Source organism: Hevea brasiliensis, chromosome 8, assembly GCF_030052815.1.
Source record: "Hevea brasiliensis isolate MT/VB/25A 57/8 chromosome 8, ASM3005281v1, whole genome shotgun sequence".
NCBI classification, from domain to species: Eukaryota; Viridiplantae; Streptophyta; class Magnoliopsida; order Malpighiales; family Euphorbiaceae; genus Hevea; species Hevea brasiliensis.
In genome coordinates this window covers 7,254,003-7,379,967 of record NC_079500.1, presented here as the reverse complement: position 1 = coordinate 7,379,967, position 125,965 = coordinate 7,254,003, and the positions used below count along the sequence as shown (strand labels likewise).

Genomic DNA, 125,965 nt, shown 5'->3' with positions numbered 1-125,965 from the left:
GATCTAACTCCGTAACCAAGCCTTCATCCTGGGATTCTATCACATTTACACCATTTCCTTTGTTGTTACATGGTGAGGTAATGGGTTTGAAGTGACATTAGGAGTCGAGCCATTTCCTTTAATCTTCAGCCACCCATTCTTTCTCCATCATCTTTCTCCATCATAGCCGCCAGTGATTTAGACTCTTGCGGCGGTGTAGTTAGCCGTGGTGGCTCTTCTTTCTCTATTATGACCAGCGATTCAGACTCTTCCACAAGTGTAGGTGGAGCAAGCAGAGAGGCTTCTATTTCCTTCTTTTCAGCCACAGGTGGAGGTGACGGAGCCTGGACTTCTGGCGGTGGGGCAGTAGAAACAGAAGAATCTTCGGCCATGTTTGGAAGAGGAGACAGAGATAAGGAAGTGTTTAGCGTGCGAAGAAAAAGAGGGGAGGGAGTGAGAGTGCGAGGGAAGAGAGAGAAGAGAAAAAGAGTAAAGTGAAGTGTATATGCTGAGGAAATGAGTCACGCGGGTCTGAGTTGTGAGTTATGAGTTCTGACTGCATTTTTTTTTTTTAACGTAAGATTGAAAAAACAGACAATTGTTTGAGAGAGTAAGGGAAATCTGGAATCCTATGCTATTAGTCCATTTATTATTTTTTTCATGTAAACATAATTTTTTTTTTTTTATTTCATCTTCTCCATCTCTTTGGATTTTCTTAAATTCTAATTCAATTGTCGTTATAAATTTTAATAGTATTAATTTGATAATAAGTATCTATTATTTTACTCTCTCTCTGCATATAAGTTAAATTTAATATTAAATATTAATTTTTTCATACTTTTGCTAGTTGAATATTCTACTTAAAAAATAAGTAATGGATTTAGAAAAAAAATAAATAATGAATAGAGTCGGTGTTCATGAAAGCCAAAGGAAACTTGCAGCTAGTTATATCCACCGTCCCGTTTAGGTTATCATTTAGAGATATCATCCACTAAATTTCAATAGTACCAGTTTGAATAATATAATAAGTTTAAAATAGGTTTGGATTTGAAAGCCTCTGTTTAACAATAATTTTTAAGATATGATTTAATATTTTGATTTTATATTATTAGATTATATAATATTTATAATAATATTTAAATATTAAAAGAATGGTTTATAAAAAGTTGCCTGTTTAAATTTTTAGAAGTTAAGAGAGTATTTTAATTAGAATCAATAATATAATATTACTATTTTTATATTTAATAGTCAATCTAACAGTTATTTTTATCGAATATTTATACTTTAAATTATAATATAAATAATTAATAATTAATAGTTAATCAATATTAATACAGCTAATAACTACTGAATAACTAATATTATCGAAAAAGTGTGAAAAAATAATCATGGATGCAAATTAGGGATAATGTTGTATATGTTCTTTGAGTGAAGGTTGTGAAATATTTGTGCAAGGTGGAATATTGTTTTGACTCATGCAATTAAATAATGACTTAATTACAATTTTTTTAAAGTTTTGGGATATTTAATTTCTTAAGGGTGAATATGTAATTAACTAATTTAAAGAGTTATAAAAGCCCTACCTAAAAAGTTTTTCTTTTTTGATAAACTAGTTATTAGTAGCCACCGTAGAAGGAAAGAGATATTTTACATTCTCTTTAAAAACAGTTTTGGAGACTTCCAACACTGATAATCTCATCATTAAAGAATGAACATATCCACGATTGTTACAATTATACTTAAAATTGTTTTAATGTATATGTTTTAAACTATAATTAATTATATTTTTTTTGTTTAAACACGATTGATTAAGGAATTAAAATTTTAAATTTATGATTTTAGCTACGTGTATAATCTATTAAATTTCCAATGAAGAGAGACCTTGTGATCTAGTCATAGTCCTTCAAAATTGCTGAACTAGATTTGCATGTTTTGGTGCGAACCACAACCGCCTCCAAATAGTGTTTGGTCTATTTCACCTAGGCACGAACATTGCTACAAACGAGAAAGGCATTTTTAGCCATCAAGCTGGCTACGTAATTATTATCTCTCCTAATTAGGGGTGGCCACGGTTCAGGAATCACCGGTTACGGTTCTTGAACCGTCGGTTCAGATTCAATGAAATTATGAACCTAAATCAAATCGTCATGGGACGGTTTGAAAGATTCTCGAACCGATTCATTCCGTTCGAGCCGGTTTAAATGGGCTTTAAAGAATAGTTCGAAAAATGACAGTTCAAGACGGTTTGAAGGACGGTTTGAAAGCAGTTTATGGGAGGTTTAAGAGCGACTTAAGAAAAACTCCAGTTAGATAAGTAGAGCACATTGGGTTAGAAGATAGAAAGAAAAGAATAGATAGACCTAAACTGACTTGAAGGAGAATAGTACAACATAACCTAGAAGCATTACACATTTCCGAGGATTTAACCCAAAATCGTTTAGAGTGGAGAAAGAAAATCTATATAGCTAACCCCAATAAATTTTTGAGATAAAAGCTTAGTTGAGTTAAGTAAAATTGAGTATTACTTGCCCATTTTTTAAAAAATTATACGATAATTGATAATTAAAAAATATAAAAGAAAAAATATCAAAATAGAGGGTATTGAAAATTTTATTAAAGATATAAAATAATGATAGAGTAATTGAGATAGTATTAAAAATTTTAGTGAGCATATAAAATAACAAAGTAGGGGAATTGTGAAAGTACTAAGAATTAAAAGGAGTGTAGAAAATAATTATTTAGAAAATTTGAGAGAAATTGAAAGAGTATTAAGAATTAAAGAAAGTATAGAGAATTAATGATATATATATATATATATATATATATATATATATATATATATATATATAAATGAATTAGGAGTGAAGTGAGATATTTATTAAATTTTTTTGTATTTAAATCGCTGGTTTGGTCCGGTTTGAAACTGTCGATTTAATCCGATTCGGAACTACCGATTCACAGTTTCTAAAAAATATGAACATGAACCAAATCGTAGAAGGATGATTTCGGTCCGGTTCGAAGCAGATTCCGCTTTTAACCGGTTTCGATCTGGTTTTGACCGAATTGATTTCAGTTCGGTTTCGATTCGAAACCGGACTGTGGCCACCCCTACCCCCAACAATAAAGAATGAAGTTGCTAACTAAGAGATCTGAGCTTAAAATATGAATATCAGAGGAGACATGCATGCGTTAGTTATAAGGCTGCCTTAATGTGCCTCATCACCTGCTCTTGCGTAAACAGGGTGCATCTCGAAAAGGTTGTAGTTACTTTTTTTATTTTTTTTGAGAGGAAAGCTTGTATTTTGATGAGGAAAGCTTCCACTTCCTCTTGCCAATGAATTATTGAACCAGCAGTGGGGCCAGCTACATGTCGGTCCACGACAGTTTTCTTATCTTTCAGTTTCTCAAGCTCCTCTTTCAGATTCTTGATGTTAAGTTCGTAGCCAGTTAGGTAACCAATATGTCGGCTGATAGGGGCCACCAAGGCTTTAGGAATTTCAACAGCAATTGCACTTGCAACAGCAATGAGAATCTCCATTTCTCTCGCTCTATTTCCAGAATAACCAAGACCTGAAACACAAATGCCAACAAGAACAGTAAAACACGAATTCAAATATTAAAAAAAAAACTAAAGGATGGCATATATATATATATATATATATATATATATATATATAGATTACTGACAAACGGAAATTTAATATCACTGATTTTGAAATTTAATAACCACCAAATGTAACTAATCCTAGAAAAAAATATAAACTAAAAAATAAATTAAATTGAAATAAATATTATATAATATATTAAAATGAAATAAAATAAATCACCCTTTTTTTAATAGTGCATCCATAATAACAATTATGCAACAAAATAAATTATCAGAGTAATGAATAGGGATATCGAAGGATATTTATATCTATCTGTATACCATATAATAGTATATTACAAGTCAATTTTCTCATTCTTACTTGATTACTGCTATGAATTTCAAGCATATTTTTTATATTTTGATTGAATCATTAGTATATTTATTTTAAATTTAAAAAATAATATTTATTTATAATTAATTATGATTTTGAGAATTTAACTATATTAAATATATATATTAAACTTATCAAAAATACCCTTCATTTTTCAAATTAATTACAATTATATTTTTACTATTAAAGTTAATTTTAAAGTTTGTATAAATTCAAAATTTTTAATTCTACTTAAATTAAATTTAAAATTTTATAAGAAATAATTAACTAAGAAAGTAATAAGTGAAAATAAAAATTATTATTAATCTATAACCTATAATAACTTAATGATGAAAATTTGTCATTAATTACCTTTAATGGTAATATGTCTATTGATAATACTTAAGCAATAAGAAGTTTTTCTTTACAAAGTCGTACACGCTTTATCTATCGCTAATATTTTCGATAGCAGAAACAATTTCATATACATTTATCACTAATAATTGTACTTCTATTAAAAATCCTATTATAATTCTATATTCTTAATTCTATAAGAATTATTAATTTTTAAAAAAAATATTTAGTTTATTAAAATGAAATTAATAAACAATATTAAATACCCAATCTTACTTATGCCAATTTATTTATTTATTTTAAATATTTACAAACTTATAATATTAAATTATAAAATTATTATTAAAAAATTTTAATTAAATAAAAAAATTATATTTATACCTATGGATATAAAATTGTAATCCTATCCAATGACAAATATTTTATTTATTATACATTTGTAGCTTTTTTTAAAAAAAAAAATTAGCAACGGATAACTTTTACATTTACCTTTTATTTTCGTGTAATAAGACTCAAGCTTAATTAACTTTGACTTATAGTTTGACTTTTGTCTTTCTTCACTGTATTTTTGTATTTTTTTTCCCTTCTGTGTATATAAATATTAGAATTAAAAAGAAATTATAAACTATATAAATAGCAGAGTCAAAGAAGATGATTTAAAAAAACTATAGAAATTAAATGTGTAAAAATTTAAAAATACAAATTAACTTTTATTAGAAGTAAAATATAGTTATGGTCATTAATTTGTTATTATGATAATGAATGATAATAATATTATATTATATACAAAAAATTAAGAGAAAATTACATAAAAACAAATAAAATCACAAGTAACGAGTATAAACAACGTGCGATGTGTGTTAAAAAAAAAGTAAATTAAATATTGGAAGTTGATTGTGAATTACTAATTTTTCTATTAAGTGATTTTTAATTTTTAAAATATATTTAATAAACTATTTAATTAAACAAATTTAATAAATTTACTATATAGTTTATCATATAATTAATCAATTTATAAATATTACAGTCTAAAAAAAATAATTATCACATAATTTTAACTATTTCATGCCAAATGTATATATCACATAATTATTAAAATGGTATAATACACTTATTGAGTAAAATTTTTTTAATCAAAATATTTTGCACATACGTAATTCAATATCTTTGTCAATATGATTTTTTTGATTTATAAAAAAAAAATATTATATTATTAATAATGTGAACCTGCATAACGTGCGAACATACTACTAATAAATTATTATAGAAATAGCACATTAAGAGTAGTCTTTTTCCAACTCTAAATTGTAATTTGTAGATTGTGAAAAAGTATTAAATTTTAATTAATTTATTTATTTGAAAATTTGTTATCTTGATAAAAAAATTGCATATATTATATAAAAATTATTATTTTAATCTATTATATTTCTATTAAATTCAAAAACTTATTATAGAAATAAAAAATCAAGTGTTTTTAATATAACAATTATATATATATATATATATATATATATATAATCTTTAAATCATGTGCAATAAATTTTATAATACATTTGTGCTAAGCCCCTTATTTATTATGGATAAGGGTTAAGCTACGCTCCACCATATGTGTGTGGGTTATATGATTCTTCCTTGCATCTAGTGTTGGGCGTATCCGCAAATATACGGATCGTCTCAAGTAATTGAGTAAAGAACTAAAATGTTAAATTTATGATTTTAGCTACGTGTATAATCTATTAAATTTCCAATAAAAAGAGACCTTGTGATCTAGTCATAGTCCTTCAAAATTGCTGAACTAGATTTGCATGTTTGGTGCGAACCACAACCACCTCCTAACAGTGTTTGGTCCATTTCACCTATGCATGAACATTGCTACAAACGAGATAGGCATTTTTAGCCATCAAACAGGCTACGTAACTGTTATCTCTCCTAACAATAAAGAATGAAGTAGCTATCTAAGAGATCTGAGCTTAAAATATGAATATCAGAGGAGACATGCATGCGTTAGTTATAAGGCTGCCTTAATGTGTCTCATCACCTGCTCTTGCCTAAACAGGTTGCATCTCGAAAAGGTTGTAGTTACTTTTTTTTTTTTTTTTTTTGAGAGGAAAGCTTCGTATTTTGATGATGAAAGCCTTTCTCGTTTCTTACTTTTATTGAGCATCCATAACCCTAAATACAAATCTAAGCCCACAATGCTAATTTTTGAAGTCTACACTGCATTTGCATAAGCCCAGCCCAAAGTTGTTAGGAAAAGTCTTACGCTAAAAGAAAAATATAATAATAAAAATGTCTAAATAGAAAAAAAAATTATTGCTTTTTTTTTTTTAATCTTATTGCGCACTTTTGATTTTAAAAATTAAATGATAATTTTTGAATTTATATAATTTTATGATGATCATATATTCCTATCAAATTAAGTACCAAAAAACTTATAAAAGAAAATACTTAAAAAAATAAATTTGTCAAGAAAAAGAAAAAGAAAAAGAAAATTTTCGTTATACTATTTTTGGGTTTTCTTTAGGCATCCAAACAGAGTAGAATAGAAAAAAAAAATCCCAATTTTATCAAATGGTTTTTCGATTATTAAATAATAAAAAAATATAAAAAAAAAAAACTCAAGCAAAAGTAACAAAGTAGGAGAGAGGGAATATGCTCTTTATGAATTTTTGAGGGTAATTTTTATAGTTTATTCTCAAATTTTATCGTGTATTTTATTTTCATCACTTAGTTTCAATTTGTTATTAAATAAATTTCAAAAATTTAATTTTATTTTATAAAAAATTCTTTTAACAAGTAATAACATATCTTTAAATTAAAAAAATTTCTTTAAGTTATAATGTGATATCTACAATAGCAGATCGTTATGATAATGTTAGTATTTTTATGATAAATCTAGATAGATAGTGATTGAGATGGTTAGTTTTTTTATTTTTATAGTTTAAAAAGAAATGAGGTAAAAATGTAATTTTATTATTTTTTTAAACCTAAAAATTTGTAAAATTTTTGTAAAACAAATTTAAAATTAAAGAATTTTTTAATAACAAATTAAATTTAAGAGATGAGAGGGACAATGTTTAGAAATGGACTATAAAATTACATGAATAGTGAGCTTTTTTAATGAAAATCTTCAATTAAAAATAAGAAAAAATAATAAAAGAAAAACTAATGAACTTAATGTGAAGGGAAAATTGAGCAAATCGCAAAGTTAGGGCCAAGAGACACCCCAAACTCCTTTAAAATCAAACTTAACATAAGAAACTTAATCAAACAAGCGATAGTTATATCCACATCGTACAAAAATCCCAAATTAAATATCAACAGACAGCAGGTTCCAAGAGCAGCAGCACATCAAGGACAGCAAAGCAAACCCAAAGAAACAGCAAACTCCAAATAACAAAGGAGCAAGAAGACACCAACAGCACCAAGATCAAAAAGACCACCAAATCAAAGAATTGGAAGCCCAAAGAAACAACAAACGCCTCCGAGGAAACCAACGCAACAGCAAGGATCCAGCAGCCCCAGAGTTCTAAATCTCCTGCGAAAAACAACAAAGATAAGCAAACTTAGCAACACAATCGTGAGATCAAGCTAATATACAAAATTCCAATTAAAGATTGTTAGGACTAGGAATTAATGATGTTTGATAGTATAGTCTGATCCATTTTTGTGAATTCTGTATATATCATATTGCGTAACATAAAATAACGAATGTGGAAGATTACGCTACAAATACCTTAAGAATTGAATGCCATTTTGCTCTTCTGCCTGAAATTTGGCATCATCAAGGATTTAAAGTTGCTTAACATCAGATTCATCATCTACTTCATACTTGGCATCATCAGATTCATCATCTACTTCACACTTGGCAACATCAGATTTATCATCTACTTCACACTCGGAAGAATCAGATTCATCATTAGCAACAACTTCCTGTGTAACGAATAAATGAGCTTTTGTAATAAGTTTTGCCAATTATATTTATATTATTTGTCACATTCAAATTTGAGGATATAAAGCATATAATAAATACAAATATATTTCTAAAGTGATGTTCTAATAAATCAGAAATTCAATTTACTCTTGTTCACTTTTCTTCTTTTGAAAGCATTGGTCAAGTCATTTAGTCTAAGAAATTTGTCCACCATCATATTTAATTATTTATAAATTTTAATTCGAGATACTACAATTTTATTTACAAGAAATTCATGGGGTTATTCACCAATCAAAACTAAACTCATAACTTTTAAAAGACATTTGATGACTAAAGGAAAGCAAGCTCTATGTTTATAAAAAAAAAAAAAAAAAAAAAAAAAGAAGAAAAATTAAAACCATACATATGACAAAGCTTAGGTTGAGGAAGAGTAAAAGCTATTAGGAAATGGATCATACCTTGAACAAGTGACTCATTGTTGAATTAAGGTCTGGAGTTCCCATTAATTGATGGTTCTCAAAATTTATATTAAGTTCCTTTAGCTTTGGCATGCTTAATGATCCATAAGAGAATGTCTTCATCCCATTACATTCCAAAAAGTTCAGATTTTCTAATAATGGAAATTCAAGGGCATAAATCCCATTGCAGAAACTCTTGAGACTGAGTAAGTAATTAAATACCAGAGACTTTAGTTTAGGGAACACAATTATGTCCTTGCTTGCTTCTTCTTCTTTTTCATCCTCATTCGGAACTATTATTTCCTCCAACATATAACAACTCCTTATGTCTAGTTCTTGGAGTTGTACAAGACACTTAGCCACGGCAACTGATAATATGTTTCTCAAACTGTTGCAATCATAAACATTTAGCTTTCTCAGCTTCTGAAAGCCAATGACATTTTTTGGAATTTTCTTGAATATGTGCACAAGTTTTGGTAGGTTTGATAGCCGGACTTCTTCAAGGTGAGAGAGTGTTACAACATTTCCTCCATCAGCATTCACTCCTTCAAAATCGAATATCTCCATCAATGAACCGCAGTCGTGCACAGAAAGCTCTTCCAACTTTTGAACACATTCTATCAAAATGTAGGGAATCAAATTCACCCAGTCTTGACAGTTTTCAACATCCAAAACACGTACATTACTTAAATCACCATCTGATGGTTGGCCATCCTCTATCCTTCTCAAAGTATTCTTGCGACGGATGAGTAATCTTGTCAACAGCTGTAGTGCTCATCATATCATAGCCACCAAATAAACACAAAAATTCATTACTATAATTGGAGAATGTGAAATGCTATATACATATATGTGAACTTGATTCTACAAAATTAAAACTCATAGAAAAGGTCTTTGGCCTAGTTGTAAGTAGTGTGGAGACTCTCCTTATTTTACTTACTATAATTTTATATAGTGTTGTGTGAAAATTAGCTCTTAATTATCTCTAGATGTAGCCTACTAGAACTACATTCTAAAATCCTTACTATGGGAAAAGCCAATGTGATTTTTCACCAATCAATTCTAATTATTGATAAAAAGGGAGTTGACAACTTTTAATGAGACTAGAATTATAATTATTTAATTAAGAGAGTGTTATAGAGTAAAATTATTAAGAAACAGAACATACCGATTCATTCACAGTGCATTTCTCACCAAATATTGTTAGTTTTTGTATCTTTGGCAATTCAAGAGCATAAATCCCACTGTAAAATCCCTTGAAGTTGGGTAAATTCCCAAAAGTCAGAGAGCTTAGTTGAGGGAACACAATTTTTTGCATGCTTTCCTCTTGTTTTTCTTCATCCTCTTTTCCAATAATTTCCTCCATCATCTTGCAGTTAGCAATCTCTATTTGTTGTAGCTTCACTAGAAGTTTGGCCAAGCCAGGTGAGAAAAGGTTTACTAAATTGTCACAAGATTCTACTTCCAACTTTTGTAGCTTTTGGAAGGCTTTGATTTCTGGTGGAATCTTAAAGCATACGTGCTTCAAATTTGATAACCTGTTGAAACGCATCTCTTCCATAGTATTGAGTACTCCAGTAGTAGCATGGCATTCCTTGGGAATCAGCCCCTCAAATGAAAATATCACTTCCATTGAATCACAATCAAATATTTTAAGATTTTTCAAATTTTGCAATCTTTCAATCAATTTGGATGGAAATGCATAACATTTCCTTGTCTTTTCATCAATATGGCTAACAGATGGATCCTCCTGATTCTTGATTAATGAAACCTTCCAAAACAACATATATATTGTATTAAAATACAAAACATTATTTGATAACAAATTTCAATAATATGGTTTTGTTTTTACAAATAAATCGATAATTAGATTGATAATTTTTTATTTGATGCAAATATTTATACCATTAAAATAACATGAACCGATCAATTCAATAACTCTTATGATTTAATAAAAAGTTAATTCCTTTGAATTTGATTATTTTGACAATTAAATAAATAATTTATTTTTAAACTATTTTTTTTTATATAATTAACATTTTGAATTAAAGTAAACAATTCATAAATTGATCTAGAATTATTTGTATATAGTATCTTAATCAAAGCGATTTGCCATCTAACCTCTACTATAAATGGGTAAATAACTGTCAAAATACTTATAATGTTATTCAAAAAATGTTATTTTTTTTATTTATAAAAATAGTATAACTAATTCTTAAGCTGTGATTCTTCAATACACACAGTTTTGAAACGCAGTCGATGGAAGGTAATTTTTTTTCTTTTTAAATATTGTGACAATTAGGTAATAATTCGAATTAGTTTTTGCGTAATTATATTATTAACATTTAATAAACATTTATAATACAGTGAGGATTAGTTTTAGATATTATTGACTAAATGCCATTAAGATTTAATCTTTAAAAAAATATAAAAATCATTTCCGCTGGTTCATTACTTAGATTGAAGTTGTAGATTTTTTTATTTAAGATTTTTTATTAAATGCCAAATTAATAAAAACAGTTGAATAATAGTTGATATAATTAATTCATCATGACGCTTTTCTTTTTTTAAGGAATAATTCATTCATTTCTATTGTCAGTGTAAGGCTTCTAACTCTATATAAAATCATCTTAATGACATAACAATAAGAAATTCAATTAAAACAACTATATATATACAAATTAATTCAATCCAATAAAATTTTAGAATTTCATTCTTTTCAAATTAATATACACATTAAAAATAAAAATTGTATTAATAATGATATAATTTTATAAAAATTTAATTGATTTAATGGAGAGCACTATTACAATTAAACTAAACATACTCTTCCATATAAATAAGAATAACTTAAGAAAGTAAAAGGGTTTAAATACTTTTCAATTAACAGACTCTATTACTTTAATATATATAATAATTAATAATTTAAATTATTTCAAATTAATAATAATATTTATTCTAAATACTCATCTATCAAATAATTAATAATCAATAATTAAAAATTTCAGCACATACCTCTTTGTTGGAAACTTTTTTCTCTCCTCTTCTTCTTCCTAACCCTTGAATAATTGAGCTTATTGGACACATGACTTCCTTGCCACTGAGCTCACTTTGATCAAAACTTTTCTTCAATGTAGATGAGTCTGGAATTGTAGAACAAAGAATTTTCGTTTTAGGACAATCACCCAATATAAAGTCTTCTAATAAGAGCCAGTTAAAAGAAATATGACTGTCAGCACAGAGAGCCATCAGCTTTGGTAGCCTAAGAAGAATAAGCCGAATTAGGTTAGGAAACACTTTTTGGCTTATTCTCTTGTTTTTTCCTTCTTGTGCTTCTGCAACAATATATTCCATCTTAGGACAATCCCATATGGTTAAATATTTAAGCTGCTCCAATTGCTGAGCTACAGAGAGAGGGAAAACCACTTTTACCAAACCACATCTATTCAACCTAAGCTCTTGCAAATTTGATAGTAACCAAAGGGATGGAAATAATATAGAAATAATTTCTACTGGTCCAGTTGTAAATTGAAGTTGGGCATGCTCAATTTCTGTCTTATTATTCATTCGAGATGTATTCTGCTGTTCAATATCCTGTCAAACAAAATATATATGTTATTACACAGTTGAATAATAATAAATCCAATTCATGCATAAAGTTTATGTAGGCATTTCTCATGAGTGGGATCTTAGAATTCATTTTTTTTTTAATTATGAAAGCAATTATTAACAAAATAGAAATTATTTAATTTATTTAATGAAAATAACTATAGAAAAACTAAACAACCCTAAACCGTTTAGCAATAAAATTAATGACGGAAAATTTAGAAGCACTGTCACCAATTCCATTGCTAACCAAATGGGCAATTTGTGCTCCATTTGGGAACATAATTATCAACTAAATATTCTCTAGTGCAAATTAAATTTGGCAGCAATTTTGCACATCATTTAACGATAAAATTAGTGATGAAAATTTCTTAAATATATATAAAAATTCCATCCCTAATAAATTTAATGACAATATAAAAATTAAATTATTTTAGAATTCATAAAATTTGTGATTAATCTATCATTAAATTAATTTAATATTTATATTATAATTAATAAAATCCATCTTTAAATTACTTTTCAATTATTTTAAATAATGATATTGAAACAGACTCTATTACTTCAATATATATAATAAATAACTACTTAAATTATTTCAATTGAATTTAGTGGAATTGATTTGAATTCTAATACAAAATTATAGCAAATGGAAACAATGATCTATTTTTCCTTTGTTTAAGTAAATTCAAATTAATTCTAAACCTTTAACAAGGATCATATACATGTGTAAAATGGAGAGCCAATCGTGATTTTTTTAAGTGTTCATTTAAATATGTATTTTATTTTTATAAATGTAAATTTTACTTCGAAATAAAACATTTGAAAATATCAAACTCAAATCCTTTTATATATATATATATATATATTCTAAATAATTAATAATTAAAAATTGAAGAACATACCTCTTTGTTGGAAACATCTTTTTGCTTTCTTCCTCTTCTTACTAACCTTGTTGGATACATGACTTCCTTGCCACTGAGACCACTTTGATCAAAACTATTCTTCAATGTAGATGAGTCTGGAATTGCAGAACAAAGTTTCTCCACTTTAGGACAATCAACCAAACTAAAATCTTTTAATGAGGGCCAGTCAAAAGAAATATGACTGTCAGCACAAAAAGTCATCAACTTTGGTAGCCTACAAAGTTCAAGCAAAATTAGGTTGGGAAACACTATTTTGCTTATTCTCTTGTCTTTTTCTTCTTCTTGTGTTTCTGCAACAATATATTCTATCTCAGGACAATAAAGGATAGTTAACTCTTTAAGCCGCACCAATTGTTGAGCTACAGAGGGAGGAAAAACCACTTTTAACAAACCACATTTTTTCAATTTAAGCTTTTGTAAATTTGATAGTCGTTGGCAAAGGGATGGAAATAATATAGAAATCATTTCTACTGGTCCAGCCATAGATTGAAGTTGGGCATGCTCAATTTCTGTACTATTGTTCCTTTGAGATGTGCTCGGTTGGTCTATATCCTGTAAAACAAAATATATATATTATTGACACATGCAGTTGAATAATAATGGATCCAAATCATGCATGAATTTTGTTTAGCCATTTCCTATGCATGGAATATTAGAATTCATTTTTTTTTCTAATTAATTATGAAATCAATTATTATAGAAATTATGCTAGCCAAAAGTAACATAATTTTATAAAGATTTAATTTATTTAATGAAAATAACTATAGAAAGCTGAAGAACCATATAATTTTAAAACCATTTAGCGATTAAATTAATGACTGAAAATTTCCCAATACAAAAGTACTGTCACCATTTCCATTGCTAATTATGGTGACAATTTTGTGCTCCATTTGGCAACACTACAAAATTATGACTAAATATTCTCAAGTGCCAATTAAATTCCACGGCAATTTCGCATATCATTTAATGATGAAATTAGTGATGAAAAATTCTTTAATATAAAACTTTTATTCCTATATTTAACGGCAATATATAAATTAAATTATTTTATAATTAATAAAATTAGTGATTAATCTATCATTAAATTTTATATTATAATTAATAAAATCCATCATTAAATTAAATTAAAAGTTTTTTATGATTAATAAAATCTATTGTTAATCAATCATTTTATTAATTTAAAAATTAGATAGTTTTGATTAGAGGGTCACAAAACCTAATTTCTACATCTTTTGTCCTTCTGTTCCTTCTTATTTTTGAACTTGAAGGGGACTCTCTCTCCCTTTCTCTCTACCTCTCTCTCTCTCTCTCTCTCTCTCTCTCTCTCTGTGATAGTCGTAGCCGTCACTGCTTCCTATATCTCTCTCCTGTTCACTCCCTAAGCCTTTCCTTTTTCTTTGTGAAACCGAGCCCCTCTAAGGTATTGATGGTAAAGTTTCAATTTAGTTCTTATTTCTTTGTTTTATTTCGATTCTTTGTTTGCCATTCTAATTTCTATACTTCCGGCATATCTTGACGGACCATGAAACGCAGCTTCCTAACGAAGTTGAGAGCGGGGCTAGTTTAGTTTTCACTTATTTGTTTCTTTTCTTTTTAATTTTATCTATTTCCTGGGTAATTGTTGATGGACATATTGCTAGAAGGTTGAGTTGCTTCGTCTCATTCAAAAGCCTAACCAGGGTGAACTTCAATATTGAGCTGTTTTAACAAAGAGGATTGAACCCAAAGGATTTCATTTTCCTCTCTAGATTGTCCTTCTGCAGGTTTGAATTTCAATTTCCTCTCTAGATTGTGCTATTTCGATTGACATTTTAAAGAAATATTTGATCAAATCTCACTAATTTTGAATCCTAACTTTAGAGCAGGCCGTATTTTGTGCTTGTTTGCTTGCTTTTGTTCAATGAAATTTTGAGTTTGTGGTTGCTTTGTTTTGAAATATACACTGGCTTAGGAGTTCAGTCATAGTATGTATAAGCTTAAAAACAATCTTAACATATGTTGTTATGCAGTCAAGGCTGGAATTTTTTGTGGCTTTAGCCTACCAGTACCAACCAATTTAGTTAAGAGCTTAGCCTAGCCTCACAATGGAAATTGGTATTCAATTTAATGTTATGAAATTGTATAAAATTAATTACCAATAGATTCCATCGGTTGCAATGAACCTCATTGATAACCTCAATTACTAAGATTTTGAAATTTGTTGGTAAATCGGTAGAAAATTTAAAAAACTAAAAATATAAAATATTACAATCCATTGGCAAATTTACCATTGGATTTAAAAAAAAAAGTTGGTAATTTTAAAAAATTTTAAAAATATATTTTTCTATTAAAATAATAAAATTTTTATTATTTTTAAGATTAATTATTTTTCTTATTTTTTTATTATAATTGTGTTTTGATTTTATGACTAATAATTATTATAAATACATTATAATGAGAGGAAAAAGTGCTATTTAAAAAAGACAAAAAATAGATATTAGGAAAGAAATGAGGAAAAATTATATTAATATTGAAAATGGAAAATATAAGGTAAAAAATTAAAAGAGAGAAGAAAAATAATTAAAAATACGTGAAAGAAAAGAGACAGAGACTGAGGCCTGATATTTAATCATTTATATGGTTTTAGTTGGTGAAGTGGGAAGTTAGCTTAACTATTGCTGAGATTTAAAGAATAATGAAGTATTTTTCTAGTTACTGAAATTATTTATTAAAAAGTTAAAATATATCAAGTGCAATTATAAAAGTTTCACTAAATTTTAAATATATTTTTTTCCTTTAATTATAAATAAAGATAATTTGTAAATGAGATTTACCTTGCCAATATTTGGAGTCACTTGCAGAATCGTGAAATCTTGAGTTTGAACCTAATAAAATCAAATAAAAAAAATTTAATAAATTTTGGTTCACCGTTCAGAGTTTTGCTTTTTTTTTTTTTTTTGTATGAATAATTTAATGAAGAGCTATTGATTTCTTGTAATCGATATTTCTTTTTAATATATTTGAAAAGATAAAAGCTTACCTTCCAGGACAAGGATTTGTTGATGATAAAACCAAGGAAGTTTGGTAGGGCCCTCAGCTCCAAATCTGTAAGTTCGGGAAACTCAACCTCGTCGTCCACTTCGCTGTTGTAGAAAATTCCCTCCATCTCTTTGCAGATCTCTACAGATATTTTATGAAGTTGTCTCAATCCTTTAGCCATGGATAGTGGAATGAAGTACTTCAACTCATGACATGAATGTATATTTAATTCTCTCAATTTCCCAAAGTATGGAAGCTGAATTTCGGGTAACCGTGGAATCCCCTGTTCAACACATTCATCAGTTGATATTAACTCCTTCATACTTATCACTTCTATCAAATTCAAGACTTCAGCTTTCTCCATCAGTTGATATTAACTCCTTCAATTTTGGTACAGAAATTTCTAATGCAGTCATATGATGAGTGTCTAGCTCGCTGAGGCTTGCATTGGTTTTCTTTCCGTCTTCCATGTGTTCCCATTCCACAAAGTAAGATGGCAAATACAACTCTTCTAGTTTAGACAGCGCTAACAATACGCCTGATGGAATGTATTCAAGGCCATTGACCCTCCTCAAGTCCAGCAACCTTAGATTTTTTAGTTGTCCTATTTCTCCAGGCAACCTTAAGCATCTATCACGAATTTCGAGTATTTCTAGTTTGACAAGAGCTCCAATGGCGCTTCCCCAATGTTCCTTAAATACCACAAGACATAAGGTTCGAAGATTCCTCAGGACATCAAGTGATTGTAGCAGTGATGGGAAACTCCAAGACAAAGCTAGAACTTTGAGTTCTTTCATCCCTGCATAAACATTGTTTGGAAGGCCTGGTGACCAACAATCATCCCCAATTTGCAAGAGTTCAAGCTTCGGATACTCCAAATCATTAAGCTGGTCACTGATTTTTTCATACAAAAGTGAAATTGCAATGCAATGTTTGTACCCATCTTCCTCTCGCCACTCGTTCATTTTAGCCTCACTTTGTAACGTGTGCCATTGCTTATCTCTTGAGGCAATTGCTATGGCTACATCTCGGACAATATCATGCATTTTGACATAGTCATGCCCATCACCTTCAAGCAATAAAAATGATTCTTTAAGTTCATCAATAAGATTATAGACCCTAGTTCTTGCATGATGCACTTTATCAACATTTTTAAACAACCGTAGGCCCATTCCATATCTAACCAAATCTTCAACCCGAATATCGAAATCTTCAGGGAACAAACTACAAAGCAGAAAGCATGACTTGGCCTCTTCGGCTTCCAAAAGCTTGTAACTTAATTCAATTCTGGGAAACATATCTGGTGATACGCCTTGCAGGTTAGAATTCTTTAGCTGTTGGAGCGTATCATCCCATGTGTCTCTCTCTCTGTTTTCTAATCCCTTTGCAATAGTTACAATAGCAAGAGGTAAGCCTCCACATTCATCTGCAATCTCAGTTGCCGTGTGATGCAAATCCTGGACATTGGAAATGCCTGCCATCTCTCTAAAAAGATCCCTAGCTTCATCTTTTTCTAAAACTTTCATAGTGATATTCTTTTCACTTTCCATTTTTTTGCATTCATCTATGTTACGTGAAGTCAACATAATTTTGTGTCCCTTTCTCTCTCCCCTTGAAGGAAGTCCTATTTTTTCAAAATCCAACTCGCTCCAAACATCATCCAATATTATGAGGATCCTCTTATCATGGTTTATAAGCCCCTGACGAAGCTCGCCTGCTCTTTTTAACTCATTCTCATCGTCCAATTTCAATTTCAGCCAAGATGCAATGTCACCTTGTATCTTTTTGATATTAGGATTTTGGGACACTACTGCCATTCCAACGACATCAAACAAATTCTCTCTTTCAACTCTTTGCACAAGCTGTTTTACCATCGTGGTTTTACCCACACCACCAGCTCCACATATACTGATCCTGCTAAGGTTGTCATCCTTCAAGGCCTCCCAGACTTCATTTTTAATTGATTCCCTTGATGTAAAATCCATAATGCCTTTAGTAATGAAAGCTGATCCTAGGTTGATACCGAACTCTTCAGTCTTTTTGAGCAGATCAAGCACCGTCTCTGTCATCTCTTTAGCTTTCTTGCTCAAGGAATAACGTGACATTGGATCTGGACAGTTCGTGTTAAAACACTTGTTTTCATTTTGAAAAAATTCATCGCCCTTCTTAATGATGTCATCCACTTGCTTTTGCCATTGAATTATTGAATAAGGAGTGTGGCCAGCGTCCACGACAGTTTTCTTACTTTTCAGTTTCTGAAGCTCCTCTTTCAGATTATTGATGTTACGTTCGTAGCCAGTTAGGTAACCAATATGTCGCCTGATAGGGGCCACCATAGGGGCCACCAAGGGTTTAATAATTTCAACAGCAACACTTGCAACAGCAATGAGAATATCGGCTGCCATTTCCAGAATAACCAAGACCTGAAACATAAATGCCAACAAGAACAGTAAAACACGAATTCAAATATTAAAAAAAAAAAAAAAAAAAACTAAAGGAAGGCATATATGTGTATATAAAACTACAGATACAAAATCCAAGGATAGATTACTGACAAACGGAAAACACCGATAAACAAAGTTAGTTTTTGTATATTGAGCATACACAAAACTGCAAGAATCAAAATTTTACTTCATTCATTTTGAACAATAAAACTAACAAAATAAACAATAGAATAAAATTAATTAAACAATAAAATAGATTATATAATAATATCACTGATTTTGAAATTTAATAACCACCAAATGTAATTAATCCTAGAAAAAAATATAAACTAAAATATAAATTAAATTGAAATAAATATTATATAATATATTAAAATGAAATGAAATAAAATAAATCACCCTTTTTTTAATAGTATATTACAAGTCAATTTTCTCATTCTTACTTGATTACTGCTATGAATTTCAAGCATATTTTTTATATTTTCATTGAATCATTAGTATATTTATTTTAAATTTAAAAAATAATATTTATTTATAATTAATTATGATTTTGAGAATTTAACTATATTAAATATATATATTAAATTTATCAAAAATACCCTTCATTTTTCAAATTAATTACAATTATATTTTTACTATTTAAGTTAATTTTAAAGTTTTTATAAATTTAAAATTTTTAGTTCTACTTAACTTAAATTAAATTTAAAATTTTATAAGAAGCAATTAACTAAAATAAGAAAGTAATAAGTGAAAATAAAAATTATTATTAATCTATAATCTATAATAACTTAGTGATGAAAATTTGTCATTAATTACCTTTAATGGCAATATATCCATTAATAATACTTCAGCAATAAGAAGTTTTTCTTTACAAAGTCGTACACGCTTTATCTATCACTAATACTTTCAATAGAAGAAACAATTTCATATACATTTGTCACTAATAATTGTACTTCTATTAAAAATTCTATTATAATTCTATATTTTTAATTCTATAAGAATTATTAATTTTTAAAAAAATATTTAGTTTATTAAAATGAAATTAATAAACAAAATTCAATACCCAATCTTACTTATGCCAATTTATTTATTTATTTCTATTATTTTAATCTATTATATTTCTATTAAATTCAAAAACTTATTATAGAAATAAAAAATCAAGTGTTTTTAATATAACAATATTATATATATATATATATATATATATATATATATAATCTTTAAATCATGTGCAATAAATTTTATAATACATTTGTGCTAAGCCCCTTATTTGTTATGGATAAGGGTTAAGCTAGGCTCCACCATATGTGTGTGTGGGTTGTATGATTCTTCCTTGCATCTAGCATCAATTTTATCCCTTATGTAGCATACAAATGCATCTGTCTAGTGTTTCGATAATCATCGGATAAAGGACATGATGAGATTTAGGTAAGCAAACATGCTAAGGTCTGCCATGGATGTATGTACCCCATAGGATGACATATTTGAATTAACTGTGATAGGCTATGATAGTGTGTCTACCTAGTAAGAGGCACAAAGGCTTAGAGAGGAGTTATACCAGCATAGCCACACTATATGTGGTGGGCATAAGCGCCACTTTTAGCAGGTTGATGGGCAAATGTCTCTTGAAGTTGCATTTTTCCATAAGAGTTCTATAGAGAATAAGAGGTTAAAAATCACAGTTTATTTGAAGGAATTGTTTAAACTATCTAATGTTCTCACTGTTAATTTTATAAGCCACAAATTACAATACCAACATATGATTATTGTATAAACCTGCATACATCCTAATAGTGCCCTATAAGAATATTTTGCTAATAATTTTCTCCTTGGGGGATCCACTGTGTTTAGATAGGGTTTTGTATTTTTAGAGGAATTAGAAACTCCTAGTGAGGGTTTATGACCCTTAAGATAAAGAGTTGAAGCTATTAAGCGGGTGGTAACTTGGGGAAAAGATTTTTTTGAATAGGAGTAAGCATTCGATTCAGTAAGTTTAGATGTTGATTACAGATACAATTTCTACAACTTCCTAAAGTTAATATAATTCTATCATGAAATACACATCCAATACACATTATAAATAATTTACCTAATATTCTCACGAGAAAATAATTTTAAGCTATTTACACACTCAGTGTATCATATCAATACATAAATATGAGAGTTGATCTTTTGTACAGCTCTCTTAATTCAAATCCCGCTAGTGAGATACCTCTTTAGTGGAATTTTCGCTTAAAATCCAAGTGTAGAGGCTAGCAAAATACCTCTCAAAGCCATGCCTCACCTCGACTTTACCATACTCATAAGGATCAATTTTTTACGAGACTAGCTCAAGCCGTGACTATATATATATATATATATATATATATATATATATATATATATAGTGGATGAAGTAAAAATTTTTATTTTTTCTATATAAAAATTATAATTTAATAAAATAAATAAATTATATAATAACCCATTGAAATAATAACATATATTTTATTGTATTAAAATGGCGAAAGCAAAGCATGGATTACATGATCATTGTGACACGAGTTTCATCAGTGGTGCCAGGAATGAATCAGGCTCCCTCATATTTATTTTTTCTGTTAAGGTGCAATGGTCCGATTCATTGGAATAGGTTTAGTTCATTCGAATATTAAAGAGGTTTAACATCTAAATTAGACCAAATTAGATATGGATTCCTAATTAGACTGGTTTTACTAATCGGTCCAATCTGGACCTAGTTTGACAACACAGGTAGGTGGACCACTTCTATAGAAATGTCAATAGCATACCTAAGGGGTAGGTCAAGCACCATACTACAAAATAGTTATAAATAGAATGGATCCTAGCTATACTGCAAAAATAATCCGCTTCTCCATGACACAACATTCTCAAAATTCAACTTTTTCTAATATATATAATTACTAGAATAACTTAACTATTGAAGGCTTCATTTCTAAAATCTCTCCTATGATAACTTTCTTTTCATTCTACAGAGGTTTTATGGAGGTTTCAATGTCCAACATTGGAAGAGACACAGAACCTCACATCAATTCTAGATAAAGTCACAAATCCCTCAACAACGAGAAATTATATGACGAATCGGTTATTCCATGTGAGTAATTATTTATGAAATGACAAACTAATTATATAGGAATAATTAAGTTATAATAAATTCCATATAATTCAGTTTTATTCCTGTATTAAAAATAATTTTTTTCTTTAAATTATAATTATCTTTTTATGTTTAACTGTTATTTCATTATTAATTTATTATTTCATGTCAAATACTGATACAAAATCACGATTTTACTATATAATTTCTCCTCAGTGATAAGCTCTATGTGGCAAGAAACCCTGGCCCATATTTATTGACAGTATGATGTTGAATAAATCTATAAGTTGCATTAAAAATACTTGATCTACAAAATATTTAAGTATCAAATAAATTTGATACCAAAAATTAAAAAGCAAATATATTTATGGATGACTTACCCAGAAAAAAAAATCTACCAAAGACTTCAAAATTCAACCTATGGTACATAGAAAGGCAAGAATATCAATTATAGTGAGACTGTATGAATGAAAGAAAAATAAAGATGATCAACTCTTTGACAGGGAAAGCAATTTCACGAGAATCAGACTTGCAATAGCAATAAGAATCTCCAAGTAGGATAGAGTTTTGTCTCTTAAATCTGCAAAAGAATACAACTATATTTCAGAATCAGCCAATCATAAAAATAGCAAGAAAAGTCATTGCTACCAAAAAGATTCTAGTTAGTGGCAAGACTCAAAATTTCATTTATTTTTTGAAAGTTTTAACCAATAATTAGCTGCAGATGTCCATCTACAGCTATTGAATGCAAAACTTCTTTTGAGATTTGGTCCGGTTCACCTGCTAATTACTCTCAGCTGAGAGTATTTGGTTGCCCTGCTTATGCTCATGTGAGAGATGGTAAGCTTGAGCCGAGGCCAAGAAAATGTATATTTCTAGGGTATGCATCTGGGGTGAAAGGCTACAGGTTGTGGTGCAATGATCCAAAGTCTCTAGGATTAATTATCAGCAGGGATGTGACATTTAATGAGTCTGCTTCATTGGATTGTCAGAGGGAGAAGTCAATAGTAGAATCAGATCATGGTGTCAGAGAACAAATGGAGCTTAATATTGATACTTCAGTAGTTCAGTCCAGTGATTCAGAGGATGAGGTGCAAGATCCTAATCAACAAGAGGATGCACCTGAGCAATAGCAATAGGAACCATATAGCATTACAACTGGTAGAGAGAGAAGACAGATTATACCACCGCAGAGATATGCATATGCAGATTTAGTTGCATTTACCTTGTCAGTTGCTGAAACATTTGATGTGCATGAACCCAACAATTATAGAGAAGATATTTCTTGTTCAGATGCAGATCAGTGGGTCAGTGCTATGAGTGAAGAAATTGAATCTCTTCACAAGAATCAGACTTAGGAGCTTGTAACATTGCCTAAGGGACAAAAAGTAGTAGGTTGCAAATGGGTGTTCAAGAAAAAGGAAGGCACTCCAGGGGTTGAAGCACCTCAATATAAGGCACGGTTAGTAGCAAAAGGCTTTACTCAGAGGGAGGGGATTGACTTTAATGCAGTGTTTTCTCCAGTTGTGAAGCACAGTTCTATCAGAGTATTACTTGCTATGGTTGCTCTTCATGATCTAGAGCTTGAGCAACTAGATGTGAAGACAACATTTTGCATGGTGAGTAGAAATTTATATGAGTCAGCCTGAGGGATTTGTCATTCCAGGTATGAAAAACTATGTTTGCTTGCTTAAGAAATATTTATATGGTCTGAAATAGTCTCCTAGGCAATGGTACAAAAGATTTGATACATTCATGATTCATAATGGCTTTAATCATAGTTCATATGACAGTTATGTGTATCATAAGAAGCTTTCATATGATTCCTTTGTTTATTTGTTGTTGTATGTGGATGACATGCTTATTACTGCTAAAAGCATATCACAAATTAAAATTCTGAAAAAGCAGTTGAGTGATGAGTTTGAGATAAAGGATTTTGGGTGCTGCAAAGAAGATATTGGGAATGGAAATTACCAGGGATAAAAGTGTTAGGAAGCTTTTCTTGTCTCAACAGGCCTATGTTGAGAAAGTGCTTAAGCGTTTTAACATGAATAATGCTAAGCCTGTGACTATTCCAATTGCTGCCCATTTCAAGTTATCTGTAGACATGTCACCAAAAACAGATGATGAGATGGAGCACATGTCCAGTGTTCCCTATTCGAGTGCTGTTGGTAGCATCATGTATGCTATGGTATGCACCCAACCTAACATTTCACATGCAGTTAGTGTTGTGAGTAGATACATGGCGTGTCCTGGGAAAGAGCATTGGAAGGCAGTGAAATGTTGGTCTGACATTTGACAGGGCCAAGATGAGTGATTTAGTTGTTGGCTATGTGGATTCAGATTTTATAGGGGACTTAGACAAGAGAATATCTTTGACAGGTTATTTGTTTACTCTTTCTGGAAGTGCTATCAGTTGGAAGGCAACATTGCAAGCTACAGTTGCTTTGTCTACCATAGAGGCTGAATATATGGCCTTAGTAGAGACAGTAAGGAAGTTTTATGGTTACAAGGTTTGGTGGGTGATCTTGGGTTGATACAAAACAAGTCAACAGTGTTTTGTGACAGCCAGAGTGCAATACATCTCACAAAGAATCAGCTGTACCATGAGCAAATTAAGCACATTGATGTCAAATACCACTTCATTTGGGATATTGTATCTCAGGAAACTGTAGTTGTACAAAAAGTCTCTACACATGATAATCCAACAGATATGATAACTAAGGGAGTCACAGTCAGCAAGTTTAGGCATTGCCTAGACTTGGTAGATGTTTGTAGTGCTCAGTAATGCCCTTTGCGAGGGCATATAGCAAGGCAGAGTGTTTTTATAATTATTTTGTTGATGATAGAGGAAATTCAAGCCAAGGGAAAGAATTGTTATTTTTGTGGCTTGAAATTTGGATATGTTTTTTTATCGACCCGAATTGTGACCCGACCCGAAAGTTTTCGCACTGTGACCCGATTGGGATAAAAAGTGAGATCTATGATGGTAGCAAATGGCACACCATTGATCTCCTTGGGGGTGCAAGGGCAGCGCCCCCGCGGTATGAACCAATATAAATATTATAATGTTCTATCCCTTGCAAAAAAAGTGTGTGAGATATTCGGGAAACACATTGGGGTTAGAGTTTTGAGAGTTCTGATTGATTGTATCTTACTCTTTTCATCATAGTGGAACTTTTTTTCTTGTCTTGCCCGTGGACGTAGGCCTTATGGTTAAACCACGTTAAATCATGTGTTATTCTCCTTATCTTTTCAATACTGTGTGATTATGTGATTTGTGTGTGTGCCTTAGATTTGCGTGTTTGTTATAACAAAATATATAAGTTGCATTAAACATATTTGATCTACAAAATATTTAAGTATCAAATAAAATTCATACCAAAAATTAAAAAGCAAGTATATTTATGGATGACTTACCCAGAAAAAAAATCTACCAAAGACTTCAAAATTCAACCTATGGTACATAGAAAGGCAAGAATATCAATTATAGTGAGACTGTATGAATGAAAGGAAAATAAAGATGATCAACTGTTTGACAGGGAAAGCAATTTCACCAGCAACTGTACTTGCAATGGCAATGAGAATCTCCATTTCTCTAGCTATATTTCTAGAATAATCAAGACCTAAAACACAAATGTGCAACAAGAATAGTAAAACACGAGTTTAAATAAAAAAAAATGCAAGTAAATTAATAAAAAAAAAAACTTAAAGATACAAAATCCAATAATGCATTACTAACAAACTTGAAAATCAAGTGGGATTGAGTTATCTCTCTTAAATCTGCAAAAGAATACAAATATTTTTCAGAATCAACCAATCATAAAAGTAGCAAGAAAATCATTGCTACTAAAAAAATTCAAGCTTTTTGCCAATAGATAACGGCAGGAAATGGATTGATTTCCTCATGTAATAAGTAGATTATAACGCCAAATTTATGGGAGGGTAAGGCAGAAAGTTGATTTTCGTTTCATTCTTGAAAAGTAAGAAGGGTTTTGGGCTCTTTTTTGTGCTTGGTTTTCACTCAGAAGCTGCAAGTCTCCTTGTCTAGGAAGCCTTGGATTAATATTTTAACGCTACCTTTCGAATACAAAGAGAGTGGCTGGTTCTTTCAAAACTTTGAATGTCTGCTTAATTAGAATAAACCTACATCTGAAACATGCATGTATCCAGCGAAAATTATAAATTAAAAAAAAAAAAAGAAAAAGAAAGCAAAAGCAAGCAAATTAAACTTACAAATAGAGCCCGTTGGAGCAGTAATTTTCAAGAGAAACAAAAATCAGCAGGCGTGAGCATGAGATGAGTAGCTAACAAGCAAGAACAGTTTCATCTCTTCACACACAGCAAGAGGATCAGTGAATTCAGAAAGCTCAAACAAACACAGAAAGCCAAGAATCAAAGAAAATAGCTTAGTAGCTAGGAGGAGATCTGTATCACTTCATATATATATAAAAACATACAACTGTCAATAATTGACCAACCATGTCTTTGTCGGTAATAGCAAATTGAAATGAATATGTATTACATATTATATATTAAAATAAAATAAAATAAAGCACCTTTTTTTTAATTATCTCCTTTATTCATCCACCATCAAATGTCGGCTTCTTTGATTTTATCACTGCATAAAATTATTCCTTTACCCTTCCATTTTATTTTATTTTATTCCTTCTAGTTGCTTCAGTTCTTTTTATCTCAAGCGTTTTTATCGAGACAAAATGTCCTTCTTTACTTCACATGGCCTTGGCCGCCGCTTGGAAGTTACCATCTTGATTTATTGTTAACGTTCTTTCTCTTTTTTTCTCAATAATAAATAGTAGTGTAATCAAGTTCAACCGAGTTAATTTAATATTACTACTAAGCTCTAATTTGACTCATTTGCAAAGCTCAAAACTCAACTTGTCACATTCATTCTTTATCCTTCCATCACGTTTCTAGGAATGATAACAGTCTTGCTCACCGTTCAGCGAAAGATGGTTTGAGTGCAGCATATGGAGGATGTTCCTATCCATTTAGCTGAGTTATCTGCAAAGGATGTACCCATATCCCTTCCTATTCTAAAAATAAAGAAATAATAATAATTAAAAAAAAAAAACCCATAGGGATTCCTTCTTGTCCATATATCATCACTAAAAAATTAAAGTCCATAAGCATGTGCAAAGTAAAAAAGCAAAGGGTTACTTTCTTGTCCATATCTCATCACTAAAAATGAATAATTTCCGTAAAGCAAATCATTTATTTATTTATTTTTATGAAATTGTGTGTTGAACACCTCAGCTTGATCCCAACGCCAAATAACTTTTGACTTTCTGAAAGCAAAGTTTCACAAATAATTTCCGTAAAGCAAATCATTTATTTATTTATTTATTTTTATGAAATTGTGTGTTGAACACCTCAGCTTGATCCCAACGCCAAATAACTTATAACTTTCTGAAAGCAAAGCTTCACAAATAATGGAGAGCGTGAGCCATGTTTTTACCTTTTTTACAATGTAAACAATAAGGTTTATGTTAGACTTATAACAAGCATAGTGCATTTGCATATTTAACTTCAATAAATACTATCCTAAACAATAAGGTTTATGCTAAATGTTGTGTTTCGTGATATCAAGTTGGCTGCTAATTTTTAATTTTTAATTTTTAATGTACGAGAAATAATATAATTATCTACATTAAAAATAATTATTTTTAAGTTTTTGATTAATTAAGTTAATTTTTATAAAATTAATTTAATTATTTCTGTCGCATTAATTTAATTAGGAAATTAATGAAGGTTACAAAGAGTTACCAGCTAATGAGAAGTTATTTGTCCTAATTAAAGAAGTATTTATATTTCACGTGCTGTGAAAAGAGGAAAATTACCATATAAGAATGAAAAGATGATAAAAATTTTGGATAGATGCCCTTCTTTCTAGCATTCACACAGCAAATACAACACAAAGGCAGGGGAAATTTCTTGACAAAAAGCTTACAAGTTGCAATAACCACTTTTTTTTTTTTTTTTTTTTTGTGAAGTCTTTCATATTATTTAATTTATTAATGTGATAAATAACTTTTAATATAAATTTTAAATAACACATGCGCTTTCTCAAAATATTTCAAAGCTTACAGTACTCAAATATTAAGGTGATTTTTTGAAGGAGAAATATTAAGGTGATTTTAGTTTAATATAATTAAGTTTGTGACTCTAATACATTTTTACTTTTACTTTAAAAAAAAAAAAAATTATATGTTACCAAATTAAATCTTACCTTTTAAAATTCCACCTTCCAAAATTAAGATCAAGTTCACCCTCTCCATCTTACATGGTAACAGCAAGTTCCTGTGCAACAACTGAAGTTTCCAAAGGACAATATGCAACTAAAGGAAAGCATGCATGCAGTTACAAGAAATTAGGACTTGGCATATAAAGAGAAAGCTTGGGTGGGGCAAGAGAATAAAAGCTACTAGCAAATAGATCATACCTCTTTCTTCATGTTGAATAATTGACTCATTGTTGCCTTAAGGTCTGGATATCCTATTAATTGATGGTAAGCATAATTTGTTCGGAGTTCCTTTAGCTTTGGCATGCTTAATGATCCATATATAAGTGGAAGTCTTCATCTCATTACATTCCCAAAAATTCAATTTTTCTAATAATGCAAATTCAAGAGCATAAATCCCACTGTAGAAACTCTTAAGATTGGGCAAACTTCAAAGTTCCCAAGACCTTAGTTGAGGGAACACAATTTTTTTCCCTGCTTTCTTCTTCTTGTTCATCCTCTTTTGCAACTATTATTTCCTCCAACAAATAGCAACTCTTTATATCCAGTAATTAGAGTTGTTCAAGGTCCTTGGCCACAAAAGCTGAGAATATGTTTCTCAAACTGTCACGCATGCATGAACTTGTTGCTTTCTCAGCTTCCGAAAGCCAATGACATTTTCTGGAATTTTGTTGAGTACGTGCATCAGTTTTCTATGCACCCCAGCATCTTTGTTAATTCAATGCATCTCTTTCTATTCTAAAAAAAAAAAAATTACATAAAACGTCCATTACAAGAAGTCAAAAATCAAATCAATGGAACGCAAATAAATATGTCTTTTTGTTTGATGAATTTGGGTGTTGAACACCTTGGCTTGATCCCAATGCTAATCACCACAATTTTTATATTTTACAAATAGGGAAACTCCATTATGTCCATGAATCATGGATGTTGTTATACACTGCTATTTGCATAAAAAAAATCACAATTTTATTTCAGAATTTTATGTTCTTTTATCATTTTTTTTCCTTATCTTAACAATTAATAAATATATTTGTAGCCCATTTTTTGGACATTGGATGCTCTGCAAATTTTTACAGAGTTTGCATTAATTAATCACGACTATGTTAGCTATCATTTCAAAGAAAAAAGTAATTTTGTAATATAGAGTTTTTAGAAAAACAATTTTAAAAAAGAGAAAATATATTAAAATTAATTAAAAATATATATTATGCATTCACATCAATAAAAATTAGAAAGATTATTTTATTGTGAACAAAAAATAAAATTAACGAGTTTTTTTTTTTTAATAATTGTAGAGAAATAAAAAAATAAATGAAAAAATTAAACAGATATCACAGTTAAAATTTATTCATATGAACAATTAGTTAATTTATTAAGGAAAAAATTATTTATAATAATGATGAAAATATTTTATATTTGTGTATTTAATAAAGAAATATTAATCATATAATTATATGGATCATATTATAAAGAGATAATTTAGTCTAATAATTAAAATAATATTTAAGAAGTTGTGGCTAGCTCTTTTTGTATATATGCGTGTGTCGTTAGGTCATGTTGCTGGCGTGCCATTGTATTTTTATTTTAAGTTCATCTCCAATGAATGATACCAAATGCCTTACTTTTTTATCACGCCTTTGCCAAATGACTCCTGTTTAAGAATTGAATACCATTTTGCTCTTCTGCCTAAAATTTATGATATTTTTAAGTGACTTTCTAATAAATATAAATATATTTTAAAAATTATTTAGTCCAGGAACTTGTCCACCGTCATATATAATTTATAAATTATAATTTTAGACGCTATCATTTCAATTGAGTTAATTGTACTAAAAAAATTTGACAAAAAATTTAGATGAAAAATTGAACCGTATATAAGATAAAACTTAAGCGGAGAAAGAGCGCTCAATATATTTTGTTCCATATTGATTTGGGATAAGGATTTTATGCTAAACATAAGATATGAGCAAATCTCTCTTCTATGACTAACTTTTGGGGTGGAGTTAAATCTGGTCTATTTTCTCAATAACACATATTACTCAGAATTTAGAATCAATGGTCCTATTTCAATTTTTTTTTTTTTTAAAAAAAGCCCTGAGCATAGAAAACATCCCTATGATTTGAAAGGTAAATCATATAATGGAGCAAATAATTAAAACGTATATCTAAAGATGATAATCCAACATTAAATATGTGAATGCCACTTTACTCTTCTGCCTGAAATTTGGGATCCTAAAGGACTTAAAGTATTTCTTTAGCTACTCTTTCCTCAAATAACAATTGATTCATCCTCTTAAGATCTAGTTGATCCCCTTTAATCAACCATAATATTATATATGTTATGTATGCATTTGAATGTAACCATATTTGAATGTGATTTATTGTTTGATTAGTTAAATTCATGAAATGTTATTTAATTTATCAATGTGATAAACAACTTTTAATATAAATTTTAAATAACACATGCATTTTGCCAAAATATTTCAAACTTTACAATACTCAAATAAGGTGATTTCCACATTTATTAGTTTAATATAATTAATTTTAAGACTCTTAGTAGATTTTTCTTAAAAAAAAAAAAAATTACATGCTACCAAATTAAATCTTACATTCTAAAATTCCACCTTCCAAAAATAAGGTCAAGTTCATCCTCCCTACTATCCATAGTAACATCAAGTTCCTGTACAAGAATTGGACTTTTTAGAGGATAATATACAACAAAAGTAAAGCATGCATGCAGTTAAAGGAAATTAGGAAAATAAAGCTTGGTGGGACAAGAGAATAAAAGCTACTGGCAAATAGATTATATCTCTTTCTTCATGTTCAACAATCGACTCATAGTTGCATTGAGGGCTAGAGATCCTATTAATCAATGTTTTTCATAATTCTTTTTTAGTTCCTTTAGCTTTGGTATGTTTAATGATCCACAAGAGAATGTCTTCATCTCATTACATGCCCAAAAATTCAAATTCAAGAGCATAAATCCAACTATAGAAATTAAGCTCTTAAGATTCGGTAAACTTCGAAGTTGCAAAGACCTTAGTTGAAGGAACACAATTTTTTTCCTTTCTTGCTTTTTCTTTTTCATCCTCTTTTGCAACTATGATTTCCTCCAACATATAGCAACTCATTATATTTGGTTCTTGGAGTTCTAAAAGACCCTTAGCCACAAAAACTAAGAATATGTTTCTCAAACTGGCACATATATTAACTTGTAGCTTTTCAGCTTCTGAAAGCCAATGACATTTTCTAGAATTTTATTGAATAAGTTCATCAGTTTTGGTAGATCTAACAGTTGGACTTCTTCAAGATGAGAGAATGTTATAAAATATCCTCCATCAATATTCATTCTTGGGTACTCAAAACATGTCCATCAATGAACCACACCTACACATACTAAGCTTTTTCCAACTTTTGAAGGCAGTCTATCAAACTGAACAGAATGAAATTCACCAAATTTTCAGAGTTTTCAACTTCCAAAACACGTACATTGCTTAAATTGCCTTCTGATTGTTGGCCATTCTCTATCCTTCTCAAAGTTTTCTTCCAATAGATGAGTAATCTTATCAATAATTTCAATGCTCATCAACTCATAACCACAAAATAAACAATTAAACACAAATATCCATTACTATAATTTGGGAATGCAAAATGTTAAGTATTGATTAACTTGATTATACAAAATTACTAATTATTGAAAAGGTCTTTGGCCTAATGATAACTGGTGTAGAGATTGTCCCAATTTTACTCTCTAGAATTTTATAGTGTTGTGTGAAAATTCGCTCTTAATTACCTCTAGATGTTACCTACTAGAACTATATTCTAAAAATCCCCGATATAGGAAACTAAAGCCAGTGTGATTTTCACCAATCAATTTTAATTTGTATTGTTCGAAGAAAAGATAGCCAGCCAAAAAGAAAAGGAGAGTTTCTCTATAACTTTTAAGAGAATGTTGCATTAAGGTGTCCTGTTAATGGGTTGTTCTCATCACTTATTTTTAGCTTCTCTAGCTTTGGCAAGTCAGGAGCATAAGTCCCACTATAAAAACTCGAGGGTGAATAAATTCGCAAATGTCAGAAATTTTAGCTGAGGAAACACGATCTTGTTCATGCTTGCTTCTTGTTCTTCATCCTCTTTTGCAATAATTTCCATCATCCTCTTGCAGCTAGCAATCTTTATTTGTTATAGCTTTACTAGAAGTTTGGGCAAGTGCGGAGAGAAAAGATACTTAAATTGTCACAAGAATTTACCTTCAACAGTTGCAGGTTCTGAAAGGCTGATTTTCTGGTGGAATTTTGAACCATATATGCAGTAACTAAAATAAACTACTTAAAATGCAACTCTTTTAAAGAATTAAGGATTCTAATAGTAGCATGCTACTCCTGGAGAATCAACCCTTCAAATGAAAATATCACTTCCAATATATCAGATTTCTCCATTCTAAGGTTTTCCAAATTTTGCAACACCTCAATCAATTTGGATGGAAATGCATAGCATGTCCCTGTCTTCTCATCAATGTGGCTTAATCCTCCTCCTTGTTCTTGACAAGTGAAGCCTTCCAAATGAACATATTATATTAACAAATAAGTCCAAATACATATGTATGTATCTAAAATGAATATGAATTTACGTTGTAACTGAAATTTTATATAAAAAAAAAATAAAAATAATATTAAATTCAAATATCCATTTATTTCATATGCTCATTTATTTGAATAGATCCTAATAGTAATGCAAAGTACCTTTCCCCTGTATACTTCGAAATTCTAAATTATTAGTAATTAAAAAATGAAGCACATTTCACTCTCTTCCTTCTTTTAGCAACCCTCGAACTATTGAGTTATGTGTAGGCTTGCCATCAAGTCCATTATTAGAGGGGTTATGACTTATGATCAACTTTTCTATTAAAAAATGATGAGCTTGAAATTGCAAATCAAAATGTCTTCATATTAGGACAACTATACAAGTTCAATCCTTTTAACAGGGGAAAGTCAAGAGAAACATGACTGTCAAGGCAAAAGCCACCAGTTTTGGCAGTCTTACAAGTTCAAGTAAATACAGGTGAAGAAAAACTATTTTGTTTGTTTCTTTTTTTTTCATGTTCTTGTGTTTCTGCAACAATATATTCTATCTCCAAACAGAATCGGATATTTAAATATTTAAGCAGCACCAATTGTTGGGCTACGGCGGCAGGAAAAATTACTTTTAGCAAATCAAATACACCCAAATGAAGGTATTGCAAATTTGGTAATAGTGGCCAATTTGATGGAAGTAATATGGAAATCATTTCCACTGGTTCAATACTTGATTGAAGTTGTCCATTGTTCATTTGAGATGTACTCGGCTGTTCAATATCCTATCAATAAATATATTGAAAAATAATGGATCTAATTCATCAAGGAATACTTGTTAATAGCTATTGTTAATGTGAGGCTTGCTAATTCATTTAGCCAATGACAACAATATGAAAATCAATGAAAAATGATAGTACTGATAAAATGTGCTTGGAAATTATGAAAAATGGAAGAATTCAATCTAATAAAATTTATCTAGTAGTGTTACAATTCAACTTTTTAAATTAAAAAGAAATTATTTTGAAGGAAATAAAAATTATGTCAAAAGTGACATGATAAATTTGTATGAATTTAATACATTTAATAGAGAGACCGCTATTAAAATTAAATTCAAGACATTCTTATACATAAATATGGATAAATTTTGGAAACACCTAAGATTAGAAATTTAAGCACATACCTTTTTGCGGGAAACATTTTTTCCTCCCTTTCTCTCCTTACCAACCCTTGAGTAATTGAGCTTCTTGGACGCATGATTTTCTTATCACCAATAATGTCAGTTTGATCAAAATTTTTATTCAATGTTGATAAGCCCGGAATTGCAGCACAAAGTGTCTTCATTTTGGGACAACTAATTAATTTCAGTTGTTCTAATGAGCGCCTAGCCGAAAAAAAAAATATGACTATCAGGACAGAAAGCCACTAGCTTTGATAGCTTCTGAAGATCAAACAAAATTAGGTTAGCAAACATTATTTTTCTTATTTCTTGTTTTTTTTTTTTCTTCTTCTTGTGCTTCTACAACAATATATTCCATTTCAGAACATCCACAGATAATCAACTTTTTAAGTTGCTCCAATTTTTGGCCTATAGAGAGAGGAAAAACCACTTTTAGTAACCTACAAATATCCAAGTGAAGCTCCTGCAAATTTGGCAATCATGGCCAAAGTGATGAGAATCATGTAGAAATCATTTCTACTGATCCGGTCCCTGATTGATGATGGGGATGGTCACTTTATGTCCTGTTAAAACTCCTTAAAATATATATATAAGTAATCCAGTAACTCGGGTTTTTAGATAGCCCATGAGTTTAATGATATTTAATGGTTCAATTATGAGAGTCGTTCAACTGGTTTAACTTTTGTAAGACCCACTCAATAAAAGGAAAGAATTTTGATTAAAGATGAGCAATCTTGGTAGGATTGTTAAATTTAGCAACGCCTATAATTATACACTATAAATAAAAATATAATCCTATAATTATGCTAGCTAACAATATTCATATAATTATATAGTTGACTTACCATAACCAACCATTGTCTATATCCTATATAAAGATATTAGATCATCTATAGAGACATGTTCTTTCTCCCTAGTCACTCTAATGCACTATTCTCTCATATCAGCTCTAACTTGAGCGTCAGAGGATCCTTACTGGGTCCATACTCGATAGATCTCTAATCTATTTATTTCTGTTTTGCTGGTCCATACCCACAAAGAATTTCCATGGACCGTAACAGTAACGCTGCCTGTGGGAAACAATACAAGAAGCTGTAGCTTTGCCTTATATTCTTTATATTCTGAACTCAAAATGAGAGAATGAACCAAGTGAGAGGAGGACTTGTGGTTTGCAACAACCCAGCCAAAATTTTTTTTATTATGTTCAAGAAATTTCTAAATTTACTCAGGTACTATCTAAAATATTTATTTATAATCACATGAGTTTTGTTTTAAATTCGCCAAAGGGCTATATATCCTATTGGACGATCAATCAATGGCATTCTCCTTGTAGTAAGTATAAATGTTTTATCATTGCATCACTCTTTCTTCTTTGCAATTACATGCCTATATATAACCCATTTGTTTCAAGCAATATTTTCATATTTTATTTTACAAAGATTTGACATTAAAAAAAATCATATTTTCAATTGGTATGGAGTATTTTTAATAGTTTAACAATTGACGGGAGATCATTGTGAAGTTTCGTAACTTTCAAATTATTTGAGCTTATAAAAATTTTTATTTATTAATTTTTATTTATTTTACAAAATTATCAGTATTTTTATTGTAAGAAAATAGTTTCGATTTATGCTAATAACTATAAAAGAGCCACATTTAATAAGTCTATCGCTGCACCTTTAGTTTTGTATTTTGGTCCATTGCTGTGTTTTATTGAAAATTACCTATAATGCTTGCAATCAACATTATATGAATATTAGTCAATTTTCTTGACATAGAATTCCATTATTATTAAAATTAAATTCATTACTTGACTTAAAATAAATAGAAATTATGATTGTATTTTAGTTTGATAGTACTTGAAAAAACTATGTGATTCTAAAAATTAATTTTTAGAATTATTTGGGGGCAATAGCATAAGCTCCATTAGATTAAATTATAGTCCAAGTTTATCTTCAAAATAAATGGTAATTGGAGACACCTGAAATTATTTTAAAGTTTATTGCTCTAATTTCCATGATCTAGCATTGTTTTTTATTTCTATTTAGCACATAAATATTATACTGCAGAATCTAAATGTGATTGAATATATATTCATGAATAACAATATCGCTCTCCAAAATTATTTAAGCTTGAAGACCTCTATTATTGATTAAAATCAGTATGTAAACCCTTGAAAATATGCATTATATATTTGATTTATAATATTATTGAGAAATTTTGGATAAATCTACAATATATATTACATGGATTATCTTCACAAAAATATTTGTACAAGCGTTATTTTTGCAGATAATTTTAAAAAAGCCAATAGCTCCGAGACGATAATTTGCCATTATCAAGATTATCAAGACAATAATCTACCAAGCTAAAAAAAAAAAAATTAAGGGTGCTTGGCCCATCCACAGCTATAGTTTGCTAGGCTAAATAAAACAAAGGATACTTAACCCATTTATGGTGATAATCTGACAGGCTAAATAAAATAAGAGTACTTAGCCTATCCACGATGATAGTCTAAGGGTGCTTAACAATTCCACGGTGATAGTTCACCAGGTTAAAATAAAGGTGCTTAGCCCATCTGCAATGATAATCTTTCACCCATCTGCAATGATAGTCTTTCACACTAAAACAAAGATGCTTAGCCTATCAATGGCAATAGTCCGACAGGCTAAATAAAATAAGAGTACTGAGCCCACCACGGTGATAGTCTACCAAACTAAAATAAAGGGTGTTTAACTCATCCATGATAATAGTCCACCAGGCTAAAAAATCTAAGAGTGCTTAGCCCATCCATGGTGATAGTCTGTTATGCTAAAATAAAGGTACTTAGACCATCTACGGTGATAGTCGGTCATACTAAAACAAAGATGATTAGCCCATCTACAATTATAGTCTGTTAGGCTAAAATAAAGGTACTTACCCCTCTAAAATGATAGCCCACCAAGTAAGCAAATAAAAGGTACAAGTCCATATAAGAAATAGTTTACCAAACTAAGCAAATCGAAGGTGCAAATCCATTTAAGGCGAAAATTCTACCATTATCAAGTTTATCAAGATGATAGTTCACACTAAAAAAAAAAAATAAGTCAATGACCAAAGTTTTGACATGAAACGAACCTAAAGATTCATACTCGATAGGGGAACTAATGATATAACTCCTCAAATTATATATATATAAGTAATCTAGTAACTCGGGTTTTGAGATAGCTCATGAGCCTAATGATATTTAATGGTTCAACCATGAGATTTATTTAATTGGTTCAATTTTTGTAAGACCCACTCAATAAAAGAAAAGAATCTTAATAAAAAATGAGCAATCTTGGTAGGATTGCCAAATATAGTAATGCTTATAATTATGCATTATAAATAGAAATGTAATCCTATAATTATGCTAGCTAATAATATCCATATAATTACATAATTGACTTATCATAATCAACCATTATCTATATCCTATATAAAGAGCTCGGATCATCTATAGAGTCATATTCTTTCTCCCTAATCAATCTAATACACTACTCTCATATCAACTCTAACTTGAGCGTTGAAGGGTCCTCACTAAGTCCAAACTCGGTAGACCTCTGATCCATTTATTTTCTGTTTTCCAAATCCATACCCACAAGGAATTTCCATGAACCGCAACATGTCCTATTGTTCATTTAAGATGCACATGGCTGTTCCATATCCCGTTTAACCAAATATGTACTTGGCATAATAGATACAATTCATGCTGAAATTTTATTTGGCAATTTCTTTTAAATTAAACAAGATATGATTTTATAAAAATTTAATTCACCTAATCAAAAGAGCTATAAAAACTAATCAACACACCCTATTTAGAATGGTTCTATTTGCATAATACCTTTTGTAGTTTCATTCCCAATTTAAATTTTAACAAATTATAAATTGATAAAAATGGCCTTGCACTCAAAGTTATCGTTTTAAATCATTAAAATCTCTAAATTGTATGTTCATGCAAGGAAAATTAAAATATTCCTTAAGCATATTAGCTGAAAGTATTAAAATTGATTTAAATCATGTCACAATGCACATCAGGGATTGTTTGGTATAGCAAAGCACGGCATGGGGAAGGAAGTGCATCGAATAGGGAAGGGAGGCAAAGCATCGGCAACATACCTGACCTAAGCCCTGAGCCGTCACTACCGCTCACCTCCAATCGCATCCCTGAGTCATTGCCACCAGTCACCTCCAGTTGCCGCCCCACTAGTGCTAGGTACTCCTCCTCTTCTTCTTCTTCTTCTTCTTCTTCTTCTTCTTCTTCTTGTGGCGCAATTTGATTTTAACCTAATATCCCATTCTGGTTATTGCAAGATTCTTTTCAGTTTTAATTTTAGGTTTTTTTTTTTTTTTTTTTAAGAAATATGTATCCAGCAAAGGAAATGCATTTCTGATTTCAAGAAATTGATTAAACAGCCCGGAAACATTTCCTGATCGTGTCCTCATGTTTCTGAAGGGGAAACGCAGCCCCCTCCCATTTCTGTGCATCGTAGCCATTCATTGCACATGGATTGTTTACTTGGGAGGGAGCGTCATTGTGGATTGTTTGAACTTGCCCAAATACCTATTGTTTATAAATAATTAGAAGATTTTTAAGATTAAATTGTAAAAATACTAGCATAATTTTATAAATAAATTAAATAATTATAATTTTATTATTAAAATTTTAAAATTTTAAATTTCATAGAACCCACATGGGTCAACTCATGAAAAATCATTGGGTGCCAACTAGGTGCTCAGGACAGTTGATGGTTCTTATGTTAATGCTTGCCAAAAGATGCTGCTTGGTCCCTTGGATTAGAAGGTCGTAGAAGACTTACGTCTCTAAGAAGCAATGCAATGGGTCAAGAGTGAAGACCACTGTGTTGCAGCATGTAATCTTTGAATCAGGCTTTCTTCCTTTGGCTCAGGCACTGAGTACAAGTCTGGTTAATGCAACTTATTTTTGTTCAATCATGGAGGATTGTAGGTTGATGTTGCAAGAACTACCAAATTGCTTTTGTTGTGTTTGTTCGGAGATTAACAAATGCTATCACTCATATATTAACTACAACAATTCATTCTAAGTTTAGTTTATAGGAGTAGGATAATGTTCATCTTTATTTTGTTGTTGATGCTTTATGTACTAATCTTTTTGGTTTAGTTTGAATGAAGTATATTTTCTAAAAGAAAAAATAACCATGTTAAACTTTTTGTTATCTAAGTACTACATGTCCTAAATTGCAATGAAAAATTTATCAAGTCCTAAGTATTAAAAGCATCAAACAACATGATACTTAAGTGTATTTTATCTTTTTTAATCCATCATTGAGTGCACAAGAAAAACAAAACATTGCAAGAAATGCTCTATGAAAAAGTTGGAAAGTTATGCTCCGCCAATGACAAATTGAAGAGAAGTACTTCATGAAATAGTTGGAAAGAAGTACTCCTTCAACAGCAAAATAAACTAGCAAACGAGGAGAGAAGTGCTCTATCAAAGTAAAATCACTTAGAAAACTTGGAGAGTAGTATTAAAAAGAAAAAATTATAATTATTGTAATAATGCACATATTTTATATGTAATTAATTATTTATACAAAGATTTAGAGTAATAGATATCTAATATATAAAATTTAAACCTAACTAAACGTGAACTTTTCCAAAACTTGATTATATACTACTTGAACTTATCTCAGTAGAGTTCAATTGTATCAGATACTTGGACATTCTTGACACATTACTGCCTCTAAAAGTAACCATAGAGTCTCCTTTATTTTTTGTATATAGTAAACTATAAGTTAGTCATCGAGATTTATCATAACTCATAACTTAATGTCTTCATCTTTAATTTGAAACAATTTAGTTTTTCAATTTTTATTATATCAATAAATTAGTCTCTTTGTCCAAATAATCAAATTTATTGTTAATTAAAGGTTAAATGAAAAAAAATACTTTGACCCTTTAATTTGAAACAATATATTAAATCCATGAAATTTTGTTTTATTAATAAAATGGTCATTGTATCTAAATTTTATACTTAAATAATTATATATTTTATTTAAATATAAAATATACATATGTTATAACTAAAATATAATAAATATATATCCTCATAATATTTGCATCCTAAACTATTTGCGTCATGCTTTAAATGTATTTCATGTCCATATTTATAATTATGAATAATTAAATGTATGTGAGCGTGACAAGACACATTTAAAATTAGGTTGGTCAAACTTTTTTTTTTTAAAATTTTCATGATTTACAGTAAAATCTTATGAGTAATCATACATTGACTAAATTAATAAATTTCACAATGTGATAATCTTTTATTTATATAATTTTATAAGAAAATGATCCAATCAATTTTTTTTTCAATGCCAATCACATTAATTTTATTTATGACTTTGAAAATAAATTTTTAGACTATATAGTGGCAAATTGGAATTTTATAAAAAAAATATTAAAAAATGTAAATTATCTTTTATTTATATGATGGTCAATTTTTCATATTTTAAAATTTATTTATTTGATTAATGTCATATTTATCGTAAAATTTTACTGTAAATTATGATAAAATATAATAAAATTATTTAAACTTTTTAAATTTTAAATAATTCCGATCATATTAAAAATATTTAATAAAATTATAAATTATAAATATAGATATAAATATATTACCGACATAAATATTCTAATACATTAGGATACCACTCCCAAAGAATATTTTAATAAAAAAATTATTTATGATATTTTAGACATAATATATACATATAGTATATTTTCAATGTAATCTATAATTATTTAAAAATAATATATATAATAATTAATTATAAAATATCTTAATCATTAAATACTAAATTAGATAAAGATAATAAAATAAAAGCTCAAAAACTTAATTATCTGAAATTGAAATAGAGTTAAGAATATTTTAGTTATTTTTTTTTACAATTAATAATATATTAACTATATTTGGACAAGAGGATTAATTTGTTGATATAATAAAAGTTAAGGAATTAAATTATTTTAAATTGAAAATAAAGAGATTAAATTATGAGTTCTGATAAGTTTAAGCTCCTTCTGCGCACGCGCGCCGTTTCAGCTTCCCGGCCGAAATCCGGCCACCGATTGGGCCGGGTCTTGTGTCAAACACCATCTACACCTCGAGAGCTTTCCATAGACACCAAGAACACCAAAATCCATCCAGCGGTTTGTCCAATTTTTGTCCGAAAAGTTTTAGCCCATTTCAACTTTTTGGCTAGATTTCTCGCAAACCGTGAACTCCATGAGAAAATCGAGAGTACCAGAGCGCTCCACTCGTCGAGAGTTTCGCGGCAATATAAATTTTAAAATTTTCTGAATCCGTTTTTCGGTGGGTCCCACGGAACTTCGTAGTGTTTTTTCGAGTATTAAATGAGCTTAGAAAATTCCGTAAAAATTATATACTAACCCCCGTGTTGTAGGCTTCGTGTAGGTACCTTCAATTCGCGGGAATTCGACAGTTGTCCGGGTCTGTGAATTTCCGGCCAGACAGACCGGCTACTGAAAAAGTCTCCGAATTGGATCGAGATTTTGGCTATCCCACCGTTGTCAGATACCTCGAGCGCGTTCCCAAGATCGGAATCGGCATAGGTAAACCTGAACCTTGCTTTTTCATAATTTTCTAGTGCTTAAATTGGATTAAAAATCCATAAAATATTCGTGGTAGCTCAGAAAATTATGATTCTTTTTGCGTTAGTCTAGTAATATTGCTAAGGACTGCGGGGAAAAGTTTTAGAATTTTTAGAGCTTATTTAGGTAGTTTTTGCAAAAAGGATCAATTATAAGGACTAAACTGTAAATTTACATATTGTGATTGATGACTGTTTGGATGGACCCAGGAGAGGCTGTGTGATGTGATTGAATTGTGAGTGTATGATTTGTGGATATAGAAGTATGTTTTAAACCCATTTGCAGGTTGGGTAGGTCTTAGGTATAGGGGAGACTCTGCCGGATTTTCGGCACGACTTAGGACGTCTTTGGTCTTTTTCTTAGTTTGTATGGAGTCAAATTTATTAAATGATTGTAATAAAATTGTCAGGTGAGCCGGGACAGCCTTCTTCCTCCGCCTAGCCGCCACAGTGACTGCTGTCAAGTCTGTGAGTAAAATATTAATTTTAATTGTAATTTCGATATTATTATATATTCAAGTATGCTCATGCATCACTTATATGTATATATCTATGTAGTTAAACTCTAGGCACGTTTTATATTGCATTCACAACTGTTAAGTGCCATGGATGTTGTTGTGGTAATTTGGAGCAGTGTGCGTGTGATGTGATGTTGGCTATAGACAGGACGGGTAGACACGGCTTGAGATCTTCGCTAAGACCCGGTCCTTCGGGGTAGACACGGCTTGAGTTCTTCGCTGGGACCCCGATTTGGTTTATTAAGTGGAAGTCCGAGCTGAGTTCTTCGCTGGCACAGGTTGGAATAAGAGAGCTTTATAGGGGGATCAGCTTCCATATATGTATTGTTTGACATTATCGGGTGTGTGAGTGCTCCAAATTACCTTTTTACTGTTATAATGTTAAAATATTGCTGATGTTGCATTTCACTCTACAGGTGCATTAGTTTTAGATAGTTATAGAGATTATGGTTAAAATTGATATTTTACTCTCTGAGTAGAACGCTCACTACTGTTCATTATTTTTCAGGCTACAGGAGGATTTTGTTGTGGTTAACCTGCTTTTCTCCTTCGCAGGTTGTTTATTAATGTTTGTGTAATTCTATTAACTCCTAGAATTTTCGTATGCGTTAGAAATATTTATTTGATTTGGGTCTGTAATATAAATTGTCATGTTGGACCTGTAAACTAATTATATACATGTTTGTTGGATTGGATGAGGGAGCTGAGCTCCCATTTACTTTTTATGTTATTATGAGTATGTGGAGGGTGAGCTGAGCTCCCCAATTGATTATATATTGTGTTTACAGGTCGGGTGAGTCAAAAACTCCCCGTTGAAAGGTCTATTTTATGGTTGGATTCTGTCCGGTTGAATTCTTGAAATTGGGCCCAAATGGGCCTTAGAGTTGGATTGAGGAATAGTTAGGCTTACTACGGGCCTTCAGGGCTTTAGGCTGGCCCAGGTCCTAGTGCCGGTCCGACCCATAAGTTGGGTCGTGACATGTTTCTTGAATTTAAAAGTGTGAGACCTATTACTTTGTGAGTAAAGGTGCACATACATCGGAAATATTCAGTAATTTACCAATAAAATAAAGAATAAGAAAAGTTTAGAGTGCGCATCTATTTAGTTTGATAAATCGATTTATCAGTTTAGAATTTTATTTTTATTTTTTTGAATTAATTATAAATTTAATTTTAATTATATTTTTATTTTAACTTTAATTTTAGATTTAATAATAATAAATTAAAATAAATAATAATTATTTAATTTATTTCAATCAATTTATTTTTTTAAAAAATAACTCGACTCGAATTTTTTACTAAATAATTTTTTTATTAAATTTTTAACATAAAAATTAAATCAAAATAACTTTAATAAAAAATTGATTTAAATTTATAAATAAATGAAATATTTTTTTTTTATTTAAACTGAATCACAATAACTTAATAAGAAGGAGAGTTGCAAGTAAGAAAAGAAACAAAGATTTAAAAAAAAAGTATGTTGCATTTTTTCATATTTCTATTTTTTTTTAATTTGAAATGGTGCATTTTGAGGTGTTGGGATTTTATTTTATTTTATTTTTTTAAATTGATGACATGGAATATTGGCTGACATAATGTAGCCATGCTAGCTTGGCTTCCACTAAAGTGTTGGTTCATAATATAATAGTACAAAAATTAAAAATTCAACTATTTAATTCTTAAAATTAAATGTAGGCTAAAATCATATATATTTCATTTTTAAAAGTATTTTATATCAGAGAGATAAAAAAATATCATGTATTTTTAAGTTTTTCTCAAGTCAGTATCTGATGTTAAATTTATGTTTTTTAAAATACAAAAATTAATGGGTTAATTTTATATTAAAATAGATGGACTAAATAATAGTTTTACTAATATTAAAATTCATTGGCTAATAGAAAAATTAATAAAGAGACTAAATAGTATATTTTTTAAAAATAGAAAGACTAAATAGTTAATTTCATCAAAATGCATATATTAAAAAATAATTTTTCTTTTTAAAATTATTAATATTATGATAATTATTTTAAGTTCATTTTTAAATTCAATTAAAGGTATTATTTTAATAAGCAACTGAAGTTATTAAGATAAAAGATCATGAAAAACTTAGCATAAATTACTTAATTAAACCCGGCCATTAGGCTTTCTCAATGAATCCAGAGTAATTTTGCTAAGTGAAAACTGATAAAAGTGCAAAATTCTTACAAAAAAAAAAAAAAACAAAAAATAAAAGCAATGAAAAGAAATTTCTAAGAAGCAAATAAACATAATAGCATCAAAACAAAAGCAAAAGCGCTCCAGCAAAATGATCAAAGGTCAGGTCAGCGGACCCATAACTAACAACAGACAACAGGTTCCAAGAGCAGCAGCACATCAAGGAGCAGCAAAGCAAACCCAAAGAAAAACAAAGCAAACCCAAAGAAAAACAAAGCGGCAACACGACACCAACAGCACCAAGACCACCAAAAGAATAGGAAGCCCAAAGAAACAACAAACAAGTCCGAGGAAACCAGAGCAATAGCAAGGATCCAGCAGTCCCAGAGTTCTAAATCTCCCTGAAAATATAGCAAAGATAAGTCACAGCTCAGCAATACAATCATGAGATCTAGCTAGTATACAAAATTCCAATTAAAAGTTATTGGGACTAAGAACTAATGATTTTTGGTAGTATAATTTGACCAAGTACCTTTTTTCATGTCTTCGCTGAATTTGTCAAGCATCACTCCTGTTTAAGGATTCAATACCACTTTGCCCTTTGCCTGAAATTTGTGATACTCATGGAAGCAAGAAATTCGTGAGATATGCAACTGTGGTTATTCACTAATCAAAACTAAAGGAAAGCAAGCTGAATGTTAAAAAAAAAAAGGCGAAAAATTAAACCATACATATGACAAAGCTTAGGTTGAGGAAGAGTAAAAGCTATTAGGAAATGGATCATACCTTGAACAAGTGACTCATTGTTGAATTAAGGTCTGGAGTTCCCATTAATTGATGGTTCTCATCATTTATTTTAAGTTCCTTTAGCTTTGGCATGCTTAATGATCCATAAGAGAATGTCTTCATCCCATTACATTCCCTAAACATCAAATTTTCTAATAATGGAAATTCAAGGGCGTAAATCCCATTGCAGAAACTCTTGAGACTGGGTAGCCATTCAAATGTCAGAGACTTTAGTGTAGGGAACACAATTATATCCTTGCTTGCTTCTTCTTCTTTTTCATCCTCTTTCGGAACTATTATTTCCTCCAACATAGAGCAACTACTTATGTATAGTTTTTGGAGTTGTACAAGACACTTAGCCACAGCAACTGATAATATGTTTCTCAAACTGTCGCAATCATCAACTTTTAGCTTTCTCAGCTTCTGAAAGCCAATGACATTTTTTGGAATTTTGTTGAATATGTGCACAAGTTTTGGTAGTTTTGATAGCCGGACTTTTTCAAGGTGAGAGAGTGTTACAACATTTCCTCCATCAGCATTCACTCCTTCAAAATCGAATATCTCCATCAATGAACCGCAGTTGACCACAGAAAGCTCTTCCAACTTTTGAACACATTCTATCAAAATGTAGGGAATCAAATTCACCCAGTCTTGACAGTTTTCAACATCCAAAACACGCACATTACTTAAATCACCATCTGATGGTTGGCCATCCTCTATCCTTCTCAAAGTATTCTTGCGACGGATGAGTAATCTTGTCAACACCTGTAGTGCTCATCATATCATAGCCACCAAATAAACAATTAAACACAAAAATTCATTACTATAATTGGAGAATGTGAAATGTTACATACGTATATGTGAACTTGATTGTACAAAATGATAACTTGCAGAAAAGGTCTTTGGCCTAGTGGTAAGTAGTGTGGAGACTCTCTTTATTTTACTTACTAGAATTTTATATAGTGTTGTGTGAAAATTAGCTCTTAATTATCTCTAGATGTAGCCTACTAGAACTACATTCTAAAATCCTTACTATGGGAAAAGCCAATGTGATTTTTCACCAATCAATTCTAATTATTGATAAAAAGGGAGTTGACAACTTTTAATGAGACTAGAATTATAATTATTTAATTAAGAGAGTGTTACAGAGTAAAGTTATTAAGAAACAGAACATACCGATTCATTCACAGTGCATTTCTCATCAAATATTTTTAGTTTCTGTATCTTTGGCAATTCAAGAGCATAAATCCCACTGTAGAAACCCTTGAAGTTGGGTAAATTCCCAAAAATCAGAGAGCTTAGTTGAGGGAACACAATTTTTTGCATGCTTTCTTCTTGTTTTTCTTCATCCTCTTTTCCAATAATTTCCTCCATCATCTTGCAGCTAGTAATCTTTATTTCTTGTAGCTTTTCTAGAAGTTTGGCCAAGGCAGGTGAGAAAAGGTTTATTAAATTGTCACAAGATTCTACTATCAACTGTTGTAGGTTTTGAAAGGCTTTGATTTCTGGTGGAATCTTGACGCATACTTGCTTCAAATTTGATAACCTCTGGAAACGCATCTCTTCCATAGAATTGAGTACTCCAGTAGTAGCATGGTATTCCTCGAATGAAAATATCACTTCCACTGAATCAAGAGCATTAATTTCAAGCCTTCGCAAATTTTGCAACCCTTCAATCAATTTGGATGGAAATGCATAATATGTCTCTGTCTTTTCATCAATATGGCTAACAGATGGATCCTCTTGATTCTTAATTAATGAAACCTTCCAAATCAACATATATATTGTGTTAAAATACAAAACATTATTTGACAACAAATTTCAATAATATGGTTTTGCTTTTGTAAATAAATCGATAATTTTTTATTGGATGCAAAAATTTATGCCATTTAAAATAACATGAACTGATCGATTCAATAACTCTTATGATTTAATAAAAAGTTAATTCTTTTGAGTTTGATTATTTTGACAAATAAATAAATAATTAATTTTTAAACTATTTTTTTTATAATTAACATTTTGAACTAAAGTAAACAATTCATAAATCGATCTAGAATTATTTGTATATAGTATCTTAATAATGATTTCATTCAACTTAATCAAAGCGATTTGCCATCTAACCTCTACTATAAATGGCTAAATAACTGTCAAAATACTTATAATGTTATTCAAAAAATGTTATTTTTTTATTTATAAAAATAGTATAACTAATTTTCAACGTTAATACATTTCTGTTAGACATTTATAGTAAAGACAATTATATGAAAAAACAATATATATATAAATAAAATTAATGCTATAAATAAAAATGATTATTAGTTAATGAAATTTAGGTTTAAAATTTTATGCAGCTATTTAAATACTTAAAATGAATTTTTATTTTTATTTTTTTATAATTGATTATGACTAAAATTTGAACTTAAGGTTTGACTGTTTTGGAGATTACTAAAAAAAAATCTTGTGATTCTTAAGCTGTGATTCTTCAATACACAGTTTTGAAACGCAGTCGATGGAAGGTAATTTTTTTTCTTTTTAAATATTGTGACAATTAGGTAATAATTCGAATTAGTTTTTGCGTAATTATATTATTAACATTTAATAAACATTTATAATACAGTGAGGATTAGTTTTAGATATTATTGACTAAATGCCATTAAGATTTAATCTTTAAAAAAAATATAAAAATCATTTCCGCTGGTTCATTACTTAGATTGAAATAATGCCAAATTAATAAAAACAGTTGAATAATAGTTGATATAATTAATTCATCATGATGCTTTTCTTTTTTTAAGGAATAATTCATTCATTTCTATTGTCAGTGTAAGGCTTCTAACTCTATATAAAATCATCTTAATGACATAACAATATTAAAACAACTATATATATAACAAATTTTAGAATTTCATTCTTTTCAAATTAATATACACATTAAAAATAAAAATTGTATTAATAATGATATAATTTTATAAAAATTTAATTGATTTAATGGAGAGCACTATTACAATTAAACTAAAGATACTCTTCCATATAAATAAGAATATCTTAAGAAAGTAAAAGGGTTTAAATACTTTTCAATTAACAGACTCTATTACTTTAATATATATAATAATTAATAATTTAAATTATTTCAAATTAATAATAATATTTATTCTAAATACTCATCTATCAAATAATTAATAATCAATAATTAAAAATTTAAGCACATACCTCTTTGTTGGAAACATTTTTTTGCTCTCCTCCTCTTCTTACTAACCCTCGAATAATCGAGCTTATTGGACACATGACTTCCTTGTCATTGAGGTCACTTTGATCAAAACTTTTCTTCAATGTAGATGAGTCTGGAATTGTTGAACAAAGAATCTTCGTGTTAGGACAATTATACAATGTAAAGAATTTTAATGAGAGCCGGTCAAAAGAAATATGACTGTCAGCACAGAGAGCCATCAGCTTTGGTAGCCCAGAAAGATGAAGCCGAATTAGGTTAGGAAACACTTTTTGGCTTATTCTCTTGTTTTTTTCTTCTTGTACTTCTGCAACAATATATTCCACCTTAGGACAATCCCATATGGTTAAATATTTAAGCTGCTCCAATTGCTGAGCTACAGAGAGAGGGAAAACCACTTTTACCAAACCACATTTATTCAACTTAAGCTCTTGCAAATTTGATAGTAACCAAAGGGATGGAAATAATATAGAAATAATTTCTACTGGTCCAGTTGTAAATTGAAGTTGGGCATGCTCAATTTCTGTCTTATTATTCATTCGAGATGTGTTCTGCTGTTCAATATCCTGTCAAACAAAATATATATGTTATTACACAGTTGAATAATAATAAATCCAATTCATGCATGAAGTTTATGCAGGCATTTCTCATGAGTGGGATCTTAGAATTCATTTTTTTTTAATTATGAAAGCAATTATTAACAAAATAGAAATTATTTAATTTATTTAATGAAAATAACTATAGAAAAACTAAACAACCCTAAACCGTTTAGCTATAAAATTAATGACGGAAAATTTAGAAGCACTGTCACCAATTCCATTGCTAACCAAATGGGCAATTTGTGCTCCATTTGGGAACATAATTATCAACTAAATATTCTCTAGTGCAAATTAAATTTGGCAGCAATTTTGCACATCATTTAACGATAAAATTAGTGATGAAAATTTCTTAAATATAAAAATTCCGTCCCTAATAAATTTAACGACAATGTAAAAATTAAATTATTTTAGAATTCATAAAATTTGTGATTAATCTATCATTAAATTAATTTAATATTTATATTATAATTAATAAAATCCATCTTTAAATTACTTTTCAATTATTTTAAATAATGATATTGAAACAGACTCTATTACTTCAATATATATAATAAATAACTACTTAAATTATTTCAATTGAATTTAGTGGAATTGATTTGAATTCTAATACAAAATTATAGCAAATGGAAACAATGATCTATTTTTCCTTTGTTTAAGTAAATTCAAATTAATTTTGTGTATACATATATTCCTTAATTAAATAGAGAATTATCAAACAATTCTTTTAATTCTAAACCTTTAACAAGGATCATATACATGTATAAAATGGAGAGCGGATCGTGATTTTTTTAAGTGTCCATTTAAATATGTATTTTATTTTTATAAATGTAAATTTTACTTCGAAATAAAACATTTGAAAATATCAAACTCAAATCCTTTTATATATATATATATATATATATATATATATATATTCTAAATAATTAATAATTAAAAATTTAAGAACATACCTCTTTGTTGGAAACATCTTTTTGCTTTCTTCCTCTTCTTACTAACTGTTGAATAACTGAGCTTGTTGGATACATGACTTCCTTGCCACTGAGACCACTTTGATCAAAACTATTCTTCAATGTAGATGAGTCTGGAATTGCAGAACAAAGTTTCTCCATTTTAGGACAATGATCCAATGTAAAGCGTTCTAATGAGGGCCAATCAAAAGAAATATGATTGTCTGCACAAAAAGCCATCAGCTTTGGTAGGCTAAAAAGTTTAAGCAAAATTAGGTTGGGAAACACTATTTTGCTTATTCTCTTGTCTTTTTCTTCATCTTGTGTTTCTGCAATAATATATTCTATCTCATCACAAAAAAAGATAGTTAACTCTTTAAGCCGCACCAATTGTCGAGCTATAGAGGGAGGGAAAGCCACTTTTAACAAACCACATGATTCCAATATAAGCTTTTGTAAATTTGATAGTCGTTGGCAAAGGGATGGAAATAATATAGAAATCATTTCTACTGGTCCAGCCATAGATTGAAGTTGGGCATGCTCAATTTCTGTACTATTGTTCCTTTGAGATGTGCTCGGTTGGTCTATATCCTGTAAAACAAAATATATATATTATTGACACATGCAGTTGAATAATAATGGATCCAAATCATGCATGAATTTTGTTTAGCCATTTCCTATTCATGGAATATTAGAATTCATTTTTTTTTCTAATTAATTATGAAAGCAATTATTAACAAAATAGAAATTATGCTAGCCAAAAGTAACATAATTTTATAAAGATTTAATTTATTTAATGAAAATAACTATAGAAAGCTGAAGAACCATATAATTTTAAAACCATTTAGCGATTAAATTAATGACTGAAAATTTCCCAATACAAAAGTACTGTCACCATTTCCATTGCTAATTATGGTGACAATTTTGTGCTCCATTTGGCAATTATGACTAAATATTCTCAAGTGCCAATTAAATTCGACGGCGATTTCGCATATCATTTAATGATGAAATTAGTGATGAAAAATTCTTTAATATAAAACTTTTATTCCTATATTTAACGGCAATATATAAATTAAATTATTTTATAATTAATAAAATCCATCATTAAATTAATTAAATTTTATATTATAATTAATAAAATCCATCATTAAATTAAATTAAAAGTTTTTTTATGATTAATAAAATCTATTGTTAATCAATCATTTTATTAATTTAAAAATTAGATAGTTTTGATTAGAGGGTCACAAAACCTAATTTCTACATCTTTTGTCCTTCTGTTCCTTCTTATTTTTGAACTTGAAGTGGACTCTCTCTCCCCTTCTCTCTCTCTCTCTCTCTCTCTCTCTCTCTCTCTCTCTCTCTGTGATAGTCGTAGCCGTCACTGCTTCCTATATCTCTCTCTTGTTCACTCCCTAAGCCTTTCCTTTTTCTTTGTGAAACCGAGCCCCTCTAAGGTATTGATGGTAAAGTTTCAATTTAGTTCTTATTTCTTTGTTTTATTTCGATTCTTTGTTTGCCATTCTAATTTCTATACTTCCGGCATATCTTGACGGACCATGAAACCCAGCTTCCCAACGAAGTTGAGAGTGGGGGCTAGTTTAGTTTTCACTTATTTGTTTCTTTTCTTTTTAATTTTATCTATTTCCTGGGTAATTGTTGATGGACATGTTGCAAGAAGGTTGAGTTGCTTCGTCTCATTCAAAAGCCTAACCAGGGTGAACTTCAATATTGAGCTGTTTTAACAAAGAGGATTGAACCCAAAGGATTTCATTTTCCTCTCTAGATTGTCCTTCTGCAGGTTTGAATTTCAATTTCCTCTCTAGATTGTGCTATTTCGATTGACATTTTAAAGAAATATTTGATCAAATCTCACTAATTTTGAATCCTAACTTTAGAGCAGGCCGTATTTTGTGCTTGTTTGCTTGCTTTTGTTCAATGAAATTTTGAGTTTGTGGTTGCTTGTTCTCTGAGAAAGAGGGAGATGAGATAAGAAATTTTGTTTTTAAGTTTGAAGGAAAATTAACTTTGTTTTGGGTATATTAGTTTTTTGCCCCCTCTGGGTAATGGAATTATTTTTGGATAGTAATCAAAGTAAGTGTTTGTGAATCTTTGTTTATTGATTGATTTTTTGGCTTGATTGATTATTCATCGATACGTATAATAAGAAATTTGAATTGCAGAGCCATAGGATATAAAATTATGTTCAAGCCTGTCATGATGCTTTATGTCTTAGGTCCCTTAATTTAGAGCAAGAAACTTATTATGGTCTAGTTTCCTCCATATGAAGCCCATCAAATTGCTTTGTTTTGAAATATACACTAGCTTAGGAGTTCAGTCATAGTACGTATAAGCTTAAAAACAATCTTAACATATGTTGTTATGCAGTCAAGGCTTGAATTTTTTGTGGCTTTAGCCTACCAGTACCAAGCAATTTAGGTAAGAGCTTAGCCTAGCCTCACAATGGAAATTGGTATTCAATTTTATGTTATGAAATTGTATAAAATTAATTACCAATAGATTCCATCGATTGCAATGAACCTCATTGATAATGTAACGCCCTCACCAAAGGTAGTCCGTACATTTTACTGTTCTGACGACTAATGTCTGTTCGGATAGTCAAAATGTCTGGAACTACACCTAAACTATAGTGAGGAGGCATAAATTGAAGAAATAAATGTTAAGAAAATATAGGAAAAATTTAGAGAAAAATAAATTAAAGTTTAGAGAATTTATAAATTGGTATAAAATAATAAAAATAACCCGATGAGTACCATGAAAGGCATTTTGGTCATTTTACCCCTAGAGGTGAATTTTGACTTAAATGTCAAATTAAAATTTGGAAATAGAATAATTAACATAAATTAATTTTATGAATTTGAATTTGGAAAATGGGAAGAGAAAGAAAAGAAAAGGAAAGAAAAGAAAAGAAAGGAAAATAAAAAGACTTATGGCATTTAAAGAAAAGAAAAATAAGCTTATGAAAATTTAAAACAAAATTAAGTACAATAAAAATATAAATATATAAGCCACATAAGACAAACCCCAACCACCTTCCTCTTCTTCCTCCACTTCTTTTCTCTCTCCCTCTCCCTTGTGCCGCCCACCTTGGCCCCTCAAGTCCACCATTTTTGTCAAGCTTTCAAGCTTGATTTTCCAAGCTTCCACACACCAAAACTCATAGCTCCCTTTACAAAAAATACTCCCTACACCCTAAGGAAGCTATAGATACCAAAAAGAAGCAAAAAAAATTGAAGTTTGGCAAGACACCCAAAAAGGTTAGTGCTCAAAACTCTTAATCTCTTCTTTAAGCATGAAAATCATGCTAAACCAAGTGAAGATTTACATGAAATTAAAAAGAAAAATTTGGGAAAGAAACCCTTGAATTTGGCAGCCCTAGAGGAACCATGAAAATGATGGATTTTGTTGGTTTTAGTTTAGTTAGGGAAGTTAATTTACAAGGTATTATATGTGGAAATTGGTTTCATAGTTATATATATGCATTTGATGTTTGAAATTAGGGTTGTGCACTTGAAAATGAGGATTTTGTGACATTTTTGAATTTGACCTAACTGTGTTGAGATTGATGATAATAGAAGTGACATGTATGCTTATTTGGAGTTTAGAGAAGGAGGAGATTGAATTTTGGGAGTGTCAAATTTTCTCTGAGTTGGGACTCAATGAGTCCAGTGTGTTTGTTGAACACTAACTGACAATGTGTGACTCCAATTGGTATGAGGCCAATCGGAGGTGTTTTGGGACATCCAAATCTTCATTTCTCAAGAAGAAACCCTACCCAAATTCTTTCAAAATTATGACCAATTCTCTACCCAAACCCGGATGACCAAACACTGCCAACCCAGAAAATGACCAAATGAACAGTACGTGTTCATTTGGTCATAACTCTCTCTATACTGGTCCAAATGACCTAAAATTTCATCAATGGAAAGTTTAGACATAGGGCTACACTTTTCATGAAGACCACTTAATCCAGTTTTGCCTTTAACCAATCCAACTTGTTAGCACAAGTTGGGTCACTGAAACTGCCAACCCAGAAAATGACCAAATGAACAGTATCATTTAGTCATAACTCTCTCTATACTAGTCCAAATGACCTAAAATTTCACCAATGGAAAGTTTAGACATAGGGCTACACTTTTCATGAAGACCACTTAACCCAGTTTTGCCTTTAACCAATTCAAATTGTTAGCACAATTTGGGACACAAATCCAACCAGAAAATGACCAAATGATTGTTCATTTGGTGATAACTCTCTCTATACTGGTCCAAATGACCTAAAATTTCATCAATGGAAAGCTTAGACATAGGGCTACACTTTTCATGAAGACCACTTGACCCAGTTTTGCCTTTAACTAAATCAAATTGTTAGCAAAAATTTAGTCACTAAAATTGCCAACCCAGAAATTGTCCCAAAATACTATTCCTTTGGTATTTTGACCATAACTTGAGTTTTATAACCCCAAATTCAATGATTCAAAAACTGAAATTCAAGTTTAAACATAGAGGAGCAATTGTTATGAAGGAAGTGTGACTAAATAGACATCCTAACCTAGTCAAATTCCTAGATAAAGATAACACATCAACATGAACCTAAAGAAAGGTTCATGGAAAAAATGCTATATAGGATAATTAAAATACTCATAAGGAAAATTTAATATTAAAAATGATATGAATATGTAAATTAGGACTAATGTCCTATTAATATGAAATTAATGGTACCAATGAACAGTACTAGAAAATAGTAATAGTGAATAGTGCTAAATTAATTAAAAATGTTTAATTGCCCATAGTATACCTAGACTTATTTATTTAGTTTGGATAAATTGGTATACCAATTAGGGACTACAAATAGCAGTACTGCTTACCGAAAAAATCATGAACTGATAAAATATGTTTGGTATGATTGTTCTACAGGCTATATGCCCACTTACTGGTCATTGTGCCTACTTTATTTCTGGCTTACAAGCCTGACAGCGGGTCTCGTGCCCTACAGCTGGCGTCGTGCCTGACAGATGTGTATGGGATAGACATATGGCTGTCTAACTAGTATACACCCGTGCATCCAGCTTTTATAATTTGTTATAGGTTTTCTTGGGCACTGATAAAAAAATTAATTAAGACTTAAAATACAATAAGTAATCATAAAAGATCCCGATAATGTTAATTATTTCCAAAGAGCAATAAAAATGTAAAAGACCCAGAAATTATGAGTTGCATATATTGTTTCAAATTATTAAATTATTGTTATTATAAATTATGCACCACTAAGCATTATGCTTAGCGCGTTGGTTTTCCATCGTGTCGGTACTAGAGATTAGTCCCAGCAGCAGTAGCACCAGTAGTGCATTGACAGAGCTCTGATCAGATCTGCCATTGTCCAGAGACACCTCACCAGTCTTTTGATTTTGGTAGGGCCCATGTATAGACTAGTATTTTGGTTCATTATGTTTAGTCATGATGTAATTACTAGTTTATGATGTATTTCATTTTGGACTTGAAATGAAAACTTATAATTTATTATCTATGAATTTCCATATGAATGCAATAGATGACACTTCATTTTGAGATCTCATAAATAGTTGTGAATGATATGATAAAAGAGAATATGATATGGAAATATGTGAGATGACTATGAATATGTTAACAGGTGATAGTGGAATCCGCCAGATGCTAATAAAACAGAGGAGGATCTGTCCGGGTCTCCATAGAAATAAGATATAAAAAAAAAAAATTTCTACACATAAATTACCTGATTTAAATGACATTAAAATTTACAATAGACATGACAAGACAAGATAGGGTGCTCCGGCACCGAATGTGGCACTTCTTGCTCGGCTATACAATAGACGAGTAAGGGGCATCACATTTAGTGGTATCAGAGCCTGGTTTAGGCGGTCCTAGACCTAGATAGATAGAAAGAAATAGTTGCATCACATGCATGGGCCTTTAAATAGAGTCGAGGTGACACTAATGCAGATCTGTTTCTTTGTCTATTTTATAGGATTGATGGCATCTGATCCTTCAGAGCATGGACCTCCAAGATAAATAGACGAGGAAGTAGAGAGTCACGCACCTGCTCCTAGTCAGGGGAGAAGTGGTAGTAGAGCAGAGTGATCTCGAGGTGCATCGTGAGTAGGCACAGCAGCCTTCTATGAACAGATGACACAATTATTCCGTCAGATCACTGAGCCATTCCTCACCACACCACCTCCACCTCCATCCACACCACACCACGCCACCTCCACCTCCACAGCCATAGCCACAGCCACCACCACCACCACCACCATCGACCACCTCCACCCCCACACAGAACTTATACAGATCTCCACTAAAGAGACTGCGAAAGTATGGGCGATTGACTTCAGAGGTAAGAGGATGATGATCCACCGCAGAGAGTATTGGTGGAGAGGACAGAGGGTATTATAGCGATTGCACCGCAGAGCAAAGCAGCTTGGAGTGTGCTCACACCGCTACAGGAGGATGCATATAGATGGTGGGTGATGATCTAGAGTGGTACACTGCACAAATCACTTGGGATTTCTTCTCGGCTGAATTCGAAAGAAATACATCGATCATGTGTACTTGGAGGCCGAAGGAGAGAATTTCACATTGAGACAGAGGCGGTGATAGTCTCGAATATGAGCGAATTCGTGAGACTTATCGGATATGCATTGTAGTTGATGCCGGCAGAGGTTGATAAATGCGTAAGATTTGAGGATAGACTGAATGACAACATCAGGTTGATAGTGACATCTCACCACTTCACAGATTTCTCTCTGTTGATAGCATCAGCCCATGATGTGGAGAGAGTTAGAAATGAAGAGCAGTCCAGAAAGGATAGGCAATGCAAGAGAGGTCCTGGACAGGGCCAGTTTAGTGCACCAGCTACTAGTAGTAAGAAGCATAAGGGTTCACAGAGCGGACATAAGGCGGAGGGGCCACCGGAGTATCTATAGCTAGTTCCTGTGCACAAGAACAAGAGAATCAATTTCAGTGCCAGAATGTACCCACTGTGGCAGGATACACAGAGGGGAGTGTCGACTGTTGACTGGTGGATGTTTCAGATGTGGGTCTACGGATCATTTCATACGAAGTTGTCCACAGGGGAGTGCTCCCACTGCACTACCACCGACTGAGAGGTCTGCCCCGACAGTGCAAAGGGGTAGAAGACCTGTGAGGCCTGAGACAGCTGGTACATCACAGAGGGCTTCTGAGACTACAGAACGGCCCGAGGTTGGAGTAGCACCCCGTGTGTACGCTATGGCTAGAGAGGAGCCAAATCTGGTAGACGTTATCAGAGGTACATTTCCTAATTATAATACCTTTAAGTATGTATTGATAGACCCTAATTATATTCACCCCTATATATACATTGTATCTCCTGTTAAAAAGAGGATACCGAGAGATGGGTTAAAAGATGACATGCTTGTCACTAACCCTTTGAACCATAAGGTTATGGTAGATTATCAACTGAAAAGGATCATATCAAAGATAATAGATGGAAATGAGAAGGAGGCTGTATATGAGATGAAAGAAGATGAGTACAGAACTGGTTGAAAAAAAAAAAAAAAAAAGAGTTTGTCTATTGGGATTATACCGTGGTGACTATGCAATGCTCTTGATGTTTGTGCTGTAAGTTGCAGATTACAGTACCGACTTGGGACTATTGTGTAGAGCTACGTATTTTCAATAGTAAATCGAGATAAGGATAAGATTGTAGAACTATGATTAATAAGACAGACAAAAGAAAAAGTAAAGTATTATAACACAAAAAGGTGAAAAGACAAGGAGATAGCGGTCCCTCGATTATTTACACTGTGTAAATTTCGAGGATGAAATTTTATTTAGAGGGAAAGAATTGTAACGCCCTCACTAAAGGTAGTCTGTACATTTTACTGTTCCGATGACTAATGTCATTTGGATACCAAAATGTCCGAACTACACCTAAACTATAGTGAGGAGGCATAAATTAAAGAAATAAATGTTAAGAAAATATATGAAAAATTTAGAGAAAAATAAATTAAAGTTTAGAGAATTTATAAATTGGTATAAAATAATAAAAATAACCCGATGAGTACCATGAAAGATATTTTGGTCATTTTACCCCTAGAGGTGAATTTTGACTTAAATGTCAACTTAAAATTTGGAAATAGAATAATTAACATAAATTAATTTTATGAATTTGAATTTGGAAAATGGGAAGAGAAAGAAAAGAAAAGGAAAGAAAAGAAAAGAAAGGAAAATAAAAAGACTTATTGCATTTAAAGAAAAGAAAAATAAGCTTATGAAAATTTAAAACAAAATTAAGTACAATAAAAATATAAATATATAAGCCACATAAGACAAACCTCAACCACCTTCCTCTTCTTCCTCCACTTCTTTTCTCTCTCCCTCTCCCTTGTGCCGCCCACCTTGGCCCCTTAAGTCCACCATTTTTGTCAAGCTTTCAAGCTTGATTTTCCAAGCTTCCTCACACCAAAACTCATAGCTCCCTTTACAAAAAATACTCCCTACACCCTAAGAAAGCTATAGATATGAAAAAGAAGCAAAAAAAAAAAAAAAAATTGAAGTTTGGCAAGACACCCAAAAAGGTTAGTGCTCAAAATTCTTAATCTCTTCTTTAAGCATGAAAATCATGCTAAACCAAGTGAAGATTTACATGAAATTAAAAAGAAAAATTTGGGAAAGAAACCCTTGAATTTGGCAGCACTAGAGGAATCATGAAAATGATGGATTTTGTTGGTTTTAGTTTAGTTAGGGAAGTTAATTAACAAGGTATTATATGTGGGAATTGATTTCATGGTTATATATATACATTTGATGTTTGAAATTAGGGTTGTGCACTTGAAATTGAGGATTTTGTGACATTTTTGAATTTGACCTAATTGTGTTGAGATTGATGATAATAGAAGTGACATGTATGCTTATTTGGAGTTTGGAGAAGGAGGAGATTGAATTTTGGGAGTGTCAAATTTTCTGCAGGTTGGGACTCAATGAGTCCAGTGTGTTTGTTGAACCCTAACTGACAATGTGTGACTCCAATTGGTATGAGGCCAATTGGAGGTGTTTTGGGACATCCAAACCTTCATTTTTCAAGAAGAAACCCTGCCCAAATTCTGTCAAAATCATGACCAATTCTCTACCCAAACCCGGATGACCAAACACTGCCAACCCAGAAAATGACCAAATGAACAGTACGTGTTCATTTGGTCATAACTCTCTCTATACTGGTCCAAATGACCTAAAATTTCACCAATGGAAATTTTAGACATAGGGCTACACTTTTCATGAAGACCACTTAACCCAGTTTTGCCTTTAACCAATTCAAATTGTTAGCACAAGTTGGGTCACTGAAACTGCCAACCCAGAAAATGACCAAATGAATAGTATGTGTTCATTTGGTCATAACTCTCTCTATACTGGTCCAAATGACCTAAAATTTCACCAATGGAAAGCTTAGACATAGGGCTACACTTTTCATAAAGACCACTTAACCCAGTTTTGCCTTTAACTAATTCAAATTGTTAGCACAAGTTGGGTAACTGAAACTACCAACCCAGAAAATGACCAAATGAACAGTATGTTTATTTGGTCATAACTCTCTCTATACTGGTCCAAATGACCTAAAATTTCATCAATGGAAAGCTTAGACATAGAGCTACACTTTTCATGAAGACCACTTGACCCAGTTTTGCCTTTAACTAAATCAAATTGTTAGCACAAATTTAGTCACTAAAACTGCCAACCCAGAAATTGTCCCAAAATACTATTCCTTTGGTATTTTGACCATAACTTGAGTTCTATAACCCCAAATTCAGTAATTCAAAAACTGAAATTCAAGTTTAAACATAGAGGAGCAATTGTTATGAAGGAAGTGTGACTAAATAGACATCCTAACCTAGTCAAATTCCTAGATAAAGATAACACATCAACATGAACCTAAAGAAAGGTTCATGGGAAAAATGCTATATAGGATAATTAAAATACTCATAAGGAAAATTTAATATTAAAAATGATATGAATATGTAAATTAGGACTAATGTCCTATTAATATGAAATTAATGGTACCAATGAACAGTACTAAAAAATAGTAATAGTGAATAGTGCTAAATTAATTAAAAATGTTTAATTGCCCATAGTATACCTAGACTTATTTATTTAGTTTGGATAAATTGGTATACCAATTAGGGACTACAGATAGCGATCGCCACCGAGAAAATCATGAACTGACAAAATATGTCTGGTATGATTGTTCTACAGGTTATATGCCTACTTTATTTCTGGTTTTACAAGCCTGACAGCGGATCTCGTGCCTGACAGACGTATACTGGATAGACATATGGCTGTCTAACCAGTATACACCCATGCATCCAGCTTTTATAATTTGTTATAGGTTTCTTGGGCACTGATAAAAAAATTAATTAAGACTTAAAATACAATAAGTTATCATAAAAGATCCCGATAATGTTAATTGTTTTTAAAGAGCAATAAAAATATAAAAGACCCAGAAATTATGAGTTGCATATATTGTTTCAAATTATTAAATTATTGTTATTATAAATTATGCACCACTAAGCGTTATGATTAGCGCGTTGATTTTCCATCGCGTAGGTACTGGAGATTAGTCCCAGCAAAGAAGAAGCACAAAGAGTGCAATCGACAGAGCTCGATCGATCCGCCATTGTCGAGTCACCTCACGGGTATTTTGTATTTTTGTAGGGACAATGTATATACTAGTATTTTGGTTCATTATGTTTAGTCATTATGTAATTACTAGTTTATGATGTATTTCATTTTGGACTTAAAATGAAAACTTATAATTTATTATCCATGAATTTCCATATGAATACAATAGATGACACTTCATTTTGAGATCTCATAAATAATTGTGAATGATATGATAAAAGAGAATATGATATGGAAATATGTGAGATGACTATGAATATGTTAACAGGTGATAGTGGAACCCGCCAGATACTAATAAAACAGAGGAGGATCTGTCCGGGTCTCCACAGAAATAAGATAAAAAAAAAAATTCTACACATAAATTACCTGATTTAAATAACATTAAAATTTACAATAGACATGACAAGACAAGATAGGGTGCTCCGGCACCGAATGTGGCACTTCTTGCTCGGCTATATAATAGACGAGTAAGGGGCGTCACAGATAACCTCAATTACTAAGATTTTGAAATTTGTTGGTAAATCGGTAGAAAATTTAAAAAACTAAAAATATCAAATATTACAATCCATTGGCAAATTTACCATTGGATTTAAAAAAAAAAGTTGGTAATTTTAAAAAATTTTAAAAATATATTTTTCAATTAAAATAATAAATTTTTTATTATTTTTAAGATTAATTATTTTTCTTATTTATTATTATAATTGTGTTTTGATTTTATGACTAATAATTATTATAAATACATTATAATGAGAGGAAAAAGTGCTATTTAAAAAAGACAAAAAATAGATATTAGGAAAGAAATGAGGAAAAATTATATTAATGTTGAAAATGGAAAATATAAGGTAAAAAATTAAAAGAGAAGAAAAAAATTAAAAATGAAAAAAATGATAGAAAAGAAAAGAAATGATCAGCTAGGAGAAAAGACATCTAGAGAAAAGGAAAGAAAACCAGAGAAAAGACAAGAAAATGATAAAAGAAGAAAAAAGAAAATAAAAGAAAATGATGAGAGAAGAGAAAAGAGAAGAAAATAGAGAAAAGAGAAGAAAATAGAGAAAAAAAAAGGAAATGAGAAAGAATAAGAAATGAGAGAAAATGGAAGAAAAATTAAAATGAGAGAAAAAAAAAATAATTGAATGAATGAAATGAGAAAAGGAAATATGTTGTTTATATATGTATACACACACATACGTACAATCTATTGCTAAATTAAAATTAAAAAAAAAAAAAGATATTGGCCCTATAAGAATTACCAATGAATTTTAACAAAAGGAAACTTTGTTGTTAATACGTTGGTAAATAAAAAAAAGGCTAGCTTTTGAAAAGGAAAGGAGGAATTTTTTCATATGAAATTTATTAACAGATTTCAAAATTCTTTGATAATATATTTACAGATTTGAAATCCATTAGTAAAATAAACATTATTTATTTTTTGTCTCAAAAATTACCACTACCAATGAATTTTAAAATTGTTGGCAATTTAAATAATTTTTTTTTCAAAAATTATCTACGAATTTCAAATCCGTTGATAAATTATTAACGGATTATAAAATATATTGATAAATTACCATTAGATTTCAGATTATAAAATAGGTTGATAAATTATCAACAGTTCTCAAATCTGTTGATAATTATAGTGTTTGATTATTTATTATCATTTATTTGAGAATTATATATCTCTTGAGTTTCAACTGAAGTTTTGGTAGGAATTTCCAAGCATGAGATAAAATATTTCATTTGAAAGTTGTTGGGTTTCAATTTGCGGTGGATATGAATTGGGATTATCGTATTGGAATTCTTGTTTCTGTTGAAATTTATGTTGGGAATTTTTTTTTTCTTTGATTGTTATCTACGATTTTCTCCATTGATTTGAATCAGGACGGATAAGTTTTTGTTTCGGGAGCTAGAATTAGGCATTGGCTTGTCAATTTCATCAAATCACATTAAGTAATCAGAATAAAAGCATGGCCAAATAGACCAATCCCATTAAGACCCATCCTGTGGCTACTAATGCTAATTGGAAAAACATCTTGAGGAACATAGGACCAAAACCAAATACGCGGAAAAAAAGAGACAGAGACTGAGGCCTGATATTTAATCATTTATATGGTTTAGTTGGTGAAGTGGGAAGTTAGCTTAACTATTGCTGAGATTTAAAGAATAATGAAGTATTTTTCTAGTTACTGAAATTATTTATTAAAAAGTTAAAATATATCAAGTGCAATTATAAAAGTTTCACTAAATTTTAAATATATTTTTTTTCCTTTAATTATAAATAAAGATAATTTGTAAATGAGATTTACCTTGCCAATATTTGGAGTCACTTGCAGAACCGTGAAATCTTGAGTTTGAACCTAATAAAATCAAATAAAAAAAATTTAATAAATTTTGGTTCACCGTTCAGAGTTTTGCTTTTTATCTGTATGAATAATTTAATGAAGAGCTATTGATTTCTTGTAACCGATATTTCTTTTTAATATATTTGAAAAGATAAAAGCTTACCTTCCAGGACAAGGATTTGTTGATGATAAAACCAAGGAAGTTTGGTAGGTCCCTCAGCTCCAAATCTGTAAGTTCGGGAAACTCAACCTCGTCGTCCACTTCGCTGTTGTAGAAAATTCCCTCCATCTCTTTGCAGCGCTGTACAGATATTTTATGAAGTTGTCTCAATCCTTTAGCCATGGATAGTGGAATGAAGTACTTCAACTCATCACATGACTGTATATTTAATTCTCTCAATTTCCCAAAGTATGGAAGCTGAATTTCTGGTAACCGTGGAATCCCCTGTTCAACACATTCATCAGTTGATATTACCTCCTTCATATTTATCACTTTTATCAAATTCAAGACTTCAGCTTTCCCCATCAAGACTTTCATCCCAGTTTCTTTAATATCACTTGCATCATCTCTAAGTTGCAACACTTTCGCATAATTTCTGTCAGCTACAATTTCATTTGTGCAGCCTAAACAAATTTTAAATCTTTCTAAGTTTCTAAAGACTGAAACTTCAGGCAAAATGGAGGCTTTTGGTACAGAAATTTCTAATGCAGTCATATGATGAGTGTCTAGCTCGCTGAGGCTTGCATTGGTTTTCCTTCCGTCTTCCATGGGTTCCCAATTCCCAAAGCGATATGGTAAATACAACTCTTCTAGTTTAGACAGCGTTAACAATACGCCTGATGGAATGTATTCAAGGCGATCGACCCTCCTCAAGTCCAGCAACCTTAGATTTTTTAGTTGTCCTATTTCTCCAGGCAACCTTGAGCATCCATAACGAATTTCGAGTATTTCTAGTTTGACAAGAGCTCCAATGGCGCGTCCCCAATGTTCGTTAGATACCTCAAGACATAAGATTCGAAGATTCTGTTACACTCATTTCATATAGACATTTTAGGGTAGTTTTGCATTCATTTTGCACTTATATTTTAGTATATTTTATGTTTTTAGCTTTATTTTAGTTTATTTGTTAATTTTAGATACTTTATATTTGATTTTTGTAATTTTGTTGTTTTTGATAGGATTTTGTGGCAAATCGAGGATCAATGAGTGCATTAGGAAGTGATTTGAAGAAATTTGGGATTCTTTAAGCATGGAGGAAAGTTGAAGAAATCAAGCATAGAAAGATCAAACCAGAAGAAATTTGCTTGAAAACTTGCAAAACCTCATGCTCAGGCTAAATCGGAAATGATTAAGTTGCAGCACAAGTCAAGCATGAGCAGAAAATTCCATTTTACTATAAATCTACCGAGATTTCTTTGAAGGTCCGCTAACCTTAAGCATAAGGCGACCAGAGGCTAAATTTGCTAAGTCGCTTAGGGTTAAGCGAACCCTAAGCGTAATGCCTAACGTGAAAATGTCTTTGTGACTTGGATAATTTTACACCTCATTTCCTATCCACTCCTTGTCTTTTATTTACTTTTAGGGTAACTTTTAGAGACAATATAAATTCATCATTTTCCTTATTTTGACAACAAGAGGAAGGGAGGAAAAACAAAAAAGAAAAGAAAATTTAATAGAAAGAGGAGGAGACGCCATTCTCTCTGGGAAGAAGGAGCTGCTGCACGCATTTGGAGCTCCAGAAACCAGAGACTTTGGTTCTTCCACCTGGGTTTTCCCATTTCAGTCCTTTTATCATGTTTTTCTTTATTCTTCCATCTATATTTCTTGTAAATACCATAATGAGTGAGTAATTCCTTTAGATTTCAGAGTTGGGAAATATGTTTTAGATTAATTTGTGGATTTGGATTGGGTATTTCCTTATTTTATATGAATATGAGTTTTGATTCCTTCCTTGTGTGCTTGATTTACTTGCCCAATGTTGGTACCCATTGGGTATTGTGTTAATCTTTGATTGAAGGACCGAAAGGTGAAGGTCATTGATAGTTAATCAAGGATTGGAACTTAAAATCACCTAGATTTAGAAATAAACTAGGACTTTAAGAGGAATTAATTATTGGTTACAAAACTTAATGGGTTTTAAAGTAATCAAATACATACGAAAGTAGGTTTGGTTATTTTAGAATACACTTTGATTTGCTTGAAAAAGATATCAAAGGAATTTAGAATCAATTTCCTTCAAACTCTATTTTTCCCTAAAAATTGGAATGCCCAAGACAAATCCCAATTAATTTATGCATAAACCCCCAACTCTGGGATCACTTTTACCATAATTAGACTTTCGTTTAAATTACCCATTGTTAATTTTAGTTTAATTGCGAGCTAGAATTAGAATTTATTTGTTTGCTCTTTACCCATTTCAATTAGATTAATCAATTTACCTTGCTCATTTACATTTACCATTTATTCATTAATCATTAGCCCAAATAATCGCTTCATTCATAGTTTAGTAATCAAACAAAGAAATCCGTGGGAACGATACTTGATTCATCACTTTATTACTTGATACGACCCGTATACTTGCGGATTCACCACACCAAGTTTTTGGCGCCGTTGCCGGGGATTTGATTTTTGCTTGATATTAAACGATTGTTTGTTTGGTTAATTTGGGCATTTTATTTTATTTTCTTTTTACCATTTTACTTTGAGAATTTGTTTATTTTTGTTTTTCAGGTGCTTTATTTTATGAGAAGGACAAAAAGTGAAGAAATCAATCTATTCTTTGACCCAGAAATAGAGAAGACAGCAAAGGCTTTAAGAGCAGAATCTAAAAGGAGAAAAGCTGAAATTAAAGCTCAACAACAACAAGAAAGAGCACAAGAGCAAGAGCAAGTACAAGAAGAAATGGCTGACAACAACAACAACAACAATAACAACCGCTCTGTGAAGGATCATGCCTATCCTAACATTGGAGATTTCATGCCAAGTATCACAAGACCAAGGGTAGAAGCTAATAATTTTGAACTGAAGCTCACTTTGTCAAATGGTACAACAAGCACAATTTGGAGGAAATCCAAGTGAAAGTCCACATGTGCATCTGGCACACTTTCTTGAGATCAGTGATATGTTGAAGATAAATGGAGTTTCTGATGATGCAATTCGACTCAGATTATTTCCTTTTTCTCTGAAGGACCGAGCTAGAGAGTGGTTACATTCTTTGCCACCGGGTTCTATCACAACATGGGATGAACTTTCTCAAGCATTTTTAGCTCAATATTTTCCACCAAGCAAGACAGCTAAGCTGAGAAATGAGCTGACTTCTTTTAAACCTAGAGATGATGAGAGCTTGTATGAAGCATGGGAGAGGTACAAGGATTTGCAAAGGAGATGTCCACATCATGGGATTCCTAAGTGGATGCTTGTTCAACACTTTTATAATGGAGTTTCACCACTATTAGGAGTACAATTGATGCATCTTCCGAGGTGACCTTATGGAGAAATCAAGATGAAGCTTTTTCCGCTCTTGATAAAATTGCTTATAACAACTACCAATGGAGTTGTGAGAGGAATGAGATCAAGAAACCAGCTGGTATGTTCGAGCTTGATGCCATGAATATGATTAATGCTAAGTTTGATGCTTTGACAAAGAAGATGGACAAGTTAAGTATGAAAGTAGATTCTTCATAGGAGGTTACGTAATACACTAGAAATTGAGTGCAAATGTCAATTGTGCAGCAGATTTTTCTGCACTTAATCAAGATTTTTCAAGTGAGCAAGTGGATTATGTGGGGAACTACAATCAAAGACCAGGTGGTAACCCATTTTCTGCAACTTATGATCCAGCATGGAGAAACCACCCAAATTTCTCTTGGGGAGGTAGACAAAGGCAAAACCAGAATTTTCAAAGAACCTTACGGATATCAACAACATCAGAATTTTCAGCAGAATAGAGGCCCTCCTCCTGGAATTTCTAAACCTCAAAATGCACCTGCTCCACCTCTACCACAACAAGCACAACTAGATAAGACAGCTAGATTGGAATCTATGATTGAAACTCTACTTGTGAGCCATCAAAGTCAACAAGAAATGATTTCTCAATTAGCATCTAAAGTGGATCAAATGGCAACACACAACAAGATGTTAGAGAATCAAATAGCTCAACAAGCTAGCTCTTCAAGTAACAAAGCATTTGGGAAGCTCCCTAGCCAGCCAAAAAATTCAAGGGAGCATTGCAAGGCTATTACATTGAGAAGTGGAAAAATATTGGAGAATGGGGATAAAAATATTGAAGAGAAAGTTGAAGAAAAGAAAAGCAAAGAAGGAGATGAACAAACTGAAGTTGAAGTTAGAATTGAAGCTGAGAAAGAAAATTCAATGGAAGAAAAAGGAAGTAAGGAGAGGGAGAGCAAAGAAGAGGAGCCCAAATATGTTGCACCTAAAGCCTACATGCCACCTTTACCATTCCCACAAAGGTTTCAGAAAGCAAAATTGGATAAACAATTTGGGAAGTTTTTGGAGGTATTGAAGTCTTTGCATGTGACTATTCCTTTCACTGACGCCTTAGCACAAATGCCTTCATATGCCAAATTTTTGAAGTAGATTTTATCTAACAAGAAGAAATTGGAGGAATTTGAGACTGTAGCTCTCACGGAAGAAAGCAGTGCCATTTTGCAAAATAAGCTTCCACCCAAACTGAAAGATCCTGGGAGTTTCTCCATACCATGTCACATTGGGGATATCAGTATAGATAAGGCTTTATGCGATCTAGGAGCCAGTGTTAGTCTGATGCCATTGTCTATCTATGAGAAAATGAAGATTGGAGAAATGAAGCCTACTACCATATCACTACAGTTAGCAGATAGGTCTATTAAATTTCCAATTGGAGTAGTTGAGAATGTTCCTCTGAAAGTTGGGAAATTTTTCATACCAGTGGATTTTGTGGTATTGGAAATGGAGGAGGATGTACACATTCCTATTATTCTTGGTAGACCTTTCCTTGCTACTGCTGGAGCTGTGATTGATGTAAAAAATGGGAGGCTTACATTAGAAGTTGGGGAAGAGAAAGTTGAATTTAATTTGTTTCAAGCAATGAAAAAGAAAGATGATTCAAACTCATGCTTGAGAGTTGATGTGATAGATGAAGAGGTTAGAGAAGTGCTTAAAAAGCAACATCCTAAAGACCCCTTAGAAGCTTGTTTGGTTCATAACATCAAAAAAAAGGATGAAATTGAGGAAGCTGCAGAATATGCTACAATTTTGGAAGGAAATCCACCATTGCCTATGGCTGATATTGAAAAGATTGGGGACTTGAAGCAAGAAACGACTTCATCATCAAAGTTTGAAAAAGGTGAAGCACCTAAGGTAGAGTTGAAACCTCTTCCAACAAATCTCAGGTATGCTTTTCTAGGGCAAAATTCTACATATCCTGTGATTGTTAGTGCTAAATTGACTGATTGTGAGGTTGAAAAATTATTGAGAGTTCTTAGGAAGCATAGAAGGATAATTGGTTATACCATTGATGATATTAAAGGAATACATCCTTCTGTATGCATGCATAGAATTTTGTTGGAAAATGACCATAAAGCCTCTCGAGAATCACAAAGGAGATTGAATCCAAACATGAAAGAGGTTGTGAAAAAGGAGATCTTGAAATTGCTTGATGCAGGTATTATTTACCCTGTTTCGGCGACAATTGGGTAAGTCGATTCATGTTGTACCTAAGAAAGGGGGCATCACAAGAGTTAAAAATGAAAATGATGAACTAATACCTACAAGAATCAGAATCGGATGGAGAATGTGTATAGATTATAGGAAATTGAATAAGGCAACTAGAAAGGACCATTTTCCATTACCATTTATAGATCAAATGCTTGAGAGACTAGCTCATCATTCTTATTTTTGCTATTTGGATGGCTATTCAGGGTTCTTTCAGATCCCTATTCACCCAGATGATCAGGATAAAACTACCTTCACATGTCCTTATGGTACCTTTGCATATCGAAGGATGCCATTGGGACTCTGTAATGCCCCTGCTACATTTCAACGATGTATGATGTCCATATTTTCTGACATGATTGAGGGTATTATGGAAGTGTTCATGGATGATTTTTCTGTGTATGGTAAATCTTTTGATGAATGCTTATCTAACTTGTCTAAGGTTTTGCAGAGATGTGAAGAGTTCAATTTAGTTTTGAATTGGGAAAAGTGCCACTTTATGGTACAAGAAGGAATTGTTTTGGGCCATCTTGTGTCAAACAGGGGTATTGAGGTGGATAAATCAAAGGTAGAAGTTATTGAGAAAATGCCACCCCCAACATCTGTGAAGGGAGTGAGGAGTTTCTTGGGGCATGCTGGATTTTATAGGAGATTCATCAAGGATTTTTCTAAGATTTCTAAACCTCTTACCAATTTATTGAGTAAAGATGTGGAATTTAATTTTGATACTAATTGTATGAATGCTTTTTGCAGGATAAAGGAAGCTTTGATATCTGCTCCTATTATGCAGCCACCCGATTGGTCATTACCTTTTGAGTTAATGTGCGATGCTAGTGATTATGCCATTGGGGCTGTTTTGGGACAAAGGAAAGATAAGAAGGTGTATGCAATATACTATGCAAGTAGGACCTTAGATGATGCTCAAATAAATTACTCTACTACAGAGAAAGAGTTTTTGGCAGTAGTATTTGCAGTAGACAAATTCAGGTCCTATCTTGTGGGGTCTAAGGTAATAGTGTACACGGATCATGCAGCTATCAAGTATCTCCTTCAGAAAAAAGAGGCTAAACCTAGATTGATAAGGTGGGTGTTACTCCTTCAAGAGTTTGACTTGGAAATTAAAGATAAGAAAGGAGTAGAAAATGTGGTAGCGGATCATCTGTCTAGATTAAGGCAAGAACAAGGAGACAATGCAGGAAAAGAGCCCCAATAGATGATTATTTTCCTGATGAGCAATTGTTAGCAATCATGAATGCAAAAACCCCTTGGTATGCAGATTTTGTGAACTATCTAGTGTGTGGAATCCTTCCACCTGATTTAACATGGCAGCAAAAGAAGAAATTTCTCTTTGATGTGAAGGATTATGATTGGGAAGAACCATTTTTGTTCAAGAAATGTGGAGATGGGCTGATTAGAAGATGTTTAGCTGATGAGGAGATAGGGAATGTTATCAAAGATTGCCATTCTTCACTTTATGGGGGTCATATGAGTGTGACAAAAACTGCAGAAAAGTTCTTCAAGCAGGGTTCTTTTGGCCACACATGTTTAAGGATGTGAGGAAGTTTGTAAATGCATGTGATAGGTGTCAAAGGATGGGTAATATCTCAAAGAGAGATGAAATGCCCCTCCAAACTATATTGGAAGTGGAATTATTTGATGTATGGGGCATTGATTTCATGGGACCCTTTCCATCATCCTTGGGACACAAATACATTTTAGTTGGAGTAGATTATGTGAGCAAATGGGTTGAAGCTATACCATCTCCAACTAATGATGTAAGAGTTGTGATTAAATTCCTTAAAAAGTTCATTTTTACAAGATTTGGAACTCCACGTGCCATTATAAGTGATGGAGGATCTCATTTTTGCAACCATCAATTTGAAAGATTATTGCAAAAATATGGTGTGAAGCATAAGGTTGCAACACCCTACCATCCACAAACTAGTGGTCAAGTGGAGATTTCCAATAGAGAGCTGAAAAGAATTCTTGAGAAAACAGTGAATTGTTCGAGGAAAGATTGGTCACTAAAGTTAGATGATGCTCTTTGGGCCTATAGAACAGCCTTTAAAACCCCTATCGGAACTACCCCATTTAGATTGGTTTATGGGAAGGCTTGTCATTTACCTTTGGAGTTGGAGCATAGAGCATATTGGGCCATAAGGACACTGAACTTTGACTTAAAAACTGCAGGAGAAAAAAGAATGCTGCAACTAAATGAACTTGAGGAGCTTAGATTGGATGCTTATGAAAATGCCAAGCTTTACAAGGAAAGAACTAAGAGATGGCATGATAAGCATATTAGGAGGAAAGAATTTCAAGAAGGTGATGTTGTTCTTCTATACAACTCTAGGTTAAGGTTATTTCCGGGAAAATTGAAGTCAAGATGGTCAGGGCCCTACACTGTTATAAAAGTATACCCCTATGGAGCTGTTGAGATAAGCAATGAGACCTCAGGGACTTTCAAAGTTAATGGGCAGAGATTAAAACATTATATTATTGGAGAACCCACGCAAAAGTTTGTAGAGGTTTCATGGCTTGGTTCTCCAGTCAGGGATACTTAGGAGAATTGGAGTGGAAGGTCAAGCTCAAGACCTTAAACAAGTGCTTCTTGGGAGGCAACCCAAGCGTATCCTTTTATAGTTCATTAATTTTCCATTTCATTTTCATTTCAGTTTTCACCCTCATTAAACTCAAAAGTGACATTTGCTTATCTTTTGTAGGTAATTCATGAAGATTTGGCAAGTTTACACTTGTTGCAAAAACAAAGAATTAAAGGGAAGCAAGTATAAGCAACATTCTGCACTTTATGCAGTGCATGTGAACAGTAACACCTTTAAACTTGTGCTAAATTGCTGATATTGCAGTCTACTTGATAGCACATGTTTGATTTTGTGTTTTGTGTAAATTCTGTGAAATGCAACTTGAATGAGGATCAATTTTGATATTTAGGACTGATGAGAGCTTTATTGAAGTGCAAAAATAATGTTTGTTAAGTTTCACCTTTTAGTGTATATATAATTTTGTAGTCTGATAGGAATTTGCATGCTTTTGTTGGAATTGTCGCTAATTTACGCAATCTATGATTTTTACTGTTCATGCTCTGTTCATCTCGCTAAAAGGTCAATTTCTACATTTTTTCGCAATTCTTGGTTGATTGGAACTTATGCAAATGTCTTTGAAAATATGCTTTTGGTGTAAGTTTAGGAAGGAGACCATTTCATTTAAATGTGCAAAAATGATAATCACAATTGGTGCCTAAAATGGACAATGATTGCAAAAGCTAAATGAACATGTGCTATGCTTAGTAAGTTATGAGAGAGATAAACTGAAATCCCTAAATTTTATGGTGTTTATGTGTATTTGGTAACTGCTAAAGGTTACAATGGCATTCCATAACTTTTGGACTGATTTTGGTAAGCAAAACCACAATTTTGCCCAGAACCTGCCGAAACTTGCTGATGACATTGCTTGTCAAGCAAAGTCTTAAGCAACTTCTGCTGAACCTTATGCCTAACCCTAAGCATGACCCAAATTACCACATGTCTACCCCACATTTTAAAAGGCCCAGCATTTCCGCCAATTTTCCAAAAACCTCGCCAACACTCCCGATAAACCTCGTCGACTTCCTTCCTCACGCCATTTTTTCCGGCAAAATTTTTACAGGAAGCCGAAAGGTTTCATCCTTTTCATTAAAATGACAAGAACCAAAATGTGGTCCTCTCACAAACCTAAACTCAGAGGACTTCGACATTCTGTCAAATCTAAAATGGGCACTCCATCCTCATTACCCACAAACCCTAACCCCAGCCCCAGTCCGCCATTACCTCAGTCCCCACCGCCACAAACGCCGCCATTACCACAATCACCACCACCTCAGTCACCGCCCCCGCCTCCAAGCCAAATACCACCTCTCATCCCGCCGACTCCCCTCTCGCCGCAATCCGAGCCGCCAAATGAAACACCAATTACCGACACCCATTCCCCAGAACCAACGCCTGACCCTGTTCCTACCCAAACAAAAACAAAAGGGAAAACAAAAAGGGCCGCTGGTAGACTCAAAGAAACCCTTGTCGGAAAAAGGAAACGAGTACCCTCTGTCCCTTTCGACTTAAACTCTCCACCTCAGTCCTCTGAACCAGTTAGCAAAAGGACCAGGTCCTCTTCGCAAACCCCAGCACCAGCGGTGCAAACACCAGTAACCCAGTCTCCCTTACATTCTCCAGCACCTGCGTCATCTGCGGATACTATAGAGGAGGTAATTTCTCCATTGCCTTGGGCTTTTAGGGATATGGATATGAAAAAGGCCTATGAGAAATTACTTTCTAAAACCATTTTGGCAAACAAGTATATGGATGAGCAGATTTTGAAAGAATTAGGTATTTATAATTCTGTCTTTGCCTATTTGGATGTTGTTAGCTGGACTGATTTTGCTAAAATTAGGGAACCAGTATACAAGGATCTAACCCTCGAATTTTTGAGTTCCCTAAAGTTGAGTTTCAAACCAACAGTGCCTGAACATAGAGATATGATTTATTTTCGATGTGCTGGAATTGACAGGGAGTTAGATATAGGTGCTTTGAATGCCATTTTTGGTTTTCAGGATTCGGGGTATAAAAACATTGAGTGGCAGCAAACTGTTTATGACCCTGTTCAATTCTGGAAAGATATTGCACCATTTGGAGGTTATTATAGACAGAGGACTGCAAAAGCCTCTAGGATAGTTGACCATGTATTGAAATACCTCCATAGATTCATTACTTACACTGTTTTAGGAAGGGGACACGATACTTGATTGTGGGTCTGGGATTTGTTTCTATTGTGGTGCATGAAGGAGAGAAAACAAGTAAGTCTGAGGCCATTTCATAGATGCTCTTTGGCACCATCTTGTGTCCAAGCTTTCTAAAGGTTGTTTTGTTTTGGGGGGGTACATAACTGCCATAGCATAATCATTTAGCTTTGATGCTAGTCTATATAAATTGCTGCCGGTTTGGGAATCATACATAGACAAACACCATGTTCTTGCATATGGATGTTTGTGAGAAAATAGGCCATACATATACTCTGCAAAGACACCACGATACCCCATCTGAAAACCCCACCACTTTTGCAAATCTTTGAACCACAACCAACCTCAACCCCACACTTCTCGGCAGACATGTTATCCATCTTAAAATCCTTGGAATCCAGGATAACAAATTTCACATCCAACCATCTCCCTCACCGATACCACAGAAATTCTTGCTTCCTTGAAAAACTTAGAAATCAAAATTGAAGCCATGGGTCAAGAGCAGGTTAACCAAAAGAAGAAGCTAGAAAAGAAACTTAAAAAGAGATTTTTATCTCTTAAAAAAGCGAAGCAACATCAACTTCAAATGCTGGAGCTTTACAACACACTGGCCCAATCCTACAACAATTTATATCATTGGGGCCAAGCCATGTTTCAAGAAATGAAAGACTTAACAGAAAACTTGGAACCGCTCAAGCTTGGATCACAATGAACCTCTGCGGAACACAGGCGGACTCGATGCAAAGAACAAAGGCTTGATAGCAGAACTTGATCAGTAGCAGCAATTTTAATTTCTGATTTAGGTTTATTTTGTAATCTGTTTATTTTAATTTTCAAACTTTGGTCATGGTTGTAATATTTTGGTACTTAGTTTTTATTATTATCTCTGCACTTCTTTCCTGATATAGACATAAATACTCTGTGAATGTTTCTTAGTTTAATTTTTGATTTAACTGTTACATTTTATTTCTTTTCACTATTTCATTTTCTTGACCATTATTTTAGCACTTTATCTTTTCTTCAATCCTAATTTTGTTGACATTGATGAGTTGCACAAATTTTCTTTGAGCCGCATCTGTTTCACATCATTTGGAGGTAACAGCTTACCCTTACACCATTTAAGCTTATGGTATGTTGCCAATGCTTATGCTTTCGCTTTACCCTATGCAACAGGTTAAGCAACATCTTAAGCAGTGTAAATTCATACATTTGGGATACTTTTTCACATTTTTCTCTCTAAAGCTTCATTGTTAATATCATTTTGAGCTAATTCTGGAATACTTGAGCTTACATTGATTTAATCCCCAATTGTATAAATTTCAATAATTTAGCAATTCTCATAATTTTACCCATCTTTCCATTCATTTTAAACATTGAGGACAATGTTTCATTTGAGTTTGGGGGTGAAGGCAAAATTTTTGCAAAATTTTTAAAATTTTCTTTCATTCATTTATTGCATTTCATTCATCCATATATAGATAATCCATACACTTTTACATATACCACACACATGTCTATACTTATACACATACATTTGCATATAGTTTTCATATAGATTACACTTAGTTTTAATTTGATTTATGCATTCATTTTAGGATCATGCATATCATAAAAAATAATTTTTTTTTTTTTTTTTACCTTGTCCTTAGAGGATTGAGAGTTGCTTTGAAGAGCAATTGAGCTTACTTTTAGAAGGGTTTGATGGATTGAAAGTTCTAGATAGGTGCAAAGTTATTAGATTCTTGCTTTAGTTTATATCTTCTTAGCCAAGGGCCACCCAATCAATTGCGTTGACTTTGAGTGCCTAGAGAAAACTCTAGGGTGAGAAGTAGCTAATTGATGTCTCACCAATCCTAGAACAATCTTCCTAAACCTTTCAAGACGAAATCATAGCATGCACTTGAGAAAGAAATGATCTAGGCATTCTTTGAATTTTAAATCCATATTTTAGCCTTAGCCAACCTCACTTAAAAATTTCCCTTTGGAACCAATTTGAGCCTACATTTATCCCTCTTATTCCTTTAGAACCCACATTAATGCCTAGCCATAAACCCAAACACTTACCTACCCTCCATGAGAATAATTCTTTGAGTGATAGATACACTTAAAAAAAATTAATAATAATAATAACAATTAGTTGGGAGAAGTGGCTAAAGTAAAAAAAAAAAAAAAGCTAGCAAATTCAATTATGGTATGTAAAGTAATTCACCACTCAAATACACAAAGAAATGAGTTTGGGGGTGAATTGAAAGGGACAATTATAATTCAAAGTCAATGTTATTTATGTAGTCCCTCTAAAAGCTTCAAAATTATATGCTAGCATTGGTGAATAGTTGTAAAGTTCCTTCTCCCATTTGATTCAAAAAAAAAAATTAAAAAAAAAAAAAAAAAAATTTGTGTGTCTTGATCTTTTAATAATTTGATTATTCTCATATTTTGTTATCTTTATCCTTTTCTTGTTAGCCACATTATCACCCCCTTAGCCCCATTACAACCCTTGAAAGTCCTTTTGATCTTTTGATGGTGATTTGCTACATTAGTGGAGATTGGAATAGGAAAATTGCCTATGGGATTGTGATATCATTAATCCATTCATTTACTTCCATCATTATTTGAGATACTTTAGCTTATGGATTACCCTATAGTCTATTTAGGCATGATTATTCTTTGTGATTGATTGGTTTGGGCTTGATGATATGGATAATTGACCCAAGGCTAAGCGGTGATAACTTTGGTAAGGATTGAATTCTTTGTACCTTGAAAGTGGGTATATGGTTTGTTGGTGGCTAAAGGTAAGCTTGAGAGTTCGGATAAGTAATTTTCATAAATTTAAGGTAAGGTACCCCAAATTGCATTAATTGTTTTTAATTTGCTTGAGGACAAGCAAAGGTTTGAGTTTGGGGGAATTTGTTACACTCATTTCATATAGGCATTTTAGGGTAGTTTTGCATCTATTTTGTCCTTATATTTTAGTATATTTTATGTTTTTAGCTTTATTTTAGTTTATTTGTTAATTTTAGATACTTTATATTTGATTTTTGTAATTTTGTTGTTTTTGATAGGATTTTGTGGCAAATCGAGGATCAATGAGTGCATTAGGAAGTGATTTGAAGAAATTTGGGATTCTTTAAGCATGGAGGAAAGTTGAAGAAATCAAGCCTTGAAAGAGCAAACCAGCCGAAATTGCTTGAGACCTTGCTTAAGGTCATGCTCAAGGTAAAGCGGCAATGCTTAAGGTGCAACACAAGTCAAGCATGAGCAGAAAAGTCCATTTTACTATAAATCTGCCGAGATTTGCTGAAGGTCTGCTTAACCTTAAGCAGACAGTGCGACCAGAGGCTAAATTTGCTAAGAAGCTGCTTAGGGTTAAGCCGAACCCTAAGCAGACTGCCCAGAACGTGAAAAATGCTGCTGACTTGGATAATTTTACACCTCATTTCCTATCCACTCCTTGTCTTTTATTTACTTTTAGGGCAGCTTTTTGGGACCATATAAATTCATCATTTCCTTATTTTTGCCACAAGAAGAGGAAGGGAGGAAAAAAACAAAAAGGAAAGAAAATTTAATAGAAAGAAGGGGATACGCCATTCTCTCTTGGAAGAAGGAGCTGCTGCACGCATTTGGAGCTCCAGAAACCAGAGACTTTGGTTCTTCCACCTGGGTTTTCCTATTTCAGTCCTTTTATCATGTTTTCTTTATTCTTCCATCTATATTTCTTGTAAATACCATAATGAGTGAGTAATTTCCTTAGATTTCAGAGTTGGGAAATATGTTTTAGATTAATTTGTGGATTTGGATTGGGTATTTCCTTATTTTACATAAATATGAGTTTTGATTCCTTCCTTGTGTGCTTGATTTACTTGCCTAATGTTGGTACCCATTGGGTATTGTGTTAATCTTTGATTGAAGGACCGAAAGGTGAAGGTCATTGATAGTTAATCAAGGATTGGAACTTAAAATCACCTAGATTTAGAAATAAACTAGGACTTTAAGAGGAATTAATTATTGGTTACAAAACTTAATGGGTTTTAAAGTAATCAAATACATACGAAAGTAGGTTTGGTTATTTTAGAATACACTTTGATTTGCTTGAAAAAGATATCAAAGGAATTTAGAATCAATTTCCTTCAAACTCTGTTTTTCCCTAAAAATTGGAATGCCCAAGACAAATCCCAATTAATTTATGCATAAACCCCCAACTCTGGAATCACTTTTACCATAATTAGACTTTCGTTTAAATTACCCATTGTTAATTTTAGTTTAATTGCGAGCTAGAATTAGAATTTATTTGTTTGCTCTTTACCCATTTCAATTAGATTAATCAATTTACCTTGCTCATTTACATTTACCATTTATTCATTAATCATTAGCCCAAATAATCGCTTCATTCATAGTTTAGTAATCAAACAGCAAATCCTCGTGGGAACGATACTTGATTCATCACTTTATTACTTGATACGACCCGTATACTTGCGGATTCACCACACCAGTATCAACCCCATTGGAGCTCAATTGCAAACTCACACCTCTTGATGGCACTCCTCTTGATGATCCTACTTTATATCGACAGCTTGTCGGGAGTCTTGTTTATCTCACAGTTACTCGACCTGATATTTCCTATGTTGTTCATCTGGTCAGCCAGTTTATGTCTGCTCCTCGCTCAACTCATTTCTCTGCGATGCCGAATCCCGTTATATCAAAGGCACTCTTTTTCATGGTTTGCACTTTTCCGCTACCTCCTCCCTAGTATTATCTGGCTACTCTGATGCTGATTGGGCTGGTGATCTGACAGATCGTCGCTCTACAATTGGTTATTGTTTCTTCTTGGGTAATTCTCTTATCTCTTGGCGTAGCAAAAAGCAAACTGTTGTTGCACGTTCTAGCACAGAATCTGAATATCGTGCTCTTGCTGATGCTACATCTGAATTGCTTTGGTTACAGTGGTTATTAACTGATTTGGGTGTCACTCATTCTTCTGCCACAATGCTTCATTGCGATAATAGAAGTGCCATACAGATTTCTCATAATGATGTATTTCATGAGCGTACCAAACACATCGAAATTGATTGTCATTTTGTACGTCATCATGTTGCTCATGGCACCATATGTTTGATTCCTGTCTCCTCTGTCAGCCAAACCGCTGATATATTCACCAAAACGCATCCTCCCGCTCGCTTTCAGGATCTCTTAAGCAAACTCAAGTTGGCACCTGTGCTACCACCTTGAGTTTGAGGGGGGGTGTTAGCATAATTACAGCAATTAGCATGATTATAGGAGATTTATGTAGCATAATTACAGCAATTAGCATGATTATAGGAGATTTGTGTAGCATAATTACAGCAATTAGCATAATTATAGGAGATTTATGTAGCATAATTATAGCAATTATTATTCTTGTCCAAATTAGTTCATATTCTCATGTATAAATAGATGTAATATCTTTGTAAATGAGACACAGACAAATATACAATCCTTTCTTTCATTACTTGTATTCTCTCTTCTAACATAAATAATAATAATAATCTTGTAGGAAGAATCCCTACGTGGCTTGGTTCCTTGGAAAAGCTCAAAGAAATCAATATAGCCACCAATAAGTTAATAGGGACTCTCCCACCATCTTTGGGCAATCTTTCCTCTCTTCAGCAACTGAATGCAAAGAGAAATATTTTACATGGTGTTGTCCCTGATACTTTAGGCCAATTGATGAATCTAAGGATTTTATCCTTGTTTGAAAATCAGTTTTTGGGCACTTTCCCTCCCTCCATCTTCAACCTTTCTTTGATTGAGGCTATAGACATGGCACACAACAACTTAGAAGGTAGTCTTCCCTTGAGCTTAGGCATCTCTCTTCTAAATCTCCAATTCTTCTCCATTTCAGGTAACCAATTTACTGGCTTTATTCCAACGTGAATTTCAAATGCCTCAAGTCTAGAAGTGCTTCAGTTGGGCCGAAATAATTTTATCGGAAGAGTGCCTTCTCTTGAAAAGTTGCATAGGCTTCGGAAATTAATAGTTTCTGAAAACCATTTAGGAAATGGGAAAGCTGATGACATGGAGTTTCTTTCCACTTTGACTAATGCCACCAATTTACTAGCATTTGCTATAGACCAAAATAACTTTGGAGGGAAGCTTCGTGAACAATTCTGCAACTTTTCAAAAAAGCTCCAGGCAATTTTCATAAATGAAAATCAAATATTCGGAAAGATCCCCTCTAGAATTAGTGATTGTGTTTCATTGGGAATTCTGGTTGCACAGGGGAACTACCTGTCAGGTTCCATTCCTTCTAGCATTGGGAAGCTTCCAAATCTGGGTCTCTTGTTACTTCATTATAATGATTTTTCAGGATCTATTCCCTCCTCTTTTGGAAACATGACAAATTTAATTCGAATGGACTTATCTTATAATAAGCTTCAAGGCATGCTCCCTTCGAGTCTTGGGAATAGCAAAAATTTGCTAGAATTACATCTTTCAAATAACAATCTTAGTGGTCCCATACCTCCAGAAATTTTTGGATCTTCACCTTTATCATTGGGTCTTGACTTGTCCGGAAATCATTTGTCTGGCTCCATTCCCATAGAAGTAGAAAATTTGAAAACCATGGGAGTTCTAAACCTTTCTAAGAACATGTTATCAGGAGTGATACCAAGTGGTCTTAGTAGTTGTACAAGTCTAGAATTCCTGGACATGGGTGCCAACTTGCTCCGAGGTTCTGTTCCTTCATCTCTAAGTTCACTAAGAGCCCTTAAAATATTAAATCTTTCTCATAACATGTTGTCAGGAAAGATACCAGAGTTCCCAAAGGGCTTTAGTACTTTAGAGTTGTTGGATTTGTCTTATAACGACTTTGAAGGTCCTGTACCAATAGAAGGAGTTTTCAAGAACGCAACTGCCACATCCATAACAGGAAATAAAAATCTTTGTGGTGGCATGCATGATTTGGGGCTGCCTCCGTGTAAGCTTCAACAATCAAAGTGGGAATTGACAATAACATGGAAGATTATAATCTCAATAGTTTCTGTGCTTATAGGTGCAACCCTTGTGCTGATTTGTTTGTTTTTGTGCCTATCAAGAAAGAGAAAAAGAGAGTCTTCATCAATACCTCATGGGAGGGAGCTATTGAAATTGTCTTATCAAAGTCTTCTCAAGGCTACAAATGGATTCTCTTCCGATAATTTAATTGGTACAGGTAGCTTTGGGTCAGTATATAAAGGAATTCTTGATCGAGAAGGAGTTGTGATTGCGGTGAAGGTGTTTAAGCTCATGAATCGAGAAGCTTCAAAGAATTTTATAGCTGAATGTAAGGTCTTACGGAATGTTAGACATCGAAATATTGTCAACGTGCTCACAGCCTGTTCAAGTGTTGATTATCATGGTAATGATTTCAAAGCTTTGGTTTATGAGTTCATGCTCAATGGAAGCTTAGATGATTGGTTGCATCCAACTGTTGGATTAGATGAAGTACCAAGCACTTTAAGTGTTCTCCAAAGACTGAATATTGCCATTGATATTGCATGTGCTTTGGAATATCTTCAACATCATTTTGGAACACCAATTGTTCATTGTGATCTAAAACCAAGCAATATTCTTCTTAATGAAGAAATGACAGCACATGTAAGCGATTTTGGATTGGTCAAGTTCCTTTCTAATGCCACCCCTAGTTGTTCTACAAATCAATCCAGCTCCAATGCAGTAAGAGGAACTATCGGTTATTGTCCTCCAGGTAATTATAAGTATATATATATATTTGTTTATTTATTTAACATGAAATATTTCATTTTTCTTATTTATTTGTTTTCCATTTCATGATTGGTATTATTATTATTATTATTATTATTATTATTATTATTATTATTATTATTATTATTATTATTATTATTATTATTCATTTGGCTTTGGCTCCAATTGTGACTCGTATTTGAGTACTTGCAAGAAGAATTATTAATTGTATTCATATATTTCAAAGGAAACTCAATTTATATATTTGATCATGCATGTATTTAGAGTATGTCATGGGAAGTCAAGTATCAACATCAGGTGACATTTTTAGCTTTGGCATAATCTTGTTGGAGATGGTCATGGGAAAGAGACCTACTGATCACATGTTTCAAGAAGCTATGAGCCTTCACAATTTTGTTAAGAGAGCTTTGCCAGAACAAGTGACTCAAATTCTAGATCCCAACATCAACCTTCCTCAGATACGATCCAATGCAAATGCAACATCGGTTCATTATCACAATGTTGGGAACATCAGAAACAACATGTTTATTGAGTGCTTGATTTCAATATTTGAAATTGGAATATCTTGTTCTGCTGAATCACCACAAGAGCGCATGAATATTGGTGATATTGTTGCTCAGCTCTCCTCTATCAGAAACAAAATCTTAGGGACTGGATTACCATGGTAGAAAGAAGCTGCAAGTTCACTTCCATTAGCAGGTAATAAACTAATCCTCTTTTCCAGTTTCAAATAAAAAAGAAAGCTTATAACACAGCAAAAATTTGTTCCTTACTCATATATTATTATTATTATTATTATTAGTGGCCATTCTTACAAATTCTCTTATCACAGGTACAAATTCTCTCCCTTATTTTTCTCTCTCTCTATGTTTCTTTTCCTTTACGCCTGCATCCTTCACCCTCATTCTCTCTTTATTTGTTTTCAACTGTTGATAAAAATGATACAAGCTGTTAATAATAAAAAATTTGACAGAAGGACTGAATAATTTAATAGAAGCAAAATACAGAAATTAAATAAAGTATTTTTTCAAGATACAAAGATCAAGTAATTAGTTTCGTTAGAATACAAAAACTAAATAATAATTTTTCCTTGAGAGTATCTATTTTCACAATCTAAAAGTCACAACTAATTTAATAAATAATTTATAAAGAGACTAAAACACTCAGATAAATTCTTTATAAATAAAAAAAATTTGTATCCAAGTTAAAATAATTTATCATATTACCAGTAAATATTAATTTTCTTTAAAATCTTTAGATGAAAGGATAACATAAAAAAAAAAAAAATTTCCTTTATTTATGTTAAAAAAAATACTCCAAATTCAAGCCAATTATACTAAAAAAAATTGCACTTAATTTGTAATATTTTAAAAATGATTATATATATATATATATATTCACTAATATTAAAAAATAATTATATATAAAATAATAAGTGAATATTAATGTGTATAGACTGTATTAGTAACCTGTTTTCTTGATGAGAAAAACTATTTTATATTTTAGCATGTTATTTAACAATAGTTGATAATGGTAATTTAAATAAACAGCATAATTTTTTTTGAAATTTAATTAAAATATTTTCAAAATTTTGTTTCCATTTAAAGTTGACTGGTAAATAAGCGAAGAAATAGAGGATATAAATATGGCAGTAATTTTAAATGATTTTTCTAATTTTTTATTTTATCTATAAATAATTAACATTTAAGGGTATATATTTTACTATCTTTTTTGGTTAAATTTTAGAATAAAAAAATTAAAAAATAAATTTTAACTAATCTATTAAAAAATAAATTTTAACTAATCTATTAAAAAATAAATTTTAACTAATCTATCTTATAATTAAAATAAAATAAAAAAATTAAAAAATAATTTTTAACTAATCAATCTTACAATAAAGCTAAGCAATAAAAAGGGTTCATAAGAGTGTACCACGTAAGTTAAGAACAAAAAACTTAAAAATTGACATGCAGCACATTTTTATTTTTATTTTTAATTTATATATAAAATTAAAATTTAATATATTAAAATTTAATTTTCATTTAAATATTTTTAAATTTCAATTATTAAAATATAAAATTCTTTTGAGCATATTTTTTAAAAAATTTTAAAATCTTCTTAAGTTTACAAATTCAAACATTAATTATAAAACTATACTCATTATAATATATATCCATAACTCAATTTTTTAATTAAATTTTTAATTGCATTAAAATAGGAATGAATTATTTTAAAAAAATTATGTATATAATTATTCACTAAAAAATATTTATAAAATATTTATATATTTAAATATATTTCAAATTTCTTTTATTTAAAATATAAGAATTTTGTTGGCAGATGCTAAATAATAATAATAATAATAATAATAATAATAATAATAATAATCAACTTATTTATTTATTAAATTTGAAATAAAATTATGATGAGTTAAAATTTTATTGTTACTAATATTTTATAATATAGTTATAAAAATATAAAATATAGTAAAAAATAAATTAAATTATGTTAATAAAATAAAATAATAAATATTTCGCCCAATACTCGGGCAAAATCACTAATTTAATGTTTAAATTTGAAATCAACATCAATGTCTCGTGTATGATAAAATTAAAAAAGTATGCCAATCTTTTTCAAAAAAAATTTGGCTGATTTAAAATCCTTAAAACCAATCATATTAAATTATATTTTAGGAAATTGAGGTAAATAAAACCAAACAGAGGTCATGGCCAAATAAAACCAAGGGAAACAAACAGCCCGAGAACAAACGGAATTAGCAACTGAGGGGAAATTGAGGTAAATTATATTTATTTATTTATTTATTTTTTATAAGTAAAAAGATTTTATTAATAACATGCAGACAAAGCTTAAGCATCCACCATCCAATTAAGAGACTTTCTATACACCCGATCAGGGAGTGTAAAATCCTGGAGAAACAGAATGCAAGGCAATTCACAACAATTGAAATCACCATGTCAAACCAAGAGAATTCAACAGGATTACAAAAACAGAGAAGTACCGGGAACTACAGCCCTGTAACAACAAAAGGAAAGGCCCCTAGATGCCAAGAAATTCCAGGATGCAACCAGAACCAAGAACCAAAACAAAAAGTTTTTCATTTATGATGTTCCAAATCTATCTGTAATTTCGTAGCATAGTATCTAATCTTCCAAAGACTCAAATGTCATAATTGATCTTTCTTAATTTGTATGGAAAAATTGCAATAGTTTGTTTTATTAATGTATCGCATATCCTACTACCAGTGGAAGAGTTTTCCTGCCTTTGTGCTCTTCCTCCTTTTAGTTGCCATTGTCCCTTTACCAATTTGCCTGGCTTGAAGACGCCCATCAGCTTTATCCTTTGGTTTTGTGCGGCTTGGCTATTCATCTCTGCCTTACAGCCGCTTCTCTTGGTGAATCTTTGCGTATCGTGTGTGTTCTGTGGCGATCATCAGAGGACTTTGAAAGACTTGGTTTATGTCAACCATCATCTGTTCTGCATTTCTTCTAGCTTTATTTTATTACGCTGTTTTGGTTTGTTTTGTCTTGTTTTGCTGGCCGGCTGTTCTTTATTTTTTAGGCGTTTTCCTTGGTTGGTTTTGGCTGGGTATCGGCTTTGTCCTTTGTTTTTGTTTCTTGCTTTTGTCTTTGGCGTCTGTTCCCTCTCCTTCCTGTTGTTCTCTTTCTCTTTATTTATTAAAATCGTTGCTTATCAAAAGGGGGAAAAATAAGTATTGCATATCCATCTCTATAAATATGCTTTCAATAAATATCCATTCGCAGCCAATATTTACTGCTTATCCATAAAAAAAAAAAAAAAAAAATGGGGCTTTCTTTCAGGAGTTTGTCAGTATATTTCTCATCCTTATGCCTCCTTTCTATCATTCATCTCTTGTGCTTCAGCTTTCTGGCCCTTGCCATCCATAGGAACAACAACACAGATCGACTTGCTTTGTTGGAACTCAAGGCCAAAATAACTGATGACCCTTTTGGGGTTATGAACTCATGGAATAGCACCCTTCACTTCTGCAGCTGGCACCACGTCACATGTGGGCGTAGGCACCCAAGGGTCACAATGTTATACCTGAGCTCCCTCAAACTTTCAGGTTCCATATCACCACATGTTGGCAATTTGAGCTTTTTAAGGGAGTTGTACCTTGAAAATAATAGCTTCCACCATGAGATTCCTACTGAGATAGGCAACTTGCGGAGACTGCAAATACTGCATCTTTACAATAATTCATTTAGTGGTCAAATTCCTGCGAGCATATTTAATTGTTCTAACCTTGTTTTGTTTTATTTGCATCATAACAATCTGGTAGGTAGAATCCCTGCGGGGCTAGGTTCCTTGAAGAAGCTCAAAGAAATCTCTTTTGGCGCCAATAATTTAACAGGGACTCTCCCACCATCTTTGGGCAATCTTTCTTCTCTTCAGAAACTATATGTGAGGAGAAATAATTTGCATGGTGTTGTCCCTGATACTTTAGGCCAATTGATGAATCTAAGGATTTTATCCTTGAATGAAAATAAGTTTTTTGGCACTATCCCTCCTTCATTCTTCAACCTCTCTTTGATCGAGGTTGTAGCCATGGCATACAACAACCTAGAAGGTAGACTTCCCTGGAGCTTAGGCATCTCTCTTCCAAATCTCCAATTCTTCTTCATTTCAGATAACCAATTTACAGGATCTATTCCACCGTCAATTTCAAATGCCTCAAGTCTAGATGTGCTTCAGTTAAGCCGAAATAATTTTACTGGAAGCTTGCCTTCTCTTGAGAAGTTGCATAGGCTTATGATATTATCAGTTGCTGTAAACCATTTAGGAAATAGGAAAGCTGATGACCTGGAGTTTCTTTCCACTTTGTCTAATGCCACCAATTTACAGCAATTTTCTATAGCCCAAAATAACTTTGGAGGGAAGCTGCCTGAACAATTCTGCAACTTTTCAAAAAAGCTCCAGTTGTTTTTCATACAAGACAATCAAATATTCGGAAACCTCCCCTCTGGAATAAGTGATTGTGTTTCATTGGAATATCTGGTTGTAGGAGAGAACAATCTGTCAGGTTCCATTCCTTCTAGCATTGGAAAGCTTCTAAATCTTGGAGGATTGAATCTTGGTTATAATGATTTCTCGGGATCTATTCCTTCCTCTATAGGAAACATGACAAATTTATTTCGCATGGATTTATCAAATAATAAGCTTCAAGGCATGATCCCTTCGAGTCTGGGGAATTGCAAAAATTTGATAGAGTTAGATCTTTCAAATAACAATTTTATTGGTCCTATACCTCCACAAATTTTTGGATCCTCCCCTTTATCAATGGGTCTTTCCTTATCCAGAAACCATTTGTCAGGCTCCATTCCCATGGAAGTAGGAAATTCGAAAGCTATAGGATACCTAAGCCTTTCCGAGAACACGTTATCAGGAGTGATTCCCAGTGGTCTTAGCAGTTGTACGAGTCTAGAATTGTTGGACTTGGGTGCCAACTTGTTTCGAGGCTCTGTTCCTTCATCTCTAAGTTCACTAAGAGGCCTTAGAGTATTGAATCTTTCTCACAACATGTTGTCAGGCAAGATTCCAGAGTTCTTGAACGGGTTTAGTTTATTATTGTTGGATTTGTCTTATAACGACTTTGAAGGTACAGTACCAATAGAAGGAGTTTTCAAGAATGCAAGTGCCACATCGGTTGCAGGAAATAGAAATCTTTGTGGTGGCATGCCTAATTTGAGGTTACCTCCATGTAAGCTTCAGCAGTCAAAGAGGGGATTGACTATAACATTGAAGATTATAATCTCAATAGTTTCTGTGCTTATAGGTGCAACGCTTTTGCTGATTTGTTTCTTTCTGTGCCTATCAAGAAAGAGAAAAAGAGAATCTTCCTCAACATCTCATGGGAAGGAGCTATTGAAGTTGTCTTATCAAAGTCTTCTCAAAGCTACTAATGGATTCTCTTCAGATAATTTAATTGGTACAGGTAGCTTTGGGTCAGTTTATAAAGGAATTCTTGATCAAGGAGGAACTGTGGTTGCGGTGAAGGTGTTTAAGCTTATTAATCGAGAAGCTTCAAAGAGTTTTATAGCTGAATGTGAGGTCTTACGAAATGTTAGACATCGAAATCTTGTCAAAGTGCTCACAGCTTGTTCAGGTGTTGATTATCATGGTAATGATTTCAAAGCTTTGGTTTATGATTTCATGGTCAATGGAAGCTTAGATGGTTGGTTGCATTCAACTCTTGGATTAGATGAAGTACCAAGGACTTTAAGTGTTCTCCAAAAGCTGAATATTGCCATTGATATTGCTTGTGCATTGGAATATCTTCAACATCATTGTGGAACACCAATCGTTCATTGTGATCTAAAACCAAGTAATATCCTTCTCGATGAAGAAATGACTGCACATGTAAGTGATTTTGGATTAGTGAAGCTTCTTTCCAATGTCACCCTTGGTTATACAAATCAATCCAGCTCTGTTGGAGTAAGAGGAACTATTGGTTATTGTCCTCCAGGTAATTATAAATAAAATAAATATATTTTTAACATGAATTTCATTTGTCTTATTTGTTTATATTGCCATTTCAGGATTGCATTATGCTTTTTTCTATTGATTTGGCTTTGGCTCCTCCAATAACTCAAATTCGAGGCCTTAATTACAACCTTGAAGAAAAGTCCTTGTATTCATATATTTCTAAGCAAACTCAATTTAACTATGTGATTGTGTATATATTGTAGAATATGGTATGGGAAGTCAAGTATCAACATCAGGTGATATTTTTAGCTTTGGCATACTTTTGTTGGAGATGTTCACGGGAAAGAGGCCTACTGATCACATAATCAAAGATGGTATGAATCTTCACAATTTTGTTAAGAAAGCCTTACCTGAAGAAGTGACACAAATTCTAGATCCGAAGAACAACCTTCCTCATATACAGCCCCATGCAAATGCAACATCAGTTCATAACCACAATCTTGGGAACATGAGAAACAACATGTTTATTGAGTGCTTGATTTCAATATTTGAAATTGGAATCTCTTGTTCTGCTGAATCACCACAAGAGCGCTTGAATATTGGTGATATTGTTGCTCAACTCTCTTCCATCCGAAAGAAAATCTTAGAGACTCGATTACAATGGTAGGAAGAATTTGCAAGTTCACTTCCATTAGCAGGTAATAAAATAATAATCCTCTCTTCCTGTTTCAAATTAAAAAAAAAAAAGGCTTATAACACAATCATCATCATCATTATTATTTTATTCGTTGTTTTGTTCACAGTGATCATTCTTTCAACTTCTTTTATCACAGGTGCACAAGGTTGATGACTCTAGATAGAAAATAAATACCAGTTGTTCTACACAATAACACCTTGCCTTAATGTGATGCCATCCCTGCCACGTGACCATTGTACACGCACCGAGTGAAGCAAACTCATTTGCTGATCACCTTGCAAAAATTGATGGGAAGATATTGATAGGAGGATCTGATTGTATTTCTAGAGGCTTTGAGACTTCCATCTCTCCTTTTCTCTATTTTGTCATATTCTTTTGCTTCTCTTGCTTTGTACATTGTGAGGTTCATCAACAGTTGGTTGTAATATATGTGAGTGTATGGGGTGGACCTGTTGGTTGGATGCTTTCCATTGTTGATTTTTCCCTTACTTTTATATTATTAGTCAAATTTATCGTATAAAAAAATGCCTTCTCTTGCATGAAGTTTTATGCTTGTTACATCGAAAAAAAGTGTAGCTGCCCTGATAGACTCAGGGGTGTATTGCTACAAAGCGATGCCCTTTGGATTAAAGAACGCTGGAGCAACATATCAGAGGCTCATAGACCAGATGTTTAGGCAACAAAAGGGAAGAACAGTTGAGGTCTACATTGACGATATGATCATCAAATCTAAGAAAGTAGAAGATCAGGCCAACGACATAGCCAAAGCATTTGACGTATTGGACAAAATTGGGATGAAGCTGAATTCGAACAAATTAAGTTCAGAGTAAGGGCAGGGAAATTCCTCAGCTATATGATTTCTAAGTGAGGAATCGAGGCAAATCCAGAGAAGATTCTAGCAATTCTCAATATGCAACCTCCATGCAATATCAAGGAAGTACAACGACTAAACGGATGGATCACTGCATTAGGGAGATTTATAAACTACTTAGCTAATAGATGTCTACCCTTCTTTTGAGCACTAAGAATAAGAAGAAACTTCAAATGGGTCGATGAATGCTAGGTAGCTTTCGAATAAATTAAACAATTCTTATCTTCACCCCCATTACTTGATTTGCTAAAACAGGGTGTCGACACCATATTTTGGCCGATCCCCGGAATCAATAAACTTTGAAACCGATCCCTAGCACCAAGTCTCTCTTTGCCAATTAATCACATGTCCGATCTCTCTTCTAAAGGAATCAAATCAGTACTAAGTCTCCATATCATTTAAATCCTATCCGATCTCTCGAATCAATTTCCAAGTTTTTTGGCCAGTCAATCACATTTCCGATCCCTCTTGTCAAACGAAATTGAACCAACATTAGGTCTTCATGCCATCCAATTCCCCATTCATAAATATTGTGGATAGTTGTCCAATAAAAGTTAAGGTTTTAATCCGGCCTAATGATGCTTCCGATCTTAAGTGTTCAGACCAGGTTTCCAGTTCCGTTTAGTGTTTGTTCTCGGTTTAGGCCGATCTCATATTTACAAAGTTTTACCGATCTCTCATACATAGGTTAATAATTGCTTTCAAGTTGTTCTAATATGTGCAGATAATTAGGCGCTCATGCAACTTGGATACTTTCCCATCTCATGTTTACAAAGTTTTACGGATCTCTCATACATAGGTTAATAATTGCTTTCAAGTTATTCTAATATGTTCAGACAATTAGGCGCTCATGCAATTTAGATACTTTCCGATCTCATCCAATCATTGAACTAAAAAAGGACTTCATTTCATTTCAAATTAAAAATTTATACAAGTCATTCGGCTGGAGGATCACCCCCAGCCTGTTCTACATTTTGTTCACCTCCTCTCTCACCTTCAGCCTCCTCCTCGCTGTCCTCTTCATCTTGGGGAGCCAGGTCCACCATCTAGGAAAAGTTCTCCTCTGGATAACGCTTTTTGAGCTCGGCCAAAAGGTCCCCATGGGCATTCACATAAGCGTCGGCCTCCCTTGTCACTGCCTCTTCTTCTTTTGCTTTGAGTTCATCAATGAGGCGTGCGACATCAGCAGCTCGGAGCGCCCGAACCTCTTCAAGGACATGAGCTTGCTCGGCCAGTTTATCTTCATAGAACTTCATCCGCCCCTTAAATTTATTTATGTAGTTTTGGGCGGATGAAAGTTGGGATCAGAGGGAAGCTGCTTCATGACCCACCTTTTCGAGCTCCTGCTTCATGCGGTGAGCCTTCTCCCGGACAATGTGTTGGTTCACCAGGCTCTCCACACTCAGGCTCATAGTCCGGGTTAGGATATCATCGAGACTGTTTGGGGACAGCCTATCCCGATCCTCCTGAAGGCAGATCGAGGCCCCTAAGACCTTAGTCAAGCCCGGATTCTCCCGAATCGTGCGGTTCTTTTCCAGCGAATGGATCAGGACTTGAGTGCTGCGGGAAAGGGTCCTCACAAGAGGTTGGGAAGGACCCCCTTCCGCACTAGAAGCAACCGGTGGAGGTGGAGGTGGCTCTTCGCGTCGAGGGGGAGACCGAACCACTTCTATGTCAGGGATCGGCGGTCCTGAGGGTCGAGATGAGCCCTCCTGCATCTCCCCCGAATCGTGCCTTGGCGTCTGAAGGGCCTCGGCGCGCTTCATCTCCCGCACCTTTCTAGAGATCTCTCTCTTCTGCTTTCGGTTCTCCTTGGAACCCTCGCCGCCCGCCATACCTGTGTAAAGGAAAAGTCAGTGAGTTCGTTAAGGGTTCAGAGATCAGAGATGTAGAAAGTACCGAAGCCGAGGTCAGAGAGCTGAAGCCCGCGTTCTTCCCCAGTAATTAGCCGCATTGTCCAATGATGCAGTTCGGCCGTCACCGCATCTAAACAGGAGAACTTCTGAGTGGCCGCCTGATCTTTCAGCTCCATCACCATTAAGCCTTCTTCCCTATTCAGGATGATGCGCTTCAGAATTAATGGGCCTTGATGCAGCCAGCTACGCGGGAAACCCTCAAAACCGCTCGGAACCTTGCTCCTCAGAATGAAAAAGCGATTCTTCCAATTCTTCAGGGAGGAGGGGAGGTCGAAAAGCAAGGAGAATAAGACAACTTCCAATAACTGTCGTCATAATCAGAGCCGAGGTAGTTAAAGCGTTGCAGGCAAGATCTCCACCGCACGCCTCATTTGCAGAATCGCCCACATTACTGACAGGTGCTAGAGTATGTCATGACAGTCCTGTACATCCCAATCTCCACCGTTGATCTTACTTGTAAGGACAAGTCTGGAGCCCTTGGATCAAAGAAGAAGATGACAAGACCGGCGCTTTTTATTCCCAGCCCTCGGATCGCCCTTGACAAGAAAATTTTGAGCCGTCAGATTAGAAAAGAGAAAGGACAAATATTCAGAAAAGGATCTCAATCGTTCGTTTTGATTCTCTTTAATTCCCAAGCATCAGATCATGTTCTTTAAAATCCAAACCTTCCATTTCCCACAAAGAAAATCTTGACCCTTCATTAGGAACGCCCGTTCCCTATAAATACCTGCATGAAAACTGTTGAAGGGGGGACGAAAAAAAGGGTGGTGATTATAGTGGAAAAGCTCTGAAAATTGATTCAGTTTTGCTACTCTGCTATTTTTAAGCTAGGAAAAACTTTAGAAACCAGTTTTCTAAAGTGTTTTCTTTGAAGAAGTGTTGGACACTGGAACTCTTAATTTTCAGTTTGTTCATTGCTCTGTGATACCCTTTCTTAGTTTCAGTTCTGTTTTCATCACCTCCCTATCTACTTTTATTTTCTGAGCTCAATCTTACTCATTGTCATTCCGGCTCGGTTATATGCTAACTAGGCATTCATCATTTCAAGGCCAACATTAGTCCCCAGACTATTAGCACGCAACTCTGCAACATTCTCGATTCCATAGTTAGTTCAATAGGTCCAACTTCTTACAGGTAAGTGTTTTAACCATTGCCCTATCCAGTGTTCGTCTTTACTTTCTTTCTACGCTCGTAATTTTTGTTAAAGTTTGTCTTACGTTGGAAGGTCACACGTGGGTGGTTATCCTCTTGAGTTTATCTTTGATGTATCAGTTCATGTTATTTATTTGTTCTTGGTCTTTTATTATCTCCTAATGTAAGTGTTCTGGTTTCGGGTAACGTATAGGTAGTTTGATAAAGTGTTGGTAGCAGTATCTTAACATAAGATTTTTTTTTTTCTAATAAACGTTCGGATAATAAATCAGAAAGTTATGAAGTCGAACCACTAGACTAGCTCAAGAAGATGAAAGGTAAGGTGGAGAGTCGGATTAAAATTAGATTTCAGGCTAGCAAATGAAATAGAGCAAATGTTGCTTATCGAAAGGTACTGGTGAGCCGATCACAAAAGAGATCGGTAAAAATTCAGTCTGGTATCCCCTAATAGTCACAAGGCACCAATGAGTTAAAAGAAGCTCAATCCGGGTTTCCAGTGTCTTCGGATGCCAGAACCCTTAGCCTAAGGTCCTTACACGATACGATCATAATTAAATTTCAAGAGGTCGAGGGAGAGTTCTTACCTGATCCTCATCCAAACAAAAGGAGATCGGAGGAGAGTTCTTATCCGAGATCCTTCATTAAAATTTTCAAATTGCATTTTTAAAAGACATCGGAGGAGAGTTCTTATCCGATTCTCACTCAAAAATTTTAATAAATATTTAAAAGAGATCGGAGGAGAGTTCTTATCCGATTCTCACTCAAAAATTTTAATAAATATTAAAAGAGATCGAAGGAGAGTTCTTATCCGATTCTCAATCCAAATTTTAAATATTAAAAAGAGATCGGAGGAGAGTTTTTATCCGATTCTCAAATCAAATTTTACTAAATATACAGAGATCGGAGGAGAGTTCTTATCCGATTCTCAAATCAAATTTTACTAAAATACAGAGATCGGAGGAGAGTTCTTATCCGATTCTCATAATCAAATTTTAATAAACACACAAAGTAATCCCATAAACGAACCGCAATACAACATCAATTCACTAAGGTCGTCTCATTTACTTATGTATCTGGGTAATCCGAAAACTAGTGAAAAATTAAATATTCTCTTTTGTCAAGGGGATTAACATCTTCATTTTAGCCCAACCCTCCTAACTATCGATTTTAATCTACGAAGAGCATAATGTTAAATCTGCTTGCCCTCATAGAGGGACGAGGCGGGGTGCCTAACACCTTCACCGCCCGTATACGGACCCCGAACCTAGAATCTCTGTTTTCGAAATGGTTTTATGTTAGTTTGTTTTCATAAATGGTTTTCTTTAATTTTCCTCAAAATTAAAGTGGCGACTCCTCACTCTTTCCCACTTCGGTGAGTGTTCGTTCAGGCGACCGCAAAACACCTTGCGACAGCAAAAGTAGATTTAATTTTATGCTCAAACCATAGTTAGGTGGGCTTAATTTACAAAATTCCATATGTCAATTATTGTTATTTTTGCTAACCGTTTTGCTTGTCTTGATTGTCTTCCTACAGCACTCTTCGTCTAAAAAAAAAAAAGGAAAAACTCCCCCATATTGGGAAGAGGTAAAGGTGTCCCTTCACACACTGAACACTCTCACAATGTCCTCACAAACTTCAGCCCTATACCCGGGCTTTCTTATCCCTTTTAGGAAATAGGAGGGAGTCATGTAGCGGTACCCGTGGGTTTTACCCCGTTAGTATCCGTGAAGGCTTCTGCTCAGATTGAAACTTGTTCTATTTACTGTGATACCCGTGGAACTCTCCCGTTAGTATCATGGTGATAGAATGGGGCTCTACTGTTCGCATTAGTGGCAATCTGGGAACCTGTGGCTTTTAGAAAAATTAGACCTTGAGCTAAACCGTCACAATAGCTAGAAGCTGTAGCAAACTACCTTGTAAGATAGAACTATCCAATTAGGTAGCACCAACCCGGTACCAGGACTCTCCCTATTTTAGGACAAAAGGGACATACTTGCTCTCACCCTATTCTGTTTATTTTTTTTTATGTTCTTATTTTTAAGGGTAATCTTGGATCGTACTGTTAGGAGGACCTACACGCTTTCCTACTTTGATAAATATGTAGGTGTTACCCTGCCAGCAGTATAATTCAAAATTACCTAAATTTGTCCTGCTAACAAATTTTCCCTACAAGCATCACCGAATTAAGGTCTGTAAAATAATAAGCATCATTTTTAACATGGCATCCTCGAGTCAGTCGGCAGAAGAAATTCCTAGCCCGGAACAGTATGCTAAACCGTGGTCCGAATCGCCTCAGGGTTCAGTACCTCCACGAAGTGATGTCACAAGGGCAGATGCCAACTTGTTACCCCCGTTGGACCTGAGCAAAGTCGAAGTCAAAAGCACCTGCCTCGAAGGTTTATCCAGTAGTTGGAGGTTGCTTCCCAACCACGTTAAGGCGCAATTTGAGGAAAAATATGGAAGGATTGCGACCTTGATATGAGTCAAAGTTCAAGTCCCGGTATTAAAGGCCATACTGTCAGTTTGGAATCCCAAGTATGGGGTATTCTCCTTCAATGATATCGACACTACCCCCACTATGGAAGAATATCAGGCATTGTTAGAAATTCCTTATGCGGTGCAGAATCGGATCTACTTACACCTTGAGCATAGGCAGACCTGGAAACGGTTCACACATATGTTGGGAATTCCCCCGAAAGAAGCAAAGGCAAGAGAAACTGTCAAAGGAAACACGCATGGATGGTATTGGACTTACTTCAAGAAGTGGTTGGATCGATACATCCAGGATGAACAATGGGTGCAAGCTTCATTGGCACTTGCTTTGGGGATCTATGGCTTGATCTTGTTCCCTGGGCCTCCGGGAATTATAACCTGCAGCGTTGTGGAGATATTCTGGGCAGTAGAGAAGCAAAAAGTCAACCCGATATCGGCAATTCTTGCAGAGACTCTACTGACTCTTACTTACTGTCGACAACAAGGCAAGGGGTCCATCAAGTGTTGTTCTCAACTGTTGTACTTCTGGATCATCAGTCACATATGTCCTATGGAGATAAAGGGGTTAACTTGGTATCTTGACCAGCCTCTTATTGAAAAGATGACCAGAATAGTAATCAGCTCAAAGGATGAGCTACAGTGGCAAGAACAGATTCTGAGCTTCAACAGTCATGACTACTGTTGGAAGAAATTGTGGACGTCGGGTCAACCCATTTTGTTCAACACAGGGAGTAATTGTTCAGTGTCTCTAATTGGAGTGACCGGACACACAAATTACATCCCAGCATTAGTAATGAGGCAGTTCGGTTCAACCCAGTCCACAATTAGTATTGAAGAATACCACCGAGGTCATTTCTATCATGAGCTCGATAATGAAGAAGAATTGAAAGTAGCTCTCAAATCCTGGAAAGACATCACTATGATAGAAAGGTCTCCTAAAGTTCCGAGTGTCACGGGCGATTATCTTAAATGGAGGGCTGGCAGGGATCAAGGACACTTAACTACAGATTCAACCAAGTTTGAAGGCAGCGACCCCCGTCAAAACATTCTTTCAGAAGAAGCTAACGTTCGTTTGGCCAACTCTCTACAAAAGGCAAATACCAAAAACTCGCAATTACAAGAACGAATAAAACAGTTAGAGGACCAATAGCAGATCCTCAAAAGAAAAGTAAGAAGGCTCAGGGAAGAGGCAAGGACCGAAAAGATGGGGTTTGAAGAACAAGAAACACAATGGGAAAGGGAAAAGGGCTCTCTCCAAGCTACAATAAAAGAAGCAGAAATACAGAATGGCAAGCTTCAAGAGAAAATGAAATACCAGGAGATACTCGTAGAGGAGTGTAAACAAGAAAGCAAAAAGAAGAAGCTTGAACTGAAGGAGCAAGCACAGCTTATCAATGATATCCTAAGAGAATGTGCTAAAGAAAGGAAGGAAAAAGAAAGGCAAGTCACTCTCTATCAGGAGCTAAAAGAAAATGTTGACCAACTGGAAAGAATGATAGCGTAAGGGAAACAAGAACTCCTACCTGAATCCGAGTATGCCCTGAAGATGTTCAACCCCACCAGACAAGAAGAAAGGCTATATGAGTATCTCAGGAAATGTCATTACATTATAAAGAACCTCCCTGAGCCTAGACCAATGTAAAAATGCCATGTATGAATTATTCAATTAATGGAACAACTTTTGGGCCATTGTTTAGCAAAATTGTGAATGAATAGTATGACTCCCGTAGGAACCCCCTCGCTAGGGTTATGCAAAAAATTGGATGCGCCATATGGACAAGTATCATAGATGTGCACTCAATCCAGTCATTCACCGTCAGACTATCGAACGATGCCATGATAAAATTGATGCAATTATTCTTCTGCAGATTTCATTTTGGCCCTCAAATGCCATTATATCCTTTGTCCAAATCAGGACCTTCAATTTTTTTACAAAAAATTCGAAATTCATTAAAAACTTTTAACTTCTTACAGGAAATCAACATTGCTTCAAACAAAGCAAGCCTGACCAGACACGCAATTCAACCTAGATGAGTGTACTTAACAAGATCACGAATAAGAAGGCTAATGGAAGACCAGGAACAAGTCCAGAACCTACAAGGACAAGTGTCCGAGTTGAAAGACCAGGTCTCAGAGCTCATGAGACTAATGAGAGAGATGTCCCATAATAAGTCTGCCCCAAAGCCTAATTTACCATCACCTCCCCCACCTCCTACAACGGTTGATTCTCATCATGCTTCAACCTCTTTCACTTTCCAGCCACCTATCCCGGATCCGACAATCACCGTTAATCCGGCTTCCCTGAATAATGACCTACCTTTCTCCTATTACCCGGCTGTCCCAAATGCCGAGCCACTCCCTTCAGTCCTGATCCCTCCGGTTCATTCCACCCCTTAACTCCCGACTAGGGGAGTATTTCATGCAGTAGGAGGAGAAAATAAGACGAGAGAAAACGAGAAGTTGTCCGCTCTAGAAGAGAGATTAAGAGCGATAGAGGGGCTGAACATGTATGGTTCAGTAGATGTGGCGTCACTGAGATTGGTGCCAAATGTGGTGGTGTCACCCAAGTTCAAAATCCCGGACTTCGACAAATACACTGGGAACTCAGACCCCCGCATCCACCTGGCCACCTACATTGCCAAAATGTCCGCCCTGACAGAGGACGATCGACTCCTAGTCCACTTCTTCCATGAAAGTCTCTCCAGGGCAGCCCTGAGATGGTGCATTCAGTTGGACAGGAGCAAATTGCGCTCCTGGAAAGATTTGGCTGATGCTTTCCTAAAACAATACAAGTTCAACTGCGACGTGGCCCCCACAAGGAGAGACCTCCAAAACCTGGTGCAGAGAGACAGAGAAAGTTTTAAAGAATATGCCCAGAGATGGAGAGAGAAGGCTGCAGAAGTGTATCCTCCGATGACTGACAATGAACTATGCTCCTTGTTCATTGAAACATTAAAGGCTCCTTATTTCAATCTGATGATTGGAAATACCTCCAACAGCTTCTCGGACCTCATCCAAGCTGGCGAGAGGATAGAAGCTAACTTAAGGATGGGACGACTGTAGGAGTTGACTGAGAATCCTGCCAAGAAAACTGCCAATTTTGGCAAGAAGAAAGAGGGTGATGTGCACTCCATCACCCGACAGAACACTCAATTTTCGTTACCTCCAAATAACTACCGACCATAACCTACCCCTCATGGCCCAACCATTGCAAATATTCCACCCCCTCTCCCAAATTATCCTCACCCACGCCCACAATATCCGCCACCGTCAACTTACCAGCCCAGACCTCCTCCACAACCCACTCAACCCAGACCACCCCAAAACAACCCAAGGCCCTAAAGAAACCCTGATCCACCTCTTCCCCTCCCACTCAGCGAAATATATCGATACCTCATTAGTATAAATCAAATAGTGCCGATTCTCCTTGACCCAATTCAGCCGCCATATCCCAGGTGGTATGATGCCACTGCCCGGTGTGAGTATCATGGAGGGGCATAGGGGCACTCTACTGATAATTATGGAGCACTCAGGGGAAGGGTGCATGCTCTAATTAGAAACGGGTGGCTGCAAATAGAAGGGAATGGCTCCCTCCCCAATGTCACCTCAAACCCATTGCCCAATCATGGTACGGGCAGTGGCGTGAATATGATAGATTCAGAAGGAGAAGGGTCAACCTTGGAGGTAGATCAACTGATTCCTCACTTTGAGGAAATTTTGACAATGGCAGTGAGGGAAGGTTACCTCTACCCCAAAATGACAGAGTCTGAAGATAATGTGGGATGCTCCTATCACGGGAGAGCGGCTGACCATGAGCTGCAAAATTGTGGGGAGTTCAAACAAGAGGTTCAGAACTTGCTGTCCCTCAAAGTTCTGAGATGCCAGGCAAAGTCAAAGATGGAAGGCGGAGTAAATACAACCCAGCTCAGCCAAAATGCCTCCACCTCTAACCACAAAATAACCTTCTCTGCCCCAGCACCATCACCACCAGTAACCATTATCCGAACCCCGCCCCAGCTCACAGTCACAAACACCCATACTGTACATTGGAACTATAACTTCCAAGTTTTCACCCAAGAAGCATTGAGCAATACACCGGCTCCTAGCCTTGCTTCACCCTCAGCACCTCCTAAACCGTGTTTCACTCCCCATGAGCACTTTAAGATGACTTACGCCGGACCTTCTAACAATGCTACTCCCCAACCAAACCCCCAGCCCGTCACTACCACAAGATCTTCCCCACTTGAGCAAGAAGTTGAGTTTATAACCCAAAGTGGGAGATGCTACGGGGGTGAAGAGAAAGAAAAGAAGAAAGGGAAAGTAAAAATGGGAGAAGCCCAAGAGAATATAGAAGAGGAGGCTCAGAAAGTAGAGAGGGGAGAACCTGTCGAACCAAAAGAAGAGGAGGAACTGTTGCTTCAAATAATGAAGCAAAGTGAGTACGACGTGGTGGAACAGTTAAGGAAGACGCCTGCTCGAATTTCATTGTTGTCACTGATTCTGAGCTCAGAGGTGCATCGCCAAGCCTTGCAAAAGATCCTAGATAAGGCCTTTGTTAACCCCGACATCACATCGGGGCAATTCGAGAAGATAGTAGGATAAATTCAGACATCCAGTTTTGTCACCTTCTCAGAAGAAGAGATAGACCCTGCAGGCTTAACGCACACTAAGGCTCTGCATGTGACAGTGAAATGTAAAGGTTGCATAGTTGCCAAGGTCCTTATTGATAATGGATCTGCGCTCATCGTACTGCCTAATGCCACCTTGGCTAGGCTATCGGTTGACCGGTCAAACATACGTCAAAGTGCTATGGTGGTAAGAGCTTTTGACAGTATAAGGAGGGAGTTGCTGGGAGAGTCAAACATACGTCAAAGTGCTATGGTGGTAAGAGCTTTTGACAGTATAAGGAAGGAGTTGCTGGGAGACATTGACTTGCCACTCCAAATCGGTGCATGCACTTTCAACGTCACGTTCCAAGTGATGAACATTGAACCTGCATACACTATGTTGCTGGGAAGGCCTTAGATCCATTCAGCAAATGCCATTCCTTCGACTTTGCACCAGAAAATTAAGTACATTATGGACGGCAAAATCATCACTGTGAAAGGAGAAGAAGCCATGCTGGTCACCAAGCCGCAATCACTTCCTTATGTGGAAGCAGCTGAGGAATCATTGGAAAGCTCTTTCCAGGCCCTTGAATTGCAAGAAACCACCTCCAGAAATGAAGGGGCAACAGTTATGGTAGCCAAGGTGATGCTAAAGAATGGGTATGAGATGGGCAAAGGGTTAGGCGCTGCATTACAGGGGATTGTCGAACCTATACCAGCTATTCAAAAAGTTGGCCGTTGCGGTTTGGGTTATGACGGACGATTCTGGATGAGAAATATGCTTTGGGACCAGAGATTTGATCAGAAAAACGAGAAGATAAAGGTAGTCCCGAGGATCACAGAGGTCTTCACCAAGCCGGTTATTGAAAATCCAGCAAAAACTGAAGAATCGCCTGATGAACCAACTATTGATGTCATCCATCTCGATTCCTTGTATGAAGCTCTAGTCTCACTAATAGCTGAAGGGCAAGAACTGGACAACTGGATGGCAGAGGACATCCTTGTACTCAATTTTGAGTAAAGTACTTTTGGTTATCCACACTTGATCATTTTGTCCATGGTGACAAGTGTAATACTGTAAATGGACCCTTTTCTTATGTTATAAATGTTAATGAATTAATAGCGCATTTTATATTCAATTCTCTTATTCTTTCCTTTTTGAAATCCATTCTTATAATATATTCCATTTTCGTTTCTTCAGGACCGTTCATCAATTAACACCTAATAATTTGATAGACTCAGAAATTCTTCCAGTTAATTTTGAAATCCCCATAACTGCCATTACTTTAAGTGATTCTGAGGGAGAACTCGTAGAAGAAAGGGATGAAAGAGATGAACCTTCCCTAGTGCCTTGCGGAGACGAAACACACACCGTGAATTTAAGCACATAGGAAATAAAAAGGGAACTTAAAATTGTGAAGAGTGGAGAATTTGAAGACATGGTCAGTTTGCTCAAAGAATTCCCGGATGTATTTTCATGGAGCTATGACGATATGACTGGCTTAGACCCTTATATAGTGACGCACAAAATTCCCTTAATTCCCGGGACAATCCCGGTAAAGCAGAAACTAAGAAGAATGAATCCTGACACGCTGCTCAAAGTCAGGGATGAAGTCAAAAAGCAGTATGATGATGGGTTTCTGGAGGTAGTCAAGTATCCCCAATGGATAGCTAACGTTGTCCCGGTGATGAAGAAGGACGAGAGAGTCAGGGTGTGCGTTGATTACAGGGATCTTAATAAAGCAAGCTTGAAAGATGATTTCCCTCTCCCACACATAGATGTGCTAGTTGACAATGCTGTGGGATTGGGCAGATGTTCGTGTATCGATGGGGCATCTGGATATAATCAAATCCCAATGGATGAGGAAGACAAGGAGAAAACTTCTTTTATTACTCAATGGGGGATATTTTATTACCGGGTCATGCCTTTCGGGTTAAAGAATGCTGGCGCTACCTACCAACGTGCTATAGTCACATTATTCCACGATATGATGCATAAAGAAGTGGAGGTGTACGTGGATGATATGGTCATCAAATCCAGGGGAGGAGAAAGCCATGTGCAGGTGCTGAGGAAAGTATTTGAGAGACTCATGAAATATCAGCTAAAACTGAACCCGCCAAATGCATATTCGGAGCTAGATCTGGGAAGTTGCTGGGATTCATAGTGAGTGAGAAGGGAATAGAAGTAAATCCAGACAAAGTTCGAGCTATTCAAGAGATGCCATCCCCAAAAACAGAAAGAGATGTGCGCAGTTTCCTGGGGAAGTTGAACTACATCTCGAGATTTATTTCCAACCTCAATGCTAAAGCTGAGCCTATCTTTAGACTACTCCGAAAGAACAACACCACTCAATGGGATTCCGTTTGTCAAGAGGCTTTCGAGAAAATTAAGCAGTACCTGTCAAACCCACCAGTATTGGTTCCTCCGGTGGCGGGAAGGCCGCTGATTCTGTACATGGCGGTCCAACAAAGCTCAATGGGATGTGTTCTGGGGCAGCATGATGATACCGGCCGAAAGGAGAGGGCTATTTATTACCTGAGCAAGAAATTCAATGATTGTGAGTCAAGGTACTCTTTCCTAGAGAAAACTTGCTGCGCGTTAGCCTGGACAGCAAATCGGCTTAAACACTACATGTTGAATCATAAGACCTGGCTCATCTCCAAGATGGATCCTATTAAGTATGTGTTCAAAAGCCCATTCGTACCAAGGAGGATAGCCAAATGCAGGTCATACTCTCCCAATACGATATTGTCTACATGACCCGGAAGGCAGTGAAAGGTAGCATAATCGCTGATCTTTTAACAGAGAACCCTATCCAAGATTACGAAGCCTTGGATTTTGAATTCCCTGATGAGCATGTTAACGAAGTAGATGGCGGAGAAAAAGAACCAACTGATGCATGGGAAATGTATTTTGATGGAGCTGTCAATTTGTCCGGTAATGGAATTGGGGCTGTGTTGGTATCCCCGGATGGGAAACACTTCCCGATAGCTATCAAATTAAGGTTTGACTGCACCAACAATGTCGCAGAATATGAAGCCTGTGTGATGGGTTTACAGGCTGCCATCGAAATGAAAGTCAGGAAGTTGGAGGTATATGGAGATTCAGCCCTGATCATTTATCAAGTCAAGGGAGAATGGCAAACCAAGGATCCTAAGTTAATCCCATATCAGAAGTACCTACTAGAATTGATCAAGAAGTTTGAAGAAATTTCTTTCACTCACCTCAGTCGGGACAAAAATCAATTCGCGGATGCTTTAGCCACCCTAGCTGTCATGGCTCAAATAGAAGAAGAGCAGACGACCCAGGAACTGCAGATCAAAGCAAGGAGTGAGCCAGCATACTGCTTCATGATCGAGAAAGAACCTGATGGTAAACCTTGGTATCATGACATCCTGGTTTACATCAAAACCAGAGAATTCCCTCCAGGGGCAAGCAAAAATGAAAGGAGAATGATACGGAGATTAGCTTTGGGATATTTCCCCAGTGGAGAAATCTTATACAAAAGGAGCTCAAACGGTGAATTGTTGAGATGCGTGGATGCAAAAGAAGCAAAGAGAATCCTTTTCGAAACTCATGAGGGGAACTGTGCAACCCATGCCAATGGGCATATGATGGCTAAGCAAATCTTACGACGAGGATACTTTTGGACTACTATGGAGAAGGATTGCATTGAATACTTTCGGAAGTGCCAAAAATGTCAGATCTACGCGGATCCGATAAATGTTCCGCCTCACCAATTGTTCAACCTCGTCTCACCATGGCCGTTTGCAATGTGGGGCATCGATGTGATTGGTCCCATCAACTGTAAGGCATCCAATGGGCATAGATTTATCCTGGTAGCTATCGATTATTTTTCTAAATGGGTCGAAGCGACATCATATGCCCACATCACACAGAACACGTTTCTCAAGTTCCTCAGAAATAATGTCATTTGCCGACATGGCCTCCCCAGCGAAATCGTCACTGACAATGCCAAGAATTTGAATGGTTCGAAGATCCAGAGGTTATGTGATCAATACAGGATTCGACACCTCAATTCCTCCCCGTACCGTCCCCAGATGAATGGAGCAGTGGAAGCTGCAAACAAAAATCTCAAGAGAATAATCCGGAAAATGACGGTCACTTATAGGGATTGGCATGATATGCTTCCCTACGCCCTTCACGCATACCGGACTTCTGTAAGGACATCAACTGGGGCAACCCCATACTCTCTGGTTTACGGGATGGAAGCAGTATTGCCTATTGAAGTTGAAATTCCTTCCCTAAGGATTCTGAAGGAATCAGGGATCGACGAGTCGGAGTGGATCCAGTCGAGGTTGGACCAATTAAATTTCCTAGACGAGAAAAGGCTAGCGGCAGCATGTCATGGGCAGTTATATCAGAGAAGAATGGCCAGGGCATTTGACAAATGTGTCCGGCCACGTGAATTTCAACCCGGGGACCTAGTCCTGAAGAAAGTACTCCTTAATCAAAATGATCCCTGGGGTAAATGGTCGCCAACCTATGAGGGACCCCATGTGGTTAAAAAGGCGTTTTCTGGTGGAGCCCTGATCCTGACCCACATGGACGGCGAATAACTTCAAAGACCTGTGAATACCGACACCGTCAAAAGGTACTATGCCTAAAAAAAAAAAAGTGGGGGTGGAAACCCGAAAGGGTGCTCTTAGCAAAATATGTGAAAGAAGGCGAAAACCCGCAAGGGCGCTTTCTTTAAAATGAGTGAAGGGTGAAAACCCTAAAGGGCGCCCTGAAAAGCGAGCAAAAAATAAATCTAAAGGTGAAAACCCGAAAGGGCGCCTTTAGAACCAGAAAATGGAGAAATAAGGAAGAAAATATGGGACCAGGGAAGGAAAATAAACCATCACGACATGATTCTCCGTCAGTAGAATACCTGAAATAATGGTGGTTAAGGGATTTCAAAGCTAACCACAAGGAATCTGTAAGATCTATCCTTGTACCCCTTTTCCTTTGAAACTGTACATTTATTTTCCAAACCATAATAAAGTCTTGTTGATATGTTTTCTTCGAATTTGTCTTTTTGCTTTTATCTTTCCCGTATACTCACTCTTTAATATTGTCCTCTTTCAACCCCCTTATCTAATGCGCTATTAATCTGTTAAAATTTTGTCATAAGATTAGGATTTGAATATTGATAACCTCATGTACTTTGCTATGAGATTTGCAGGGAATGGCCCCAAAAAAAAAAAAAAAAAAAAAAAAAAACTAGAGGTGAAAACTTGGAAGGGCGCTTCTAGTCAGATGGATAAAAGGGAAAGTGAAAACTCGTAAGGGCGCTTTTCGCAAAATAAGAGGGAAGTCGAGAATAGAAAAAGGGCATCCGAAGGAGCGAGTAAGGAAAAGGGAGTTGAAGGTCAAGTCTTGTAACTCATCCTCCATTAATCGTTGACCCTCGGGATCCTGTGAAGTACACTTCGTCGCAAAAGAACTTCTCGTGTCAGGTTAGACTTGCTTTCTAAGTTGATTTTAATTTTCAGCATTTAAATTTCTTGTTAATCAACCTCTGGTTCCTTGATCTAAGTTGATTTTAATTTTCAGCATTTAAATTTCCTGTTATCGACCTCTGGTTCCTTGATCCAAGTTAATTTTAATTTTCAGCATTTAAATTTCTTGTTAATCAACCTCTGGTTCCTTGATCTAAGTTGATTTTAATTTCCAACATTTAAATTTTCTGCTATCAACCTCTGGTTCCTTGATTTAAGTTGATTTTAATTTCCAGCATTTAAACTTTCTGCTATCAACCTCTGGTTCCTTGATCTAAGTTGATTTTAATTTCCAGCATTTAAATTTTATGCTATCAACCTCTGGTTCCTTGATCTAAGTTGATTTTAATTTCCAACATTTAAACTTTCTGCTATAAACCTCTGGTTCCTTGATCTAAGTTGATTTTAATTTACAGCATTTAAACTTTCTGCTATCAACCTCTGGGTCCTTAATCTAAGTTGATTTTAATTTTCAGCATTTAAATTTCCTGTTATCAACCTCTGGGTCATTGATCTAAGTTGATTTAAATTTTCAACATTTAAATTTCCTGTTAATCAACCTCTGGTTCCTTTATCTAAGTTGATTTTAATTTTTAGCATTTAAATTTCTTGTTATCAACATCTGGTTCCTTAATCTAAGTTGATTTTAATTCTTCAGCATTTAAATTCCCTGTTATCAACCTCTGTTTCCTTGATCTAAGTTGACTTTAATTTTTCAGCATTTAAATTTCTTGTTAATCAACCTCTGGTTCCTTCATCTAAGTTGACTTTAATTCTTCAGCATTTAAATTCCTGTTACCAACCTCAGGGTCGCTGACCTAAGTAGGCTTTAGTTCCCTAACTTTAATTTCGAAGTTCAAATTTTAATCGCCCAAAATATGGGTCTGAATCTTTACATAATCCCTACACGGGAAAATTTTTCCCTTCAGTAGGAATTATGTAAAGAGGGGCAGCTGTCGACACCATATTTTGGCCGATCCCTGGAATTAATAAACTTTGAAACCGATCCCCAGTACCAAGTCTCTCTTTGCCAGTTAATCACATGTCCGATCTCTCTTCTAAAGGAATCAAATCAGTACTAAGTCTCCATATCATTTAAATCCTATCCGATCTCTTGAATCAATTACCAAGTTTTTCGGCCAGTCAATCACATTTTCGATCCCTCTTGTCAAACAAAATTGAACCAACATTAGGTCTTCATGCCATCCGATTCCCCATTCATAAATATTGTGGATAGTTGTCCAATAAAAGTTAAGGTTTTAATCCGGCCTAATGATGCTTCCGATCTTAAGTGTTCAGACCAGGTTTCCAGTTCCGTTCAGTGTTTGTTCTCGGTTTAGGCCGATCTCATGTTTACAAAGTTTTACCGATCTCTCATACATAGGTTAATAATTGCTTTCAAGTTGTTCTAATATGTGCCAATAATTAGGCGCTCATGCAACTTGGATACTTTCCCATCTCATGTTTACAAAGTTTTACCGATCTCTCATACATAGGTTAATAATTGCTTTCAAGTTATTCTAATATGTTCAGACAATTAGGCTGTGACACCCCTTACCCGTGTACAGTATACCCGAGTAAGTCATGCCACACGGTGTACTGGCACACTCTAATATACCTTAATTAATTTATATCATGCTTTTGAATATAATTTATGAAATATAATTTATTTAAGCCATTTATCAAAAGTATTATTTATTTGAGGTTCCGAAAATTTTAAAGAAAATCCGGCGGAGTACTGGCTAAAAATAGAGAAAACAGTTCTTCGGAACCTGTTAAAAACACTTCCAAATAATTTTCCAAACAATCCCAACTTCAATTCATCAACAAAGTCTCAATATCAAGATCTCAACATTTCAATTTCAATTCTCAATTATCCATCACATGTGATGATCACATATAAATCACAAATAAACATTTACTTTTCCATTCATAAACACAGTTTTTCATTATTTACATGATCAACAAAATACATTTCATAATTCTAAATACATATGAGAAAATAAAAATTTAGTTACAAAATGACAAAATGACACCTAGTGCCCTACCAATGCACTGCAGGTAGTGAGGTGACACGGACACTGTGCAGAGCTGCAGGATGGACTCACCCAGTCTGCGGTCTACTGGGCTCACGATCAGTATCTCCAGTACCTAAGCGTGGCAAAAGCAACGCGCTAAGCAATAATTCTTAGTGATGCAATAATAAAATAAAAGAAATAGCAAGAAATAAATATGTAACGAATGTATATGTTTTATTTGTTTGGTATTTGTATATCATTTACTTTATCCACTTTTATTCATTTAGTTGCCCCAAGTAACCTACACTAGGCAGTAATTTGGATAATGGGTAACCGCGCCTTTGGGTATCTAGTACCTCGGGCCGTCACACCATCGGTCACATATGCATCTCCCGGTGTGCAACAGAACAGCTACCAAGCTGTAAATAATCTCAGGCACAAGGCCAAATCTCAATGCAAAGTCAGAATGGCTAAAAGCCATGAAATTACAGAATGGCATATTGCCATGTGCAGTACTGCTAACTGAACCCTATTGGCATGCCAAACTATCCAAACCAATCATGTTAGGTATACTAGGGCATTTGAAACTTTTAAATTCTTCAATTTGTGCATTTCAAGTTTTGGTGTCACTATTCACCTCATTGGTCAACAAAAATGTTGACTTTTGGATAGAAAATATGTACATTGACTTTGGCACTCCCAACATACCACATTTTACATTTAAAACTTGTTAGAATTGGTCACCATTACCATTTCTAACTTAAAGCCAAGAGGGCAGAAAATTTCAATTTTTGAGCCTAAGTTTACTGTTCCATTAAACACTGTTACAGTGGAAATTTGAAAAAATGGAAAACATGAAAGTTGTTCCTTATTTTGTCTAGTTGAATTTCTTTTTTTGAATCACTCCATTTGGAGTTTTGTAGCTCCAGATATGGTCCAAAAACCACAGCTGGCCGGATTGCCAATCTGCAGAATTAACCATATCTACAGTAACATGAATAGTGACTGTGACTGCATATTTGAATAGGTTCTGGCCATAATTTGGGGTAGGTTTCTTCATAAAAGTTGTTTGTCTATGTCTTAACTTGTTTCTGTAAAAATTTCAGGTCAATTGACCAAATCTACATTGAGTTATGGCCAACACTGTTCATTTGGTCATTTCTGCAGGTGCTGTTGCAGGGTATCCGGATTGGGGCCAACTTTTGGTCCTCTTGCTTTGGTCTTTTGGGCATAGTTTCTTCAGCAAAAATGTGCCATTATAAGCCTAGTTTCATGTCCAATTGGCCAAACACCAATTGGACCAACACAGCCCAAGATATGGCAGTCCAAGTGGACTGAAATTTGATCACCTCTTTGCACTCACAAGGCAGCATACTCATTCACTTTGCCATGCTACATTTCAGTCCAAATTATGGTTAACTTACCTAAAATGGTCACTAATTGACCATTAAAATGTTCTCTAACAATTTCCTAAGCCAAGTCAAATTTTCACTTCCCAAAACCCTAGCTTCACATTATGTTTTCTACAAGATGCCTTAGTTAGCATACCAATTTATTATCCATATAGATATATATCTTAAATATCATTTCTAGTCCACTCTAAGTCCAACAAAACAATCAAAACCATTCCTTCATTAGGGCTACCGAATTCTATGGTGGACATACACATGAATTTGTTTCATTTATTTCACAATTTCTCATCTATTACAAGTCTCAATCATGGAATTAATGAGTTTTAAATACATATATGCACTAACCTCTTGTAGGCAGATTTTTCCCAAGCTCAAAACTTCACTTTCTTTCTTCTTCTTGGCTGCCAAAAGATTATGCAAGGTGCTAGGATAAATTTTAGTGAATGGAGTATGAGGATTTAGGGTGAGACTTAGTGGAATGGAAAGCTTATGGAAGTGTTAATGGAGGATTAGGTCTAGGGCAAGGTTTCGGCTGCATGAGGAAGAGGGTGATGGCTGCTGGACTTTTAATTTTTTGGTCTTTGTTTTGTCTCTTTTAAGTATTTAAGAAAGCTTATTAGCTTGTGATTGGTTGGTAATTTATAAATGACATCATTATGATGTCACAAATTGCTTTATTTTGATTTTTCTTTTCTTTTCATCACTACTCAATTTCAATTAAATTTTTAGTAATGTTTCTTCATATTTTATGTCATATTAATTATTTACTTAGCTGGACAAGTCGGCCAAAAATCACCTCTGAAGGCGAAATGACTAAAATGCCCTCCGTTCGACTCAATGGGCCAAAATTGTCTGTACCGATTGAAAAATTTTTCTAAATATTTTCTTGGCATTCTAATGCCATGGGAACCTCAATAACCCTTCTCTGGAGTCCCAAAACTTATTTTATAATTTTTCCCTCGGGTCTAGGGCTCCTCGTTGCGAGAACCGCAACTTCCCTCTGAGTTACCCCTCGCTAGGGCACCGACTCGTTTAACTTGGTTGTATTTTATTTCTAAAATTTTTACTAAATGTTTCTTATTAGTATTTGAGTTAATTTTGGTTCCTCACTTTAGTTTAAATATTTTTTCGGACGTTCTAGCTATCCGGACCTACACCGGTCACCGGAACAGTAGAATGTACGGAATTGCTACCGGGAGGGTGTTACATAGGCGCTCATGCAATTTAGATACTTTCCGATCTCATCCAATCATTGAACTAAAAAAGGACTTCATTTCATTTCAAATTAAAAATTTATACAAGTCATTCGGCTGGAGGATCACCCCCAGCCTATTCTACATTTTGTTCACCTCCTCTCTCACCTTTAGCCTCCTCCTCGCTGTCCTCTTCATCTTGGGGAGCCAGGTCCACCATCTAGGAAAAGTCCTCCTCCGGATAACGCTTTTTAAGCTCGGCCAAAAGGTCCCCATGGGCATTCACATAAGCGCCGGCCTCCCTTGTCACTGCCTCTTCTTCTTTTACTTTGAGTTCGTCAGTGAGGCGTGCGACATCAGCAGCTCGGAGCACCCAAACCTCTTCAAGGACATGAGCTTGCTCGGCCAGTTTATCTTCATAGAACTTCATCCACCCCTTAATTTCAGCTATGTAGTTTTGGGCGGATGAAAGTTGGGATCGGAGGGAAGCTGCTTCATGACCCACCTTCTCGAGCTCCTGCCTCATGCGGTGAGCCTTCTCCCGGACAATGTGTTGGTTCACCAGGCTCTCCACACTCAGGCTCATAGTCCGGGTCAGGATATCATCGAGACTATTCGGGGACAGCCTATCCTGATCCTCCTGAAGGCAGATCGAGGCCCCCAAGACCTTAGCCAAGCCCGGATTCTCCCAAACCGTGCGGTTCTTTTCCAGCGAATGGATCAGGACTTGAGTTCCGCGGGAAAGGGTCCTCACAGGAGGTTGGGATGGACCCCCTTCCACACTAGAAGTAACCAGCGGAGGTGGAGGTGGCTCTTCGCATCGAGGGGGAGACCGAACCACTTTTACATTAGGGATTGGCGGTCCTGAGGGTCGAGAAGAGCCCTCCTGCATCTCCCCCGAATCGTGTCTTGGCGTCTGAAGGGCCTCGGCGCCCTTCATCTCCCACACCTTTCTGGAGATCTCTCTCTTCTGCTTTCGGTTCTCCTTGGAACCTCGCCGCCCATCATACCTGTGCAAAGGAAAAGTCAGTGAGTTCGCTAAGGGTTCAGAGATCAGAGATGTAGAAAGTACCGAAGCCAAGGTCAGAGAGCTGAAGCCCGCGTTCTTCCCCAGTAATTAGCCGCATTGTCCAATGATGCAGTTCAGCTGTCACCGCATCTAAACAGGAGAACTTCTGAGTGGCCGCCTGATCTTTCAGCTCCATCACCATTAAGCCTTCTTCCCTATTCAGGGTGATGCGCTTCGGAATTAACGGGCCTTGATGCAGCCAGCTACGCGGGAAACCCTCAAAACCGCTCGGAACCTTGCTCTCAGAATGAAAAAGCGATTCTTCCAATTCTTCAGGGAGGAGGGGAGAGAAACTAAATTAGAAGCTGACATGGCTGATGAAAGAATTAGAATTGGTGGTAATGCTGGAAATGGTCAAAACAATGAAAATGCAGCCCAAGGTGAAGAAGTTGTAAATGCTAATTTGCCTAGGGGAAGTATGATGGATCATGCTTTTCCTCGTTTTGATGACTTGAGAGAGAGCATAGCAAGACCAAGGATTGATGCAAATAGTTACAAGATGGATTTTGGAGTTCTTCAAATGATTCAAAATTCTCAATTTGGAGGACATCCTTCTGAAAATCCACACACACATCTGAAGAAGTTTGCTATGATTTGTGATATGCAAAAACAACCTGGAGTGTCTGATGATGTAGTAAGATTGAAGCTGTTCCCATTCTCTTTGAAAGATAGAGCATTGAATTGGCTTGATTCTTTACCTCACAACTCCATTACAAATTGGGAGCAACTCACTGATGCATTTCTTGCACAATATTTTCCACCTAGAAAAACTCAAGAATTGAGGAATCAAATGACAGCTTTCAGACCAAGAGAAGATGAAACTCTTTATGAATCATGGATGAGATGGAAGGAATTGGAGAGACAATGCCCACATCATGCCATTCCGAAATGGATGATAAACCAGAATTTTTACACAAATGTCACTCCTGCAATTAGAGGGATTATTTATGCTCAAACAGGAGGAGAATTTATTATGAAGCATGAAGATGAAGCTTATGAGCTATTGGAGAAAATTGCAAAGAATACTCATCTTTGGAGTAGTCCAAGAGGACCAGCTCCAACTCAAAAAAGGCAAGCTGCTGGAATGTATGATCTTGATCCATTCAACATGATTAATGCAAAATTTGATGCACTTACAAATGTCCTTGCTAAGAAGATGGAAGATTTGAGTATGTTGGTTAGTTGATCATCATCATCTGGAAGTTCACAACAAGTGGCTTATGCAGAGGGAACTACCAGCTGTGGAGTAGACTATGGAGAGCAAGCTGCATATGTTGGTAATTATGGAAACAAACAGATGGGGAATCCCTACTCTCAGACTTATAATCCAAATTGGAGGAATCATCCCAACTTTTCATGGGGAAATCAGCAAAGTCAAGTTCCAAATTAGAATTTTCAGCCACAACAGCAACAAGGAATTCCATATCAGCAAAATAGGCAACCATTGCCTAATTTTCAGCAGAAAAATATGAATCCTCTACCAAAACAGCAGGAACAAAGTTCTACCACTGAAGCTTTATTGCAACAGATTCTTGCTAACCAAAATAAGCATGATGAGGAGATGAGAGAGATGAAAGCAAGGCTGGAACAGATGCAAACACATAGAGAATCTTTGGAAAATCAGATTGCACAACAAGCATCTTCCTCAGGTACCAAGTCTTTTGGAAAACTTCCAAGTCAACCAGAAAACCCAAGAGAGCAGTGTCAAGCTATTACTTTAAGAAGTGGGAAAGTTGTAAATAATGAGAAGAGTGAAAAAAATGAGAAGAGAGAAAATGAGAAAGAAACTGATGAGAGTGAAAAACAAGAGAGTACAGAAAAATGTAAAGAGGAAATTGAAGAAAAGGAAGAGAAATATATACCTCCTGAGCCCTACAAGCCACAACTTCCTTTCCCACAAAGATTTCACAAAGCCAAGCTTGATAAGCAATTTGGGAAGTTCTTAAAGGTTTTGAAGAAGCTATACATAAATGTGCCTTTTGTTGATTCTCTTTCACAAATGCCCTCTTATGCAAAATTCTTGAAAGAAATTCTCTCAAACAAGAGGAAACTTGAAGATCATGAAACTGAAGCTTTGACAGAAGAATGTAGTGCTATCCTTCAAAGGAAACTTCCCCCAAAGCTCAAGGATCCAGAGAGTTTTTCAATTCCATGCCACATTGGGGAATCATGTTCTACAAAAGCTTTATGTGATTTAGGGGCTAGTGTTAGCCTTATGCCCCTTTCCATCTATGAGAAGCTCAACATGGGAGATCTTAAGCCAACCCACATTTCTCTTCAGTTAGCTGACAGATCAATTAAGTATCCTGAAGGGATTTTGGAGAATGTGCCTCTGAAGGTTGGGAAGTTCTACATACCTGTTGACTTTGTCATCTTGGACATGGAAGAGGATTCTAATATCCCAATCATCTTGGGAAGACCCTTTCTAGCTACAGCAGGAGCATTGATTGATGTTAAGGGAGAAAAGCTGACTCTTAGAGTTGGTGAAGAGCAATTGGTTTTCAATATTAATAACTCTATGAAGAAGCATCATTCTGAAGCTGATACTTGCTTGAAAGTTGATATCATTGATGAGCTGGTTGAAGAACACTTCAGAAAGAAATATCCAGAAGATCCACTTGAAAATTGTTTGGTTCATGGAGGAGGCATAGACTATGACAACCCTCATGTGGCTGCATATGCTCAACATTTAAAGGGAAGTCCACCATTCATTTCTGCTCCAGTTTTTCAACTCACACAAAAGGAAAAAGCAGAATCTAAGCAACCATCATTCAAGGAAGAAGATGCGCCTAAGGTAGAACTTAAGCAACTTCCTTCTCAGCTCAGGTATGAATTTCTTGGCACCAATAACACTTATCCAGTAATTGTAAATGCAAATTTAAGTACCTTAGAGGCTGATAAGTTGTTAAGAGTGTTGAGGCAATTTAGGAAAGTTTTAGGATACACCATAGATGACATTAAGGGAATCAGCCCACACTTTTGCATGCATAGAATTAGTTTGGAAGAAAATTGTAAGCCATCTATTGAACATCAGAGGAGGTTGAACCCGAATATGAAAGAAGTTGTTAAAAAGGAAATTTTGAAGTTGCTTAATGCAGGGATCATATATCCTATCTCAGATAGTACTTGGGTGAGCCCAGTACATGTTGTTCCAAAAAAGGGTGGAATGACAGTGGTCAAAAATGAAAATAATGAATTAATTCCCACCAGAACAGTAATTAGTTGGCGAATGTGCATAGATTACAGAAAATTAAATGTTGCCACTAGAAAAGATCATTTTCCACTTTCCTTCATTGATCAGATGTTAGAAAAACTGGCTAGGCATTCTTATTTTTGCTATTTAGATGGATATTCAGGTTTTTTTCAAATCCCTATCCATCCAAATGATCAAGAGAAAACCACTTTTACTTGTCCATATGGAACCTTTGCTTATAGGAGGATGTCATTCGGGTTGTGTAATGCACCAGCCACCTTTCAAAGGTGCATGATGGCAATCTTCTCAGATTTCATTGAAGACATAATGGAGGTTTTTATGGACGATTTTTCTGTTTATGGATCTTCATTTGACATATGCTTGGCTAACCTTTCTAAAGTTTTGCAGCGATGTGCGAATCGACCTTGTGTTAAACTGGGAAAAGTGTCATTTCATGGTTCAGGAAGGGATAGTGCTTGGACATTTGGTATCTAACAGAGGAATAGAGGTTGATAAAGCCAAGGTTGAAGTGATAGAGAAGATGGGTCCTCCTACCAATGTCAAGGGAATTCGAAGTTTTCTAGGACATGCCGGGTTCTACAGACGCTTTATCAAGGGTTTTTCTAAAATAGCCAAACCTTTGTCTAATTTGTTAAGTCATGAACACCATTTGTATTTGACCAAGAGTGTTTGGATGCCTTTTGCAAGTTGAAGCAAGCTCTTATCACTACACTAATCATGCAACCACCTGATTGGAGCCTACCTTTTGAAATTATGTGTGATGCTAGCAACTATGCAATTGGGGCTGTTCTTGGTCAAAGGAAGGACAAAAAGGCTTATGCTATTTATGATGCTAGTAGAACACTGGATGAAGCTCAAACAAATTATGCAACAACTGAAAAGGAATTTTTAGCAATTGTCTTTGCATTGGAAAAGTTCAGACCTTATATTATTGACTCAAAGGTGGTTATATTTTCAGATCATGCAGCCATCAGGTATTTGCTCCGTAAAAAGGAAGCTAAACCTAGGCTCATTAGGTGGATTCTGATGCTACAAGAGTTTGACTTGGAGATTAGAGATAAGAAGGGAGCTAAAAATGTAGTTGCTGATAATCTTAGTAGGTTGAAATTGGATGATGAAGAATTGGATGAAATCCCTATTGATGAGTTTTTCTTGGATGAACAACTTTTCTCTCTTGTTGCTAAACTACCTTGGTATGCAGACCTTGTGAATTATTTATCTTGTGGAGTTTTACCTCTACGTATGACATGGCAACAAAAGAAAAAGTTTTTGCATGAGGTGAAGTTTTATAGATGGGATGACCCTTTACTCTTTAGGAGATGCTGTGATGGTTTAATAAGGAGATGTATTCCTGATGAGGAGACACAGAGTATTATGCATCATTGCCATGCTTCTGATTATGGAGGACATTTTGGAATCTCTAAAACAGCTAGTAAAATTTTGCAAGCTGGTTTCTTTTGGCCAAATCTTTTTAAGGATGTGAGGAAATTTGTATTAGAATATGATAAATGTCAAAAGAGAGGAAATTTGTCAAAAAGAGATCAAATGCCCTTGAATGAAATTCTTGAAGTAGAATTATTTGATGTTTGGGGAATAGATTTTATGGGGCCATTTCCTCCTTCATTTGGTAATAGATACATCTTAGTTGGGGTTGACTATGTGTCAAAGTGGGTGGAAGCTATTGCAACTCCAACTAATGATGCTAGAGTGGTAGTGAAATTCTTGAAGAAATTTGTCTTGAGTAGATTTGGAGCTCCTAGGGCTATAATTAGTGATGGTGGTTCCCATTTTTGCAATAAGCAATTTGAGAGCTTAATGAGGAAGTATGGCGTAGTGCACAAGATAGCTACCCCATACCACCCTCAAACTTCAGGATAAGTTGAAATTTCTAACAGAGAGCTCAAACATATCTTGGAGAAAATAGTGAACAATTCTCGAAAAGATTGGTCTATCAAACTAGATGATGCTTTATGGGCATATAGGACTGCCTACAAAACCCCTATAGGAACTACTCCCTTTAGGTTGATATATGGTAAGTCTTGTCATTTACCTGTGGAGCTAGAACATAGAGCATATTGGGCCATTCAGACCTTGAATTTTGATCTTAAGCAAGCTGGTGAAAAGAGACTATTGCAACTTAATGAGCTTGAAGAACTGAGAATGGATGCTTACGAAAGTGCCCGTATTTACAAAGAAAGAACTAAAGTTTGGCATGATAAGCATCTTCGAAAAAAGGAATTCAAAGAGGGTGATTTAGTTTTATTGTTCAACTCAAGATTGAAATTGTTCCCTGGAAAACTTAAATCAAGGTGGACTGGTCCATATAGAGTTTCTAAGGTTTTCCCTTATGGAGCAATTGAAATTTGGAGTGAAAAATCTGGAAATTTTAAGGTCAATGGGCATAGATTGAAACATTACATAACTGGAGACCCAATAAAAGGAGCAAGCTGTTACAAGCTCTACAATCCCTCACCTCTTTTCAGTGAAATTCATGAAAAGTCCAACTAAGGACTATAAATTAGCCCTCTTGGGAGGCATCCCAAGTCCTTTTATTTTGCTTTTGCTGATTTACTTTTACTTTCATTACTTTTGTTTTTATATTGACTCTCCCAAATTCAATTTTTGACATTGTTGAATTTTGCCCCTTGTAGATGTATTTCAATGAAGAAAGGCTGATGAACTGCTGGGGAGTGATTCTTAACTTGAAAATTTTGTCCTTCAAACTCTCCCAAAATCGAGTGATTTTCTTTGCATAACTTTGTCAGGGTCATTACCTAGTTTATGCAGAGAGGAAGAAGAAATTCTGCAGCAAAGAGGGTGTCTACAGCAAATGGCTCATGTTCTTGGTGAGGTTGGATGTGTAACTTTTAAGTATATGTGCTTTTAATGTTAATATGGTGGTAAGTTGGTCATCTTTGTAGTTTTGAGCTTATTTGGGTTGTGGAATTCAAGGTGGACAATATTGCATTCTCTTGGCATAACTTGGAGAGTTCATTTCATCATTTGTGGATAGATGCAACTTTATGCAGGTTTTATTGAGTTTTTATTGTGCTAAATGTTGATTTGCAGAATTTGAGTAAAAATGGCATGGTTCACAAAGGTCTTTTATGTAGGATCCATTTCTACATGCTTGTGTGATGAAATTTTGATGGACTTTGTATATATTGATGTGTTTTTGGTGAAAATTTCTCATGGTTTATGCTTCATAGAATTATATTTCCTCATTCTAGGGTATTTTTCACACTTGCAAATCATGTTCCATTGCAATTTTAATCTTGTTGAATTGTGCATAAGCAACTGCATAGCTTATGCAATCCTGCATAACCACAATTCTTGCCATTTTCATTCATATTGCAAAGTGCATGAGAAGAGTGCATAGCTTATGCAACTCTGCATAGCCTAATTTTGCCAAATTTCATATCTGTCAAAACTTGCATAAGTGAGTGCATGACTTATGCAGGTTTGCATAACTTCAAATTCTGCATTTTCTCTCTCTGCCGAAGTCTGCATAAGGAGGGTGCATGACTTATGCACTTCTGCATAACCAAAAACTCCAAAAATCAAAACTTGCCGAAGGGTGCATAAGCAGAGTGCATAACTTATGCACTTCTGCATGACCTCACATTCTGAATCTCAAAACTTGCCGAGGGATGCATAAGCAGAGTGCATAACTTATGCACTTCCGCATGACTAAAAATCTCTGAAATCCAAAATCTACCGAGAGGTGCATAAGGAGACTGCGTAGCTTATGCACAACTGCATAACCACCAACCCAAAATCCCAAAACCCACCGAGACCTGCATAAGCAGAGTGCATGACCTATGCACTTCTGCATAACCACTTTCCACAAAAATCAGAACCTACCGAAACATGCATAAGCAGAGTGCATAGCTTATGCACAACTGCATGACCACATTTTCCAAACACCAAAACCTACCGAGACCTGCATAAGGAGGGTGCATGACTTATGCACTTCTGCATAACCAGAAACCCAAAATTTCAAAACTTGCCGAACAGTGCATAAGGACAGTGCATAACTTATGCACTTTTGCATAAGCTATTTCTCTGAAGTCCAAAACCTGCCGAAACATGCATAAGTAGGGTGCATAAGTTATGCACACTCACTTTTCACTTATGCAGTCTTACATAACCTAATCCAAAATTCCCGTCGGTACCCATTTTTCCCACCTCCCGTATTTTCTGTTCCCGACCGTCCGTTCCCCTCCATTTCTCCCGACATTTTCCTCTTATTCTTCTCCACACCCATTTCCGCCGCCCTAGCCCTAACTACCCAGTGCATATTTTCTTTTCCCCTCATCTCCTCCATCTTCACCATCGGCAATGGAGTCGCCTCCCCATTCCCGTCCAGTTTCCCCTCTCCAGGTTTCGCCATTGTCAACGCTACCTCCCAATCCCGATTCCCCTCCACAAGCGACACCCCCACCACCCTCCACAGCCACATATAAACGAAAAATCAGGTCGAAATCCACTAGGCCCATGTCATCTGCACCTCCTCTCTCAAAGCGCAACGAACCACCCACCACCCCAAGGTCAGAGCCTCCACCCAAAAAGCCAAAGACTTCAGCCTCCACACCCTCTTCCAGTAAAAAGCAATTGTCAGTAACCTCATAGGTCTCAAAACTCCCTTGGTCCCTTCCTGATGCAACTCACAAAGCAACATTTAAACGACTTAAGGAAAGGAAGGTGCAACCCACTAGGTATATTTCTGTGGACTCTCTCCAGTCACTTGGTTTATTTGACAATGTGGTTGACTATCTAGATGGTATGGGTTGGATGGAATTTGTGCACAAGCAAGAAATTGTTTACCCAGCTTTAGTTTTGGAGTTTATTTCCTCATTCTCTGCCACCCTGAAATTGCATGATGTAGATTTTAAGCCAACTATGAAATTTAGATGTTTGGAGCAAAATAGAGAGTTATCATTGGATCAATTTCATAGCATTCTTGGGTTTGCAATTGATGGGCTATTTAGAGTGCCATATACAGGGGTAGAGGTAGCAAACAAGGGTATTTGGAATGCTGCTCAATTTTGGAGAATCATCACAAACCAACCTCAGACTTTTTCTGCTGGCAGATCAAAAACCTCTCAAATACTTGACCCTGCACTTAGGTTTATTCATAGACTGATTGCTAGCACTATTTTGGGCAGAGGGACTAGTTCTGGTGCTGTTGGGAAATCTGAATTATTCATGTTATGGTGTGCTTTTCACAAGGTCAAGGTTTCTCCTGGTTATTTCTTTTGTGAGCATGTGTTGCATACTGCCACTAAATCCATAGGTGACATTGTCTTAGGTGGGCTCATAACTGTCATAGCCAAGCACTTTGGTTTTAATCCTGAAGAGCACCCAATACCAGCACTTGTGGACACCTTATATTTTGATGCTGCACACCTATCCAAAACAGGGTTCAGTTTGCCACATTCTGACATTGCACAACCAGCAGCAGAAACTGAACCCACTGCACAACCAGAAGCCCAACCTGTCCAATCAGTCCCACAGCACTCTACTGAACCTACCCCACCCCCTCAATCTGCACAGGACACCCCAGCAGCTTCTGCTCAGCCCACACCTCCTACAGCTGAACCCTCCTCATCCACAGCCCCTCCTGCATTCAACACTAAAGCCTTATTCACCTATCTTGAAAGGCTTAGTGATGATATATACTTTGTGGATAGGAAGCTTGACACTGGTCTTGATACCCTCAAGGATCGTCACGATCATCTATTTGACCTTGTCATGGAAACCAGGGACAAGCAAAAAGAATTGAAGGAGATGATGAAGAAGCTCATGATCTTTCTGGGCATGCCACCTCCACCTCCATCACCTCCTCCAGCACCATCATTTCGACAAAGACCGGATGCAACCAAATTTCTTAGCAACATCTATGGACAAGGGCAAAATAATAGAACTAGATTAGTTTTTGTTTTACTTTTGTTCAAACTTGTAGGACTTTTTCCTTGTACATATTTTCAAACAATTATAGTTTGTTTTGAATTCTGTTAGTTTGTTTTGAATTATTTTGTTTTGAATTCTGTTTTTCTTAAAGTTCTATTGGATGGCCATTACATTAGTTTTTCATTGATTGTCACTGCCTTTACTACCCTTTTGTGCATAATTGTCCATATATTGTATATTTTTGCATGCTTCTACTGGTGGTTGCACATTTTTCTTTGCTAATCATCATGCAGCAGCTGTTGAATATACTGCACAGGATGTGAATTCCCTTATGCAATTATTTTGCATAGCCTGTGCAGCCCTTTATGCCACTTATGCAGAACTGCACAGGCTGTCATCCCCTTATGCAAATGTCCTGCATAGCCTGTGCAGCCCTTATTGTCACTCATGCAGAACCGCACGGCTTATGCACCCTACTTATGCACATGTTCTGGACAGCACTTTACTCTGCATAACCTGTGCAGCTTCTTATGCATCCCTTTATATCTTGAATTCTCCTCTGCTCCATACCAGGTAACTCTTTCTTTTTGCTCTTAACTTTCACAATTCCTGATAATTATTACTTGCTTTGAGTTTTGGTAATATACTGCTTGAGACATTGAGGACAATGTCTAATTTTGAGTTTGGGGGTGCACATTTTGATTTCTGCTTCATTTTTGTGCACATTTTGATTTTTGCTTCATTTTTCACATTTTAAGTATAGGAGCATCTCATCCCATTTCATTTACATATACTGTAAATATTTTATATATACATCCATACATACACACACATTATACATCATTTACATACACATTATACATCACTTAGAAATTGTACATATTGCATACAAATAGATTTCCTCCATTTAGTTATTGCATTACTCATTTTTAGGAATCATGCATCATGCATTAAAATCTCTTGCCAAATCCCTTGAGTATTGAAAATGTGCCTATGAGAGTGATTTGACTTACCTTTAGTTGGGTTTGTGGATTGAAAGTTTCCTAAGAGGTGTAAGGTTTTAAAGTGTCTATCCCTTGCCTATATCTTCTTAGCCAAAAAGCCACCCAACTAGTCCTTTAGAGATTGGAGTGTTTAGAGGGAGTTATTGGATATAAGGTAGTCAAATGATGTCTCACCAATCCTAGAACAAATTTTCTAAACCTTTCAAGGCGAAATACCAGCTTGTACTTGAAAAGAGAGATGATTAGGCATTCTTTGATTCAAACCTTCTCATTTTAAGCCTTTGACCCTTTTCCTAATTAAAATTGACCCTTGCAAACCCCTTTGAGCCTTTTTGTCCCTAATTTTCTTGAAACCCTTATTACTACCTAGCCAATGAACCAAACACTCCAACCCTTTTCATGAGAATAATTATTCATAATATTAGGTACATAAAAAAAATAAAAAAATATATAAAAAAAAAGAAAAGAAAAAAAAATACAATAAAAGGGAGAAGAAAAGCTTGTCATCTTGTAAAAGTGCTAGTATATGTACTTTTCATTATTGTCATTCAAATTCAAAGAAATCCACCCAAAGTATTAAAAAGAATGAGTTTGGGGGTGGCATTTTTAGGGACAATCATCAAAAGAAAATGCAAGATACAAGTTTAAAGTATCAAAATGTCCCTCCATTTTTAGGTGTTTTGTAAACTATGCTAGCACTTGACAATCCTCATTGTGTATTTCTCTCCTCCATATATATATATAAAAAAAAAAAGAGAGAAAAAATATATAATAGAATAAGAAGTGTGCCTTATGTTGTCAAGATTGGAAATATTCTCATGCTTTGAACCCTTTTTACCCATTTTTCTTCTTAGCCTCATTTTGAACCCCATGGCCCCATTACATCCCTAAAAAGACCTTTGATCTCTTGATAGTACTTGCTACATTAGTGGAGATAGGAGTAGGGGATTTGCCTATGGGATTGGAAAAATTACCTATTCATTCATTAATTCCATCATTCTATATAGAGACACTTTGCCTATTGATTGTCCTAGAATTCCTTTTGAGCATGACTCTCTCTTTTGATTGGTTGGTTTGGGGATTTTGAATGATAATTGACTTGATGGCTAAGCGGTGAAAGCTTGGATAAGCATTAGATTCTTTGCATTTTGAAGGATGGGTATATGGATTGTTGGTATGGCTAAAGGGGAGTTAAGTTACTTTAATAGGTGATTTTCATAGCTCTTTGGATAAGGCAACCCCTAAAAATTTTGCATCACATTTTAAAGTTTGCTTGAGGACAAGCAAAAGCTTGAGTTTGGGGGTATTTGATGCATACATTTTGCATAGTCATTTAGGTCTAATTTCATAGCCATTTTATTTTATTATTAGTTATTTTTAGCTAATTTCATTAGTTATTTAGTTAGTTTTTCATAATTGTCAATTTTGGATTAATTTGTAATTTTTACTTTGTTTTGTAGGAAAAATGGTGCTTGTGAAGGACTGAAAAGAAATTTTGCCATTGAGGAGTGCCTTCTACAGCCAAAGATGTCAAAAATAAGTTTTCAAGCTGAAATATACATTGACCAAATTGTGCATAACTTGCCGCATAAGCTATGCAGATCTGCATAAGGAGAAAAATCACTATTCCAATACCTGCCGAAATGTGCATAAGGAGACTGCATAGCTTATGCACATTCACGCCTCCCTTATGCACTCTCACGGAATTGTGCATAACCTATGCACCAAGTCATGCAGTTTCGCATAAGTGAACCAGAAACCAGCTGAAAACTGCATAAGGGACTGCATGACTTATGCAGTCCACTTATGCAGTCCCATAAAGAGTTCATTAATGAGCTGGCAGAAGATTCCCTTAGAAAACCCCTCCTAGAACACACCATTTTAGGGCTCCATGTCAGAAAATGTTATAAATAACCTCATTTCCCATTTTAGAAGGGAGACAAAGGAGCAGAAAAGGAAAGGAAGAGGAGAGGCAGAATTTGAAGAGTCACTTTCACCTTCCACACCATTTTCAACCAAGATTTGCAGATTTCTTTCTTTCCTTACATTTTTCCTACATTTCTAGTGTTTAGTTTCTTATTTCTTAGCTTAGATTAAAGCTTTATTTCCATTTAAACTCGATATATCTTGTAAGCATTATGGGTAGTGAGTAGTTTACTTTTGATTCTGGAGTAAGGGTTGTAATATTTGAGATATTTTGTGGATTTTGATTGGGTAATCCATATTTTGTGTCTTAATGAGTTTTATTCATTTCTTGTGTGCTTAATGACATGCTTAGTGTAGGATCCCATTAAGTGATGTTCTTAATCCATGGTTGAGGCACCGAAAGGAGAAGGCCTTGTGATAGATAATCAAGGAATTGGACTTAATTAACTTAGATCTAGAAATAGACTAAGGATTAAGAGGATTCACAGATTAATTAAAGAACTTAATGGGTCTTAATTAACTCTAACTCCACGAAAGTAGGATTAGATTGATTAAGGCACTCTTTGTCTCACTCGAAAGGGTATTCAAAGGATTTAAGAATTAATCTCCTTAAAACCCATAAGTTCCACGAGATTGGATAACCAATTTAAAATCCCAAAATAGCTCGAATATGAAATCCCGAACTCCGGAATCGCCTTTTTACCATTGTTAATTTTCAATTGAATTTAATTGCTTGCCATTTTAAATCTTGCCATATTTGAACTTGCTTATTTCAATTTGATGCAATTTTAGTTAAATCATTACATAGTTGAATAGATTATTAATTTTGCACATATAGATTTCATACTCCAATACCCATTCAATCTATTGTTTTAATTTTGAAATTAGTTCAATTTAGTCAACTTTTTATATCAAAAATTCAATCATTAACACAACTCCTCGTGGGAACGATATCTTTACTGTATTACTTGTACGACCCGTGCACTTGCGGTTGGGCCACATCACTACCTCCAGGTAAGCTTCAGCAGTCAAAGAGGCGATTGACTATAACATTGAAGATCATATTCTCAATAGTTTCTGTGCTTATAGGTGCAACGCTTGTGCTGATTTGTTTCTTTCTGTGCCTATCAAGAAAGAGAAGAGAGTCTTGGACAACATCTCATGGGAAGGAGCTATTGAAGTTGTCTTATCAAAGTCTCCTCAAAGCTACTAATGGATTCTCTTCAGACAATTTAATTGGTATTGGTAGCTTTGGGTCAGTATACAAAGGAATTCTTGATCAAGAAGGAATTGTGATTGCGGTGAAGGTGTTTAAGCTTATGAATCGAGAAGCTTCAAAGAGTTTTATAGCTGAGGTCTTACGAAATGTTAGACATCGAAATCTTGTCAAAGTGCTCACAGCCTGTTCAGGTGTTGATTATCATGGCAATGATTTCAAAGCTTTGGTTTATGAGTTCATGGTCAATGGAAGCTTAGATGGTTGGTTGCATCCAACTCTTGGATTAGATGAAGTACCAAGGACTTTAAGTGTTCTCCAAAAGCTGAATGTTGCCATTGATATTGCTTGTGCATTGGAATATCTTCAACATCATTGTGGAACACCAATCGTTCATTGTGATATAAAACCAAGTAATATCCTTCTCGATGAAGAAATGACTGCACATGTAAGTGATTTTGGACTAGTGAAGTTTCTTTCCAATGTCACCCTTAGTTATACAAATCAATCCAGCTCCATCGGAGTAAGAGGAACTATTGGTTATTGTCCTCCAGGTAATTATAAATAAAATAAATATATTTTTTACATGAATTTCATTTGTCTTATTTGTTTATATTGCCATTTCAGGATTGTATTATTGCTTTTTTCTATTGATTTGGCTTTGGCTCCTACTATAACTCAAATTCGAGACCTTAATTACAAACTTGAAGAAAAGTCCTTGTATTCATATATTTCTAAGAAAACTCAATTTAACTATGTGATCATGTATGTTTTGTAGAGTATGGTATAGGAAGTCAAACATCAACATCAGGTGACATTTTTAGTTATGGCATACTCTTGTTGGAGATGTTCACGGGAAAAAGGCCTACTGATCACATGTTCAAGGAAGGCACGAGTCTTCGCAATTTTGTTAAGAGAGCTTTACCTGAACAAGTAACACAAATTCTGGATCCCAATAACAACCTTCCTCCAATGCAAATGCAACATGGGTTCAAAGCCACAGTCTTGTGAACACGAGAAACAACATGTTTATTGAGTGCTTGATTTCAATATTTGAAATTGGAATCTCCTGTTCTACTGAATCACCACAAGAGCGCATGAATATCGGTGATATTGTTGCTCAGCTCTCTTCCATCAGAAAGAAAGTCTTAGAGGCTCGATTACAATGGTAGGAAGAAGTTGCAAGTTCACTTCCATTAGCTAATAATCCTCTCTTCCTGTTTCAAATTAAAAAAATAATAATAAAATCATCATCATCATTATTATTAAAAAAATAATAATAAAACCTTATTTGTTTTCCTTTGTTATTTATTTATCTGTTCACTGAGTAGTTGTACTCACCCTCTCATATTTCTTTTAATATTTCATATTTCTTTTGCTGACTACACTACTACTAGCCTCTCTTTCAGTGTTGTCCTCTCATCCAATTCACCAACTCCAGAGTCTAGTAGAGGATGGGCTAATATGTTATTTTTGAATATTTTTTTTATTTTAATTTATTGTACATAAGTAAAGACAGCTAGAAGATCTGATCTGTAAATATTTTATTTTGATCATCACAGAGAGGATTCATGTACATTTGAGTATCTATTATATAGGCACAAAGCCATATTATATGTATCAAATGTATTTCAACAGGTTCCATAGTTTCTTTTAGCTAAATTTAAGGGAAACTCTATCAGTTTTTCAGGCTACACCAGTCTTTGTAGGTTAGGGACGGGTGTGACAATTATTTTATTCGTTGTTTTGCTCATAATGATCATTCTTTCAACTTCTTTTATCACAGATGCACAGGGTTGATGACTCTGGATAGAAAATAAATACCAGTTGATGTACACAATAAAATCCTGCCTTAATCTAATGCCATCCCTGCCACGTGACCATTGTACACATTCCGAGTGAAGCAAACCCATTTACTGATCACCTAGTGGCCCAGTGGTGGTGCCACATGTATAGTAGTGAGGTCATATGACTCCACTAAACCTTTATTTTCCGCATTTATTATATATTTTTCAACTTTTTTTTACCATAATTAACCAAAGAAAAAGCTTATTTTAACCCCACAAAAAGTGTCCATAAGTTTTTTAAACCCGACAAGGAGCATCCAGCAAGCCTTCCCCTCTCCCTCCATCGTCCACTAGGACCACTACTCTAACTTTCTCTATTTTCATTCCTTTTCTTAATTTCCTAAATTTTTACTTGGTTCTTGTCATTTTAAGATAAAAAAATCCACCATAGCCCCACTAAAGCTATTGGAAAAGCTCCTATAAAAGTATTATTGACTTTGCCAATTAGAATTGCAAGTAATGATGAAGAGGTGGCT

General features: G+C 34.2%; 4 protein-coding genes, 4 long non-coding RNA genes, 2 other non-coding genes and 1 pseudogene across 11 annotated transcripts; 7 read left to right on the top strand and 4 right to left on the bottom strand.

Moving 5' to 3' along the window:
- Positions 1 to 7,483: 7,483 nt before the first annotated feature.
- Positions 7,484 to 72,198, bottom strand: LOC110636714 (uncharacterized). The gene is made up of 10 exons (XM_058150624.1): positions 72,109 to 72,198; positions 62,898 to 63,758; positions 62,699 to 62,749; positions 49,698 to 50,285; positions 13,196 to 13,768; positions 11,700 to 12,278; positions 9,853 to 10,455; positions 8,685 to 9,449; positions 8,029 to 8,225; positions 7,484 to 7,830 (listed from the first exon to the last, which is right to left on the bottom strand). Exons 1-9 carry the CDS (start codon positions 72,196 to 72,198, stop codon positions 8,085 to 8,087), a joined length of 4,251 nt encoding a protein of 1,416 aa, XP_058006607.1. The 3' UTR covers positions 7,484 to 7,830; positions 8,029 to 8,084.
- On the top strand, positions 14,104 to 15,138 carry LOC131182242 (uncharacterized). The gene is made up of 2 exons (XR_009150544.1): positions 14,104 to 14,636; positions 14,857 to 15,138. It is a non-coding gene; the product is annotated as an uncharacterized LOC131182242 (long non-coding RNA).
- Positions 37,880 to 38,482, top strand: LOC131182243 (uncharacterized). Its single transcript, XR_009150545.1, has 2 exons — positions 37,880 to 38,034; positions 38,235 to 38,482. It is a non-coding gene; the product is annotated as an uncharacterized LOC131182243 (long non-coding RNA).
- On the top strand, positions 40,881 to 42,759 carry LOC131182241 (uncharacterized). Of its 2 annotated transcripts, XR_009150543.1 has the most exons (3): positions 40,881 to 41,429; positions 41,878 to 41,935; positions 42,494 to 42,759. It is a non-coding gene; the product is annotated as an uncharacterized LOC131182241 (long non-coding RNA). The 2 variants fall into 2 exon arrangements; XR_009150542.1 differs by having other exon boundaries at positions 40,881 to 41,935.
- Positions 44,213 to 46,095, bottom strand: LOC110671156 (uncharacterized). Its single transcript, XM_058151156.1, has 3 exons — positions 44,926 to 46,095; positions 44,672 to 44,744; positions 44,213 to 44,540 (listed from the first exon to the last, which is right to left on the bottom strand). The coding sequence occupies exons 1-2, from the start codon at positions 45,490 to 45,492 to the stop codon at positions 44,715 to 44,717; spliced, it is 597 nt and encodes a 198-aa protein (XP_058007139.1). The 5' UTR covers positions 45,493 to 46,095; the 3' UTR covers positions 44,213 to 44,540; positions 44,672 to 44,714.
- On the top strand, positions 50,808 to 51,651 carry LOC110636756 (uncharacterized). The gene is made up of 2 exons (XR_002491393.2): positions 50,808 to 51,148; positions 51,370 to 51,651. It is a non-coding gene; the product is annotated as an uncharacterized LOC110636756 (long non-coding RNA).
- On the bottom strand, positions 66,031 to 66,137 carry LOC131182698 (small nucleolar RNA R71). Its single transcript, XR_009150959.1, has one exon. It is a non-coding gene; the product is annotated as a small nucleolar RNA R71 (small nucleolar RNA).
- Positions 72,199 to 72,213: 15 nt separating the features above from the next.
- Positions 72,214 to 84,480, top strand: LOC110649681 (probable LRR receptor-like serine/threonine-protein kinase At3g47570; annotated as a pseudogene).
- Positions 84,481 to 84,792: 312 nt separating this feature from the next.
- Positions 84,793 to 88,126, top strand: LOC110649682 (probable LRR receptor-like serine/threonine-protein kinase At3g47570). Its single transcript, XM_058152029.1, has 3 exons — positions 84,793 to 86,488; positions 86,609 to 87,475; positions 87,699 to 88,126. The coding sequence occupies exons 1-3, from the start codon at positions 84,793 to 84,795 to the stop codon at positions 88,100 to 88,102; spliced, it is 2,967 nt and encodes a 988-aa protein (XP_058008012.1). The 3' UTR covers positions 88,103 to 88,126.
- A 23,018-nt stretch (positions 88,127 to 111,144) lies between these two features.
- On the bottom strand, positions 111,145 to 111,251 carry LOC131182584 (small nucleolar RNA R71). The gene has a single exon (XR_009150848.1). It is a non-coding gene; the product is annotated as a small nucleolar RNA R71 (small nucleolar RNA).
- A 6,829-nt stretch (positions 111,252 to 118,080) lies between these two features.
- Positions 118,081 to 124,653, top strand: LOC110649685 (probable LRR receptor-like serine/threonine-protein kinase At3g47570). The gene is made up of 3 exons (XM_058150622.1): positions 118,081 to 118,186; positions 123,516 to 124,196; positions 124,421 to 124,653. Exons 1-3 carry the CDS (start codon positions 118,081 to 118,083, stop codon positions 124,651 to 124,653), a joined length of 1,020 nt encoding a protein of 339 aa, XP_058006605.1.
- Positions 124,654 to 125,965: the final 1,312 nt, after the last annotated feature.

Bases quoted from the DNA above. Each gene is read 5' to 3' on its own strand.
- LOC110671156 (XM_058151156.1), bottom strand. From the start codon at position 45,492: ATGGAGATATTCGATTTTGAAGGAGTGAATGCTGATGGAGGAAATGTT. The intron at 44,745-44,925 runs GTATGATCCATT...CACAAATTTCAG, and splicing joins CAATGAGTCACTTGTTCAAG to GCAAAGGGCAAAGTGGTATT.
- LOC110636714 (XM_058150624.1), bottom strand. From the start codon at position 72,198: ATGTCGAAGTCCTCTGAGTTTAGGTTTGTGAGAGGACCACATTTTGGT. The intron at 62,750-62,897 runs GTAAGCTTTTAT...TGATTTTATTAG, and splicing joins ACAAATCCTTGTCCTGGAAG to GTTCAAACTCAAGATTTCAC. The intron at 10,456-11,699 runs GTATGTGCTGAA...TTGTTTTGGAAG, and splicing joins AAAAAGTTTCCAACAAAGAG to GTTTCATTAATCAAGAATCA.
- LOC110649682 (XM_058152029.1), top strand. From the start codon at position 84,793: ATGGGGCTTTCTTTCAGGAGTTTGTCAGTATATTTCTCATCCTTATGC. The intron at 86,489-86,608 runs GTTCACTAAGAG...ACGACTTTGAAG, and splicing joins CTCTGTTCCTTCATCTCTAA to GTACAGTACCAATAGAAGGA. The intron at 87,476-87,698 runs GTAATTATAAAT...TATATATTGTAG, and splicing joins TATTGGTTATTGTCCTCCAG to AATATGGTATGGGAAGTCAA.
- LOC110649685 (XM_058150622.1), top strand. From the start codon at position 118,081: ATGTCATCTGCACCTCCTCTCTCAAAGCGCAACGAACCACCCACCACC. The intron at 118,187-123,515 runs GTAAAAAGCAAT...CTGTGCTTATAG, and splicing joins AGCCTCCACACCCTCTTCCA to GTGCAACGCTTGTGCTGATT. The intron at 124,197-124,420 runs GTAATTATAAAT...TATGTTTTGTAG, and splicing joins TATTGGTTATTGTCCTCCAG to AGTATGGTATAGGAAGTCAA.